This window comes from Pholcus phalangioides, unplaced genomic scaffold (genome assembly GCF_987345545.1).
Source record: "Pholcus phalangioides strain wild (caught in Gottingen) unplaced genomic scaffold, Ppha-v1.0 ptg000004l_1, whole genome shotgun sequence".
In the NCBI taxonomy this organism is placed as follows: Eukaryota; Metazoa; Arthropoda; class Arachnida; order Araneae; family Pholcidae; genus Pholcus; species Pholcus phalangioides.
The window spans coordinates 44,765,087-44,909,265 of record NW_028301597.1 but is presented as its reverse complement, the minus strand read 5'-3'; the positions used below and the strand labels follow the sequence as shown (position 1 = coordinate 44,909,265).

The 144,179-nt window shown below is 37.6% G+C and overlaps 10 protein-coding genes, 1 long non-coding RNA gene and 2 other non-coding genes across 14 annotated transcripts in view; 8 read left to right on the top strand and 5 right to left on the bottom strand.

Annotated features, from left to right (window-relative positions):
* Positions 1-15,697, bottom strand: part of LOC149087676 (uncharacterized) — a 19,008-nt gene extending 3,311 nt beyond the window's left edge. The window contains exon 1 of the long non-coding RNA XR_016192534.1: positions 15,522-15,697. This is a non-coding gene — a long non-coding RNA (uncharacterized LOC149087676). The remainder of the gene's footprint in view (positions 1-15,521) is intronic.
* Positions 2,234-6,297, bottom strand: LOC149087677 (TD and POZ domain-containing protein 3-like). Its single transcript, XM_089231578.1, has one exon. It carries the CDS (start codon positions 4,086-4,088, stop codon positions 3,120-3,122), a length of 969 nt encoding a protein of 322 aa, XP_089087704.1. The 5' UTR covers positions 4,089-6,297; the 3' UTR covers positions 2,234-3,119.
* Positions 15,698-22,452: 6,755 nt separating the features above from the next.
* Positions 22,453-23,502, top strand: LOC149087675 (speckle-type POZ protein-like). Its single transcript, XM_089231946.1, has one exon. The coding sequence runs from the start codon at positions 22,453-22,455 to the stop codon at positions 23,500-23,502; it is 1,050 nt and encodes a 349-aa protein (XP_089088072.1).
* An 8,278-nt stretch (positions 23,503-31,780) lies between these two features.
* Positions 31,781-37,076, top strand: LOC149087674 (TD and POZ domain-containing protein 2-like). Its single transcript, XM_089231576.1, has one exon. It carries the CDS (start codon positions 31,980-31,982, stop codon positions 32,997-32,999), a length of 1,020 nt encoding a protein of 339 aa, XP_089087702.1. The 5' UTR covers positions 31,781-31,979; the 3' UTR covers positions 33,000-37,076.
* An 8,610-nt stretch (positions 37,077-45,686) lies between these two features.
* LOC149087673 (speckle-type POZ protein-like) lies at positions 45,687-47,658 on the top strand. Its single transcript, XM_089231855.1, has one exon. The coding sequence runs from the start codon at positions 46,054-46,056 to the stop codon at positions 47,065-47,067; it is 1,014 nt and encodes a 337-aa protein (XP_089087981.1). The 5' UTR covers positions 45,687-46,053; the 3' UTR covers positions 47,068-47,658.
* A 9,712-nt stretch (positions 47,659-57,370) lies between these two features.
* On the top strand, positions 57,371-58,372 carry LOC149087672 (protein roadkill-like). Its single transcript, XM_089231945.1, has one exon. The coding sequence runs from the start codon at positions 57,371-57,373 to the stop codon at positions 58,370-58,372; it is 1,002 nt and encodes a 333-aa protein (XP_089088071.1).
* A 6,641-nt stretch (positions 58,373-65,013) lies between these two features.
* LOC149087671 (F-box/LRR-repeat protein 6-like) lies at positions 65,014-65,997 on the bottom strand. The gene has a single exon (XM_089231944.1). It carries the CDS (start codon positions 65,995-65,997, stop codon positions 65,014-65,016), a length of 984 nt encoding a protein of 327 aa, XP_089088070.1.
* A 462-nt stretch (positions 65,998-66,459) lies between these two features.
* Positions 66,460-66,533, bottom strand: TRNAP-GGG (transfer RNA proline (anticodon GGG)). The gene has a single exon. It is a non-coding gene; the product is annotated as a tRNA-Pro (tRNA).
* Positions 66,534-77,293: 10,760 nt separating this feature from the next.
* Positions 77,294-102,455, top strand: LOC149087668 (speckle-type POZ protein-like). Of its 2 annotated transcripts, none has more exons than XM_089231575.1 (2): positions 77,294-77,511; positions 100,411-102,455. In XM_089231575.1, exon 2 carries the CDS (start codon positions 100,526-100,528, stop codon positions 101,543-101,545), a length of 1,020 nt encoding a protein of 339 aa, XP_089087701.1. In that variant the 5' UTR covers positions 77,294-77,511; positions 100,411-100,525; the 3' UTR covers positions 101,546-102,455. The 2 variants fall into 2 exon arrangements, with proteins under 2 accessions (XP_089087701.1, XP_089087700.1); XM_089231574.1 differs by lacking the exon at positions 100,411-102,455 and adding an exon at positions 85,417-87,132.
* Positions 84,662-84,735, bottom strand: TRNAS-GGA (transfer RNA serine (anticodon GGA)). The gene has a single exon. It is a non-coding gene; the product is annotated as a tRNA-Ser (tRNA).
* Positions 102,456-110,679: 8,224 nt separating the features above from the next.
* Positions 110,680-114,977, top strand: LOC149087667 (protein maternal effect lethal 26-like). Its single transcript, XM_089231573.1, has one exon. The coding sequence runs from the start codon at positions 110,685-110,687 to the stop codon at positions 111,702-111,704; it is 1,020 nt and encodes a 339-aa protein (XP_089087699.1). The 5' UTR covers positions 110,680-110,684; the 3' UTR covers positions 111,705-114,977.
* Positions 114,978-120,176: 5,199 nt separating this feature from the next.
* LOC149087666 (uncharacterized) lies at positions 120,177-121,205 on the top strand. Its single transcript, XM_089231943.1, has one exon. It carries the CDS (start codon positions 120,177-120,179, stop codon positions 121,203-121,205), a length of 1,029 nt encoding a protein of 342 aa, XP_089088069.1.
* Positions 121,206-134,435: 13,230 nt separating this feature from the next.
* On the top strand, positions 134,436-136,645 carry LOC149087665 (speckle-type POZ protein-like B). Its single transcript, XM_089231854.1, has one exon. The coding sequence runs from the start codon at positions 134,869-134,871 to the stop codon at positions 135,859-135,861; it is 993 nt and encodes a 330-aa protein (XP_089087980.1). The 5' UTR covers positions 134,436-134,868; the 3' UTR covers positions 135,862-136,645.
* Positions 136,646-144,179: the final 7,534 nt, after the last annotated feature.

Genomic DNA, 144,179 nt, shown 5'->3' with positions numbered 1-144,179 from the left:
CTAATGCATATACACCCCTCTCCTCTTTAGTCTTGTATATACGGGTGACTGGTTACTTCCAACCTTTCGGCGCTTCTGATTGATAGGGGCTCTAGCCCAAAAGCAGGGGGTCGATATCTCTGTTTTTTTTACACTATGAATATAGTGCGAAATCTATCCAGAGGCCCGTAAAACGCCCGGTCTTTATGGGCCAGTGAAGAATCATTTCCCTCAGAAGGCCCCGAAAAATTCCCAGCTTTTATGGGCCAGTGAGAAATTCTTTCTTAAGAAGGGCCCGTAACATTCTCGGCCTTTATGCACCCGTGAGAAATCCTTTCCTGAAGGAACCGGACCAACTTCAGAATGTGGAGATTGGAGCATGGTATCGAACCATAACCCGCTTCAAATAATTAGTCTCTTCAATCACCACGTGACGATTTCAAGTTGACCCGATAATTTACCTATGGATTATTTTTGATGAAAATAATAATTGTTCGATTATTTTATATATTAAGATTCCACGCTAATAATTTTTTGGTGTTTTAACTCTTAATGCTATTCAGTGGACTATTCATACTGAAATCATAGGATTATGATTACGATCAAATAATTTATGTAATATAAGAGACCTGTTATTAATTTATAATACGGTAAAACCTGTCAGTACACCAGCGGGACAAAAAATTCGCCCGCAAAAGAGGGGTGACGCTTAATCAGGGGTTTGAAATCCATTCTTTAGTTATACAAGGGGAAATTATTATTTGGCCGTAAAAGAGGGGAGACCGCATCTGAGGGTTGTGCGTTAATAGGGGGAATTTTACTGTGATTTATAATCTAACAATGAGGGTCAGAATTATATTTTAACCGAATAAAGCAAACAAGATGGTGATTTAGGTTGGAATTTATTTAAATGTTACTTAAAATATATAGTAATGCAATTGTAAATTGAAATGAAAAACAGACCTTATCTCCGGAGATGGACCGTCCTCGTTCGTCGATCGACGTCCGGTAGGCACGGATCCTTGTTGGGAGAATGAAGAAAGAAATTGTCGAATTCCATGTTGTAAGGCGATTTCAACAATGATTTCGAATTATGGGTGTTGCAACAATGAGTACATATCTTGACCATTTTTTTAACCACTCAACGATCAAGGACGGAATAATGCGCCGAAACGCCGGTGGAATAAATTCAAATAAGTTCTCTCTGTTTTCTTTTCTCTCTCCTCATAATCGCGAAGCTTTATTGTAATTCTATAATTGTTTATCCTCTTCGTTACTTCTACACCCTGATAGTGATTTTTTTTCCATACATGTGTGATGTACATCTTTCTACTATATACATATAAGAGTAAAAACGGTAGGTAGGGTGAGGGTGAGAAGGGGAATCTACTTTATATACTTACTCTCTTACCTTACTGTTTTACTCTTTCTTGGTTTTTTTCCCTTCTAATTTCGTTTTCCTTCTCCTTTTACTTTTTCTAACGTGCGGTTAAGTTACGACAAGGTTACCATATTTATTGGCGGTTCGTCAAATAGAGATCATCCGAATTTCTTGCCAGTAGCTTAGAAGCGAAGGGGTTAATGAAATAAAACACTGTGTAACAAAAAAAAAATTCTCCGTTCTTGTGAACAAGTTATTATTTCTGTGTTTACTCAGCCTGAATATATTTAAGAAAATGATGATTATGACGCTTTTCGCACAGACATCATAATCACCATCAGCATCACTCTGAGAGACAGGTGCAGGACGTTCCCTCATAGAAATCAAGGTTATAAGTGCCGATTTCACTGTGTAAATGCGAAGAAATTCTATGGGATTTTTTTCGTCACGTGTGTGAATAATTTTAAAAATAGAATTTCTAATTTTTTAAATCTTTGGTTTGCTTGAAGACTTGTAACCAAGAGATAAGTAAATACAAAATTCTTGTGAGCAATCCCAGATCAAGAACGTGATAATAGTACGAAAACTAAGTCCGCGCAACATAATGTGAAATATGAAAATAATGGTTTTTGTATTAAATTTATGATATAAAGTCCTCAGAACATTGAATAAAATAAAACTCGAAAATAGGTTAAAGGGGAAAAAAAACTTAAATAAATATCCAACTAAATAACACGAATATGTGAAATTTATTAACTGGTGAGGCTATGAAAGCTATTGAAATTTATAAGAATTTTTCAAATGATCATGAAAATAAAAATAATCAGAGGAAATTTGTAATAAAAAAATGAATAATTGAAACAATATGGACATTATGAAAACAAAAATTCAAGTAAATAATTTTTTATATCTTCTTTTCTTTTTAATATATTAAATTTATTGAATGATAAAATAACTAAAATTATTAAAATTATATGAATTTTTCAAAATCAAAAGATCTAAATTATAATAAGAACCAAATACATGGAGGAGAATTCAGAGATGAATCACAGTCACGATATTCGTTTAAGGAGTTTTCAGTCAAACGATGCAAATTATTATCCAAAGAAGAACAAATATTAATAATTATACATAGAACAATTATAATTTAATATAATAATAATAATTTGTAAGTGAAGAATTCAGAGATAATAAATTACAGTGATGATATTGGAAAGAAAAAAAATATGTGGTTCGATTTTGATAGAAAAAGTACTATTAAATGAATTTCAAAGAAAATAATTTATAATGAATCGGATGAGGAAATACTAATTTTAAAAAAAATCAGAAAAATAAGAAGAGTAAACTATAAAATATGATTTATATAATCATGATGATGAGATGATGTAAAATTTATTCAAATTTTTAAACGATGCAGAAAAGATGCAAATTATAACTAAAAAAAACAATACAGGGATAAACAAACTCGGAGATAAAGAAATCACAGTTGTAATAATCGGGGGAAAAAACACTTGAATGAATTTTATAAGAAAAAAATTTAGTTATATGAATACGAAAATTTAATAATGCATGTCAATACTTATCGGAATAGTGAAAAAAAAATAAAACAATTATAAAGATATATATAGATACTGTACCTACATACAAAATGGTCTAGAAACGCATTATTATGATCGCTTATTTGCACATTGATGAACACTGACACATATATATGCACACGAAAGTCAATATCACTTAAAAAAATTTCAGACTAAATTTCTTAAGATCCTTCGTACTTCGCTTTAGCCAACATTAATTCACGGAAAAGTTCCGGCCTCGTCATCAGAGGCTCGTATTGCTCGGCTTCCTTGAAAGCCGGAAAATTCTTACAGACGAAATCCATGGCTTTCTTTTTGATTTTAGTCGCAGAGTGAATGTCCGCGTACAGCAAAACGTCTAGCGCATTCGATACGTTGATGCCAGAAATCAGATTTTCCTCGCAGGCATCTTTCAACTCTAGAATTTGGTATTTTTGAGCAGCTTTCAATAGACCCATGCCAGACGCTTCAGGCAATTTCGGGCATACCGACGTGTACAGGAATTTTATCATGGCTCTCATGATTTCATAACTGAAATCTGTTATTTCTATCGAGTTCTGTCGCTTGTTGCCGCTGCACTCGCTGTTAGCAGATCTGATCATCTCATAAAGGTATGGTGACCTCCAGGACAAGATGCATCGGTGACACTTGATTTCCTCACCGTTGACTCTAATGACCAAGTCGTGTAAATCACCATTCTGCAAGAAAAAAAGAAAATCCCGCATGTTGTTCGATTTTTCCCGTCTAGGCGTTTCGCGCACGGTCACATCAGGCGGGAAGGGTATATAATGATTCTCTTGAAATTTTACACAAACCGCAGTATTGATGGCGATTTTGTTTAAACTCATTGGAAACTCATACGATTCAGATACAAGTCTGGAGCTTGAAAATACGGACGACTCAGATGCTGTCGATACCTGAAGGTGCGATCTTATTAAAACAAAACTAAACATCACAAAGTATTGCATGTCCGGACATTCGAATGTTTCCAAACCGAGTCGTATAACCACGCTCTCTCCTTGTTTTTCCAACTCCAGGTACCAAGAATGTCCCGTTCTAAGCTCATGGAAGTATTCAGACTTGAATTTCAGAACACCGCCGATTCTACATTTCGGTATTCGCGTCCATATTATGTCATATTTGTGCGCCATTAATCGCTGTTAAAGCTGTTAGTTCGGCCGATGGAATCAAACTAAATCAATTAAGTAGGCCTACTAACTTATGAAGGCGTTCTGTGTTTTGATGCTATTATCTTCAGAGTTAAAAACACAGGTGGTGAGGGTTTGCCATCGACGCTGTTGCGCCAACATTATCAAAATATCCTTGGAAGTGTGCGTGTGTGTGGCTATTTTCTTCTCTCTTTTATAATGTATGAATACAGCAGAGAAAAATTTTTCTTGCCTTTAAATTTCACACAAAATTATTGGTTTATAAGTACAGTAGGCGCCACTTATTAGAATCACGAATGATGTTATCATTCGGGTATTGTTATCATCAAGACCCGGATGATTTTGTCCTAAAAAACTCTTGAAAAATGACTAAAAAATTTCATAAAAACTTGAAAAAAAACGCTCTAAAAATTTGAAAAAAAATGTCTATAAAAATATTTATTTATTTTTCATTTATTTCAGTTTAAGATATGTCATAAGATTACGATATATAACATATTATTAGTCGACAAGAAGGTAATTTTAAAAATAGTAAAGAAAATTCTTTTGAAAAACCGGCGAAAAACCACATGCAAATTTTTCTCTCAAGGTTTTTCCCCGCTCTCATTTAGATTTCAACAAAAGTAACAATTTTTATAATAAATGGGTTTTGAATTCATGAATCGGTTAGGGACGCAGGTGTTATGGTCCCCACAAGGAGGGGGGGGGGGAATGGTGATAGGGCTACAGCTTGGAAGGGGGGTCTGAGACGATTCTTATCATTTTTTATTTTTTCACAGGAAATTCACTATTAAGAATCTGGCCGGACGGCCCTACTACTATATGTGGGGGGGACCATGACTGGCGTACTGGGTGAAGAGGAATAGAGGTTTTTTTGCAGTAAAAACTGAAAAATGAACTTCCCCCCCCCCCAAATCAGAGAAAATACTGTGTATGACCATGGTTAGGATACCAAAAAAAAAACCCATCTTTTATTTTATTTTCCAAGAAATTCAAACATATTTTTTCATAAGCGGTAGGCCCACTCATTTAGTTTTTTCAATCTATTGTCAAAAAAATGTTAAAAAATAACGTGAAAATGCCGAAAAATGCCCTAACAGTGAAAAACAAAGCAGAAAAAATGCAAATGCCATCAACATCTGGGCCGTGGTTATTATATTTTTGTAAAGTGCGTAACCGACAAATATCATAAATGAGGAAAAAATTCTTAGATATTTATGTATTTTACAGGCTTATGTTATCAATTTCTTTTCGTTTTTTAAAACAAGAAGGAGCGCTGTAAAAATGGACAGGAACTGACTGGATGCTGGAATGAACAGCTTCGAAATTGGATAAATTAGAATTGACCGGAAGATGAGAAACCGAAGATCTTTTTATCTTACACTATTTGCATAACTAACACCACCTCTAGTCTACTAAGAGCTGTTGTTGACACAACCCTGTCGAGTTCGGAGTTATTTGAGATTTCGTCAGCTCATTTCTGTGTCTGTTACATGAAAACGGAAAAAGACCAACTTCTCGAATTTCCACACTGTTCAGTTTGAGGCTATTGATGAGTCTTGCACTGAAAGAATGCATTGACTCCTTTTTGCGCTCAATGCATTTTCTATTACAGTAGTGGATTCTTTCATTCTACATGGAAATGATTCAAAAACTTCCAAAGAGAAGTGGAGGTGCATCTAGAGAAAAAGATTCTGAGGTGGATAGGAGTTAATTGAAATCGAGTGACAGCAATTGTGATGATGATGATTGGCGCGAAATTCAGTTCGTCACGATGCGGTTGTTTTACGTTAGAGCGTGCATCTGTATCTACGGAAATGTTCGTTAGTCGAGGCAGAAAAGTCACGAAAAAGGTCCTCGTTAGCCGAAAAATTCGTAAACCGAGGTAAATATCACTGCATTAATACGCTGTAAAAAAAAGGGGGCCTACAAAGCATCGCTCGTAGGCCACATTTGGCCCTCGGTGCTCTTTTGTCGTGGCCCCGCTGATCATTTTCGGAAAATGGTGGAAAATATTGAAAAACGATTAATTGTAGAACAGATGGAAGAAATAATTTCGGAATCGAAGGAAAAATAATTCTAGAATAAGTGGAAGAAATAATTCTCGAAAATAAACGAAAAATAAATAATTCCAGAACTGATGAAAATTCAGAATTACCGAAAGAAATCCTTTTTGACTTTTGAAACAAATAATTTCACAACTACTGAAAAAAAACAACAACTTATAAATCAAGAAGAAAAATAGTTTCGTAGTTTGTGATGGAAATTATTTCACAATCAATAAAAGAATAATTGCCAAATTATTGAAAGACATGACTTCAAGTAATGTTGAGAATGAAAACAATATCAGAATTATACTGAAATAAATAATTAAAAAATCAAAGTAATTTCACATTAAAATTAACCAGAGAATCGAATAATTTAATCCGAAAGATTATAAAATAATTAATATTAATATAAAATTAACTAGAAAATAAATCAATCTTTTTCAGAATTAGTGAAAAATATTATTTGAGAACCAATCGAAAAATTGATAAATGATAAAAGAAATAATTTCAGAATAAATGGAAATCTGTTTTCAACTCGGAGCCCCCATTGTCCCCACGTTTTATCAAGATGTCTATAAATCACATGGGTTGGTAGCCGTCGCGGGGCAGTTTCAGTTTGACCCGCTGTGTCTGAAAAGTTGTAGACCTCTGCTGTAAAAGTTGTTGTTGTTGGCGATGTTATAATGGCGAGTAATTGCCAAATCAGCAAGTATTAGATAGTACAATGATGTTTTCTTTGTTTTTTTTTTTTTAGTTTTAGTTTCAGTTACTGCTGATGTCACGTGAAGGTCTGCGCACACGGAGCGATTCCTCCGCGAACAAGCTACGACTCCCTCTTTCCCATCTCTCCCTCACTTATCAAGTAAATGAGTTGGAGGCCGCCTGATATAACGTGGAGGTCTCTTCGGTCTTCATCCTTTTTCTAGTCGCGAGCACCGAGCACTGCCTTTTGCCCATCACCAAAAGAAGATTACCCTTACGGCAAGGTTTGGCATACGAATGCATGGAATCAGGATGATTTCAGTCCGTGAATGCAATATGTACAAGGCATCCAATTGAAACGTTGATCAAGTGATCGCAAGCACCGATTCGGACAAGAGCATTGAGCACTCTGAGTGCTTCGGGGAGCACTATGGTGCTTGCGAGCAACAGGTTGAAGACAATGCCGTCTTAACGCATGGGCCCAATTGGGCACGGCCCGGGGGTCTCAAAGGAAGAGGGGGGGGCCTCACAAAAATGAGAGCCGGTTGAAATTTTCTAGAGTTTACCAGGTAAGGCTTCAGAAAAACCACTTGGCTCGGGAGCCCACGATGCTCTTGAGACGGCCCTGGTTGAAGATGCCTGCCCTAGCGCAATATTTCCAAACCTTTCTGAAAACAAGGACTAGTAAAAATGTCTGAAACAATTTGACGGACGGCTTAATCCCTATCATATCTTTCGTGGGGTGGGGCATACATATAAAAATTAAAAAGGACCGCAAAACTGTTCTTGCACCGGCCCGCTGAATGACTTGGTCCGGCCCTGATTATCTTTAATATTGGTTCACACAAAGAAATCGTTTATAAATAAATTCTTACCGCTGTATGCCTCTAGGGGTGGGACAGCAATATATATGATTGATAAATAAATTCTTACATTACGTAATACCTCATACGTAATGCGTTACGAGAAAGCAGCGGCTCCGCACATGCGCTTTAGTGTTTATTTTCCGTGTCCCGCGCGGGCGTCATATAGAAATCGTTCTTGACAATTGCAAATAACCGAGGACGCTTTTTTTCTTGCAGTAAACATAAACATTATTTTACTACACACAAGCATTAACTGTTAAAGTTTTGTAAAATCCTAAATATGTCATAGTGGCCTGTGGGTTCCGACTGAAATTGGCAAACAGTGCATACCCCTGAATCATTTCTTAGCCATCCTGGACTAGTAGTGCAATTTTCGCTATGGTTGTATATTTTATTATTTTTTTAAACTACTTAGAGTTTAATATTACCCATATTGGGTTATTAATCTAGGGGGGAAAAGAAAGTTTAAGCAGGCAGGAAGTTAATTTAAAATATATATATATATATATATATATATACAGAAAGTGTCACTTAACAGGGCTGTGACAGAACGTCACTTCATCAGCCTGTTAAGTCGTCATTCAGTTGCAATTAATGGGTTTCTTTTAACATTAATTATTCATCATATTGCATATATGATTACCCATCCTCATTTTTAAATCTAGCGTCAACTGTATTAGTAAATGCGATTATATCTTATTAATAGAGGTTAGTTATGATTATTTGATTAAATATATATTATCTACAAAAATTTGATATTTTGTAGTTGATCTAATTAAAGTTTTGTAACAAACTTGAAAATTCAATTTATATTATTGCTAAAAAATATGTTCTAATATCATACTATATATTTTTACTTTATTTGGCACATCAATCAAAAACCGGCCACCAATCCCAATCATAACAGTTGTGTTTTTATCTGATAGGTGGCAGAAGGGGTTCTAGTTTGATGATGTTTCTCAATATAATACATCCTGTACTATTTAGGAATTCTGATTGACGAGCGGCTTAGGTTTTCTGAATATTGTTCAGCACACATCCATGTCACAGATGTATCCTGTCCTGCAACTCGTCCTATTTCTGTGCATTGTTCAAATCAAGCCTCAGTGAAAGCGTGAATAGCCAGATCGAAATAAACTGATTTTGATTATGAAACCATCAAAGCCATGATTAATTTTTTTAATGTCCAAAATTACAGCGTCTTCCATGAGATAGGCTCGCATTCGCACCTTGAAGTTGAGAACCACAGAAAACCAAGTTCAGCCGACTACCACTGTGGCGCCCTCGCTCAATGTAACCTCAATTTTGTGTCTTTTTGCCCGCGTCGGTGCTTAGTGCTCCGGGCGTCGCATCGCTCTTCCACCATGGCCCACCCTCTCCACGCTCTTCCACCCTCTGGGTGACCAGCTTATATCCCCTATGGGGGACATAATGCGTGTCTAGCGGCGTGGTTCATGGCTCGGTGTTGGGTCCACTACTGTTTGTACTATTCACGCATGATATTACTTTTTACACTCACCCAATTCCACTAGTACGATTTGCTGATGATGTTAAACTGTTCTTTTCCGTCTGAACACACACAGCTTCATTTCGCCAACGTCTACATAACTGGACTGTACTGTAGTGAATCGCCTTCCAATATCCGTTTACAAAAGTGGTATCATGCACATAGGGGGAGGGGGGAGACACAGAATGAATTCAAGCTACTCGATGGGTGGCGAAGAGCTCCAGAAAACCACTTCCTACACCGATTTGGGAATCATTTGCAATTCCGGAAATTTCGATCTACATTATTCGAATATAGTGTGTAAAGTGAGACGCACTTCTTATGTCCTACGAAAGGACTATAAAAAAATGTGATCCTGCTACACTCATGCACACATTTGCCGTTTTTATACGTCCAATCCTGGAATATTGATTATTATTTGTATATATTTATTTATTTGTATATATATTTATTTGTATATTTACAATATACATTGTATGTAGTGTTCGTGTTTTTTTATACCTATTAATAGGTGTAATCTTTTCATGTATTTTTCCCCCTTGTTTGCGTTTCTTGTGTGTGGTCCTTTTATTGCTTTTACTGATATTACTGCTTTTTCTCATCAGTTCTATTCATTATTTTAATTTGGAATGACATGCGACGATTTTTTAATAATTTCATGTGTATACATGTTTATTGTATTGTTTGTTTCGCGTTCGGGGATTTTTATTTTTTAGTGCGTGCTTTTATGCATTCTTCCTTTTTGCATATGTTCGTGTGTGTGAATATGTTATTGCTTTTACTGATATTCCCTGCCGTTTCTTTCCAATTTTATTCATTGTTTGAATTGTGCACCCGTGGAGTTGGCGCCTACTGGCCTTGCTCAGGTTTTGTATATTAAATAAATAAAGTAATCCATTTGATTTGATTAAAGACAAGGTTGAAGAACTCAGAAAATGGCGTTAGTCATCAAGAAACTGCAACTGCTGAATTACAAACTAAAACTACAATCACTATTGTTTCAGACATCACGGTGTGATTTTATAAATAAGAATACGTTATATCGATTGCAAAAATAAAGTTTCAGTTGATATTTTCCATGCGTATATATGGAATAGTTCCTGGGAAAAAAAAAAGTTTTGTTCTTTTAGCTGGCTCTAGGATTCCATTGACATTGTGAATGTTGATGATGCCGTATACCTCGGGTTCTAGTCTAGCGTAGACGAATTCTTCATTTCATCCAAAAACTTTTCTACAGCCTCACGATTATGAAGAAAAACACATTCAGGGCAAAATGCGTGGACGTATTTGAGTTTTTTGGTCTTGTTCCTTGATTGGGGCTTTACTTGAAAACCAGAATCCTAATAAAACGAGGGAAAAAAATACACTCGTGTGCAAAATTAAGGGAAATAGCACATTATGTCGAATTTCTGAAAAACTAGGGGACAGATTTTAATGAAATTAGGTATGAATACACAGTTATGACAGATGTACCATATAAAAGTCATAGTACGAACGCATGATTGGCAGTAAAGCTCATCATTGCAGGAATGACCAAAATCCACGTTGCGAGATCGAACCGTAAATGAGTCTAATATGGGGTATGGTCTCCCTCTCACAGTCAGGCAGGTCACACAGCGCGAAGGCATACTGGACAAGAGGCAGTTGAGGAGTCCCTGTGGCAATCGGTCCCACTCCTGCAGCAACGCAGTTTTCAGTTTCGGGATGGTTCTCGGAGGGGGGGGGGGGTGGCGAGATGCAATTGCCCTCTCAAGGGCGTCCCAGACATGTTCTATAGGGTTTAGGTCAGGAGATCTAGCTGGCCAATCCATACGCCGAATATCATCACTTTCCAGGTAATCGTTGGGCAGGTGAGCCTGCTCAAAAAGCCTTCGGGCAACAGTAAACCGTGAAACTCGAATTCCAGTGGCAGCATGCGGCTCACGTGAGAGCTGTGATACTATAGCAGTCCTGTGACGCAGCGCTGAAAGTGCCAAATAACGATCCTCATTGGTCGTCTTGGCTGTCCGACGACTTGCCCAGGTCTTCTCCTCGATATGGACCCAGTGTCATGAAACTGTTTAATCAAATTGCAGACGACACTGGGCGTAACATCAAGCCCTGTAGCCACCTGCACTTGTGAATGCCCTGCCTCCAATCTACCGATGATTTTCCATCTCATTCCGGCATCAATACGTTTGTGGCAACTCATTTTACCTTAAATAAAATTTACCAAACTTGCGAAAAACACAGCGAATGTCACCGAGGAGTACGAGCACACGAATTGTGGAAAACCCCTCGTGCCCTCATCATCCCCTCCGTAGTCACAGCTCCGCCCACAAGCACGTGTACGCTTACGTATTCGACACTGCATATTTGCATACTTCTTCGGGGTAGTATTATTAGTACCTTTGGTTCAGTACTTTTGTGAAAATAGACACAAAATGCGCAAATTCTCTTAATTTTGCACACGAGTGAAGGAAATTAATTTACATGGTGAAACCAACTGACTGAATTTTATTCACCAACTGGTTGATTTGATTTTTTTTTTGTTGCGAATAAATACTAAAAAAAGAATTTTACGTGTTATTAACAACGCCAACTCAGAAGAGATGCCAACAATAGCTTAAAATTTGGAGGCGCCTGATGATCATGCTATCTCTCGATATAACGATAACCTCCCAACAACGGCATTTCCTCATGGTCCGTAGAGTATCGCTGTATTGAGGTTTCGCTGTAGTTGAAAATCAAATACAAATTATCTATGTTATCTTTGTTTATTAATATTATTAAGTAATCTTTACGATTGTACAGAGGTTTTGTTTGGTGTTTGTCAGGTTTTTTAATATCCATATCGATGAAATGGAGAAAAATTGATATAATTATCCACATACTTGGAAAATACAGAATCATTAATATCAGACTCTTCATGCCCCGCCCCCATATGAATTTGTAGTGAGAAAAACAAAAAAGTTGTCATCAGATGTGATTCTATATCTACGGCCCCAGGCAGGAGCCTTGCCAGATCCACTCCCTTTGTGGGGGTCATGCAGGAACCTCAGTTGAATAGAAGCTTCCACGATAAGATCCGGTACAATGACAATGAATATGCAAATCAAAAGTTATATCGTTATATCGAGGTTTCACTGCACTTTTTTTGAAATTATGGTGTTATTTTGTAGGGCTTTATTTCAGATATTAAGAAATTCTTGATAAATTTCTTTCGGTTGTATTCACATATCCTCAAAAAATCATTTCAATTTAATGTTGACGAGCATAAGCAGTTCATAACAATACAAAAAATAACAAATAAATTGAAGCATAATTTTTTTTTCAAATTTTTAACATTTCTATAACGTATTCTTATCCGTGTAAAACATTCCGTTGTGTGTTATGCTATGACAGAAATAAAATTAAAATTGCGAATAGCAATAAGTTTTTAGTTGGTTATCATTCATGATATTGGATGGTTTTTGGTTTTAAATGAAATCGACGATAATCTTATAACACGAAACATCCCTTTGACTTGGTATTTTGAACAGCCCTTGACCTTGGACATCTTTTGTGATATTATCATGGAAAAGTACAGCACATTGCCCACTGAACACCTGCTATGAATGCAGAGTTAGCTGGATGTAATGACATGGGTGCTTCTTTTCAAACAGCACCATTGTTAACTTTCAGACATTCAGATAATGGAAGTTTTTTCCACAACCCTAAATCCCTTTTAATTTTTTTTTCCTAGTGTGTTGAAGTCAAATTTATACTATCAAATTTAAATTAGATGTTCTTAACCTTTTCAGCAACGACTTAAAAACATCAACTATGTGTTCCCCAGATCTATTTCCAATTTTAAAAATATGCGTATTGAATAAATTTCTAATTAATAAAATTGTTTTTTTTTTTTAAATAGAAATTTCTGTAGCCAGTGGTAGGCGTCTTAAGGTGGTGAGTGAACAGGAATGGAACCAGTGCCAAATCAAAAAAGAGGCTCCAAGTTATTGAAAGGCTTTCATCTATTCTGAAATTATCTTCTTTTTTTTTTAATTCTGGATTTTTATTAATTTTGGAATAATTTCTTTCATCGATTCTCGCATTATTTTGCATTAATTATGCGTACGTACTTCTATCATTAATTTCAAATTTTGGAAACTGATCTTTCTTAAAATACTTTTTTCTATTAAAAAAACAATTATTTTCTTTAAAAACAAAAAAAAGAACTTATAGGTTAAGAGCCCCTAGTTAAACTATTTTAAATTTTTCCCTAGAAATTGAAAATGCTTAAATAAAAAAATATTTAGAAGTTATTTGCATATGCAGTATATGCATATGTGAGGAGGTAAATGATTATGCACTAACAAATAGAAAATATGCATATATGTTTTTTTTTTGCCGCATATTTTCTCATTTCTGGTACATACTTTCGAATTTTTAACTTTTTTCAGGACGAGGTGGCAGAAAAGATACCCATAAATGATATGAATGTGTGTAAAGATAGTATTTTGAATTTTTAAATGCATATTTTGGTATTTTTAAGTGCATATTTGCATATTTTTAGAGCATATTTTGCCACTTTTTAAGTGCATATAATCCGGGCTGTAGTGATCAGAGTCCACCACATGCACGGAAAGCGGTAAAAACTTTTTTTTCTGTCTCCTGGCGAAATTTTGTTCTATGGACAGAAACCATCCCCCCCCCCTACCGGCCCTTCATTTCATTCAGGTCACCTGTGCGCAAAGCCCGACTTAGGCAGATGCGAAAAGTGCATCTGTACCGGGTCGCTAAATTTTAGGGGCCGCAAAACCGAATAAAATATCTTTTATTGAGAAAGATTCCGAGTTCTTGATAAAGCAATAGCTCAAGATTCTTTCCAAGATAAGGAAAAATAACAGGCTTGGGTTTTTTTCTTTTTACCTCAAGCCAAGTGTTCACGCAGGTTCGGGGCAACGGGCGCTGGAACGGAAGGAGCGCTAAATTCTCTCTCTAACGACGGATTTGGAACTACACGGAGGGGGGGGGGGGAGGAAGCGCGTTTGGCCTGCCGAAAAAGTGTTTAGTTGTGTTCCTGGGTAGCGGTGCTCCAGCCCTTACGGCCTTCCCATTGTGGTAACTCTACTCTTTCGCGGCTTTCTCTATTAGTGAGTTTATAGCAAGCGTGCCCAACCTTTTGGAGAGGCCACTTCATTAGTTTGAAAATGTGTCGCGGGCCGCATAAGTGCACTGGAACTGTGCCGCGAGTCACTCGAATGAATTGTGAATATATGCCCCCGGTCACTAGAGTGATTTGTCAATGTGCTGTGGGCCACTTGAGTAATCAAGAAATACAGGGGCGCAACTAGAGGAGAGCAGGCGCATCTGTTGTCCTGGATCGGAGGGGTGCAAATTTCACCCTTTAACCTCTTCAACATCACAAGAGGGCGCCAAACTGCGTTCTTGCCCCGACTGACAAAGTATCTAGTTGTGGTTCTATGGAAATGTGTCGTGGGTCACTCAGGTCACCTGAAAGTGTGCCGCGGTCCACTTGAGTGATGAGGCATGGGCCATTTGAAGTACTCTGCAAAGGTGCCGTGGGTCACTTAAGTCGCCACTGATTTCTTTTTTTTTTAAATTAGGTTTCAGGTAGCGGGCCACATCATAGGATTCCGAGGACCCCCAATTGGCTCGGGGGTTATGGGTGGAGCATATATGGTTTAAATGGTAAAGAAACAAAAAAAAACAAGAATCGTTCTGGGCTATAGCTCTGTCCGCCCCTCTTCCCCCTCGCGGGACCACGATTGCAGATCAGTGGTAAACCTTCAAGTACTCGGGGCCACGCTCACAAGTTTTCTCGCTGGGCGGTTGGTGCCCTATTGCCAGTATTTATTATCATTCGTCTTTTTTCTATTATCACAACATAGTAGTACAGGAGTTCTCCAACTGTGCGCCGCGGTGCCCCTGACAAAGGTTTTTGGAAAATATGCTTTGCTAAACAGCTATGGGGAGCCGACGAAGCTCGCGGATAAGAATTGAATAGGGGGGGGGGGGGAAGCGCCGCGAGTGGAAAAAGTTTGAGAACCCCCCGTAGTAGTACATAGTTTGACAGTCGTTTGCGGGTGCTTGTATGAATCTGGCGAGCTCGAGGATACCGGGGGATCGGGAAAATGTATTTTAGAGGGCCACAAAGCTGTTCGTCTACCGAGCGGCAAAACATTTAAGCCCGGCCCTGCCTGTGCACGTCAACTGATGGCCTCTACACACGCTCATTAACCAACGGTTACGACTGCCGTTCTCAAATGGGACAAAAACAACCAAAGAATAGTAAAAACGAACTCACCAAGAGAAATATCAAAGTTGATTCGATTTTTCTTTGACAAACTTTCCACTATAAGCAACAATTTGGTTCCTGTGGCTGCTTTTCAACCGTCTTTGAAGGGAGGGATGAACCGAGGTTTCTAAAATGAACGACTGAACGACAACCTCACGCATGTAATCTTGGCCACCTCGCGCATGTATTGGCGGATTCTGCTAAAGCCGCGTGTACATTGGCGCGCTGAACTTGCAACGCACGACCCCCTGCAGTGGTTCTAACCGTTCGTTTACTCTTTCCTTTATGTTCGTTGAAAAAACCGATTCCAGTTGGGTCCTGTTCAAACAGCTCAAAAATTCTTCTTCTTCACAATACCGTACAAACAGGACCGTCTTAAAGAGCATCATGAAGCCAAATGATATAGCTATAGTGATAAATGGCCAAGTGATTTTTCTGAGGCTTCAAACTGGAAAATTCTGAAAAAATTCAACTACTCGTTTTTCTAAGGCCTCCTATTGTCTTGAGGCCCATGCGGTTAGACGGCACTGCATACAAATTACTGAACAACCAATTGCGAACGCTTTCAAGCATTCATTTCATGATCCGCTACAAGATTCATCGAAAAACTGGTTATTTGTGGAGATGATTATTACAAGGAAGAAAACCCATCTCAGCCTCCCCCCCCCCACGGGGACACGAACCCCGGTCCCTAGTTTGCCGGACGAGTGTTCTTCTAAGCTATGGAAACAGATGGAATATTGCAGGAGCGTATATACAGTATATGTTGAATGGCTCCGTGCATAGACGGCGGCAACAATCAACTAATAGCTCGTGAAGGACATAGGCCACCAGATGGCCACATGCTTATAGAAATGTCTTCTCCACTTGTTAATACAGTTTGAGATGAGTCAGAGATGAGTTTTTTTCCTTGAATTAATGATCTCCACAAATGACCAGTCTTTTGATGAAGCTTGTATCAACAAGTGTCGAGAGGACATATCTATATACTAGCCTTAAGGCTCTGTTCTTTTTTTCGCCAAACATTTCCACTAATATAGAAATTAAAGATGGCCACCAGAAAGAAAAAAAAAATGCATGATTGAAATACCCGCAAAATACAAATGAGGTAACGTGCCAACGAAATACTTTGTGTCGACTGCTTCTTTGTCAGATATGTGTGGAACTCTAAATCAAATCCAACTACCACCCCATCAACGCCACAGAGGTAGGCTAAAGTTGGTTTCCCGTGGTTCCCACTTTCGAGGCGTGAATGCGAGTCGACCTCACCGTTAACGAAGACTCGCCACAGAGAGCAGCATGTAGCATCTCGGCTTTCAACCCGATTAGCGAAAAAAAGAGATAAAAATATGAAAATTCTGGAAAAAACAACGAGGCAAAGGTTGTAACACAAAGCTCTGATCATTGATAACAAGTGATACTGAGGGTAAACAAAAAACATTTAGAAACAGCCAATGCACTAATTTGTGTAGTACCGTGTTTCCCCGAAAATAAGACCTGGTCTTATATCAATTTTTGCTTCAAGAAATGCATTAGGGCTTATTTTCAGGGTAGGGCTTATATTAGGAGCATCGTGAAGGCTTTTTTTGGTAGAATAACTCTTATCTTTCTGAAGACATTTCTGTATGATGGTTACACAAAAAATCGACAAAAACTTGCAAACGCTGAATTTCATAAAACATTTCTTTTGGGTGTTGAATCTCGAACCATCCTTTGTCTCTTGAGGTACTACAATGCTGTTTTCACATCACATACCCTTCTTATCTAGCTTTCACCATTAACAGGCGCAAATGTGCTATTTATGCCATAACTTTTGTGTACATTTATTACAAATTTTGCTTCCATTGTCAAAGCTCACGCCCTAAGGGGCTTAAAGAATAAAATGCACTACGATAACCATGACGTTGCAGGATCGTGCTTTCCCCCGAACCAAATTATTCACATAAATTATGTTTTTCATCACGCATTTATTCATTTTTTTCTGCATTTTCGGTCCACCACAATTTTTTTCCATCCCAATTTCTTTCCTCCATGTATCTTTCGCGTGAGAAATCATGAAGAAACCAGGACCATTCCCACTTGTCTTATTTGCTCCCAAGAAAATCGAAAAGAAAGCTCATCGTTGATGTCTTATTTAAAAAAAAAAGGAATCTTATCAGTAGAGCCCAGAAATTAAGCACTAAAAATGCCTAAAATAGGCACTAAAAATTGTCATTTAAAAATCATTTTCTCATTGTCATTTAAAAATCATTTTCTCATTGTCATTTAAAAATCATTTTCTCATTGTCATTTAAAAATCATTTTCTCATTGTCATTTAAAAATCAAAAATAAAGCATACACACAAATACAAATTAAAATATCATACATCAGCATGTTGTTTAGCAGTACGCACGTATTTGTCTCACTTCTAATTAGTTATAATTAGCAAGAGAGAGAGAGAGAGACTTATTTTTTTAAATCAAAAAGTCATTTTTTGGATATGTTCTGACCAAACACCACAGAATTACCAGGCGCAGAGCCTGTAGAGGCGACATGTGGGGACTCCTTCAAATTCTGAATAATTCTCGTTTATTTGGAATGATCATTATCATTTCTACAGTTGAAAAATAGCTATCTTTGTTCTAATGTAGTAAAAAAATTAGTTTTTTTTTTAAATATTACCACGTATGCGGGACTCCTTCAAGCGCGGGGCCCTGTGTGGCCTCATCTGTCGCACACCCTTGAGGGCGAATATGCATACAAAATAAATAGCCTCGGTTGTTTTCAGTGCATTAATGGTAATATCAGCAGAACAACATGGGACCCAGAGCCCTGTCTGCTTCTACCCCGCCTTGTGTGAGCCATGACGTCAATTGATGACCTCTTGGAACAGTAATCGGTCAGCTATACATATACAATGCAGTCCAATGCCTGAGCGAGACATGTTCATGTAAAGCATGTGGAGAAATAAAAATTTCTAATTTCCCTCTCTACCTGTCTAACATGGGCTGCGTTTATCTGAAACAAAATCATCCACGTCTAACGCCATCCAGTCAAAGCAAAGTTTATGCACGCGGCAACACCAACTTCTCTATCTCTCAGACCACTTATTCGCGTTGAAATGGGCTGGAAGGGGTGGGACTTTATCATGATAATTGGTACCGAGAGAGTTGGAAAATTTTAAAAACAGCAATTCTTTTGTTCTCAATGCTCAAACTAGTCAAGTTGTATAGATTATGGCCACTGAAATTCTCTAATAAACTTAAAAATATGTTAAAATAGGCGTTTATATGGCAGGAAAAATTCAAAAAAGTCATTTTTACCAAAAAAAGTTTGAAAACAGGCAAAAAAAAAGGCATTTATGGCATTTTGCCTGAACTACCGGGCTCTAGTTATCAGGGTCATTCGCTTGTGACGATTGCACATTTATTCATTTTTCAAAGAGTAATATAGGTTACATATTTTTAATTTGCATTATCATAAATTATTTACATTTATTTACATCTTTGGAGTTTGGGATTCCACTCAAATCAAAGTTTTAAATATTACTTTCCCAAAAAAAAAAGTAAAATTGAGGAAAATATTTCTATATACAGCAAAATCTCGAGTTTTTTTCCACTACTTATATGGATACCTTTACAACTTGTGGACGAGTATTTCCTCGCCCAGCGGAAATATTCGTCGCTTCACTCAGTCCCCAGTGTCGAATCGTACCGGTTGTTTACTAATGGCCGGGATTACACAATGAATGTTTAATAAAAGATCTTTTACAAAACTTGAAAGAAAACAACTAAAAAAATCTAGTGTTTATATTCGCTCAAACGTAACCGATACGCTTATTGGTTGTATTTTTAAAATTTTATAAAAAAAACTTTTTTGAAACTTTTATAGTGTAATACCAGCCATATGTTACTATTTTATTTATCATCAGAAACTCTGTAAGTAGTTTCTTCGTTTCCTTTGATAAAAGTAAAAACAATTTACGTGGATGTTCACCTCTCGTCCAAGGAGGCCTACTTGGTGTTAACGAAAATTTAATTTTTTTTTAAATACTATAATTTGTTTGAAGTATAAATTTCAATGATACCATTTATTTATTTATATTTTAATTTGCTAATATATAATAAAAAAATCATTATCGTTTTATATAGTTCAATATATCCGCAATGTGTTGCAACGACATACTAAATGCGTCAGATTGGCGATTTTAGCTTGGGCTTATTTTCGGGAAAACATGGTAGATAATATATAAATAAATATCTATATACGCATACCAGATCACTAAGGAAACCCTAAATGGTCTAACCAAAGTAGACTCTTTTTAATTTTTCATTAACACCAAATACTTGCAAATCACCAATAATTTCCTGATAAACACGTGAGATAAATGGGAAGGTTATTCTTACCCAATATTCAGGGCCGTCTCAAGAGCATCATGGGCCCCCGGGCCAATTGGTTTTCCTGAGGCCCTACCTCGTAAATTCTAGAAAATTTCAACCGAATCTCATTTTTGTGAGGCCCCTCTTCTCCTGAGGCCCCGGGTGGACCCATGCGTTAAGACGGCACTGCCAATACTACTTCCACATATATACGTGTACCTTCCTACCTTCTTCTTTCTACTTTCTACTTTCGTAACTTCTACTTTCGCAACCATTCACCGCTAGAACGCGTTGACGTTTGGAAATCGTGCGTGGCACAAAGTTGTTCGGCACGTACACATTCTACGGCACGTGGTAAAAAAAAAACACTCATTATACAAATTTATTTTCTCTTTTTTTTATTTTAGAAAGTGTAGGGATGTCCAATTCATTCGCAAATACAGTAGAACCTCGTTTATCCGAACATCAATTTTTCGAACAACTCGGTCAACCGAACACCTTTTCAACCTAACTCGTTTTCAGTATAGTCAATGATGCTCAACAGCTGGTATTTTCTTGGAACTTGAATCCCTTTATCTCCCAACTCCATAGCTCCGTTCTGTTGTACAATAACCCACTTCCAAACAATTGTACATACCGTTCCTGCGAGCTATAGATGTAAAGTAGGGGAGAATCCGGGTACACTTTAGTTTTAAACTATTGACAAGCAAACAAACGTGTGAATAGGACCCAGAGTTGGCTGCCATCTTTTTTTTCCCCTGACGAATCCTATGGGTGTGCCTTAATGAAAGAGAGGAGTACCAACACCCACTAGAAAACATCATTGAAAATTCTCTAGTAGGTGTTGGGAGTACGTCCCCTTGACACAACAAAACACACGGTTTTGACGAGGAGGGTGTATCATTTGTTGCTAAATTTCAATTTATTCCTTTGCGTTATCGAATTTGAATCGAAATCGATTTTTCAAACTTTTCACTTTTCCGAACACCCTTCGGTCCCGATGTGTTCGGATAATCGAGGTTCTATTGTAGCTTAAAAATTAATAAAAATTGCGAAGGAATATAGGTATATTTAAATATGCTGCTTGTAAAAAAGTTGTTCTCGTGAAAAGAAATGTTTTTTTTTCCGGTGCAGAAAAAAAGTTCGTTCAAATTTTCGTCGATGGATGGCGCTGCACGAAAGAAAATAATGAATGAATCGCTGATGACGTGAAGCTAATGGGGTAGAACCCCTTTAAACCCATGATGAAGGCGTCTTAAATGAAGGTAGTCGGGAAATCAAAGCGATAGGGAGTTGCTCCAGATCAACGTGATGTAGGCTACTCTAAAATAGTGTCTTTTAATTATGGACGCCCTGGATATTGTTTCTAGTTTTTGTAATTGCTTTTTAATTGGGTTGCTGATATTTTGAAATATATGACATCCATATTTGTTATGGGCAACTTTTCTCAGCCACCTCGTTGGGCATTTTGCCTGTTGTGGCGTTGTATTTGAATGATTTGGACTTTAACCTTTCTCCAATCTCTTCTATGACCGAAACGTTCATAAAGCTTCAGCCGATGATTCGTGGCTGACGTAAAACAATTTCACCAACGGTGCTTCAGCACAGCATTACATAATAAGGAATGTTTCATGAAGCGCACGGAGTCGGTACCAGCTGAGGTCACGCGTCTCGTCGCAGCTCAAACAGAAACTTATTTGGAGAATGTATAAATAATAATATTTTATATAATATTATATTATTTATAAGAAAGAAAAAGAAAAATATAAAAATATTTTTCCTTCTCCAACTAATATTTTTGAAATAAAGAAAATTATTAACAAACTAAAAAACTCAGTATCTTCCATCGATGCAATGAACTCAAAAGTTTGGAAGCGTTTTCCTGACAGCGTCATTCAGATGTTCTCTGATCTAGTTGACAATTATCACAAAAATTAGAAACTTTGACTGGTTTTAGTTTATACAAAAATTACCACGTTTTCAAGACAAATAAAATTCAATTGGTCGAATGGTCGACGCGTTTCGGCTCTTCAATGGAGAGTCGTCATCGGGACCTCGTGGTCAGAATTTACACGAATGAGTCGTGGAAGGGTGATGTTTACGCGTCTGGTCGTCCGAAGACGCGACTTCTCTTTCTAGAGCATTTTAGACGCCCGGACACAGGTCACTTGAAGGATCCGCGGAATATTTAGAGACGCATTTTTAGCCTGTATTTTGTTTATGCTTTTTAATACTTTGAAATAAGAGAACGTTAAGACACTATTTGATATATAAATCTAGATAACATCTTTTATCTTTTGAAGTGTTTTACATGAACGTGTGGAGAAAATTATACATTTTAAGAGTTTTTTTGCGAAAATTTAAGAAAAACGTTTTTCTACTACCCTCCAGCATTCTCCGGTGTTTTTAATTTGGCATTTGATAAACTTGAAGGACATCTTTGGAGATAAAACTCGCTAATGGCAACCCTATCTTATCGCTCCTTTTCTATCAGTAAACTTTCTTTTTTTTTCACAAACAGAACAATCTGGTGCGTGAGAAACGTTTCAATGCTTTAAACTGGCGTGAAAAAAATTCCAATATGTCTTCGAATTTACAAGCGACCGCCGATGATGAAAATTCTAACGCGTTCGTGTTGAAGGAATTGAAATTCGAGTGCAAATTGCGAAAAAATGAGCTCAAGGATTGGGTGACGAGCAAGACATTCATTGGCGACTCTTCGGAACATTCTTGGTACCTTCGATTCAAACCACTCGATATGTACGGCCAGTTAATCAAATGCGTGAGATTCGGCTCCGATGCGAATAGACCTCCTACGACTACGCAGGCTGCTCATTTACAAGTTCAACTTTGTTTGAAAGAACGTCCAATTAACGAAGTCCATGTTAAGTTCAGTTTCACTCTCGAGAACATTTCCCGAGAAATCAAAAAGAAGTCTGGTTGTTTCCTATTCACGGAAACGGAATGTCAATCTCCGCCGTATAGTTTGCCGTTGCGTGATATACAACGAAACGAAGAGTTTAAAATTTGCGTAACAGTACACACCGAGGTTCATTCGACGTTAGCTCCAATGAGAGAAGCTTCGCAATTCAAAAACATGCGGCATCTACTTTCATCATTGCAAAGTGGTTACTGCAGTGATGTGGCTATAAATGTTGAAGGTAAGGAAATTAAGTGTCACGAATCCATCTTATCCTTCAGCTCGCCTTATTTCTCTACTATGTTTGAATCTGAACTCTTTGGAAGCAAAGAGAAACAAATCGAAATGAATGATTTCGATTATGAAACTATAAAAACTGTGATAAACTTCCTGTATGTTTTCGAATGCCCAAAATTGTCAGCTGATCGTGCTATGAGTGTCCTTGAAGCCGCCCACAAATACCAAATATCTGAATTGAAGGATATATGCGAGGAGCAACTGATCTCAAACATAGATGCATCGAATGTATTGGATGTTTTGTTACATGCCGACACGTACTCCGCAAACAAAGTCAAGACAGAAGCTATAGATTTCATGTGGAAAAATCCGACGGTTTTCAAGGAAGCAGAGACATGTGAACCCTTGATGAGCAGACCCCACCTCCTTCGAGAGTTGCTTTTGGGAAAAGTTAACGGAGCTAATGCAACCTAAAAAAGGGATTAACGTCAAGCACAATTAGATAATGTTTACATAAGTAATGTTCTGATTGCAGTTTACAAATCGAATCCAATTATAAGCTGTGTCTTATTATAATCTGGTTTTGTGCTCTCACTTTTTTCAACCGCTTCAAGTTTTAATCAGCGTTTTACGAAACATTTATTATGGCAGGACTGGATTAATCCCAAGAGCCAGGTCGTAAAAGACGACTAAAAAATTGGTACTGGAGCCTAAAATTTTCTTTTCCCAGTTTCTAAATTGCAGGCTGAGAGCAGCACAAAATGTTTGTAATTTATAGCAGCATATCTGCCGAAAAACCAGCCACATCTCCACATTAATGTTCTCAAGGAACCTCTATAATGTATAGGGGATGTGCTGGACAGAGCAGCATATCTCTGTCAACACGAAAGAGGGTCACTATGTCCGGAAAAAGTCAAAAGAATGTTTTTGGACATTTTTTTCTTCGGGTAAAAAAAATTTTTTTTGGTGCTTGAAAAATTTTTCTGGTGCCTAGATTTTTTTGCGATTTGTCCGGCCCTGCGTTATGTGGTTCCATTTTCTTTATTTTTCTTTCTTTTTTTTTATAATTTCCTCAAACTTCAATCCAATTTTAAACAGTAAACGTTATCATTTTATTCATACATTGAACATCGGGAAACTCTCTAAAACTCAATGCATTATTTAAAAAAAATGTTTACCTCAGTAATATCTGATCAAATTTGAAATTGACGCAGTAATGAAAAATTATGGAATTTTCTGGAATATATTTCAGCAATAATAGAAGCACATTATTATTCTCACATGTAGAATAAATGACAAATTAGGAAAAACCAGATGCACCAAAGTTTTCACATCAATTATTAATAAATTGGAACTGTGACAAGTGGCAATAATTTGATATTAAATAAATGCATATACGATTAGAGGAAAGTAAACAGAGCTAATGCAACATAAAAAATTGATTGATGTCAAAGCACAATTGGATCATGTTTACGTAAGTAATATTCTGATCGCAGTTTCCAAATCGAATCTAGTTATAAGCTGCGTGCTATATAATCTGGTTTCTTGAATTGACTTTCTTCGATGGGTACAACGTACAAGATCCAGTTAGCGTTATGTAACATATTCAGTGTTATAGTGTTCCATTTTTTAAAAAATATTTTTCCCTCAAATTTCAATCTAAGTTTAAGAACTGTACGTTATTATTTTATTCATACATTGAGCGTACGAAAACTTTCTGCCGTTCAATGCATTATCAAAAAAAGTTTATCTCATTCAGCATTAGAATTGAAAAATAAAAGTCACTTGTCCCACGAACCAGTAAATACAAGAACCCGCTGGTCCACAGACATCATGAGTGGTCCGCTGAGAGAAAAATCTCTCCTGAATAATAATAATTCATCTTTCTAAATATATTGTTATTTAGAAGAGTAATATGTGTCACCAAGCGGTGAACAGCAATTAGAACTGTAGTCGAACCTTATGAAGCCACCACTGTTGATTCATAGGCGGTGACAGACTTGGAAGTCTGGTGGGGGGCACGGTCATTATTTCTGGGGGGGGGGGCACGACGATGATGATGTCAATTCATATATGCATATATACGTTATATCAGTCAACTTCACCTTTGATGCTGGGGGGGGGGGGGGCAACGCCCCCTACCCGTATCACCTCCCATGTTTGATTCTGTGGGTTTATCAATAAACAAGAGTGGTTGAAGAGAGGCATTCCTTTTTAAATTACATTTTCAGAAAAAATTTGCAAGAGATATTTGCCACTAAAGAAAGTACAATGTACTGAATAGCTTTTTTACTAAGATTCAAACTACAACATTGATTACGAAATAATTAAAACAAAATATCTAACACATACATGCAAGTGTTTTTTTAGTATTTTCACCAAATATAAGACATTTTCATGTGTCAAACTGATTTCTCACTACTGGTCCCGCGGACAGTTTTTTCCCACAATTTTTTTCTCAGTGGTCAGAATATATTTGGGGCATTAGTTGTTTTTTTTTTTTAAATCTTATGGATGAGCTCAAAAACTACAATCTGAGGAAATCACTTTTAAATTGTTCTTTGTTGTATACCTTTTTTTACACTATGATTCATTATGTCATTCTTATATCAGGAAAGAACAAATTAACCGATTGACACGAAATTTTTAGTATTTTATTTGTTATCGAATGAAATATTTTTTGAAGCCATTTATGAAAATTCGGCTTTAAGGGTGGTGGGACCCTTCGACTAAATGCAAACCCGGAATACGATTAGAGGGAAGTAAACGGAGCTAATGCAACATAAAAAATGGATTAATGTCAAGTACAATTCGATCATGTTTGCATAAGAAGTATTGATAATAACGTCTTCCTTACGTATTCCCAAGGGATCAGCATGATTTGTCCGGGAATTGGTTAGTGGACATCCATGCCCGAACCGAGATTCGGACCCAGACTTGCACAGTCAGAGGTTAGCTCCCGTTACTATAATCTAACCACTTGACTGCCAGTCGGAAAACTCTGACTGCAATTTTTAAATCGAATTCAATAATAATCTGCGCGTTACTATATAATCTGGGTTTCTACTTTGGTTTTCGTCAAACGCTTCATGTTTCAATGAATATTTTGAAACGCGATTACAGCACGCGATGCATCACAATCACAAATGAACCACTATTTACAGTGCACCACAGTAAGCACTGCACGGCACAATAATACATAATGCACCACAATACTCAATACAGCACAGTAATGGGGGTGGGGGGACGGTCGTTCTCATCACACTCTTCTGGTTCCGTGCCTGTCCAGCGCCATCTTTAGCTAGAAGACGATGGCTTTGGAAGGTGATGGCCTGTCCCGCCCTTTTCTCCAAGTTGACTTTAAAGAGACGAAAAAGTTAGTTTCTTGGAATGAAGAAGAGGGATTTCCCTCATGCGCCTCCTTTAGTGACCGCCATCGCCAACCATATCCTCTTAGCTAGAGACTATGAGGCTCCTAGGTAGTATCTAGGGGGTTGTGACCTTACTCTGCTTCATTCTGGTCCTGGGCCTGGGTATATAAAACATAGTAAGCAGGTTTCGACAGCTGGCTGATGCGAAGATGAATCTTGGAAAGAAAATTCAACGGGATTCACGGGGAATCGAACCTACGTGCTCTCACTTGCCGGGTGAAAGCACTAGACTGATAGTCCGCTTTTCAGATCTGGTATTTTGTGAAGGTATGTATCTTCTGTATGAAAACTTCTCCAATCCCCCCCCCCTCCCCCACCGGATCAGTTTACATAGGAACAATGTAAAAAGCTGGAATTTCTTTGTAACGAAATTTCGCTATAACGAAATGATTTCTCCGGTCTCTTGGAATTCGTTATAACGGGATTTGACTGTACCGCTACTGGGTTCTTTTTCTTTAGCTGATAACTTTTTTTAGAGCAGCGATGTGCTAACACAGCGTTTTTATGCGCCATACTAAAGTTGTTGCAGAAAGGAAATCGACTGTGCTGAAGCACACCAATACCGAAACAAATGAAGGAGGTCCTCAATGAATAGAGTACGAGGGGGAAAAAAAATATTTTTTTTTTCCTTTTCATTTTGTACATAAAAACACGTCTGTGTGTGTTTGGTACATCTGAGATAAGAATGAAAAAAAATAAATTAGGACATATTTTTCGTTTTAAGGGGGCATATTTACAGTTTTTAAGGCCATAAATGCATTTTTTATACAGCATTTTGTAGAAGTTTTGAGGGCATAAAAATTCTAGCTTTACTGACGGCCGTATTTCATTGAGAAAATCACAGTAAACTGGGATCTTAGGCCTTAGATCCTTTACAAAACTTTGAAAACGTAACCAATAAGTGCATCGGTTACATTCGAACGAATGTAACAAAAAATTCAGAATGTTTGAAAAAAATAATTTCAGAACTAACGAGCAAATTTCAGACTCCAAAAAATACTTAATTAAAAAGAGTTAATTAATGAAAGGAAGTTATTTGAAAATAAATGAAAATTTAAATTCAATGAAAGAAATTCAGATTAACTAGGAGTGTCCAATATTTTCGGCTAACCGTGTTTAATAACCGAGAATACCGTGGTATGATTTGGTGATCCGCAGAAAGTTAAATTTTGCCCGCAATTCCTCAAAGGTTAGATTTTCCGTTGTCCTGGGGGGGGGGGCGACACACACTTTGGAAATATCCGACGTGTTCTAAAGCCACGCCAGCCTCTCGCTAGGGTCGTAAAAGGGGGCGGCACATGAGGAATTTTTAAAAAATTTTTGGAGAAAAGTATCGAGATACGTAGTCGTTTTTCAGAAATACTGCTAATTATGAATAGTAGGTGTCAGCAGTGCCATCTTAAGGCATGGGGCCCACCCGGGCACTGCCGGGGGGGGGGGGGCCTCAAGCGAAGAAGGGCCTCACAAAAATGAGATCTGGTTGAAGTTTTCAAGAATTTGCCTCGTAGAGCCTCAGAAAAATCACTTGGCCCGGGGACCCATGATGCTCTTAAGATGGCCCTGGGTGTCAGCACGAGTAAAACATTTCAGGCTGCTTCGTTGCCACTGAAAATATAAGGACCTTCGCGTACGCCCCCTCGCCCCACCATCATTATCTCATTTATCGTTGTTGTGAGATATGACGATGGTGGTGGTAATGCGCAACTGCGGTTATCACGATCGGGAATCATAACTAAAACTGATAGGCAAAAAAAAAAAATAAAAGAAGAAAAGAGTAGAATCGTCCATTCACCAGATTTTGGCAACTTGTCTCAAGTGACTCCGATTTTGGCGTGTGTTATAAATGTGTAGAATTCACAAAGGAAGAAACAAGTTTCGGATGACATCCAGTAAAACTTCCTACTCTGCTACAGCTGATGTTGCCCAAGTCCGGTTTCACAAACATTTATTTAGCAATTTTCTTCATAAAAAAAAAATGACTAAACGCATGGGCGGAAAAAACGGTGGAGGGGGTCCATAAGGGAGCAATGCCACTACCCTGACATCAAAGACATATGTGAGGATAAACTACCAATTTATACAGGGTAGCAGGGCCGAACTTGGGTATGAATCAATGCCCCTTCCCCCATCATCTTTCAATGAGGCCTTGCTAATGAAGATACTTGATTTTTACCCGGACTCAAAAGAGGTGAAAATTTTTAACTGACTCCTTTTTTAGGTCCCTTTCACACGAGCGCTAAAGATGCGGGCGAAACACCTGCATCTTTACAAGATTCATCGAAAGACTGGTTATTTGTGGAGATGAAGATTACAAGGAAGAAAATCCATCACTGAATCTTGTATTGACAAGTGGAGAGGACGTTTCTATATGCATATGGCCATCTGGTTGGCCTTTGTCATTCACGAGCTATTAGTTGATTGTTGACGCCATCCATGTACGGTGCCTTTCAACATATATATACGCTCCAAGGTTGAAATATTCTATCTGCTTCCATAGCTTAGATGGTAGAGCACTCTTCCGGCAAGCGAGAGACCGGGGTTCGAGTCCCCGTGGAGGCAGTGATGAATTTTCTTCCTTGTAATCTTCATCTCCAAAAATAACCAGTATTTCGATGAATCTTGTATTGACAAGTGGAGCTTGTCTGCCTGCATCTTTAGTTTGAAATTAGAGCATAAAAACTCTTTTTTGTAATTATTTTTCTCCTTCATCTCTGATTCAGTGACCATAGGCAGCCTAGAGAAATTGTTTGGTGGTTTAATCTAGAGCCCCATGGAATTATGGGTATAAAGATGCCTTCAGTTTCACAAGCAGTCGATGGGAGAAAATACCTTAAAATATTTTCAAAAGATTTTGAGAAAAATAAAATTTAAGATTTTTCTTTTTGGAAAATATGAAAGAAAAATTCCAAAAACACCCAATGATATCCCCCACCCCCCAAAAAAAAAAAAAAAAAAAAAAATTCAGGAGATATCAAAGACTTCGCAATTCCGTGCAAAATAAGCTTTAAAAAGTAGCCAAAGATGCGGACGAATTCGCTCCGCATCCGCATCGTGTGAATATCCCCGAATAACCCAATTGTCAAAACTTCTATGTGCGGATGCGGAGCCCGCACTTAGGTTTTGACACATGCGGACGACGCGTCGTACCCGCATGAATATTTCGTAGATGCGAGCGCATTTCGGTTCGTCTGAAAGGCTCAGTGTATATTCCAATTGTTAAAACTTCTTCCGGACCAGCGTCCGCATCCGCTCCGTGTGAAAGGGGCCTTAGGTTTTGACACATCCGGACCCACGTGAACACTTGGAAGTTGCGGACAAATTTCGCCTCGTCTGAAATTCTTTCACCAATTGTTTTACCAATACTTTTTGTCTGAAAGAAAAGTTTTACCAATTGTTAAAACTTCTTCCGGACCCGCATCCGCTCCGCGTGAAAGAAGCCTAAATAATTGATTTTCAAGACGATTTAGAGGTTTAGACATTGAACAAATTTAAGACCAGTACCTAATTCCATAGAGAAGTGTCATCGTAACGCTTAGGTCCACCCGGGCACGTCCGGGGCTTAAGAGCAGAGAGACCTCGAGAAAAATTCTGTCTGGTAAAAATTTTCGAGATTAAGAAAATGCAAATTGGTAGGAAGACATTATCGGTTAAATGAGGGTAAAAAAGCGCTAACCCCCTTAAAAAGTCATACATTTTTTAATGAAGTAGGCTTTCTTCCGATTTTCAGCAAGTGCAAACTAATGCGTTTTCCATTGAGAAATCCTTTTTTATCAATTATCTGAATGCTAAAATAAAAGGCTTTTATGGGGCGAGATATCTCGTAATTTCCGCTCAAAAGGTTAAGCCCCCCCCCCCCAAATTTTCTCCATTTTTCGAATTTAAATATCTCGGCGAATGAATATTTTGTTGGCCTCAGGAGAGACAGTGCAAAAACTTTGTAATTGGGTTTTTGAGGACAAGGTGTTCGTCTAAAGGGTCACAATTTTGATTTTGATAACTATACAACACCTTGCACTATGAATATAACGTATCTTTATTATAATTTTTCTTATTGGAAGTATACCTATGGGATCAACAGTTCACCAGTAAATTGCGGCACCAGCTGCTACCCATGCACCCTATGTTTATATATGAACGCAATTAATTATGATAGAGTTTTAATACATAATGTAATTTATAAGTCATAAAAATAATCAAAATTCTTGATTTCGAAAATGCAATAAAGCCTTGTTTAAAATAAGGTTAAAAAAATGATTACGGGAATATCCCGTAAAATGCGGGTCATGTGCTCACCATTTGGTCTGCTCGCTATTTGGATACTTTTGGATACTTACCGACTTTCCTTATTACTTACATATTTCTGCAGATTGATAACAATAACTTACGGGAGGGAAATGAGTCTGTTTCAACCTTAGCTTCACAACATGCGAAAGTAGAAAAGAATTCGAAGAAAAAATAATAACGTAAACCGAAGTCCTGATAACTATAAACGAATTTTTCCTACGTTATAATATTGGTAGCATGAATCAGAACCCTTCAACATTTCTGACACGGCAAGCCACGAAGCCCACGGGCAAAAAACTCGTGTAATTTGATGCAATCTTATGAGAAGGGGGTCAATAGGGCCAACAAGAGCAAAAATAATTGAAATCTATTCTGAAACGATTTCTCATTAATTATCAATTTTGATTAATTCTGAAATAATTTTTTTCACAAATTCTGAAAAGTTTTTGATTAGTTACTTATTAAATTAATTAATTTTAGAATTAATTTTAATCTGAAATCACTTTAAATGATTCTGTAATTATTTATTTCATTAATTTGGGAAATATTTTCTTTCCTACAATATACGTATCATTAAATCATTTATTTCAATAATTATCAAATTATTCTTTTAATGATTGTGTGAAATAATTTCGATCCAAAATTCCGAAATTATTTCTTTCATTGATTTATTCTTTCTTTTTTTTTTCACTCTAATTCTGATATTATTTGTTTCAAAAATTATTTTTTTCATTATAGAATTAGTCGTTTGTCAATGTTTTCAACCATTTTTTGAAAATGATAGGCGTTCCGTGACAAGCTCTGAGGGCCAAATGTGGCCAGCGGGTCATGCGTCGAACACCCGTGGCATGAATAGTTAATTAAATTTGTAGACATTTGGCGATAAAATAAACATTTGGCGATAAAATAAACATTTGGCGATAAAATAAACATTTGGCGATAAAATAAACATTTGGCGATAAAATAAACATTTGGCGATAAAAATAAAAATATATTTGGCAGACCTATTTTTTATCTCTCTTTCCCTCTGCCTCAAAGCTGCATTTAATAGAGTCAACTTTCAAGCGGCTTTGCTCTGCCTGTTCTCTTAAACAAAAGAAGCATTCAGTATAGGAAGTAGTTCTCATCGATCTTTCAGTGGTGTAAAAAGGAAGGATCTGGTGTGAATTAAGTTAAAGGAGTGTATACAGTATTTCAAGTTTGAGAAGTGGTTGTGGTAGCCTTGAACGGAACGTCATGTATTTTCCTTCGAAACAGGCTGGTGATGATGGACATCACGTGGTGAAAGAATTTGTTCTGATGTGCCAATTAACACAAAGACAAATCACAGATTCTGCGAGGTCGGGAGTAGCGTATAGACACTCTTCCGAACGTTGGAATCTGCAGATTAGTCCGGTTAACGTGTTTACGCCCCGCTACGACCACTATACCGGGAGAAATAAATATGCGTTGAACGCCGAGTTAAAGGTGCGACTTTGCTTGAATGAACGCCCCATCGATGGGATCCTTGTGGTTTTCAGTTTTTCTCTTAAGCAAAGTGGTTCTGAAGTACATGGAAAAAGTGGCCATTCCATATTTTCGAAAACAAAACTTCAATCCGACGATTACGTTATCTCGTTGCGTGATGTATACGAAAGCGGAGAAATTCAACTTTGCGTGACAGTGCACGCTGAGGTTAATTATAAACCAATACCCGCAAAGGAAATTTTGCCATTCAAAAACATGCTAGGTTTACTTTCCACATTGCGAAATGGTGAGTGCAGCGACGTGGTGATAAAAGTCGATGGCAATGAAATCCAATGTCACAGATGTATTTTGTCCTGCAGGTCGTCTTATTTCTCTGCAATGTTCAAATCTGGCCTCAGTGAAAGCGCGAACAACCAGATTGAAATAACTGATTTTGATTATGAAACCATCAGAGCCATGATTAACTTTTTGTACGTTTTCGAATGTCCAAAATTACCAGCAGCGTCTGCTATGAGCCTTCTGGAAGCCGCCCACAAATATCAAATAACTGACTTGAAAGGTATCTGCGAGGATCACGTGATCTCGAACATAAATGCATCGAATGTATTGGATGTTCTGTTGCACTCCGACACGTATTCTGCCGATAAGGTCAAGAAGCGAGCTATTGATTTCATATGGAAGAATTCCGCTTCTTTCAAAAAGGCCGAGAAATACAAACCTCTGATGAGTAGGCCCAATCTCCTTCTAGACTTACTTTTGGCTAAAGTCAACGAGGGAGATGCGAGATAAGTTGAATTTTTCTTTTCACTTTTAAGGTATTCAAGAAATGTAAAACAATGTTTGTTTAAACTATCAATTTATTTACACTATTCTTTTATTACATATTTTATATTTTTTTGCAACGCATCTCACCCTACTCTTAACATTCCAATTTCACGATGTATGAAAAAAGATTCGCACAAGGAAAAAAAGTGGCACTTTTTTTAATGCACATGGTCTTGTGTTTTCTTAATAGTCTGGTCTCACAAAGAAAAGGTCCCAAGGTGACGTCTTCAAAAATTTCTTAATAAATTGAAACTGGTTCTGGTCATTTAAAATATTCACAAAAATGTATAAATATCACTCAAAAAAAAAAAAATTATTAATATTTTGAACGCCAATAGGAAACCAAAAATCCGTGGTGTTTGGTCAGAACATGATATCTCCAAAAATTGGCTTTTTGATTTAAGAGTAAGTCTTGCTAATTATAACTAATTAGAAATGAGAAAATTCACAAATACGTGCGTACAGATAAACAACATGCTGATGTATGATATTTGTATTTGTGTGTTTGTTTGATTTTTGATTTTTAAATGACAATGAAAATACTTATATCTCAAAAATGTGATTTTGGAGTTATCATGTTCTGACGAAACTCCACAGAAATGATTTTAAAAAGCGTGCAACGACGCGAGTCTTAAGGCAAAAACACACTACACTGACGTGACGAGATTATCATGTCTCGTCAGAGACGTTGGGAATTCTGATTTGTTGAAATTCCGTGACGTTGAAATTATATGACGTGAAATTCCCACGTCACAGAATTTCCACGAATCAGAATTTACAACGTCTCTGACACGACGTGAAAACACATCGCATCAGTGTAGTGTGTTTCAGCCTTTAGAGCGACGTCATTCAAACAACATATGATCATTGATCACGTACAACACTGGCAAAGAAAGGGGGAGAGAAAAAAAGAATTAGAGTGAGAGAGAGAGAAGTTATAGAGAAAACAAAAAGGAGCTGGGAGAGTGCAAAAAAGAACTTTTTTTACAAATCTCGCCAAGAAACACAAGAGGCGAAGAACGAGGAACTTCTGTTATTTTTTATGTAATTTTTTGCGGTTTTATTAATTGCACTCCGCCGCTAATTTTTTGGTTTTTATGTGTTTCTGGGTGAGATGAATACACATGACTTTTGTCATAATTTTTTTGAGAACACCTTAGGACCATGGCCCCCACATCCTGGAGCGGGGCCCCCTATTAGGCTGGGATCTTTTGCGGGCCCCCTGGTCAGACTTCACACGGGCACCTTCTGTTGTTAATTCATAGCGTGAAAAAGCAAAAAATGATGAGAACTGTCCCGTTGCCCCAAGCCTACAGCCCTGTCAGCCCCCCCCCCTTGTGGGGGCCATGCGTAGGACCCTTTCCTTGTCAGTAAAATCGTAGAAAATTGGATCGATATAACTGCTTGCAATTGCAAAACAATTAGTCGAGGATGTACAGTGAGTGCCACAATTGATTGACGGTTTTCAAAATAGGATAGCAAGAAAAGGGTGATAGATATTGAAGCCATTCTTGCGGGATATGAGAGTGCGAAGTCAGGAATTTCAGATACGTAAGTTATTCATGTTGCAAGGGTTTGTATATTTGTTTAAAAAACAAAAAAAAAAATTTCATTCGGACAATCTGTGCTCCAAAACCCACTTTGAAATGTCTTGCTCTGTCTCTCCTGATGCCAACAAAAACAAAGTTTCACGGTTCTTAGTGCAATGTTTGCAGAGATATTTGAATTCAAAATAGGAAGAATTCTGGGAAAGAAGCGTTGTCCGGTAGTTTTTGCTCAGTTCTTTCCCAACTTTCCTCCGTTTTTGAATTCGAATATCGCAGCGAATATTGCACTTAAAAACGTGATTTTTTTTTCACCAGGGGGGAAAGAGAGAGAGGGCAACAACTTGTAACACGAATGACGTATGTGTCGGAAATTCCTGACATCGCACATTTATATTACGCAAGAATGACTTTTAATAGCTGTCAACATTTTTTCGCTCTATCTCATTTTAAAAACCGTCATCGATTGTGGCAATCACTGTACTTGGAATTTGTATAAAAATGTGTATGATGTGGAAACAAAATTAGATAGGCTGTGTCAAAGGGGAGTTTTGGGGTTCTAACCCCCCCCCCCCAAGCCGAGATGATTATAGTGTTATTTTACAGGAAAAAAACGTAAACCACCCCCCTTGAGAAGGAAAAGAAATTGGAACCTCCCCCCCCCCCCGAGAAAATTCTGCTTACGCCTATGGGCTGTATCGAGATACGACCACAAGTTTATAGCGGAAAGCGTTAATTAATAAAGCTCTTTTATGACCTTTGATTGCTCAGAATCCGCTTTATCTTCTAAAAAAAAATAGTCTCTCTTCTACCTTTAAAAAAAAATTATCAGTCCTGTCTCTCGTTACTTTGAAAAAAAGTGAAAACTTCGCAATTTTTGGGCCTTTATTCATAATAACCGTCAGACAAGTGTTTATTATGTGAATGAAGGTTATAATTATGCTTTTTAATGGTTATTATTATGGCAATAGTGTCAATTATTGGCGTTTATTTCACTGTGATCCTTTAAAACTTCCTAAGACGAATCCTTCGACATCACAACGACCCCGGAACATTCCCATATTACTTAAGTGATACATGGCATAATTGCGGATCACTTGAGCGATGCGTTGCACAGTTCCAGAGCCCTTACGCGGACCCGAAAGATTGCCATAGCACTTAAGCAGCCCGGGCGCATTTCCTGAGTACTTGAAGGATCCGTCAAACATTTAGAGATCGCTGATTGGCTCTTTAAGGGATTTATAATTAAGGAGAATGTTAGTTCAGGTGCCCACAAACTAGCGAAAGATTTTTCTCGTTTTTGGTGCACCGAGTAAGATGCCATTAAGAATATTTCATATTCTCATAAAGGGTGGTTGATGGCGTAAGCATCATCCAAACCCCCCATCGATGCTGACGTAATACTTTAATGACCCCTTATCCACTGACGTCATACTGAGTTAAAACTCTTATTACCAAAAAATTTGAATCTTTCCAACGAGGTGTTGAAAATTGTCTTCGCATTTGCTGTACAAAATTGATGTGAATTTAAAGTCTACGTATTTTAAAAAGAATCTTGTCGATTTAATCAGAAGGTATTCACGTCAGAAAGACTATTATGTGCTGATTTTAGTTTTTGTGAGTAACTAATCAGTAACTTTTTGGTATGAAGAAATGTTTGTCAAAATTTTATTCTGCAACATGAATGTCATTCTGATCTTTGATTCATATTGTGCTGCTCTTGAATATTTGAGTTTAGCTTTTTCTGACTTCCAGGGCTTGACAAATGCAATTTAGGCTCCAGCCAGATACTCCAGTCGCCGAATTGCGTGGTGGTAAGATGCTCGTCTACAACCGGGAATGTTGCTGTCACTGACCTGCGCTCGAACCCGAAGGAGGATATAGATAAGGTATTATCCCCCGAACTTGCGGCGACTACCTGTAGACGCAAATAGCGCCTTTATTTCCAACCTATCTCATTGATGGCAGTAAGTTGCGATATGGCCAGAGTTGGTGAAGTAGCCAGGTTTCTTAGGTCTCCCATCCGCGAGAAAAACTTCCAAGATCTTTCCCCCGCGCGACTTCTGATATGTTGGTAACCCTGTTCGTGGATACGCTGGCACCAATTCCGGAAATTTTATGCTCCGCTCAAATTCCAATTTAACACACAGATAGAAATTTTACGCGCCGATTTCATTTATTTAATCGCAAGGTGTTATCTGTGGCGAATGGGATTTGTCAAGCCCTGGTGACATGTATACGACATATTGTCTTGAACCCTCGTAAGTTGAAAATTTCTGTTTACTGTATATCTATTTTTTCATGTTTTTTTAAGTATAAATTCACGCTTTAATTTTCAAATTTCGAAAGAAATAAAAGTTATTTCAACAAATTGCCCTAAGCTATCATCATCTGTGTTTCTTATTAATCTGTACCAAGGTTAGAACCTACCGGAAAGGAAAAATATATTTTTCATTTTTCTATTACTAGTATGGTAATTTTGTAATAAATCTCAGTTCTGTTGAATATAAAGTTTTATTTTCATTTTTACTGCTTTATTTCCGTTGAATATATATATTTGTTTATTTTCTTATTATACAAACACATCAAGCGTCAACAGGCAAAATTTATTGTTCATCATTCTAACGTCACTGAAGTCGTCCATTTCACCTGTAGCCATCGGATATAGCAGTCCGCGCGCGCGATGTATGGGAAACCTTAACTTTTTTTTTGCAGTATATCCAGTGAGCGGAGATAGACTTGGAAGTCTGGGGGAGGCACGTTCATTATTGCTGGGAGGGGGGCGCGATGATGATGATGATGATGTCAATTCATATATACATATATGCATTAGATCAGTCGACTCCACCTTTGATGCTGGGGAAAGCAATGCCTGCCCCCCATGGCCCCCACATCCTGGAGCAGGGCCCCTAGGATGGGACTTTTGGCGGGCCCCCAGACCAGACTTTTCATGGGCTCCTTTATAATGAATTTATGGCGTGAAAAAACAAAAAAATGATGAAAATCGTCCCGGGCCCCAGGACTGGAGCCCTGTCAGCCTCCCCCTTGTGGGGGCCATGCCTGCCCCCCCCCCCCGTATCTTCGCCCATGACTATAGGTGAAAAAATGTGGGTGACTTCAGTGGCGTCACGAGCTTCACGCGGAGGCTTTCTGCTTTAGAAGGTGTTGGCCAGATATAGCAAAAATGTTGACGACACGGATAATATATCTCTAATGCAATCACGTGGGATCGGAGGAACGGACAGAACTGCCTCCATTATTGTTACGTTTTTTTTGTATACAGAGTGCATAGCAAACGGGTTGATATGACATTTTAATGGCGAACCGTTGAAGAAAAGTTGGGAAAAAACAATATTAAATGCGGGAAAACCGTTTAACCCGCATTTAACGCTGCTTTTTTTTCCGAATTTCCTCCGTTTTTCCATTATCAATATCTCAATGAATATTGCACTTCAAAGCATGGGAATTTTTTTTTGTTGGCATCAGGCAAGACAGAGGAACAACTTTCTAACTGGTTTTGGGGCACATGGGGGACTGTATAAAAAGTTCCTTTTTAATTTCACAAACTATACAACCCCCATGAAACATGAATGACATATATGAGTTCTTCAAGTTATTTGAAGACTGCATAGCAAACAGGGACTATGGCATTTTACTGGTGAATCGTTGATCCTAGAGGTATACTTCCAACCACAATGTCAACTCAATTCACAGGTTACCGTGAATTTAGTCACGATAATTAGTCATTTAGTAGACTATGACATTTGGTTGCTACAAATGCTGCATCAACAGAAAATATTTTGATTTCATTTCAACAGACCGAAGTTTCCGGCACAATTTGTAACTTATTTGTAAATTTGGGTATGGCTCAAAATCTAACGGTTCCTCAATCAAAAATGCAGCAAACAATGCATTTCTAACAATTCTCGTTTTGTAGTTATTCATCATCAATGTTGTGTTTATTCATTTTCTGGACACCTTTTAGATGGGTGATAGTATGATTAACAATGCTTAATACAATCAAATATTACTATCACGGATTCCGTGAAGAAAGTTTAGTTTTTCAAAATGAACATTCATAAATGACTCTGTGATGACCGGGGCCAATTTGACAGCTGGTTGAACAACTCTCAAATTTCTCATTTACAGTGAAACTTCGATGTAACGATATTCTGAGGACCAAGAAAAAAAATATCGTTGTAGCAGAAACATCGTTACATCGAGAGGCAACATTACCGTCACGTGCGATCAAATTTGAGCTCATGTCGGCATCTTTTTTAAATCGGTGTTGTTGTTGATACCACCAAAAAATGCACTTTTGAGTATTTCATTCACAGCAAAATAAATTTGATTGATAAAATTTAATTGATAAAGTTGGTATCGCTCCCTGTAAATGCATTTAACGCTATACACTTTTGTTTTGTTTCACACAAAAAAAGTAGTAGTACCATAAACTTCATCAACACTTTCGGTAAACAGGTGGTACCAAATATTGATATTATCGGAAGAACTAAAATATGTGGTGAGTTTAAAAATATATTGAAGAATATTTCGTGCGAAACATAAAAAAATATCGTTATATTGAAAAGCTCCACAAAAGACATCGTTATAGAAGGGTTTATCATAGTAAAGGATATCGTTATAGCGAGAGGAGTTTGACATTTTACTATAGGCGATTATAAACAAGATTTGAAAAATATCGTTGTTGAGGGATTTATCATTTTATCAAGTATCGTTATAAAGAGGTTCACTGTATTTGAGATTTTATTTAAGTAACTGATCGATTTTCGTTTAATTATTGGAGAAATTTATTTTCCATTTGCTTTTTTCGTAACTTTGGGGAAAGAGATATTCGGCAATTTATGAATTTGGTTTGGAACTATTCACGTCAAATTTAAAAATAGAGAGATTATCCACCACAAAATATTGTCGAACTGTAACATTACATCTGCAACGTATGTGTGGCCATTGTGGTCAACTCATTGTGAATATATATGCGTGAATTTCGTTACACAGCTATGCCATTTGGTTGCTGCAAATGATGTAGATATTGCAAATAATTTGATTTAATTCCGGCAGACTGCAGCTTTATCTATAGGTAAAAATTGTAACTTATTTGTAAATTAAGGTACGGCCCAAACTTCAACGGCTCCTCAACCGAAAATGCAGCAAACTATACATTTCTAACGCTTCCCGTTTCGTAGTTATTCACCATCAATGTTGTGTATTCATTTTCTGGACACCCTATTGATGAGTGGTATTTATAATTAATAATGTTCGATACAATAAAATACTACTATCACCCATTTCAATAAAAATGTGTTCTGCTTTTTTTTTCAAAAGAAACATTCTCAAGTGGCTTTGTGATGACTAGGTTCAGTTTGGCAGCTGGTGGAATAACTCTCGTAATTTTCATATATTTAAGATTGTATTTAATTAATGAATCGATGTTTTCTTAGCTATTGATCAAGTTTTAGAAATTTACTTTCCATTTTCTTTCCTCGTGACTTCAAGAAGACAGATATTCAGCAATTTATAAATTAGCTAAACTCTGGTTTGAAATTATTTTCGTCAAATCTAAAAAAAAAAAAAATAGAGATTATCCAGAGGCACCGACAATGAGAAAAAACTGGAAGGCCTGAGGAAACACACAGGCCAAACAAAGATAACAACATTTTACGTTATGCTGAGTAACCATACTAGACAGACATCACAACGTGACTTTTTTTTATTTATAGCCTAAGATGTAACACACAACGGTGTGCAGAAACAAATTTTGAATTTTTGACCTGTTTATTCCTACAAATGTGGCTTTCGAAGATATAAAAAAAATTCGGATGATTTTAAAATGAAAAGAGTAAATAGAATCATTCAATATTGATATGTTTTTAATCGAATAAAACAGTAAAACAGTCAAATAACAGAAGGAAAAAAATATGGCTTGGTCAACGAAGTTAACCAATTTGATTGATAGACCACAAGATCAAGAAAGACCTCCTTGGGAACCATGAAGTAACTGTGACTGAGATGCAATCAATTCTCAATAATTCCAACATTTTCTTTGAAAATGCATGTAACATGGATAAAATTCTTCAATCTCCATCAGCCTCTTAAACTGAACAGTTTTATAAATTTATTCTATGTGAAATATATTCAATTTTAAATTTATTTTACTTTTTTTTAATATTTTATCATCAACTTTATTCGTCGTTTAAAACTCTTTTAAACTTTTTAGTCCACTGTGGGGCGTTGGCTACTGTATAATTTTATTCGTTTACTTTATGAGTTTTTTAAGCTTTATTTTGTTATTATTTGTTTTGTGCCTTGTTTTTTCTTACTCTCTCCAAATGTAGTCGGATTTTTTATTTTGTTGGAATGACGAATCAATAAATAAACACGTGACACGGATAAAATTACGGTGTGACACGGTAACCACATACTAAACTGACATCACACACGTCTTTGTATTTATTTATAGCCTAAGATATATCACACAACGGTATACTGAAGCAAATTTCGAATTTTTTACCAATTCTTCTCTTCCAATGTCATTTTTAATCATGAAAAAATTCAGATGGTTCCAAAGTGAAAAGAATAAATGGAATCATCTAATAATTATGTGTGTTTAATCTAATAACATCGAATAATTTCACGAAGGAAAGAAAACTGTCTTTGGCAACGAAGTTCACGAATTTCATTTAGAGACCAAGATCACGAAACTCCACCTTGGGAACCATGAAATAACCGTCACAGAGATGTAATCAATTCTCAACTATTCCAACATTTTTTTCGAAAATACAACTGACACGGATATAATTACAATTCAATTTCCACCAGCTTCCGAAATTGAACAATTTTTTAAATTTCTTCTAGTGAAATGCTGCAGATAATGTCTCTTACATGCTCACATCTGAGTTCAGATCTCTCAATACACTTTGAGATTCCTACGCAGTCCAGTCAATTTTTCTAACACTTGTGTGCTCAGATTCAAACTCCTCGAAACACAGTATTTGGGTCTGGATTTTCATGCAGATAAGCTTTAAAAACCCCTGTCGGGTCACGTTGGGTTTCTCTGATGCAAAGCCCTTTAAGCGTATGTTCCCACCTGACAACGACCTCTTTCAGAAAGGATATCTGTCCAGGTTTTTGTCGTCAATCATAAACCATGCCAAATTTTCGGATGGAATCCTCGATATCCCCCAGCATGCGATATTTCGCGGCAACCCTCCATCTTTATAGATTCCAGATTCTTCGCGTTCTTAAGTATTGAATATAGGTCTACTCCGCCGAAATCGATTCTGGTTGCTTTGAACTGTACTATGTCAGAAAATTCATTGTGATCCGTCACTTCCGATGCAACTTTGTAGCCCCTTATTTCAAATTCTCATAGTTTTAGGCACCCTGTTATGAGCTGGAAGATCGGAAACTGAGTAAGAGAAGATATATTGGATTCATGATGTACAGGAAATGTCGCGACTTCTAATGGATTCTTCTGGAATATATTTCAGCAATAATAGAAGCACATTATTATTCTCACGTGTAGAATAAATTGTAAATTAGGAAAAACAGGTGCACAAAAGCGCATCAGTTATTAATAAACTGAACCGGAAAAAGTGTCAATAATTTGATATCAACTGAATGTATATACGATTAGAGGAAAGTAAACGGAACATTTTTTTACACTTTCCTCAAATTTTTTGAGGTTTCAAATTTTCCTAAAGTTGCTGCAGAAAGGAAATCCACTGTGTTGCTGCACATCAACACCGAAACAAATGAACGAGGTCCTCAATGACTAGAGGAGACGAGAGAAAAAATCTTTTTTTTTTCCTTTTCATTCATTACATAAAAAAAACTTCTGTGTGTGTGTTTGGTACATCTAAGACAGGAATGAAAAAAAAAATTAGGACATATTTTTCGTTTTAAGGGGCATATTTAGTTTTTTAAGGCCATAAATGGATTTTTTATACAGCATTTTGTAGAAGTTTTGAGGGCATAAAAATTCTAGCTCTACTCACGGCCATATTTCATTGAGAAAACCCCAATAAACTGGGATCTTAGGCCGGGATTACCCTATAAAAGTTTGATAAAAGATCTTTTACAAAACTTGAGAAATGTAACCAATAAGCGCATCGGTTACATTCGAACGAATGTAACAATAAAATTCAGAATGTTTGAAAAAAATAATTCCATAATTAATGAAAAAATAATTTCAGAATTAACGAGCAAATTTCAGACTCCAAAAAATACTTAATTAAAAAGAGTTAATTAATGAAAGGAAGTTATTTGGAAATAAATGAAAATTTAAATTCAATGAAAGAAATTCAGATTAACTAGGATTGTCCAATATTTTCGGCTGACCGTGTTTAATAACCGAGAATACCGTGGTATGATTTTGTGACCCGCAGAAAGTTAAATTTTGCCTGCAATTCCTCAAAGGTTAGATTTTCCGGTGTCCTGGGGGGGGGGGGGGGAGAGGTGACACACACTTTGGAAACCTCCGACGTGTTCTAAAGCCACACCAGCCTCTCGCTAGGGTCGTAAAAGGGGGCGGCACATGAGGCTTTGCATCCGGGTGTCAGGTAAGCTTCAGGAGCCCCTGTATTTTATGTCTCAAAGATTTTTTTAAAAATTTTTGGATAAAAAAAAGTCTAGATACGCAGTCGATTTTCGGAAATACTGCTAATTATGATTATGACACCTACTAATCATAATTAGTAGGTGTCAGCACGAGTAGAATATTTCAAGCTGCTTCGTTGCCACTGAAGATATAGGGACCTTCGTACGCCCCTACTATCATTATCTCAGTCATAATCGTTGTTATTGTGAGACATGACGACGGTGGTGGTAATGCGTAATTGTGGTTATCACGATCGGGAACCATAACTAAAACTGATAGGCGAAAAAAAAGAAAAAAGTAGAATCGACAAAGTCCGTTCACTAGATTTTGGCAACTTTTGTCTCAAGTTGCTCTGATTTTGACGAGTGTTATAAATGTGTAGAATTCAGAAAGGAAGAAAGTTTCGGATGAAAAAAAAAAATTCTGTGTAAAAAGTCCTGCTCTGCTACAGCTGATGTTGCCCAAGCCAGTTTGACAAACGTTTATTTAGCCATTTTCTTCATAGAAAAATAATATTGTGTTTTCAGCAATTACACAGAAGAAAATACAGAAAACAATTATTAAAAAAAATACAATTGAATGGATATTTTCGTAATCTGCACTAAACACATGGGCAAAGAAAACGGTGAGGGAAGGGGGATCCATGAGGGAGCAATGCCACCACCCTGACATCAAAGACATATGTGAGGATAAACTACCATATATACAGGGTAGCAAGGCCATGGCCCCCACAAGAGGTGGGCTGGCAAGGCTCCAGCCCTGGGGCCCGGGATGATTTTCATTATATTTTTGTTTTTTCACGCTATGAATCCACCATAAAGAGGCCCGTGAAAGTCTGGTTGGGGGGGGCCCGCAAAAGATCTCAGCCTAGGGCACTACTCCAGGATGTGGGGGCCATGAGCAGGGCCGAACTTTGTTGCGAATCCGTGCCTCCTCCCCATCATCCTTCAATGGGGCCTTGCTAATAAAGATACTTGATATTTACCAGGACTCCGCAGAGCTGAAAATTTTTAGCTGACTCCTTATATAATTGATTTTCAAGACAGTTTAGAGGTTAAAACATTGGAAAAATTTTAAGAACAGTACCTAATTCCATAGAGCAGTGTCATCTTAACGCTTAGATCCAACCGGGCACATCCGGGACGTAAAAAGAGGCGGCACCGGGTCCAACCGGGGGCTTTAAAAGCAGAGAGGCCTCGAGAAAAATTCAGCCTGGTAAAAACTTTCGAGGTTAAGAATTCAAATTGGTAGGAAGACATTTTTCACCAAGTAAAGACCTCAGAAAAAAAAAAAAAATCACTTTGATTTTGTGGCTATAATGCTCTTGAGACGGCCCCAGAAACTGCCCACCATCCGTCTCCCCACAATCTCGTTAACACGAGGCTCTCTATCAACCTGAACCTTCCAGCCTATGCCAAGGGTGTACCCAGGATCTGAACTTGAGGGGGGGGGGGCAACTCACGATACTAAATTGATAGATCTGTGCTGTGTGCCAATTATTACCACTTTAATTTTCCTTCTAGGGGGAAGAGGCAGCTGCCCCCCCCCTCTCTGCCTTTTGCTGGGTACGCCCATGGCCTATGCCAGGCGAGATATCTCGTCATTTCCGCTTAAAGGGTTAAGCTCCTCCAACTTTTCTCCGTTTTTCGAATTTAAATATCTCGGCGAATGAATATTTTGTTGACCTCAGGAGAGACAATGCAAAAACTTTGTAATTGGGTTTTTGAGGACAAGGTGTTCGTCTAAAAAGTCAAAATTTTGATTTTGATAACTGTACAGCCCCTTGCACTATGAATGACGTACCTGAGGTCTGCTCGATATTTTGATACTTTTGGATACTTACCGACTTTATTTACTACCTACATATTCTTGCAGATCGATAACGATAACCTACAGGGTGGAGAATGAGTCTGTTTCAACCTTAGCTTCGAAACATGCGAAAGTCGAAAAAAATTCGAAGGAAAAAAAAAAACCATAAACCGAAGTCCTATAACGAATTTTTCTTACGTTATGATATTGGTGGCATGAATCTGGGATCTTCAACATTTCTGACATGGCAGGTCGCGATGCCCGCGGGAAACAAACTCATGTAATTTGATGCAAAGTTATGATAAGGGGTCAATAGGTCTTGAAATTAAACTTGAAGACTATTCCGAAACTATTTATTTTATTTATTTTCGATTAATTCTGAAACAATTTTTTTTACAAATCAGTAACTAATCGAAACGTTTTCGATTAGCTACTGATTAAATTGATTAATTCTGAGATTAACTTTAATCTGAAACCACTTTATTTTATTTCATTAATTCGGGAGATATTTTCTTTCTTACAATCATTTCTTTCAATAATTATGCAATTATTCTTTTATTGATTGCGAAATAATTTCTATCAAAAATTACGAAATTATTTCTCTCACTGATTTATTCGTTATTTTTTTCACCAATTCTGAAATTATTTCTTTCATTTATTCTGAATTTTTATCGATTCGTCCCGAAATTACTTCTTTCATTATAAAATTAGTCGTTTTTTAATGTTTTCAACCATTTTCTAAAAATGAACACCGTCCGCGGCAAAAAGCTCCGAGGGCCAAATGTGGCCTTCGAATCATGCGTCGAACACCCAATGGAATGAATAGTTAATTAAATTTGTAGAAATTTGGCGATAAAATAAATATTTGGCAGACCTATATTTTATCTCTTTTCGTCTGCCTGCCCTCTTATACAAAAGAAGCATTTGGTGTAGGAAGTAGACCTTACTAATGTTTGATGGTTTAAAAGAAGGATCTGGTGAATTAAATAAAAAGGATTATCCCGTGTTTCAAGTTTGAGCAGTTGTTGGTAGCCTTGAACGGAACGTCATGTCTTCTCCTTCGAAACAGGTTGGCGATGCTGGAAATCACGTGTTAAAAGAATTTGCTCTTACGTGCCTTTTACCACTAAGACTCCTCAGAGATTTTGCGAGGCAGGAAACAACAGTACACGGGCAAACCTCCGGACGCTGGCATCTGCAGATTAGTGCAGTCAACGTGTTTCTGTCCCTCTCTAAAAGGAGATATAGATATGCGTCGACCGCCGAGTTAAAGGTGCGACTTTGCTTGAATGAACACCCCATCGATGACATCCTTGCGGTTTTCAGTTTTTCTCTCAAGCAGAGTGGTTCTGAAGTACATGGAAAAAGTGGCCGTTCCATATTTTCGAAAACAAAACTTCAATCCGACGATTACGTTATCTCGTTGCGTGATTTATACGAAAGCAAAGAAATTCAACTTTGCGTGACAGTGCACGCTGAGGTTAATTATAAACCAATACCCGCAAAGGAAATTTCGCTATTCCAAAACATGCGGGATTTACTTTCCTCATTGCGAATTGGTGTGTGCAGTGATGTAGTGATAAGAGTCGATGGTAAACAAATCCAATGCCACAAATGCATATTGTGCTACGGATCGTCTTATTTCTCCGCAATGTTTAAATCTGGCCTCAGTGAAAGCGTGAACAACCAGATTGAAATAACTGATTTCGATTATGAAACCATCAGAGCCATGATCAACTTTTTGTACGTTTTCGAATGTCCAAAATTAACAGCAGCGTCTGCTATGAGCCTTCTGGAAGCCGCCCACAAATATCAAATAACTGACTTGAAAGGTATCTGCGAGGATCACGTGATCTCGAACATAAATGCATCGAACGTATTGGATGTTTTGTTGCACTCGGACACGTATTCTGCAGACAAGATCAAGAAACAAGCCATTGATTTCATAAGGAACAATTCCGCTTCTTTCAAAAAAGCCGAGAAATACAAACCTCTGATGAGTAGGCCCAATCTCCTTCTAGACTTACTTTTGGCTAAAGTCAACGAGGGAGATGCGAGATAAGTTGGATTGCTCTTGTCACTTTTAAGATATTCAAGAAATGTAAAACATTGTTTGTTTAAACTATCAATTTATTGACACTGTTCTTATATATATATATATTCACGATTTTTGAAAAAAGATTCCCACAGGGAAAAAAAGTGGCACTTTTTTTAATGCACATGGTCTTGTGTTTTCTTAATGGTCTGGTCTCAGAAGGAAAAGGTCCCAAGGTGACGTCTTCAAAAATTTCTTAATAAATTGCCACTGGTTCTGGTCATTTAAAACATTCACAAAAATGTATAAATATCCGACTGAATTATTATGGGTCATTCAAAAAAAAAATTAATATTTTGAACAACAATAGCGCCGGAAAATGAATTTAAAAGGCCTGCAACGCGACGCGAGTCTTTTAGAGTGACGTCATTCAAACAACATATGATCATTGATCACGTACAGCACTAACAAAGAAAGAGGGAGAGAAAAAAGAATTAGAGTGAGGGAGAAACCAGAGAAAAGAAAAAGGGAAGCTAGTAGTAGAAAGAATTTTGTTTTACAAATCTCGCCAAGAGACGACAAGAGGCGAAGAACGGGCAACTGCTGTAATTTTTTGCGGCTTTAATTAATTGCTGCACTCCGCCGCTAATTTTTTGGTTTTTATGTGTTTCTGTGTGAGATGAAATATACATGAATTTTGTCATAATTTTTTGAGAACGACACCTTAGGACCCTTTCCTTGTCAGTAAAATCGTAGAGAATCGGATCGATATAACTGCTTTCAATTGCAAAATAATCAGTCGAGGATGTACAGTGAGTGCCACAATTGATTGACGGTTTTCAAAATAGGGATAGCAAGAAAAGGGTGATAGATATTGAAGTCATTCTTGCGAGGTATGAATGTACGAAGTCAGGAATTTCAGATATGTCGTTCATGTTGCAACAAGGGGTTGTATATTTGTTTAAAAAACAAAAGAAAACTTTTCATACGGGCAATCTGTGCTCTACAACCCACTTTGAAAGTTCTTGCTCTGTCTCTCCTGATGCCAACCAAAAAAACTGGAGTACGCAAGGGAGGGGGGTTCTCACCCCCCCCCCCAAGCGTGTATAGTGTGATTATAGTGTTATTTTACAGGAAAAAAACGTAAACCCACGCTTGGGGGGAAAAAATTGGAACCACCCCCCCTGTGAAAATCCTGCGTACGCCTATGGGCTATGTCGAGATACGACCACAAGTTTATAACGGAAAGCGTTAATTAGTAAAGCTTTTGTGTGACTTTTGATTGCTTGGAATCCGTTTTATATTTTCAAAAATAGTCTCCTCTACGTTTAAAAAAATCATCAGTCCTGTCTCTCTCGTTACTTTGAAAAAAATTGAAAACTTCGCAATGTTTGGGCCTTTATTCATAATAACCATAGTTTATTATGAATGATGGTTCTAATTAGTTTTTTAATGGTTATTATTATGGCAATAGTGTCAATTATTGGCGTTTATTTCACTGTGATCTTGTAAAACTTCCTAAGACGAATCCAACGACATCTCACACAAAGTGATAGCAGGTCGGGGTACCAAGCTGTACCAAGTTTCAATGTGTGAAACGACAGTTATATTGTACCTTAGGTTTGTGACACAAGTGTATTACGGGCCGTTCAAGTATTACGTCAGCAAATTTTTTGCCATTTTTTACCCCTTCCCCCCTTTGTCAGCAAAATTTCGTCAGCACTGCCCCACCTCCTAACGCATATTGGTGGTATCAGAAACATATGCGGGAGGGGAGCAGAGCGAAACCGTTCACCTTCCCCCCCCCCCCAAACGAGAGAAAACATTTTAATGCAAAAAAAATATTAATTATAAATTAGATAATTAAAAATGTTATTATATAAATTAGTTAAAAATTGAAATTTTGAAAGAAAATACGTTTATGTTATTATAATAGATTTCTGTTAATTTCAATGCTATTTGAAATGTAAGAACTCAAAATTTCTCCTTAAGAAATTCATTGCGGCCCACCCTTTGGACCATATATGGTAAACCCTTGACCCGCGGCCCAAATTTGTCCCTGAAGTTTATCTGATGTGGTTTGCCCCCCTCAAACGTAATTTTGTAAAAATTAACTAACCGGCACATTTACAGATCGCTTAAATGACCCGTGGCACAATTCCAGAGCACTCAAGTAACCCACGACATAGTTCCAAAACACTTAAACGATCCGTGGCACATTCAAAGATCACTCAAGTAACCCACGACATAGTTCCAGAACACTTAAACGATCCGTGGCACATTTAGAGATCCCTTGAGCGACATGTGGCACAATTTTAGAGCATTTAAGCGGCCCCCCAGTGCGATTCTACATCACTCAAGTTACCCGCGGAACATTCCCATATTACTTGAGTGGTCCGTGGCATAATTGCGGATCACTAGAGTGATGCGTTGCACAGTTCCAGAGCACTTAAGCGGCCCGGACACATTTCCGTAGCACTTAAGCAGCCCGGACACATTTCCTGAGCATTTGAAGGATCCGTGAAACATTTAGAGATCGCTGAAGTGGCTCTGTAAGGGATTTATAATTAGGGAGAATGTTAGTTCAGGTGCCCAGAAACTAGCGAAAGATTTTTCTGGTTTTTGGGCACCGAGTAAGATGCCATTAAGGATATTTCATATTCCCATAAAGGGTGGTTGATGACGTAAGCATCATCCAACCCCCCCCCCCCTCCATCGATGCTGACGTAATACTTGAATGACCCCTCATCCACTGACGTCACATACTGAGTTAAAACTCTTATTACCAGAAAATTTGAATATTTATCTTTCCAACGAGGTGTTGAAAATTGTCTTCGCATTTGCTGTACAAAATTGATGTGAATTTAAAGTCTACGTATTTTAAAAAGAATCTTGTCGATTTAATCAGAAGGTATTCACGTCAGAAAGACTATTATGTGCTGATTTTAGTTTTTGTGAGTAACTAATCAGTAACTTTTTTGGTATGAAGAAATGTTTGTCAAAATTTTATTCTACAACATGAATGTCATTCTGATCTTTGATTCATATTTTGCTGCTCTTGAATATTTGAGTTTAGCTTTTTCTGATTTCCAGGGCTTGACAAATGCAATTTAGGCTCTAGCCAGATACTTCAGTGCATGAGTTCCGTGGTGGTAAGACACTTGTCTACCACCGTGAAGGTTGCTGTCACGGTACTGCGTTCGAACCCGAGGGAGGAAATAGATAAGGTATTTTCCCCTAACGAACTTAAGGCTCCCACCTATAGACGCATATTGGGCCTTCATTTCCATCTCACTGATGGCACTAAGTTCCAATACAGAGATATGGTCAGACAGGCCTGTCATTTAGGGAGGGAGGGAGGCTTTTGAAAATACACTAAAAATGGTGTGTGTGTGTGTATATATACAAATATATATATATATACTGAGTACATGTGTTTTGCCCCCCCCCCCCGGAAAAAGTTGAAATGACGGCACTGTCGCCAGAGTTGGTGTGAAATAGCCAGGTTCTGAACTAATTGAACCATTCTGAAACTAATTTTTATCGTTTGTTCTGAATTTTCATCAATTCTGAAATTATTTTTTCATGTCATTCTGAATTATCTTTCTTATCTCAAATTTTCTCAATATTTTCAATTTCCTTCACTTACAGAAGAAAACGAAAATCGAAGGAAAAAAGCCTTTCTAACGTTTTCTCACCGGCCACACGTCTGGTAAAAGCGGCACTGGTATGAACAGCGGAGAGTGACATCCCTTCACTCTATGTGCCTGTATAGCCAAATATATTTTTTTACAGTGTGATACCGACGATCTGCGTCTCAACCACCGGGCCCAGACATCAGTCAAACCGGGCCGTGAGTGGTTCCTGTTTCATTTTCACCCATTCATTCCACATTAATTTTGTGTATGACCGGGCCTTCCACTCACAAAAACGAAATCAACCGGCCATTGATTGTTGAAATCAACCGTGGGCTTCTGAAAGTTGAAAACCATTGTTCTAGATAATAGCATAAAGGAGACTTTGGTAATACACTACAGTATATACAGAAGCGAATTTCGAAAATTGCCTTTGATTATTTTGAAATGGATTTTTCTTTGAAACTTATTCTCTTCAAATGCCGTTTTTGTGAAATGAAAAAATTCATATGATTTTTAACATGAAAAGAATGAATAGAATAATCTAATATTGATGTGGGTTTCCATAAATATCACGAAAAACACTGGCAATGAAGTTAACCAACTTGATGTAAAGACAAATATCAACAAATACCTTGGGTTAGCACGGAATAACCGTCGCAGTCAATTCCCAATAGTTGCAGTAAAACATACTTAAGTTTCTTTGAAAACACGTGACACAATTCAAATTACAAAACGCAATCTTCAATAAATTTAAACTCAATATTAGTTTCCTAAACTGAAGCATGTAATAAATTTATTCATGTGAAATGCAATACAAATCCTTCCTTACATCCTCACAAAGGTGTTCGGGATTCATAGAACACCATGAGATCTCTACACGCTCCCGTCAATCTTTCCAACAGCTCCGAGCTCAGATTCGACCTCCTTGAAACCCACAGACTTAGCAGTTTTGGATCCGAATTTTCGTGCAAATAAGCTTCCAAAACTTCGGTCAGGTCACGCAGCGTTCCTGTGATGCGAAGGTATTCAAGCGTATGTTCCCACCTGGCAACGACCTGTTTCAGAGACTCCAAAGGATATCTGTCCAGGTTTTGGTACTCGATGTCAAACGATTCCAATTTATCGGTCGGAATCTTTGGTATCGTACTCCATATTACGTTTCGGCATTCGGAAATGTGCAAAGATTCCAGATTCTTCGCGTTCTTAAATATTATATACAAGTCTACTCCATCGAAATCGGTAAGGTCGGCTGTAAACCTCACAATATCTGCAAATCCTTCATGATCCCCCACTTCCAATACTACTTTGTAGCCCGTTATATCAAATTCCCGTATTTTTGGACATCCTGCGATCAACTCCAAGATCGGAAACTCAATCAGAGAAAATATATCAGATTCATTCATTGGATACGCGAGAAATGCCACAATTTCTAATGAGCAGCAACTTTCAGCGATTGTCGAAACCCAGTCCTTATCTTTGAGGGAAGAAACAAGAGTGAGGTTCAAGTCTTTCAAATTCTGCCCTCGAACCCTGAGATACGGGCTAAAAACATCCTCTATCTGCTGATCAGAAGGCTTTAAAAATAAATGGTCGATGTTCTGACACTGTTCTGTTAAAACCTCCATCGCAGCATTGGGCATCGAGGTATCTATCACATTCAGTTCTCTTAGATTATGGAAGTAACTAATGAACTCGGTCATTCCATTTTCGGTGAAGGAACATTCATCCAGACTGAGAAATCGAGCAGATGAGAGCAAATCCTTTTCGCCTAATTTGTTCATTTCCTTCCAACACCATTCTTTTACGGCTGGATCATATTCCGCATCATAAGAATCGCCATCTTCCTCATCGCTGGAATCCATGTATCTCCAAGCGGGAGTAGAAGCTTCTTCCCACAGCGAAGGAATCAAATAAATCGAGTTCCATCTTTTGCAGACCAGCGGAATGTTCTTCAAGAATCTTCTATATCCCTGTGATTTGATGTAGAAGGAGAAGATATGCACTATAATCTCCGGCGGCAAATCGTTGATCGATATCATAGTGCTTGCCTTGGATCACGCGTAATTGAAATACTAGAAGGCCTACAAATATATAAAACAAAAAAAACCCCACGAAGTATTTGCGTCAATCAACGTAATTGAAACATTACAATCTTAAATACTAGTCACTCATTGTGGTCTATTTACGTATCACAATTCACTCGTAACAGTGAACAATAAAATTTCATATTTCTTCTTGCTTTATGTGCAGTGGAAAAACACTTCTTTATATTATTCAACAAAGTAACGACTGAATCTATAAAAAAAAAAAAAAAAGACTTCATGTTCGAAAATATTATAAAATAATATTTTACCTGAACAAAAAGAATTTCTTTACTGCAAATTCTCTGGTTTCATGAAATTTTGATTTCTCACGAAGTACTGAGTCATTAGTGCTGAACTAAAATCTCTAGTCGGACCTCGATATATAATTTTACACGGCAAGAACGCATTGAAAAAATTAGATGAAAAATATACCCGTTCAAATTAAATTTAAAATTATACTAAGTTATATGCTGAATAGAGATGTTCTTGAAGAAAACTAACAGTTCGAGTCAAGAAGACCAAGGAGGAACGATTAACAGATGGATAAAACTAAATACAAAAACCGTTACCGAAATCAAAATGGATCTTTGGTTTTATACGTAGGTACATCCTTTTTATTTAGTAGGATCATATATTCAGTCGATGAAAAGCACATTTCACATCTTAAAAATTGATGAAAATTCAACAAATTGACAAAAAAGTGCGGAATGCATTTAAATAGTACTTATCATCGCACAGAGTTTTTTAAATTAAATTAAACTACAGTTTAAAACTTCCCTCACACAGATGTCACAAAAAATAAAATTTTGTACAGTCTACGCCGCTTAATGTGATCGCATCCAGAATCGAGGTTTCTGATAACAATAAACAAATGATAACTATATTTGAAAAGTCCCGTTCTTGTAAAAGTACGGTGAAAATACATCCCGCTTCTTTTTACACGATGGCAAAATGGGACAACAACTGTTTTTCTTTCCCCATGTAATTCATTCATTCATTTTTTTTATGGTATTCTAAAACGGGGGCCTCTCTTTTTTTCCTTTAAGCTAAAATTTTACAATTTCGGTTATTTAGCCAGGGTCAGGCGTTAGAATGAAACTGTCTAATTGTATTTCACAAATTATGATATTTTCTTTAATGTGCACAATACGTTCCATACATCCCTTGAGACAGTCTCTCGGGAAAAGAAATTTGAATCTGGTCAACTGAAAGAAACTGATCAGGAACTGAAGGAAAGCGGTTTTTTTTTCGTCATATTTTCACTATATATACATACATCATGTGCGAAAATGTCTGTCAACCAGGGTGGGGAGAACACTTTCTAGCTTCTGTACAATCTCGCGGCCTGGTAACGATAACTTACGGGGAAAAAAATTAGTTTGGTTAAGGCTTAGCTGCAGAACGCGAACGACAGCTAAAATCATGTAAACGGCAGAGCCTGGTCGTGCTCGGACTGTTCTGCAGAACGCGCAAAAAAAAACATTCGACGGGAAAAAAATTGATAACATTATCCGAAGCCCCGATAGCTATGAACGAATTTTTTTTCCAACGTTATGATATTGGTCCGATTCGTTCCTTGCAAAAGTGATAACAATACCCAAATTAGAACCCATTATCAGTGGTTCTAATAAGCAGCGTCGACTGAATAACGTCAGGCACGATAAACACTTTGTGTAATTGGAATTCAACAACCCATCGATTTTTATCATATATAGAAAACGTAAAGAATATATTTGATCTGGACAAAAATAATCTCTTCACTGAAAATTCTCTGGGCTCACGAAACTTCGATTACTCATCTGTGGATCAAAAAACTGGACTTCACTAAATGCAAACACCAAACATGGCTCCCGCTCTGTCCCTTGTGGGATATAAGCAGGCTACCTTGCGGCTGGGCCATGCTGGAAAAAAGAAAAAGCCCCGCTAGCCAACAAGACCGCGGGCCGACCCCCGACCCACGCAAAGGACTACAAACACTAACACCAAACCACCGGCAGGCATCCCCGGCCCGTAAGCCACAGGACCCAACCCCGCTAAATGGTTGGTGAACTGAAAACTGCCTTTTTTTCCCAACAGACGGGAGTCAAAATTTTAGACAGTCCCAGCCAGCCCTCGGTGTCTGACTGACGGCGTGGAGGCTAGCCTGGAAGGTCTGTGAAGAGATAAAAGTGAAGAGTGTTATAGTGATTATGAGGATAATGAATGTACTTTTATGTGTCACCAGGAGTTTTTTCAAAAAATGATAGGCAATATCGATTTTCGGATGTACAATTCTAATTATGATTAGCAGATGTCAACACGAGTTAGAACATTTCAAGCTGCTTCCTTGTTACCAACGTTGTTGTGACCTTCGTATTAAATAACTGTTGTCACCACCATCAGGAACCAAAACTAAAACTAAAAGGCGAAAAAAAATAAGATAAGAAAGTTCGTCCACCAGACATTGGCAACTTTTAGCCTCGAGTGACTGTGAATTTGGCGACATGGATGTATAAAATTCAAAAACGAAGAATTTTCATATTCTGCAATATCTATATAGGCTTATATAAAATTGATTTTTTCTGTATGTGTGTGTGTGTTCTCTGTACCAGTGTTTCTCAACCGCCGGGCCCTGATTTCATTCATACCGGGCCGCGAGTGATTAGTTTTTCCCTCATTCATTTTCCGTTGGTTGTGTGTTTTGACCGGGTCTTCGACTCACAAAAATTAATGAAACCGGGCCGCGGGCTTGAAAAGGCTGAGAACCACTGCTCTCCACACCAATCGGCAATTTTACACAGATAGTCGGAAAATTCTGCAAAATTAGATTTTCTCTTCCGCTTTCTAATAAAGCTACTGTTCATTCCATGCTCATTTGGCACAATCTCAGTTTGATTTACCATTGTATTATATTAAAAACTTTCAATCTTGTTTCAAAAACAGAAATTCTTTCTTTTCGCTTAATTTTTATTAAATTTTAACACATTCGCGAAAATTCTTGTCTTGCGACACGTGCGCGCTTTTCTGATAAACTCTTGGACAACGGGTTTATATGAGGTCCATTTATCGACTATGGTTGTGAACCCCTCATATATTTACAGTGATATGTACATTCTTACCTTTGTTAATGCAGATATTGACATTACATACGAGTGGAAATTTCACAATATTAATTATAAAAATAATTGTCGAAGTTTTAATACACACATAATATGCCGAAATACCTTTATTTCACTAAAATATCCCGATTTATATGAAAGTTTTAGGGAAAATAACACAGTCCGATGTGAGTGTGTTGAGACATTGCATGAAACCATGGCGTTTGTGCGCAGATGTTTTAAATTTTTTTTCTTCTATTTGGAACGTTAGCGTCCTCTATAGGCTAATTAAAGAACAAAGGTAATTTAAAACAATTAAATGCGCTGGAGATAAATTTGACATTACAGGACACCAATTCTGGATTTTTCCATAAATTTTAACTGTTCGCATATGTATTTAATTTCTGAATGCTTCATCATTCAATAGAAATATTATGTACATAGTGGTTGATACTCGTATGTATTTACAGTTGTCATGTGAATTCCAATATTCGATTAAGCGGGGAAAAATTATAGAAATTAACTGTTAGTTAACTGGTGGTCGGCTGAAGTTGGTTTTCTGTGGTTCCTAACTTCAAGGCGCAAATGCGAGCCGATCTCCCCGTTAAAAAGTCTCGCCACAGAGAGCAACAGTCCTACAACAATAAATCATTCAATCATAACACTTCACTCATAGTTAGAAAAACTGGTGGCAGATGGCAGCACTACACATAGCAAGCATTACAGAGAAACAAAAAAAACTTCACGTCAGGTTTCACTACACGTACACGCACATTCCCGCATGTACCGATTCGTTGGGGGGTTCCGCGGGGGGGGGAGGGGTTGTGTGGGCGGGGTGCATGTGTGGTGTAGCAGTAGTAGGTAGGGCCTCCAAAAAATGGCTCGGGGATTCATGATGTTCTTAAGTCAGCCACCTCGTTGGGCAATTTGCCTGTTGTGGCGTTGTATTTGTATTTTTATGTATTGTATTACATATTAAGCAGAGAACTTTAACATTGTCTCTGTAGGATAATTTTTTTTTCTAGAGGATTTTATCAATATAAACGGGGGCTAACTGTATAGTATGGACATCATCATCATTATCCAGCTCCCCTCCGTCAAGTCTGTATCCTCAAATGACTAAAACACAATTGAAAAATGTAATTTTGAAAAAATTTGCTTTGAATGTTTTTGTTTAAAATTTTTTTATCCACTTTAAACCTTTAAAAATCTCACATTTAAGAATGATATAAAAATTGCACGATTATAGTTATTGTTCGATTATATTAGTTAAAGGCAAATTGGTTTATTCGTTCAAGAAAACGATATTTTTTTCAGAGAAAATATTTTTCATATTTTAGGTTTCTTTCTCAAATTAAAAATATTATATTCATGCCATAATAGAGTTTGTGAAATTTATGGACGATTGGCGATACAATTAATTTATGGCAAACCAATCCTTTTTTCTCTCCCTCTTTTCCTGTCTGTAAGAACTGAAAAACCCTAAAAGAGCATCGTGTGTAGAAAGTGAAAGAGCCTTGAACGAAACGTAATGGCTTCTCCTTCGAAACAGGCTGCGGATGATGGAAATCTCGAGCCGAAAGGATATGTTTTCGCGCACAAATTTACACCAAGTGCGCTCAGAGACTTGGTGACGAAGAAAACACTCAGAGTAACTTCCGGACGTTGGGAACTCCGGATTAATCCAGTTAACGTGAATGCGCTCGGGTGTGATCAAAGAGCAATATGGTCGAGAAATAAATATGCGTTGGATGCCGAGTTGAAAGTGCAACTTGGCGTGATTAAACGCTCCGTCAATGACATCGTTGCTTCATTCAGTTTTTCTCTTAAGCAAAGTGATATTGAAATACTCAAAAAAACTGGTTGTTTTCTATTCTCGGGAACAAAAATTCAAACTGAGGAATACGTTATTCCTTTACGTGATGTATATGAAGGCGAAGAATTTCAACTTTGTGTGGCGGTGCGCGCTGAAACAACAGAAATTTCGCCATTAAGAAATATGCGGGGTTTACTTTCCTCGTTGCAAAATGGTGAGTGCAGTGATGTAGTGATAAGAGTCGATGGTAAAGAAATCCAATGCCACAAATGCATATTGTCCTGCAGATCGTCTTATTTCTCTGCAATGTTCAAATCTGGCCTCAGTGAAAGCGTGACCAACCAGATTGAAATAACTGATTTTGATTATGAAACCATCAGAGCCATGATTAACTTTTTGTACGTTTTCGAATGTCCAAAATTACCAGCAGCGTCTGCCATGAGCCTTCTCGAAGCTGCTCAGAAATATCAAATAACTGACTTGAAAGATATCTGCGAGGATCACGTGATCTTCAATACAAATGCATCGAATGCATTGGATATCTTATTGCACGCCGACACGTATTCTGCCGACAAGGTCAAAAAGCGAGCTATTGATTTCATATGGAAGAATTCCGCTTCTTTCAAAAAGGCCGAGCAATACGAACCTTTGATGAGTAGACCCAATCTCCTTCGAGACTTACTTTTGGCTAAAGTCAACGAGAGCGATGCGAGATAAGTTGGATTTTTCTCTTTCCACTTTTAAGGCAATCAGGAAGTGTAAAATAATTAATGTGTGTGTGTGCCCTTCTCTTCTAACGAGTGAAACATTTAGATGAGTTTTTTTATTCATTTATATATCTTTTTAACTTTTTTTTCTCGGCGAAGACCTGTTATGGTCATGCTGCGTTTTATTTACGAGATACTGCGGTTTATTTTATTTTATACGATAAAAGCTTTTCCTTTTGCTATCTGTACCATTATCCTCGAGAAAAAATCTCTCCCCGTACGGTACCTATATTTAGCGCCACCTAAGTACGTTTTTATTTTTTATTCAATGAAGCTTTTTTCGCCCTTTTAACTCGGATTTGCGCCCCGTCCGGATTGCGGCCCAAGAGTCGCCCATCCAAATGCACTACCGAACTCAGCGTGTTAATTCCCTACTCCTAATACACTAAAACCTCGTTAAGTCGTCACTCCGGTTAAGTCGTCATTTTTCTTCAGACCCTTCCAGCTCTCATAGACCACAATGTTATTAAACCCTCGTTTACTCGTCGCTAATTTCGATTAAGTCGTCACTATGAAAAAGTTTGAGAAAGAGGAACAGACTATTTTTATGGCTCCCATTAAAACAAGGAGCTTCTTAACAGCATTGCCATATGCTTAAAAGTCACCATAAAATCCTATATACCCAAACGGAACAGTTTAAGTAACGAAAGTTACGCTGGGGAAGTTCATTTGCCGAATAAGGTTTTTGGAACGTTGGGGACTGTTCAGGCTAGATCTCATTCCTGCCTGGGCTCCATTGGAGAAACTGGACAAACCGCGAGACACCCAAGCTCTGTCGCAAGAAGCAACGTAAGCACTCGCCTCCTCCCAGGGGGGGGGGGGGAGGGGGCAGGGGGATCTCCGACAAAACTTAAATTTATTGATGTGTCAAAGATTACATATAGTGCAAGGAAAGCAAAAATTATGTAAATCGAAGAATCAAATTAATCAAGTTAAAGTCAAAGTGGCACGGATAATAAGTAATCATAGAAACCGATGCATAGCATGGACTCTACTAATTTAGGGCTTGAAATTTAAACAAAATATCTTTGTTGAAAAAAATTAGACATTTTTTCCCAAGTCGAGGTTTTCTGTTTACTTTTTCCAGCCCAGGGCCCCTCCACAAAGTCAAAAGTGTTCGAGATTACTTTGTAGTTGCATCATGAACTACTGATGAAGAATTCAAACACTAAAATTAAATGTGATGTATATGTAAAATTAAGGTGCAATAGAGAGTTCTGTTATGAAGAAAAGCTACCTATTCTAACAGTTGCTCTGTTAGTCTATAAATTAAAAATTACTAGTATAAATCAGTGTATAGTACATTTCACCACAATAATTTAAGTAATAAGAGATAAAAAATTGCTATTATTTTTTCTTTCGCAATCTATAAATTTTATTAATATTGTTATTTTGATTCATACTTTAATAAATGTCATATTACTTTAAATTTATACGATTTTCATAAAATTGCACATTAAATCTGACGGAACTCCGCCTAAGTCGTCACTCCGCTTAGCCGTCATAATTTTTCAATAACTTGAGGTGACGACTTATCGAGGTTTTACTGTAGTCCAGCGCTAATTGTTTCGGTAAATTTTACTTTGTTAAATTAACCAATAGCAAACGTGTTTATTCATTGATCACATTACATTTGAAGGGCAAAATCGAGTTTCGTTAATACAGTGGAGCCTCTTGATAACGGACATTCCTCGAATCGACAATTTTGTCCGTCAAGGGGGGGGGGGGGGCTCCGTTAATAGATACATTGAACACCATGTACGTTTTTCAAAAAAAGTGGCTGGTTACAGGCGTTTTCAAACTTTCAGACACGGTGGTCAAATTGTAGCTTCCGACGAAGTCCACGGGCCTCATGTAATTCAGTGATCTCAATAACAGTGGCCGATTGTGCCCCGAGTTAAACAGGGACAAAAATATTTATCACGAAATTATTTTATTAACTATCAATTTTGATTGGTTCTGAAATAATTTCTTTCATTAATGCTGAAAATGTTTTTGATTAAATTAATTATGAGATTAATTTTCATCTGAAATCACTTTAAATGATTCTTTGTGACTTATTGATTTATTATAAGATATTGATTGGGAGATGATTTCTATCAGAAATTACGAAACTGTTTCTCTCATTGATTATTAATTATTTTTTTTACTAATTCCGAAATTATTTGTTTCAGGATTATTATTCAAGAAATTTATTGAGTTTCCATCAATTTGTTCCGGAATTATTCCCTTCATTTATTCTAGAGTAATTTTTTACTCATTCTAAAATTATTTTTCCGTTTTTTCTAGAATTATTTTTCCGTTTTTTCTAGAATTATTTTTTCATTTATTCCTGAATTCTTCCATTAATTCTAGAATTATTTCTTTCATTTATTCTAGAATTATTTTTCATTCATTCTCCAAATTTTTTCTTTATTATCATTATAATTATTTATTTCATTTACTCCAGAGTTTCTATTCTAGAATTCTTTCATTTATTCCAGAATTTTTTCATTTATTACAGAATTCTTTCATTTATTCCAGAATTCTTCCATTTATTCTAAAATTCTTCCATTTATTCTAGAATTCTTTCTTCCATTCATTTGGAATAATTTCTTCCAAAATTCTTCCATTTATTCTAGAATTCTTTCTTTCATTCATTTAGAAAAATGTCTTTCATTTATTCCAGAATTTTTTCATTTATTACAGAATTCTTTCATTTATTCCAGAATTCTTCCATTTATTCTAAAATTCTTCCATTTATTCTAGAATTCTTTCTTCCATTCATTTGGAATAATTTCTTCCATTTTTTTCCAAAATTCTTCCATTTATTCTAGAATTCTTTCTTTCATTCATTTAGAAAAATGTCTTTCATTTATTCTAGAATTTTTTTTGAGATAGTAAAGGCTTTTATTTGAATGTATTAAATACATACAATGACATAACAGAAACAACACAACACATAAACTTAATTCCAGGGTATGATCTCCCAAGGGGCCTATGTCCGTTCAGGGCAGATAAATGAAAATAACACCAAAAGTTTTTCTCGTGACAACACATTGTTTTATATATACACGCATGTGTGTACATGTGCACACACACACACACATATTGGTTTGCCCCCCCCCCCCATGGTTTTTAAGTATGTGTGTGTGTGCTTATTGGTTTCTCTTAAAACTTTATATACTATTTATGATATATTCGAATTTTCCACATATGTTTTAATCAGAGTTTTATATTTTTTTAGGCATTTTTCATGTGTGGATCCAAGGTATTGTAAAGTTTTGGCCCTAAGTAGATAAATTGTTTTTTATTATAGTTTTACGAGGAAGAATAATTTGAAATTGGGTTCCGTTATTTCTGATATTTCTTTGAATTATTTCTTTCATTTATTTTAAAATTTATTCTTTGATTTATTTTAAAATTTATTCTTTCATTCATTTTAAAATTTATTCTTTCATTTGTTCTAGAATTCTTTCTTTCATCATGTTATTCACGAATCCAGAAATTCTTCCTTTCATCAATTTCTAAATTATTTCTCTCTTTCCTTAGTTCTAGAATTAATCATTTTCAATTTTTCGAACCATTTTCTGAAAATGATCGGCGGGCCATGACAAAAATTTACCCCGTTGCCGAGATCTCTTCCAGCCCAACTTCGTCGCAGAGTCCGGAACGCTTTATTTTGTAAGATCACTTTTTACTTTGCACTGTTTGCATACAATATTTTTTCTCACTGTATTTCATTTTCCGCTTGACATTCCGATTTCATGACTTTGAACTAAGATTAACACAACAACAAAAAAAATGGAACTTTTAAATGCACACAAATGTTTAGATCTCGTCTCAATCAAATCGTACGAAATTGAATCGATATAACCGATTTCAATTACAAAAAAATCGAGGATATACTTGCAACGCGTGCAAAAATATCTATTGTGGGACAAATTAGTGAATGATTATAAATTAAATAGGGCAAGCGCTGTGTCGAGAGACGGCCGCAAGTTTTTAACTTGAAACGTAAAGCACTTGTGACTTTGGCTTTCTTGGAAACCCTACAAATCGCCCTATCTTCTTATATTATTTTCCATGTTTCAAAAACAATTTATTAGTCCTTCCTTACGTTATATTGAGAAAAATCGAAAATTTCAAAATTTTTGGACCATATATATATATATTTTCAAATGCTTCTTATTTACTTTTATTTCACTATATTCTTGTAGAACTTGCTCGGACGAATCTATCAAAAGTTAGTATGAGGTGATAGCAGGCTGGGGTTCCAAGCTATGCCAATTTCCAATGTGTGAAACAGCAAAAATGTGACAATTAACAATTATGTTTGCGACACTATTCTGTTATACGATGATACGTCATTTACTGAGTTGAAACTCTTTTTATACTAAAAAAATTTAATTTTTTTTTATCTTTCCAACCAGATACTGAACATTGTGTGTCTTCGCATTTGCTGTACAAAATTTATTTTAATTTAAATAAGTCTGAAGTATTTTAAAAAATCTTGTCGATTTGTCAGACCGTATTTCACGTGAGAAAGACTACTGTGTTGATTTCAAATTTTGAGTAATTAACTTGTAATAGATAGTTGTGTTATACTATCTCTCACTAGATTTTTCTTTGTCATCATCTGTATTCCAGGCAAGAGCTTCGGCGTGAAAAAATATCTGTCAAAATTGTATTCTACGACATGAATGTTATTCTAATCTTTGATTTCATATTTTGCTGCTCTTGAATATGTGAGAAGTTTAGCTTTTTGTGACTTGCAGGGCTTGACAAATCGTGAAAAAATTTAAGCTCCACCCAGATTTCTTAGGAGCCAAGCATTCTCTCCCACTTGCAAGAGATCATTTTTGCCCCCGACTTCTGATGTGTTGGCGACCCTTTTCTCTGTTAGTAGTTAGTGACATAATTTTTATGTTGCCCTCAGATTCCAATTCAATTCTCACATTTAATTTTAGACACCAGTTATCATTTATTTAGTTGCAATGGTTACCTGGCGCCTGCGATTTGTCAAGCCCGGTGGCATGTGCATGACATATTTTCTTGAATCCTCAGAGAAATTAAAAAATTCCACTTACTCTATTCATTTTTTTTCAAATGTAAATTGACATTTTAATTTCAAATTTCGAAATAAATAAAACTTTTTATTTAAAAGAATTTGTCATCATAAACTATCATCATCTGTGTTTCTTATTAATCTATTATCAGCATTTACCTATCTAGAAAAAAAAAATTATGTTTTTATTTTTCTATTGCCAGTACGTTAGTGTAATAAATCTCAGTTCCATGTAAAATAAATTTCAGTTTCATGTAAAATAAATTTTGTTCCATTTTTATTATTGCCGTTGGATGTACTTATTTGTTTTCTCATTCTTTTCATATACAAGGTCACAACACGCAAAATGCCCAACGAGGTGGCTGAGAAAAAAAATGCCATAACAAATATGAATGTCATATATTACTAAAATACAGCAACCCAATTAGAAATGCAATTGAAATTATAAAATATTATACGATGCTCATAAAATGTATTTATGGTCGTCTGATTCTAAGTATGGATAGCTTCTCGATTTACCCCAACATGTTTATCGTATTTCTTTTTAAACGTGTCAATTGTGTAACAATTTACTACCCCCGGGGGTAAGCTATTCCATTTATTAAAAACCCTATCAGAGAAAAATTCCGTGTGACACCATAACCTAGATTGTCCCTTCCAATTTATAAATCAGCTAAAATCTGGTTTGGAAGTATTTACATCAAATCTAAAAAATAGAGAGAGATTGTCCAGAGGCACCGACAGTAAGAAAATATTGGGAAGCCTTGAGAAACACACAGACCAAATACAACATTTTACGTATAGGTGGAGTAACCATACTAGATTGACATCACAACTCGTTTCTATTTATTTATAGCCTAAGCTAGGGGTTCTCAAACTTTTTCCGCCCGAGGCACCCCTTTCCCCTCTTCGATGCTCATAGGCGAGCTCCGCCGGCTCCCTAGAGCTCAGCGGAGAGCGCGCTCTCCGTTCTTTGTTAAACCAAAGAATATTTTCGAAAAACCTTTGTCAGGGTCACTGCTCCCCGGCGCCTCTGACAAAGGTTGGAGGCACTCCCACGCACCTCGGAGCACAGTTTGAGAGCCCGTGGCCTATAACACATTACTGTATACAAAGAGAGAAACAAATTTCGAATTTTTTATCAATTATTTTCTTCAAGAAAATAATTGATAAAAAATTCGAAATTTGTTTCTATCTTGATGAAAAAACTCGGATGATTTTACAGTGAAAAGGTTAAATAGAATCATCTAATAGTGATGTGTTTTTAATGTAATAACATCGAATAATGTCGCGAAGAAAAAAAAATTATAGCAATGAAGTTAAACAAATTGGTTTGGGGACCAAGATCAAGAAAGGCCGCCTTAGGAACCATGAAGTAACCGTCACTTTCATGATAACTATCGATGTATTCAATTCTCAACAATTCCAACATTTCTGTGAAAATACATGTAGCATGGATAAAATTCATCAATCTTCAACAGTCTCCTAAACTGAAAAGTTTTATAAATTTATACTATGTGAAATGCTGGCTGTATAGATATTATCTATACAGCCAGCGTTTCTTCTATGCAAAGCCCTTCAAGCGTATGTTTCCACTTGACAACGACCTGTCTCAGAAACTCCAAAGGATGTCGGTCCAGGTTCCGGTCCTCGATCATAAACCCCGCCAATTTTTCGGACGGAATCTTTGATGTCCTACTATATATCACGTTTGGACAATGGGTAATTACTATAGATTCCAGATTCTTCGCGTTCTTAAATATTGAATACAAGTCCGTTCCACCGAAATCGGTTTCGCAAGCTTCAAAGTCTTCCATACCAGAAAATCCGTTATGATTCCTCATTTCCGATGCAAATTTGAAGCCCGCTATTTCAAAGGCCCGTAGTTTTGGGCATCCCGTGATGAGATCGAAGATCGGAAGCTGAATAGAAGAAGAAATATTGGATTCATGTTCTTCAGAAAATGCCACCACTTCTAATGACGAGCAATTTTCAGCGATTGTCTGAAACCAGTCCTTATCTCTGAGGGAAGAACCAAGCATCAAGTCCAAGGATTTTAAATTCTTTCCTCGTACGCTGAGAAACGAGATAAAAATATCTTCTATCTGCTGATCAGAAGGGCTCAATGTCAAGCATTTGATATCAGGACACTGTTCTGTGAGAGCCTCCATCGCCGCTCTGGGCATAAAGGGGTTCAGCACGCTCAGACTTCGAAGATTATAGAAGTAACGCATGAACTTGGTCATTTCATTTTCACTGTAGGGGCATTTATACAGACTGAGAAATCGAACAGATGAGAGCAAACGTTTTTCACCTAACTTGTTCTGGTCTTCCCAAGACCATTTATCACCGGGTCCAGCGTAAGAAGAAAGAACGCGTTGCCACAGCAAAGGAATCGAATGAATCTGGTTCCATCTTTTGCAGACTAGTAGAATGTTCTTCAGGAATCTTCGATATCCCTGCGATTTGATGTACAAGGAGAAGATATGCACGAAGAGCTCCGTTGGGAAATCGTTGATGGTGACCATGGTGCCTGTCTCAGATCATGAGTACTGGAAAAACCTAGAAATTGGACGAGAAAACACTCAGCATTTGCGTCAATCAACGAAATTTAAATATTACGATCTCAAATACTGAGCCTTCGTGGTAATCTCTTTACATGCCGTTAAATAATTGTAACTGTAGGATTGCTAAAGCACCGTATCTGTGATTGATTCAAAAATGTTTGTATGGCATTGAAAATTAAACAAGAGACTTTTATTTTCAATTTTCGGAACAAACTTAACCAGGACAATTTGGATTTCATTTCTTCAATAGAAGATATTTTCCTACAATGTCCGCACAACGTCTGATGCTCCAAACTAAGTTTTTCAATCGAGGTAAAGTACACTGGGGTAAATGGAACCCTACGTGATTTGTAAAATACAGTTACGAAGGTTTTAACAACTGGATATTGCGAAGATATATTTTGGAAAGAGAGAAAATTCAACTGCCCCTGCTGGGAATCGAACCCACGTCCTTGCACTTCCCGGGTGAACGCCCTAGACCACTAGACTACAGAGGCACCGAATCTCTCAATCTTTCCTTGGAACTTGTGTACGCAGGGGCCCCGCAGGGGCAGTTGAATTTTCTTTCTTTCCAAAATATATCTTCGCAACATCCAGTTGTTAAAAACCTTCGTATGATAGCGGAGAGTGACGTCATCCTTGTCAAAATACAGTTAGCTTCTGGGAAGGGTTTCCTTTTTGTACTTGCTCCATTTTTCAGTAAAAATGTGTGATAGCTGCTTCTGCAACGTTATTATAAGCAGACTCGATATGGAGGTTCGTAATCATGTTGCCACCTGTTGTGCCTTTTGCATTTCAACTATTTCTGAAAGCTCGAATTGATTTGATATCGATATTTCGGTGTCAGGTTCTTCCTTTCTTATTATTTAATCTGTCATTTCAATATAATTGTGATATTTTTCGAGGGAAAGTAGGAATTAAGAGGGTTACATTTCCCCCCTCGTTTTTCCTGTATTGGGGCAAGTGGAACCGAAGGAATACAGTAAAACCACTCTTGTGTGGACACCGGTGGACAACCAAATTCGTTCGTAAAACGGAGAGTGTTATTCTAGGGTTGGAAAGCATAGTTTTATTACACAAAAGGAAATTTATATTTCGCCGTAAAAGAGAGGTGACCGAATCTGAAGGGTGTCCTTTAAGAGGGGTTTTACTGTATATGCCAACCTCGCACTTACTTGAAGGCGGCTTTTTACAAACACTTCCACCATTCGCTACCTTACTTTTTGCTGATGAAACAAAAACCCATCAATAGCCTGAATGTAAGTGATGATATGCGAGTAACCACCTTTCATAGGAAAGAGACTAAATTTGAACACTTACGAAAAGAAAATAACAAATTTCCATAGTCACTAACAGTCGACACGTAGAGTAATTTTAATTCTGTTGCGATTGAAACCTGTGTGTATTTTATCTTCACTAAACTTTGTTCTTATCTTTCAAGTTTAGAATTTTTAAACTATTAATTAGTGGGTAGTTAATATGTAATTAATTGCAAAAAAATACATTTTTATAATGATAGTTATTCTATTAATACTATTATTATATTAATACAATAGCCAACATATTATTCCAGCACAGTGGGTGCGGAAAGGTAAATTGAGTTGCATTGTGGGTGCGGGATGAGAAAAAGGTTAAGAGCCTCTGCTATAGACCGTGAAGATTATTGTCGAGGAATAGAGGAAGAACGAAACTTCATAAACGTAGTGTCAAAAACCCCATTTCAAAAACAAAGGTGGGTGACTAGGTTCTTATCAAACTCGCAATTAAAAAGTCAGTGAACGTTTTCGTTACTCAGTTTACCGCTCGAATTGATCTGATATCGATATTTTGGTGTGAGTTCTTCATCTCTTATCATTTATCATGATTGTGATATTTCTTTCGAGAAAGTAGGAATCAAGAGGGTTACATTTACCCCCTCGTTTCTCCTGTAGTGGAACCCAATGAATATGTTACTAATATACAAGATTCATCGAAAGACTGGTTATTTGTGGAGATGAAGATTACAAGGAAGAAAATTCATCACTGAATCTTGTATTGACAAGTGGAGAGGACGTTTCTATATGCATATGGCCATCTGGTTGGCCTTTGTCATTCACGAGCTATTAGTTGATTGTTGACGCCGTCCATGTACGGTGCCTTTCAACATATACATACGCTCCAAGGTTGAAATATTCTATCTGCTTCCGTAGCTTAGATGGTAGAGCACGCGTCCGGCAAGCGAAAGACCGGGGTTCGAGTCCCCGTTGAGGCAGTGATGAATTTTCTTCCTCGTAATCTTCATGTATTGACAAGTGGAGAGGACGCTTTCTATATGTTATTAACATATATAAACCACACATGCACCAAACCTCGTTCACATTCCTCTGCGGAACGTCTAATGAATTGGTACATGTTGGAATGTACGTGTTGTAAACCTAACGTGAAGTTTGTTTGTGTGTAATGCTTGTTAGTGCTGCCATCTGCCATAAGTTTCGTAACTATGAGTGATGGGAAATGATTGAATGACTGTGTCGTTGTCCGCCAAAGTCCGATTTGCAGATATGATTCGGACTTTGGCCGGCCAATTCGTGTGGTTGCCGGAGATTCCTGGCGAAAGTTCGCTGCGCTGATGTAGGATTGTTCACTTTGAGAACTGGCTGGCCAGAGCCCGGAATTCAAACATTCGCTGGGTCAATTCTCAAAGGAGTTGGCAGTAATAAATATGGTGGTTCCCAACTTCGAGGCGCAAATGCGAGCCGATCTCCCCATTAAAAAGTCTCGCCACAGAGAGCAACAGGCCTACCACGATAAATTATTCAATCATTACATTTCACTCATAGTTAGAAAAACTGGTGGCAGATGGCAGCACTACACATCACAAGCATTACACAGAAACAAACTTAACGCCAGGTTTCACAACACGTACACGCACATTCCAACATGTACCAATTCGTAAGAGGTTCCGCAGAGGAATATGGACGAGGTGCATGTCTGGTCTCGTCATATCTTATTCATAAACGAGTCACATGTAAAATTTTCACCCATTTTTGACCCCCCTCCCCCCCTGTCAGCAAAAGTCAGCAAAACACTGACCCCCCTTCCCCCGTCAGCACAATTTCGTCAGCAGCTTAGAATATTTCATATCTTCAGGAAGGGGTGGTTGATGACCTAAGCAACCTTCATACCCCCTCCCCCACCTTGTCATCAAAAGTCAGCAAATCCGAACCCCTTCCCCCCCTCAATGCTGACGTAATACTTGAATGACACATAAGAAAAATTCAAAAGCATTGTGTTACAGCAAGGGTGCTCAACCTTTTGAAGAATGCGTGCCACTTCATTGGTTTGAAAAAGTGCCGCGGGCCACTTATGTGATCTGGAAATGTGCCTCGGGTGACCTCAGTGAACTGGAAGTATGTCACGGGTTGCTCAAATAATCTGAAAATGTAAAGCGTGTCACTTAAGTGATACTTAAATGTGCCGCAGGCCATCCAAGTGATGTGGAATGTGTCACGGGTCACTCGAGTTATCTGGAAATTCGCCATGGGTAACCAGTTTGAGTTAAGAATGTGCGTGGGGTCATTTAAGCGAGGTAAGAATGTGCCGCGGATCACTTGTGTTATCTGGAAATGTGTCGCTGGTCACTAAAGTGAGATACGAATGTGTCGCGAGCCCCTTGAGTGATCTTTTAATATGCCCCGGGTCACTTAAGTGATCTGGTTATGAGCTTTTTAGTTAATTTTTACAAAATTGAGTTTGAAGTCACGGGCCACGTCATATGACTCCGCCAGGGCCACACTTGGCGCTCTGGCCATGGGTTGAGCTTGTATGCGTTACAGAATGAGAAAAATATATATTTTACCTGAAAAAAAAAATCTCTTCACTAAGAATCCTCTGGGTTCACGAATCTTAGATTACTCATCTGTAGATCAATATAAGTCGCATAACTGACGCTCTTTTGAAAAACCCTCCCCTCCTCCCCCCAACAGACAAAAACATTCGAATGAATTCAATGTGCTTCATTGCATCTTGCGTTTTCAATGTTGCGTACAGCGTATATGCTCACACCCGTGGCGTGGCGTTCGGAGTCATCTAATGTGGCCCGCGATCTTAAACCGAATACTGTATTGTAAAAATAAACTAAGCGACACATTTCCAGCTAGCGTAAGTGACCCGCAGCGCAGTTTTCGATCGCGTTAATGACCCGTAGCGGAGTTTAAGATTGCAGTGTCTCGCAGCACATTTTCAGATCAGTTAGGTGAATCGCGGCATATTTACAGATCACTTAAGTGACCGGCGATAGTTCCAGTGCACTCAAGTAATCTACGTCATAGTTGCAGAGCACTTAGGTGATCCGCGTTACGGTTACAGACCACTTGTGTGACCAGTTGCCTATATGCAGATCACCGCGGCACAGTTCCCGACCACTAAAGCGAGTCGTGGAACTAAAGATTACTTAAGTGACCCGCGCCACAGTTCCAGATCACTCAATTGATCCGCGGCCTAATTACAGATCACCGCGACAACGTTTTAGAGCGCTTTAGTGACCCGTGGCACATTCGAAACGAGCGGGGCCCAGTTCCAAAGCACTTAGCTTCACGTTAGTTTCACAACACAGACACGCACATTCCAACATGTACCAATTCGTCAGAAGTTCCGCAGAGGAATGTGGACGAGGCACATGTGTGGTTTAGTAGTGGTAGTGCCAGAGCACTCGAGTGATTCGCGGCACATGCCCAGGTCACTCAAGCGGCCCACGGAACATTTACGAATCGCTTATGATACACGGCGCTTTTCCTAACCACTTAATTTAGTGGCCCGCGACACATTTCAAGTCAACGAAGTGGCCCGCACTCTCCTAAAGGTTGAACGCACTTCGGCTATAGAAATTGCACGTATTTGATGGATATGAATAAGGTTTTTCTAAAAAAAAAAGATTTGGAGTTCGAGAGTCGAATAATTGAGGTTTTGCGTCGAATAAATGAATTATACTTTAACATGTGACATGAATGTCGCTCTTCACTTGTTAATACAAGATATACAGAAGACTGGATGTTGTGAAGATATTTATTATTTGAGATGTTAATTTTTTTTAAGGAAGGAAAAAACTCTCTGCCTCTACCGGGAGTCGAACCCGGGTTCCCCGATTGCCGGACGAGTGCTCTGACCACTAAGCTACAGAGTAGATAGAGACTTTCCTTCGCTAGAGCGTATATGTGCCGAACGGAACCGTGCAATGGACGGTGAACCGATCAGCTAATAGCTCATGGACGACGAGCCACGATTTCACCACGGTTCACCGTCCATTGCACGGTTCCGTTCGGCACATATACGCTCTAGCGAAGGAAAATCTCTATCTCCTCTGTAGCTTAGTGGTCAGAGCACTCGTCCGGCAATCGAGGAACCCGGGTTCGACTCCCGGTAGAGGCAGAGAGTTTTTTCCTTCCTTAAAAAAAATTAACATCTCAAATAATAAATATCTTCACAACATCCAGTCTTCTGTATATCTTGTATACTTTAACACTAAAATGTAAAAGAAATCAATTGTTACCAAAGCTAAACGTTGTATAAATGTGAAAGTCGTATAACTGAGCGACGTATAAACGAAGTTTACTGTACATAACAAAAAAGTTACGAAAACGAAAAACGAATCTTAGGTTTCCCACGTAGAGTCGCTAGGCCTTTTTGGTACTTGCGTATTATTCAGAACAACCCAGTTCAAATGTCGCTTTTGACTTATAGTCGTATGCATCTTATATTTTAACAATAAAATCAATGGAAAATTACAGATTATAACGATATCTAGGAAGGAGAATTTAATTCGGGGTATTGTGGCGTCAAAATTTTTTTATGAAATTTGCAAAATCATGATTCCGAATGAATCGGTAGGGTTGCCATATTGACAGCCCTGGCGAAAACTGTGAGATGTCCAAGGGTTACCAAAATCCCAATATATAATTATCGTAGCATAATTTATGAGTTGAGAAGATGATTTTAATCCTTGATTTCAATAGAGAATGAAAATTAAAGTCGGCTTCGTTGAAGATGCATGAAAAAACGGGACATTTTTACTGAAATAGTTTCGGAACTGCAAAATGCGGGACGTGTGGTCACCGTTCTCAATGTATTCTAGATGAAATATGGTCAGCCTCTAAAAAGCAATGCGCTCGGTATAATGGTGGCTAGTGCTGCCATCTATAATTCAGAAATAAAGTGAGTTAAGTGTAATGTTTTAGTTCAAATTGTAGGTGTGTTGCTGCCTGTGGCGAGACTTTTTAAAGGGGAGATCAGCTCGCATTCGAGCCTTGCAGTTGGGAACCACAGTTAAACCACCTTCAGCCGACTGTAGCGAAGGGGGGGTTCGAACCCGGGACCTCGCACTGCGAGTCCATCACTATAACCACTCGACCACCACAGCAGCAAATATGCATACTGCTCATAAAAAGCATGGATTGGCTAAGTATGGATAACTCGATGGATTCCAATATGTGTTAACCGTATTTTTTTTTAACGTGTCAGGTTGGAATTCACGACCACCAGAAGTAAGCTATTCCTTACTCGGCTATTTCCCGCCTACTCACAACCCTATTAGAGAAAAACACCCTGCCACACCACAGCCTAGAATTGTTCCTTACTGAACGATACTGGTGTCCCCTTATCGAAGCAGTTGATAATAACTCATGGCCCATTTTATCCTTCCCGTTGAAAAATTTAAACACTTCGATTATATTCTTTCCCCCCCCCCCCGCGCTACAACTACGCTCACGCTCCCCCAATTTAAACATTTTCAAAAAAATCAACTCTCCCTTCAGAGAGTTTTTAAAACACGTGGCTCTTCTCTGCACCCTTTTCACCAAGTCAATGTCACTCTGTGAGTGTGGTCCCCAAAACCTAACGGCATACTCCAATCCAGGTCAAACTAAGCACCGGAAAATGGAAAGATTTTAGGAGAACTATGAAAGAAATAATTCCAGAGTGAATGAAAACTCAAAACTTATGAGAAATATTTTTCATGCAAATATATAAATTAATGCAATTTATTTGAAAATTTATATTGGGGATACCGAGGACAGATGATTGGTGTTATTTTCTACTTGGTATCCAGTCTTTTGTACTTTATATGAACCAGAACCACCTTTATAGCAACAACATTTATAGCAGAAGGCCTCCACGCGAAGCTCCACTTGTATATGAGGAAATACAAATACAAGGCCACAAGAGGCAAAACGCCCAACGAGGTGGCTGAGAAAAAGATGCCTATAACAAATATGGACGATATAGTATTGTTAGTTCCGGTTGAAAGGGGAAAACCCCATCATTTCTTATGCATCCAGTCAATTCCCGATAGCTCGAATATCTGTTTAAGTTATTTTTGTTCCTTCAAGTCGAACTTTTCCGGAATTGGAGAAATTTAAAAAACAGCTGTTCATACTATTTAATCTCAGTTTAAAATAGCAATGGAATTCAGAATTTAGCAATAGAATTCAGCGTTTAGCAACAGAATATTTAGCAGGTTCATTTAGTGGATTCACTTGTCTGTTTGCAAAAAGTGAATGACTTTCTCACGAAAGAAGGACCAAAAATAGAGAAAGTCCAAAATCGCAGCATTTTTCCAAGAGGAAAATAATCCTGTTTACACTTATGATTCCATAATATAGAGTGTGCACGTCTTGTTTATTTCAAATACTCCCTTCAATAGTTAAATATTTTTAAATTAGCATAACTTATCTTTTAGAATTTCTTCATCTCCAGTGGTTCGGCATGTTTTACAAATACAATATTCTTCAATAGCGTGCTGTCATTTTAATGCATCTTTCTTCTTTTTCCAAAGTCTAAATATATAAATATATTTATACTTTGGATTGGTATAAGCTATAGCATCTTCTTCTAGAGCAGCGGTTCTCAACTGGTGCTCCGTGTGCACTTCCCAGGGGCTCCGCGGCCACTCGAGAATAATAAAATAAATCAATAAATTTTATAAACAAACAAAAAAAGAGGCCTAAAGGGTACCGCCATATAAATAATATACTAAAAAGGGCTCCGCCATATAAATTATACACTGGAAAGGGCTCCGCGAGTCGGAAAAGGTTGAGAACCGCTGTTCAAGAGGTTCTTGAAGTAAATTCGAGAAACAAAAAGAAACGATCAGCACATGAGTTTCATGATTTGGAGCCAAACAATCCAAAACCCTTTGAAATTTCGCAGTTGATAAGGGAAAAAATATAACAGGAAAATCACAAAAAAAAAAAAAAAAATAGGATGACCAAAGACAGAAATTTCAAACGGACAAGTCTCACTATAAATAGTTGGTAAGGTTTTCGCGGCCATCATTTGATAAAAAATTGTTTTTTCGGGTTCGAAGACCGTCGTCCGTTTGAGTTAGTTCTCAACGTTTCCCCAACACTAGTGGTTGTATTTACGTACATAAGGGGCTTGACCTGCACTATTGTTTTGCGATTGGTCAGTTGATTCTATGGTTGGCGGCGTATTGAAAACAGTTGTTATGCTGGTAGTCTTCCTATCTTTTACAGCAAGTGAACATCCTAATGATAGATCAGGAACATCAATAGTGGGTAATTCGGAAACGGCTCTCCCCCTTAGGGGTCCGTTCAAGTATTATATCAGCAGATTTTTAGCCATTGTTAACTAATTTTTTAGTTGGTTGCTGTAATAATTTTTTAAGATGGTATGAGCATGAGAGAGACGAGAAGAGTAACCTAGAAGTTGTGGACGTATGGGAATGACCTAGCGAACGAATAAAGAAGTCAGAGAAAGACCAAAGAGTGATAAAAAAATGACGCAACGAAAGTGTTAAAGCATCGGTGTGACCAAACGAGTGACTTGGATACAGAGGCGTATTTACGGGCGGGGGTGTGGGACCAAACAAGAAAAAATTGAAAATATGCAGAATGAGTGGTCAAAAAAAAATAGAATAGAATATGAGAAAGGCGGTAAAACCATAAATATGCTTCTGACTGAGAGAAAAATTGTACATTAATGTAAGAAATACAATTTGATAACTTTTGTGGTGTCACTTTTCTCTTGATGCCCTAAGCACCTACTTATTTTGCTTAATGCTTAATCTGGCCCTGCCTGGGGGCTTCATAGAATGAGATCTGGTTAAAATTTTCGAGACAGGGCACATTCAAATTTGCGGACGAGCATTTCTTGGCGGAAGGAGGGTGCTCACAAAGATCAGTTTACAAGGAGGGGCCCATGATTCTCTTGAAGATGGCCCTTGCGACAGCAATGCCGTGTACCGGACTGCAAAAGAACTAAAACAATATGGCATTCTCCCATCAAGAAATATCACAAGTACAATTTTTGGTTTCTTTCTAGTACTTTTTTTCAATTTAACATAATGTTGTTGTTTTTTTTCATAATTCTCCAATTGGGGCGTGGGCAATTATTGCTTAAATCAGCGGTTCCCAATTGGGGGTGCCACGAAAACCAGGTGTCCACGCCCCAATTGCAGAATTATGAAAAAAAAAAAAACTTTAAGCTTTTCTAGCTAAATATTAACATTATGCTAAAAATTATGCTAAAAAGAAAACAAAGTTGCTAATTACAACGTTGCCAATTTTCCTTTTGGCTTCATTTTTGGCAATAACTGGCAATTTTGTTTGCTTTCGGCTTCATTTTTGGCAATAATTGGTATTTAGAATTCCAATTACCCAATATTTTTGTCGAGGAAATATGGTCAGACCAATCTCTGCTTGACTTTTTTTTTTCATAATTTACATTTCAAACCACTGCGATCTGCGCAGTAGCGCTTCATTTCTCGCCATTTGGCGAATTTTGAGTGATTTCATTCTTATCTTCACGTTTGCCTTATTATTACTAACTAGCTATAATACCCGGCGCTGCCCGGGTTTTCTTCAATGAGGCTTTTTTGGATCACGTGATATCTCCCTCTCTTTTTCTTGAGGGACATACAAACCGTGTCCAAGTTAACCAATATGGCGACCTGCGCGATTCATGAACTAAACGAATATAGATTTACACAGAAACGTAGAAATGAATATATATTTTTCTTTTTTTGAGGGGCGCTAGGTATTTCGATCCCCCCCCCCCGAACTTCAAGTTATCCATCTGTCTGTTCCAGCTTCCAAAAATCCTTAGTTAAAGCTGTGGAATTTTTTCGATGCACTTTTCACGGGCTCATAACTAATTTTAAAATATCCTAACCCACATGAATTTATGCAAATGAATATCAAAAGAGACAATATGGAGACATTAATTTTCATACTTGAGAAGATATAAATGAAATCAATGATATTGCTCGAATATCCAACTCAAAAGTATAGGTCCGGCTAATTACTTCATATTTAATCTCCTGGGCTTCGTATATCTCTAAGCGAACTGAATATTTCAAAAATCGGGAATTCGATACAATTTTTAAAATTATTGATGGGGCGGAAAATCCCACTAATTTCCGCATTTCTACAGTAAAATCGACAATTTTAGCACTGATTTCTATGAGGATCACCGTTTTCCTGACTCTCAAAGCGATGATGGTGATGATTATGACGTCTATTCAAAAAGCCTCATTACTGAGAGTATATTGAAAATGTGGCAAACCATTATAAAGGCATAAACTATTATACATATACTAACAGGATTAAAGAAGTGACAAACCGTTGTAAAGGCATATACACGTCTGAAACGCATTGCTAGGGAACCACGGTAACCAAAGTAAACCTTCGGAAAGTGATTGTTGAGGCCCAAAAACCATTGTTGCCGGACAGTTTTTTGCCCATTTGGGGCATTTGCCCTGGTCTGACGAAATTTTAAAGTAGCCTATCGTTCAAGTCGGGTCACATTTGGCATATATGCAAAATTTGGCGACGATCGATCTAAAATTGTAGATTTATATAGAGAACATACACACACAGACACACACACAGAAAATCAATTTTATATATATAGATTAATTAATTAATTAACTCACTAATTAACTTAAATATTACTAATTATCACGTTTGACGATAGACCTGAGTTGTGGTCAATTTGGAACAAAGAGAAAGCGCTTCATTTCTTACAATTTGGCGAATTTTCGATTTAGCATACCTTTTGTCATCATTTTTGGCAATTTTCCCTTGCTTAGCATCTCGAAATACCTTTTTTTTCCCTGAGAAATATAGTCATCATATTTATGACCTGTTCCTCAGTCACATAATCTGACTAACTATCATGGCTAACTAATACTTTTTTTATGATGGTGATGGCAACGTGTGTCGTTTCTGGTGGTTAAGGCCGTCGCTCATATTTTGTATTGTTTTTGTCCAGGGTAGCCTACTTGTTTGAGTTTTTGACTCTTCTTCGTTCAAATTCTGACTCTGTCACATATAACTTTCTATGAATCATCTTCTATGTATTTGGTATAATTTTTTCTCAAACAGGGGATGGCCCTCAGGCATATAGCCCTGTATAATTGAAGAAGGGTAGCCTACTTGTGTATTTACAAATATGTTTCTCCTTTTCTAACGAAAACAAGTTGTGAGTATAATATTTTATTTGTATAGGGCTATTATGTTGAATCACGTAGCATTTTATCAGTAAACGAAGGAGTATTATAATGTGTAAGTCTCATTGGCCGGTTTATGGTTTTATCACACTCTCAATCCATCCACTGTCCAGGCTCCATCCACAATTTTAGCCATTGTCCTGGTAAAGGGCGGGGGTGGTATCGGAGTGCTTCGTTGCCCATGTATACTACATTAGACATTCTATATATTACATTAGACTGTGATTCCACTATAAAAGTTTGATAAAAGATCTTTTACAAAACTTGAAAGAAACAACCAGTGAGCTTATTGGTTGCATTTTTGAAGTTTTATAATAAAAAAAAGCATTTGTAGTGCAATCCCGGCGTAAAACACTGAAAAGCAGAGAATAGGTATATGGAGCCAGATGTTTATTTAAGCGCCTGAGCCCATTGCTTTTTTTTCTCATGGCGATGGCACAGTGGTAAGATGCTTGTCTTCTACTGTGAAGGTTACCATCAAGGTCCATGGGTTCAAATCAGGACATAGAACGTCAGAAGCAAGTTCTTTACCTACTGAACTTGGAGCAACCACCTATGGATGGAGCCTTCATTTCCCACCCAACTCTACCGGTTGGAAATTGCCATATGGTGATATGTGGTCAGAGTTGGTATGCGGTAAAGTAGATGTTTATCTAGTGTTCGGCAGAAAACTTGCAGTGACCTAAAGCTCCTTGCCGTATCTTTTACAGACACTTTGACACCGGGCATTTATTCAATGTGATAGGGGCTCTAATTCGATGTATGGCATATTTGATTAAGGCGGGGATTACACTATAAAAGTTTGTTTACAAAACTTGAAAAATTCAACCAATAAGTGTATCTGTTACATTCGAGCGAATGTAACTAACACGCTAATTGGTTGACTTTTAAACTTTGCAAAAGACCTTTCATGAAACTTTTATAGTGTAATCCTGACCTAAGTTGCATCACCAGCTTGTAGTATCTTTTGAAAATAAAACAAAATTATAACATTAATGTAATAATTAGCGGGATGGGATTTAGTTTTAATTTTGTCAGGATGGCTCGCTAATCTGCCACCTTGCGTAGCCAGCGCATATCATGACCCTTCACCCCAGAATGTAAGTAATTAAAAATGAATTAATTGTTGTGAAGGCACGGGCCGCAAGGCCACCCTCAGTGGATGCCTTGATGCTTAATATTGGCATAAATATACAGTCGAATCCTGTTTTAATGAATACTTTTATAGCAAAAATGTCGTTTTAACGAACACTTTTCTTATCTGTTCTGTCAAAAAATCTCATAAAAATGACCTGAATATAATTTTTTTTTTAATATATTAAGTATCTTGGTTACTTAAAGTTATAAGTAGAAGCCAAAATTTCTCATTATTGCCAGATTTTTTAACTATTGGCTACATTCTGATGCTTTATCTTTAGAAAATTCATGAATAAGGATTTGCATTACACATCTGATGAGTATTATCTCACAGGGTTGTTTTTTCCTTCACAATGAAGCAGCAACGGTAGTGACACCAGATGCCCCTAGTGCCATTGTACTAGTAGCTAGTGCCATTGTACTAGTAGCTAAGACATTTTCATTTTCTGTCCCATAAGAATTAGCACATCTCATATCTGTATATCACCTAGAGATGAAAATTTCTCGAGAATAATCTTTCGGAGAATATTCCCATCGAGGAGAATATTCTCTGGTAGGACTACTGTTATAAATAACTTGAGAATATTCAAATTCAAATTTCCTTTATGTAAGATTTTTACACACAGTTACAAAACATTTAGGGGCTAAGCAAGCTTGTGAGCCCACAAAACAATATCCGATACATATGTGTCGGCATAAATAATAACGAGAGAAAAAAAGAAAGAAAAACACACACACATATATATATAACACCAAGAAATAAGTGGCAACAGGAATGGAATTGATAAACAAAAAAATTTGGCATTTAGCAGCGTATGCAAGATAAAAGAAGATTACATTACAATATCAAACAGATAATTTAAATCTTCTTGAGTTAACAACCAAGATTTTAAATTGACAAAAAAAGATGTACATGAAGATTGTTCTTTTATTAACTGAGGAAGTAAATTAAATATTTTGGGAGATAAATAAAGGAAAAATGTTTGGAAACGAGTTTTATTTGGCCTATATTCTCCTGTTATTTATAATATAGTTACATATAATATCCTTGAGAATATTCTCTAGAAGGACTACTTTCATAAATTACTGGGGAATATTCTTATAGAAAATAATAAGAATTATTCTGAAGTTATTAATAATAGTCCTTCCGGAGAATATTCTTCAGTTACCGAAATCTTTCCAGAGAGTATTATCAAGAATATATGTAATAACATGTATTATATAATAATCTGGATAAATAACTTGAGAATAATTATTATTTTCGATAAGAATATTCTCTAGTAATTTATAATAGTAGTCCTTAGAGGGAATATTCTCAACAATATTCTGAATTTCTCACTTGAAAGAATATTCTCAAGAATATTCTGTGTCTCCCATCTCTCTTCCCGTCAAGAAGACAGGGAATATTGAAGTTTGTAGCCCACAATATTAAAGTTCAAAAGCAAGAAAATGAAACCAACATGGCTGAATTGCATTACTTGCAAAGAAATGTGTGTGATACAAAATTTAAGTGTATGTGCATTGAAGAAAACAACAGTTCTGTATCTTCTTAGAATGAAGGTGATTGTATAAGAATAGCTTCCTTTATCAATTAACTTTGATTTAATTTCTTTTGTTGTGAACTTATTTTTCTGAAAATTTATCTTATTTTAAAATAATTTTTTAAGGTTTTAATCTCAAGGTTTCTAAAATCTCCATAACCGAACTTTTAAAACCTCTCATCATGACCTGGAGAATATTCTGAGAATATAACTAAAAGTTCTCATTGGTGATTATACCAAATATTGTTTTGTTGTAAATGTTTCAGGTAATGAAAACTGATTTATATTTTACCATATAAACAAAATTAGTAAAAAAAATTAAATTATTGAAAAGAAAAATTAATATTCTGGATTATTCTCAAATTTTTACATCCAGGATAATATTCTCGTTCTCCGAGAATATCACTCTAATCTTAATATTCAATAGTGGTTTTTTTTACTTTCACCATTAAGTCCAGTTAATCAAGGTTCTGCTGAATAGTAGTAACAGCTTTATGAAAAATGATCAGCTATGTGCAGAGGCAGGGAGATTGTAATTAAAGTTTTGATTCCAAAACTATACAATAAGAGCTACTCGTCAGAATGACTTGAAAATTTGCATGGGTACTCCTGAAGCAATCGAAATTTCTTTGGCGAAGCGAAGAAAGCAAGCCTATCATTTATTGGGTTGGAAACAAAGCGAAGAGAAAAAGTGCAAGCAGTGCAAAATGTGCAAGTATATGATGATGCTGTAGTTGGCCAGCAGTATAATCTATTTTGTGCAACCACATCATTTCGGCAGCTCAACAGCATCAATGTGTACATAGCACAACTTTTATCAAGATACACATCACAATATCAGCAAAGCAGTTGCTGAAGAACCATTTTGACAATAACAGGATAGCACGATACCTGATCGGCCATCAGTTGACCCGACGTTAACCCTTGCAACTTCTGGCTGTGGAGGGGGGGGGGGGGAGAGAGTACATCAAAATGTTACGAACAGAGGTCGGATTGCAAACCTGCTGAATTACAAGCATATCCACATCATGACCATGACATAGTCTGATCTGTTGTTGAACAAGCATTTTTTTGTTTTCACCTCATTGTCACTTTACGGTGGACAATATATTTAACATTTCTTGAGTAAGTTGTAGTTATTTGTTTAATTACTTCATTTTTGTGATGTTTCCATGAATTCTAAAATCGTGCAATCAATGCTAATTAAGTTATCATTTTGCCCTGAATGTCCATCTCTCCCATTCTGCAAGCAAATTTGAGTTGGATGAGTACAGTGCTGTTAATTTTCCAATTTTAAATATTTTTTTCCTCTTTGACATATAAAATTCCATTGCTTCAGGAATATTCATGTAAATTTTCAAGTCATTATGACAATGGCTCTTCTTCTGCAGTGTTTTAAATCAGAAATTTAGTTATACTCACCCTGTATATCGTAAATCATCGCTAGTTAATCGGCATTATTTATTTATGCTTCATTAAATACATTATATTCACCTTATTTTTATCACAGTTTTTGTAAAATAGCTTCCTAATTAAGTATACAGAAAGTAACTGGAGAAAACACTTTAAAATTATGTGGTTAATAATGACATTAAGAATTTTCAAACACAAAGTAATTCATTATGCAAAAAAATAATTAAATTGCAAAAGTTAGGCTAGTTTTTGTTGAAATGTAAGAAATATTTGTATATTAATTAATATGAGAATAGTGTTAATTATATTAATAAACATTTTATTTTAATTAGTAATTAGAAGTTTGAATGATTTTTCCAAAATGTTACTGTTTTTAATATTAATGCTATTTAAACTAAAAAAACCAGTTTGAACCAAAAAAATAGGTTTTTTGTATTTTTATCAGAAAAAAAACCGATTTTTTTTACCAACCCTGGGAAAAATGTTAGAGTAGTCACTGGGATTCAAACTATAAACCTTCGCATTACCAGATCTACTCTCTCACAACTTGGGATAACAGTTGATGCTAACTGGAGTCTTAATTTAATTTATCGATTCGTGAACATCTACTTGTCACTAATGCACTCTCAGAATAGACACAGAAGTTACGCCACTTGCTCCGCCTTACACTGAACAAACTTCTTTCTCTGGATATATATCCACGACACTTCACACGCAGCATAAGATAAAAAACAACTTAAAAATGAAAGTATAAGAAATTAAAAACATAAAACATGCAAAGCATATTTTCTTTCTTGGCTGCCACACTGAAGTTGGTCATTTGTGACCTGACCTTGAGTTTTTGGCCATCTCACAAGAAGCAGCTCTGATTGGAACGGTATATTGGGCGCTGCCTCATGACATATGGAAGATTTGCATTTCTTTTTTTAATTGCAGTATTTTACTGACATCTATGAATGCAAATGTTTTTAACAGCTGGCTGATGCGAAGATATATTTTTGGAAAGAGAAGAAAATTCAACTGCCCCCAGGGTTGTTTGGTTTAAACCATTTGGTTTTTTCCAAAAAAATCGAATAAAAGTGGCCTAAATATCATTTTTTCCTTGACAAAGATCATATTGGTTCATTATTAGCCAAAATTTTTCATTTTTACCGCATTTTATATTCTTCGGGTACATTCTGATGGTATATCTTTAAATGGCATAAGATGGTATAAGTGGTTTTTTTAAAAAGTTTCATAAAAGTGGCCTGAATCTATATATTTTTTCTTTATAAAGCATCTTAGTTATTTAAAGGGATATACAGAAGCCAAAATTTCTCATTCTTACCACATTTTCTAACTTTTGGCTACATTCTGATACTCTTATCTTTAGCAAATTCATGAATAATACATCACACATCTAAATGTAGTGGTGTATTATCTCACAGGGTTTCTTTTTCCCTTCATAAAGAAGCAGCAACAGTAGTGACACCATTATGCTAGGGGCTAATGCTAAGTGGTCCTATAATCCAATAAAGGCACCAGCTGTCCGTAAAGGACAAAGACTAGTGTACTAGTAGTTACATTTCCTCACAGAAATAGGAAGTAGCACATCTCCTATTGTATATGTCCCAGTCTTAACATTTAATAGTTATTTTTTCTATACTTTCACTGTTAACCCCAGTTAATCAATGTTCTACTGTATATTAGTAACAGATTTTTATGAAAAAAAAAATATATATATAATCAGCTATATACAGGGAAATTATAATTTAAGTTTTGATTCCAAAACTATACAATAAGTACTGGTCAGAATGACTTGAAAATTTGCAGGGTGTGAAATTTGCAGCAATGGAAGTTTCTTTCGCAAAAGAAAAAAGTGCAAGTAGTGCAAAATGTGCAAGTAGATGATGCTGTACTTGTCCACCAGTATAATCTATTTTGTGCAATCAAATCATTTTGGCATTTCCACGGCATCAGTGTGTAGATAGAACAACTTCTAGTAAAGCAGCTGTTGAAGACCCATTTTGACGAGAGCAGGATGTAATTTAACCCTTGGAACTTCTGGCTGTGGGGGACCTCAAAATTTTATGAACAGTGGTCAGATTGCAAACTTTGGTGAATTGCAATCTCCAGCACATCCCATATATGTTCCTCAGGAATATTAACGTGGGGGCGCGTTTGGTTTAATAAAGGTTAATTGCAAGCTCATCCACATGACTATACATACTCTGATCTGTTGTTGAACAAGAATTTTTGTGCTTTCACCTCATAGTCAGAACACAGTGGACAACATATTTAACATTTCTTGAGTAAGTTGTAGTTATTTGTTCAATTACTTCGTTTTTTGTGATGTTTCCATGAATTATGAAATCGTACAATGCTATAATTAAGTTATCATTTTGCCATGACTGGCTATCGTTTCCATTCTGCGAGCAAATTTCCCACGTGTTGGATGATGATGTCATTAATTTTACATTTTTAAGTATTTTTTTCCTCTTTGCCATATAAAATTCCATTGCTTCAGGAATATTCATCTAAATTTTCAAGTCATTCTGACAATCGTTCTTTTTTACAGGATTTTAAAATCAGAACATTAGTTATAATCACCCCGTATATCGTAAATCATCGCTAATTAATCTGCATTATTTTTACTTCATTAAATACATTATATTCACCTAATTTTTATTATAGTTTTTGCAAAATAGCTTCCTAATTAAGAATACTGAAAATAACGAGAAAACATCTTTATATTATATGATTAATAATAACAGTGAAAGAATTTTTTCAAACACGAAGTAATCCATTGAGTTAAGCAAAAAATAATTTAATTGCAAAAGTTGGTTTTTGTTAAAATGTAAGAAATATTTATTGATTAATTAATATGAAAATAGTGTTAATTTCATTAATAAAAGTTTTATTTTAATTAATTATTAGAAGTTTGAATGATTTTTCAGAAATTTTATTGTTTTTAATCTTTTTCTATTTAAAACAAAAAAAACCGGTTTTTTGGTTGTTTTTTTTTAAAAACGGTTTCTTTTCGAACCTTGACTGCCCCTGCTGGGAATCGAACCCACATCCTTTCTCTTTCCGGGTGAACGCCCTAGACCACTAGGCGACAGAGGCAATGAACATCTCAATCTTTCCTTGGAGCTCGTGTGCACTGAACGGGACTGTACATAAATGGTCGGACACAAATCTATGAATGGTTTTCAGCGGAAATGAAAAAAAATTGGAATAGATACCTTGAACATAAAGTTGCCATTTAGTAATGGAAAAAAATATTTAAAGTAGATGTTGCCAATTGGCAAAAGTATTCACTGTAGGGTTTACCCCCCCCCCCCAAAATCTTGAATCCCCCCAAAAACATGAATCTATTTGAAGTAAATTTGTTACAGAATGTACTTTTAAATAATTCTTGTCATTTTTTATCTTGTCCTGGCCATTTGGCATTTCTATGTGAAAATGCCAACAGATGAATTTTTTCATGATAAATAACCGGAAAAAAATATTTTTTGAAAATTCCTAAAATATGACTGTTTGCTCAAAAATGCTTAAAATATGATGTCACAAAAATCTGAGCCCTGGTTATAAAAAATATCAGAAATTTTATAAATGTTTTTTTTAATGTCAGCCTGCGACTTCGTTTTATCTGGACTTGATTATATCTTTGATTTGAGGCTTTTTCTCTAATGGAAAGTATTATATGTCGTATATTCATGGCATGATAAAATTTATAAATGGCATTCACTTATGCAAACTTATCTTTTTCTTTCCCCTTATCCTTTCCTCCATTCTGATATATAGAAAAGAATCTGCTGTCAGAAAAAACTCAAAATCGTGGATCTCTCAAATTGGATGTAGTTTTTAGGCTGAACATCATGTCCTTGGACATCATCCCCTTGCCCACGCTTTCTGAAAATATCTGTAAGCTGAAAAGAATTCGTTTTACATGCAAATTGCGAAAAAATCAGCTAAAAAGATCGATGTCTATCGGAAAATTTACTGGAGTCGTCCCGACACATTCTTGGACAGTTCGGATTTTGACAAATAATATAAGTAATCAAGAGCGCAACCATGAGTCAAGCGCTGGGTTGAAGGTGAAACTGTATATGAATTGGTGTCCCATCGATGGCATGCTCACCACTTTCAATTTTCTTTTGAAGCAAGGTGGTCTTGAAATACACAAAGAACCTGGCCATTTCCTATTTTCAAAAACACAGCGTTCATCTCCGTCATACAATATCCCATTGCGGGGTATAAAAGAAAATGAAGAGTTTCACATTTGTGTTAGAGGGTATGCGGTGGTTAGTCATACTTTACCAGGGTCCCCTACTCTTACTGCGTCCGGCAGACTAAAGTTCTGTTCCACGAATGCACAGAATTTACTCTCATTATTTAAAAGTGGTGACTTCAGTGATTTGGTGTTGGTAGTCGATGGTAAGGAAATTAAGTCTCACAAATGTATCTTGTCCTGCAGATCACCCTATTTCTCTGCGATGCTCAAATCTGGCCTCAGGGAAAGCATAAATAATCGAATTGAAATCACTGATTTTGACTATGAAACCATCAGGACTATGGTTAACTTTTTGTACTGTTTCGATTGTTCTAAATCCAAATTTTTTTGCAATTCACCAAAAGCGTTTGGCATGAGTCTTCTGAAAGCCGCTGATAAATACCAAATAAGTGATTTGAAAAATATGTGCGAGGATTATGTGATGTTGACGATTGAACCATCGAATGCATTAGATGTTTTGTTAGATGCCGACACCTGTTCTGCACACAGACTAAAAGGAAAAGCAATGGACTTCATATGCGAGAATTCTGATTATTTCAGAAAGGCAGAGCAATACGAACCTTTGTTAAGTAGGCCATACCTTTTACGAGACTTGCTTTTGGCTAAATTTAACAAGGACAATGTAGGATAGGTTGTGGATTGTTTTTGTTTTTTTTTTCAGTTAGATGATATAAAATAATGTGAGTACTCTAAGGAGTAAAACATTTTAGGCTAGACAAATGTTATTTACTTGTCATTAGTTATGTTTTTTTTCATACCTATCATTTATTGGGTTCGAAACACAGTACCGATTCCAACCTGTGCTCTTTCATACTCTTACATATATTGAAAAATTGCGTATGAAGTAAGACTTTTAAAAATTGAATGAAAATTTAGATGAATTGTAGTTGCTTTTGAATTCATGTGGAATTTTTAAATTTTTGTACGATTTTTTTACAACCGAAAATTTTCAAAATTTTTATTTTATCTGCAAATTATAACTTATGTTTGTTTGAGCATGTGATGAAAACACCAAAATTTTATTCAGAATATTCAACATGAATTGCTATTTCAGTAAATTAATCTTTGTTTTCTATGTTAAATTTGGTTATATATACAGAAGGGAAAATTGTTGTACGTTGAGCATGGTAAGCCGAAATGGGCTTAACAGTATCGCATTCTAGCTGATGTTTTTGGAGTGCAAGAGATTACAAATACATAACCTGACAACCATGGGCGGAGATACGGGGGGGGGGGGCGTGGGAGGGCATTCCCCCCCCCCCCAGCGTCAAAGGTAGAGTCGACTGATCTAATGTATATATGAATTGACATCATCATCATGCCCTCCAGCAATAATGACCATGCCCCCCCCCCCAAACTTCCAAGTCTATCTCCGACTATGCTGACAACTGAATGCTGAATTGTTTCAGCTATTTGTCTGCGACCTTGACAGAGATCTTGCAAATAGGCCCATTTTTAGTAACAGATGGACCATTTTTAAACAATTGGTCTTGTTTTTGTTGTTTTCTCTTCTCAGCATTGCAAGTTCATTAAAATATATCCAGTAATTATAATCTATGCTATTGCCTTATAAATCATGCCGAATGCCCGATTTTACCTAGCACATTGCGAATAAAATTATTGTTTTTCACAAATTGTGGAATACCGTGTACCTTGAAACAAAAAGGATTGTAGCCCTTGGAACAATATAAAAATTTTAACTTTCACTAATTTTAGGGCTCCAGTTCGTCTTACTTTTCCTACTTTTGATAAAACTTCTGTTTTACTCTCACAGTTTTGCCCTACTTTTCGTTTTTTTTTTTACCAAATCCTATCAACAAAATTTGTTTAATTGATTTTAATTGAGCATGGAAACATCGATATAATATAAAAAAGCCAAATATTACAAATGTAGATTGTAATTAATGATTATGCCAAAGCGGAAATTGTATCGTTTTTGAGGTTATTTGGGGAGGGGGGGGGAAGGAAAAAATTTGATTCATTAATTTTTCATTTACTTAGTTTGAGTTTTCAACAAGTAGAGTAGTCATTAATAATTTCAGTTTGGATGTTAAATATAATTTTGTATATAGGCCTACTACTTCATGGTCTTGGGCAGTAACTATCATTCAAAATTGTAGTCCACATTTTGTGTATAGGTGAAACAACAGTTTGCATTAGAAAGCAGTAGGATATATAGGCCTATTCTAGGTTTGGTGATTTCTGATGCTATCCAATAGCATTCAGTTGTCTTCTGTATATTTAAGACATGAGGAGGCGTAAACAATATTCACAATGCTCAGCAAAGCGCTAGAAATGAAAGTGCTTCATTTGTCAAAAATGATTACACTATTATTGTGTGTGTGAACATAAATGTAAAAAAATCCCGTTAAAAAAAAGGATTGACAATACGGTAAAACCATCCGGTTCACCTTGACTCATTTACATCGGATCTTGTAATTTCCACGTTTTGCACTGTGCTTTAGGAAGTGGTCTCGAAAGAGCATCATTCTTAAAAATTTGTTGAAAATGTCTTCATAATTTGCTATGTGCATTGTCAAAGAGAGTTGACAGACTGGATTGTGGAAGACTCCAAAAAAGAATGTAATTTATATTGTTAGGAGTGATGGGAAAAGATTTAAATGTGGTTGCTAGTACACTGTTTAGTAGGGTGGGTCAAAAAAAAAATAAATTCACATTTTTTAAGGGGCACAGCGATAAAAAGGTGCTAAATGGCCTCAAAATAACACTTGTGATTTTTTTTTTTTTTACATTCTGATTAGTGTAACTGCTTCCGGATTGATTTCGATATTTTTTTTTCAAGGTAGGTTTCTGTTAGAGTTTCGACCAATTACGTTACTTTCTACAAACATAGACAATTCGTCATGTTGTAGTTGTGAGGGGAGAGTCTAGGAAGACCATGCGCATGCGACGCCCATGTTTCTCAGTATAACTCCGGCCGAAATAAGGCGAGGTTGTGTTGCACTCGTTTGTGTAATTTTCATCGTGGATCGTACTCATTCAAAGTGGAAATGTCCGTTATTTCGGGATTCAAGTGACGTTAAATGCAATATATTACCAGCCTACGAAGATGTTACAAAGTTCTGTGAGTAGAACCGTTGCCGCTGTGGTGGTCGAGTGGTTATAGTGACGGACTCGCAATGCGAGGATCCGGGTTCGAACCCCACAGTGGTGATCGGCTGAAGTTGGTTTTCTGTGGTTCCCTACTTCAAGGCGCAAATGCGAGCCGATCTCCCCGTTAAAAAGTCTCGCCACAGAGAGCAACAGTCCTACAACGAAAAATCATTCAATCATAACACTTCACTCATAGTTTGAAAAACTGGTGGCAGATGGCAGCACTACACATAATAAGCATTACAGAGAAACAAAAAAAACTTCACGTCAGGTTTCACTACACGTACACGCACATTCCCGCATGTACCGATTCGTTGGGGGTTCCGCGGGGGGTTGTGGGCGGGGTGCATGTGTGGTGTAGCAGTAGTAGGTAGGGTAAAAAAGGGTTCGGGGATCCATGATGTTCTTAAGTCAGCCACCTCGTTGGGCAATTTGCCTGTTGTGGCGTTGCATTTGTATTTGTATAATGAAACTAATAAAGAGCCCACGTATAAAGAACTAATTGAGGACATTGTCAGGGCAAAAAATAAAAGAAATATGGTCAAGAGCTTCCATTCCTTCTGTCCAACATAAGCGAGTGAAAGCGATGTTAAAAGTGTGTCATGTATAAAATACAAAAATCATTAAAATCACACCCTAAAATACCGAAGAAACAATTAGAAGAGTTTCGCCGTAAATTATTGTTTGACATTTATTTCATCTTGCAAGTGTAAGAACATCGAAGAGTGCATTTGCCCCAAATACAAAATATACCTGTCAGAGAGGAAAGCTTTCTAATCGACAAACGAGTGACCAAAGTCCTACAAATACCTGCTTTATACTTCAACGGACGGAAGGATAAAACTTCAATTATATCAGAAAAGGACGGAAAAATGTATAGACAGCAGTCTTGAAGAGCATGTTCCATTGATAATGGGACCAGCATTGAAGCACTAGCTTCTGGCACATCTGAATGCATAGAACAAGCAATCTTCGATTTCTTGGAATCAGAAATATCTATGGAGTCTTTAGTGGTGTGACGTGGAACTAATGTGTGAACGCTGGTAAATATGGAGGTGTCATACTTCTTGAAAAAAGGTTCGATAAGCCCTTGCGGTGGATTATCTGTTTACTGCATATGAACGAATTACCATTCCGAAACACCCAAAACATTTTCAGGGGGAATTGGCAAAGATATATAAATATGTGAAAAATAACCCGGTGTTTCGTTTTAAGTTATTTCAACAGAGTTAATCAAGTTTTCTATTCACTGTATTAGTACAGACCAAACATATTTGTACAGAATAGTCTCAGCAGTTGCAAAAGTCCTGAGGATTTAGCAAACAAATCGCCAGAGTGTGCAGTAGCCCGTGTCGATGAGATATTCGTCTAAAAAACCAAAGAATGTTTAGAGGTATCGCGAGTTTGATACCCGGTTCGTCCTTGTCGGAAAACTTTCCTGACACGGGGTATGCTTTTATTTTGTTTAATGGTGCAGTTGATTACAATAATTTGATTACAGACATGCGCAAATATGTGATAATGACGGACACACGGTTACAGAGACACTATCGTAACAGCAACGCGGTGCGAACTGACTAAACGTTCAATAGCCGTAATACGATACAATAATATGGTCGCGCCATCTGTCCAACACTCACTTTTCTTTTTGTTCACCTTCAAACCATATTGTTTCAGGCGCTCGATCTTTCAAAGTGTTCATCATCAGAGGCTACCGTAACTTTGATATCGTCCGAATACACATGAACGCCAGGGATTCCAGCCAGAACTGTTCGATGTTCCTCTGCCAAATAGCAGGTGCTGACGCTATCCTCTTGTATCGGAATGACCCTCTGTGTGTATCGATAGTCAGTAGGTGTCTATCTCTTGGTTGCACTCCCATCTGTAGGTAAGGTTCGGCGAGATCAATCTTCGAAAATGCTTTTTCTCCCGCAAGCTCCGCAAAGATGTCATCGATTTTCGGCAACGGATGTTGGTCAACTTTTAGGACCGGATTCAGGGTAGCTTTGTAATCGCCACATATGCGAATGTTTCCATCACGTTTCACCACTGGAACGATGGGAGTCGCCCTCACTATGTCTCACAGGTTCAAGTACGTCTTCAAAGACTAATCTGTTCAGCTCTTTCTCCACAAGTTCTTTCAGCGAGAAAGGGATTGGTCTTGCTTTCATGAATTTCGGCTTGGTTCCTGCCTTCAATTCGATATGACACTGTAATTTCTCCAACCGACCAAGACCCGGGGTGAAAACGGACTACTAACGATCAAAGTTCACTAACTTTGATCGTTATGGATGCACTAACGATCAAAGTTCTTTAGAACCAGGCTCGTTTTCAGAATTTTTACACTTGGATATATTTTCTTGAATTCCTGTACATTCATGCATGATACTGCGGCACCGGTGTCCAACTCCATGGAAAGTTTCTTTCCCTCAAGGTATACATCAAGCATCAACTTCTTGTTTGTATTAGCCTGTAGATTATTATTGACAGGAAACACGTCAGGTTCCGGGTTCAGCTGATTCACATTAGTTTTCGATCTACACACTTTCTGTAGGTGTCTTTTCTTTTTACAAAATTGACATATGCTGTCCTTGAATTTACACTGATGAGCCATGTGAAAAGTGCAACGATTGAAAAGAACAACGATAACAAGCACGATTTTGTCCCGCTGGTTTCACTTTGTTTCGATTCCAAGTTCGCGTTGCTCTGTATCGTTTTCCCATAGGTGCCATTCGAGACACACCGCTGATTTTCTTCACGCTGAGCTGCGACTGTTGATTATGCATTTCTTGGACATCCTTCGATGCAGTTTCTAAACCAAGAGCTGTATATTTCACAGTATCCTAAGTCCGATTCTCGACAGTCGGTAATTTCTTTTGGATATTTTCGGAACTCAAACCCATAACGAACCTATCGCGCAACATCACAGATAGATTCGGTCCAAAGTTACAATTCCGCTAAAGTTTCTGTAATTCGACCGTGTAATCCGCTAGTGACTCACCTTGGCAACAGGGTGACGATCTCGTGGTAGGGCTTCGTAGACGGGAGATCCGGAGTGGTCAAGTTACTTAGGATCCTGTAGGTGCGTGGCCCGATGACGCTTAGCGAAGCCGATGCTTTCTTCCCTTCGGGCACATCGTGAACGGCGAAATATGATTCCAATCGCTCCTCGTAGCTATTCCAATCTTCATCGGATTCATCGAACTATTCAAAATGAAACGTGCTGTGCCCACTGGTTGTGTGTGTGAGTTCGCGTAGTCATCTAAACAGATTCCGGTTCTTGATTACAGACTTGCGCAAATATGTGATAATGATGGACACACGATTACGGAGACACTATCGTAACAGCAACGCGGTGCGAACTGACAATGATATGGTAGCGCCATCTGTCCAACAATAAAATAACCACATACATAACAGGGTACAACAAAAACGGCAACATGACCGCAGAAAAAGATTGCTACCGTAGGGAGTCCTCCATCGAGGGGTTAGCGCACCAACCTCTCTGAGTATAAAAAGCAAGCCTTCCGTTTGGAATCGGCAATAAATTGTAGGTCAGGATCTAGCCCTCGTCTGTAGAAAAATGACCATGGTGCGACAAAAATTATCAAAATGATCAACAAATCGCCGGGCAAAATGTATCATACCGAATGGCTAATCGAATTCCATGTCATCAAGTTTTACGCTCCAATTTGGCGTATAAAACTCACCCTTTCTGTAAAGATGGAACACTACACCTGTTCAAGCTCATCGCTGCAACTAGGTATTTGCCCTGAAAGGCAAAATATATCCCGTAATTCTCAAAGAAACACTTCGCACACCCTGAAAATTCATTGACCCCAATGCTGGCCGATTCTGAACCGCACATCCGTGAACTAGCATCCCGCCGCATTCAGAAAAATAGACTCCGACTGTTTCAACTTCCTATTGTAAAATTTGATGTATCATCTCAGATCTTACATTGATCTTATTGACTGGCAGAAATAGAATATATCTGATCCACTGTCATACTCTGTTATACCCCGACGGTGACCTATCGGTTAGAAATTCTTCGGAATATGGACTAAGTCGCTGTTTCGGTAAGTAAATCTCGAAACGCTGTGCCAAAATTCAATCGTAAGAATTTTTGCGTTATTTGAAATATGATAATATAAATGCTACTTTTGTAAACTTTTTCTTGTAATAAATAAATGTTACTCAATGTGATTTGTATTTGTTTCATAGACACACATTACATTTTTTTTTTTAAACCTTACTGTGACAAATCATGAAAAAAAGTTAATTTTTTTTCAAAATATGTATTCTTTGAAGTCATCCGGAGGCAGAAGATGATAAGCCATTCTTAAAAAAATCTATATGTGAGCTAAAGACATCATTTAGCACCCTTTTCGTGCTGTGCCGGATAGAAATTTTTAAAAAAATTACATAGAACGGTGACCCCCTCCCCACAACCCCTACTGTGTAGGCCAAAAAATAGTTTTGCAAACGAGTCATTTCCGTCATTTTGCTTTGGCTTGAGTCAGTCTTATAGGATACTGAAATAGTACTATGAATAATACTACTATGTATTTAATACCACTTCGTTTTTTAAAATAGAAAAAAAAAAACATTTTTAGGTTTGTTTTTTGTACCCCTCCCTCATCCTGCTTTTTTCTAATTTTGAGTGGGAGCCCTGTAATTTCTAATTTGTTCTTTTGATTTTTTCCCCCGTTAATTTATTTTATATATTAAATTTTAGTTCTATTTTCCTTTCTTTTGAGTTCTCCCATTTTTTCCTATATTAACCATATTTGGTTATCTTGTGGTCAAATTTATTTAAAATTATATATTTCACAACATGGGCTATGTCCAACAAAACGTTTGCTGTACAAATTTGAAATTAATTTCTTAAGGAGCAGCAGTGCGAAAATATTTTATTACTCATTAGCACCAGATACAGCAAATGCTGGCTGGCATCACGGATGTTGCATCTCTAATTCAATCGTCCAGCATCAAAGGAACTGACCGAACTCAAGATTTAAGAACATTTCACTTTTTTAAGTTCCGAGTATAATATAAAATAGCTATAATACCCGGCGCTGCTTGGGTTTCTTCAATTACTGGGAAGATTGAAAAAAAAAGGCAAATCATTATAACGGAATAAACTAATATACATAATACTGAAGCATTAAAGAAGTGACAAACCATTGTAAAGGCATATGTATGGCTGAAAAACATTGCTAGGGAGCCATGGTAACCAAAGTAAACATTCCGAAAGTGATAGTTGAGACCCAGAAACCATTGTTGCCTGACAGTTTTTTTTCCCCCCATTTCAGGCATTTTTCCAGCTCCGACGAACTTATAAAGTAGCCTATCGTTCAAGTTGGGCCCTATTTGGTATATATATGCTAAATTTGACGAAGATCTGTCCAAAATTGAAGATTTGTATAGAGAACAGACACAAAATTAATTTTATATATATAGATTATGCATTTCATCTTCATAAATTTGTTCCCGCCTTCATTATTGTTTCATTTAAATGTATGCAAATGTGTATATAATACACACTATTGATCTCAAAGGACATGAATGCCCTTCCAGCAGGTCTCAAATGATTTCTATTACTCTGGAAAATTATTATGGCGGTTTGTATAGGGTAATTGTTTCTTATAAAGTATGTATATATCTTTTTAATTTTTGTATTGGCTACTACTGAAGCAAAAAAATTTCATACAGATGAGCTGTTGTATTATATTATTGTTGTCATGTAGATTCTAGACTGGTGTTTATAGATAAATATTATATTGTATTATTGTTGTCATATAGATTCTAGCCTGGTGTTTATAGATATTGCTATTGTATTATATTATTGTTGTCATGTAGATTCTAGACTGGTGTTTATAGATAGATATTGTTATTGGATGTTATTATCTGTGAAATTGATTGCATGATATAGATTCATTATATTTGGAGTAATATATCTATAACTCTTTAGCAAAAACATTTTATTTATTTTTGGCACTTCATATAAATTATTTCATCTAGATGAACCTCTGTTTTGTTTCTTTTCTAACCATTTATTGTTTAAATGTGAATATTTTATTAGCCTATAAATGTAGCTTTGTCTATAGTTAGCTTATGACATTCTAATGTCTGCTTTGATGTTGTTTATTGTGGTGTTATTTGGGACGTTATTTCGTTATATATATAATATCCAGTTTTTGGATATTTGTTTGATATACACTTCCCCAAGCAGTGATTTCATGTCACTATTTAGTACATCCAAGAATAAAATAAATCTTTCAGAAAGTTATTGTCTATTGTGTCTCAGTATAAAATTACTGCATATATTCTTTATTTTTTACTATTTTTTCATACTGTGAGTTCCATTTTAAACCATCTTGTACGTATTATTGAACTCTCAAGTAATATTGGTTCCCCTTTCCTTTGTAATTTCACCGTTTCAAAGAACAATATTACACGTTTCAAGACTCATGTTGGACCTCAAAACATTTTTGTTCTCTTAAAAATCCATATCTCATTGTTATGGTATTAGAGAAAAATTTATATTTAGAGAGATTCTCTATACATTATATATGTATAATGTTCCATAGAGTATACTAAAAATGAATTTAGTTAATTTTTCCTGCCATAAATGCCGATTTTAAATGTTTTTAATTTTATTTGTAAATTTTTGAAAGGCCACATTATATAGAATTTGGATATTGTGAGCATTGAGAACTTCAAACGAATTGCTGTTTGTGAAATCTCAGTATTAGTTATTATCAGAAACCCCCCACTCCAGGACCGTCTCAAGAGTATCATGGGCCCCCGGGCAAGTTGTTTTTCGGAAGCCCTACCTGGTAAACCTTAGAAAATTTCAACCGGATCTCATTTTTGTGAGGGCCCTCTTCTCTTGAGGTCCCCGCTCCGTGCCCGGGTGGGCCCATGCGTTAAGACGGCACTGCCCCACGCTAATCATATATTAATACTCCAGGGCCCCCCCCCCCACTCCATTCAAACGCAAATAGGTGTGAGGGATGGAAAATTGGACTGCATTGTGTAAGGTAGCTGACCGATGACTGTCCGTGACAAGAGATTGTCATGGTTCATACAGGGTAGAGTAGGTGCTGACAGGTCTCTGGGGTCCTGTTCCCATTTTGTTTGATCTTTTTCACCGCAAAAACCGCAGCTATTAATTTTAAAGGAAGTGTTGTTTTAAAGAGGAGATATGAGCTACAATTCATTGAAGAAGATATATATCTCAAAAAGACACAAGGCTGAAAAAGGTTTGAAATTTTTTCCGTTTTTCTTCAAATATTGCAGTATATGAGGGCAAACTACAACGATAATTATCGTTGATTATAATTGTTTTATTATAATTAAAATTATCGCACACAGATGAGTAGAGCACAAAATTCCAGAGAGAATAACGCCAAAAAAACGCCGAGCCGAACTAGAACCTCCTGGAGATAAAAGGCCACCGCACGAGTTGCCAAGTTCATCTGACCAGAACTTAAGGTTACCGCAGGTTTCTTGCCCCTTCGGGGCAAACCGCCAGCTTAAGGGCTGTCTTTGTGGGCCAATGAAGGGTGGTAAAAGACGAGGTTGTGTGTGTCAGTAGAAAAAAGGAAAAACTGTCAACTCGGTAGAAATGTCTGGACGTGTATTCGAGGCCGCAGCACATTTCAATTTCAGGATAGTTCTCTTCTCTTATCTCTCTCAGTAAGTGTGCATCAAGAAAAATAATTATCATGCCATTTAAAGGGAGGAAAAAGCACGACGATCTTAACGTCATTAAGACTACTTATCAAGTTCACCACATTTTGAACCACAGCATCCTATTTCGTTTCTTATTTTGGTGTTGAATCTTCCTGGTTGGCTCACCAATACCGCATGGTGATTGGATGTAAGGCATAGAAATCGCAAATTCTGAGCCCGATCATTTCTTTCCCGCACAACGATGATACTGGCACGAGCAGGGAATTTTTTCCCTTAATATTCTAAGGCAGCGGTTCTCAACCGGTGTACCGTGGGCTCCGCGGCCCCCGAGGATAATAAAATAAATCAATAAATTTGATAAACAAACAAAAAAAAAGAGGCCTAAAGGGTACCTCCATATAAATAACATACTAAAAAGGGCTCCGCCATAGAAATTATACACTGAAAAGGGCTCCGCCATAGAAATTATACACTGAAAAGGGCTCCGCGAGTCAAAAAAGGTTGAGAACCGCTGTTCTGAGGGAAAATAGATTACTTGTTGACGTCACGAGCAGCGTGCGGAAGCCTATCTCTGGGGGTGCTAGTCTAACCCAAAACCAACTGGTCGCGAATGTAGAGGGTGATGTACTAATGCCTCGAGTCCCTTGGCCGTAGATCATTGGTCAACAGCCATTTTGTATCTGAATGTGATACATTTATCCTTTTTAATTTTTGAGAGTAGAATTAGGAGGTGCTGGTAGAATCCGAATCTGTCCTTAAAAATGAGCTAACACAAAGGTTTTTATGTTAGGGGCCATTCAATTATTATGTCGGTTCCGATGGGGGAGGGTTTCCGATTTGTTGACTTTTGATGACAAGGGAGGGGGGGGAAGGGATTTTGATAATTTAAAGGAATCTCACTCGCTGCGCCAAAAACGAGAAAAACCTTTCGATAGTCTGTGGGCACTTGAAGTAACATTCCCCCTCCCCCCTATTGATAAGTGCCCTATAGAGCCACTTTAGTCATCTCCAAATGTTTCGCGGTTCCAAATAATCTAGAAATGTGTCCGGGCCGCCTAAGTACTGTGGAAGTACGCAACGCATCACTCAAGTAATCCGTAATTATACCACGGATCACTTAAGTAATCAGGGAATGTTCCGCGGGTAGTTTGAGTGATGTAGAACCGCACTGGGGGCCCGCTTAAGTGCTCCAAAACTGCGGCACACGTCACTCAAGAGATCTCTAAATGTGCCACGGATTGTTTAAATCTTCTGGAACTGTGTGGCGGGTTACTTAAGTGATCCTTTGAATGTGAAAGTGATCTCTGAGGCCTACTTCAGTGATCTGAAAATGTGCCGCTTAGTTCATTTTTGCAAAATTGGGTTTGAGGGGGCAAGTCACATCAGATAACCTTCAGGGCCACATTTGGTCCGCGGGTCAAGGGTTTACCAGAAATGGCTTAAAGGATGGGTCGCAATGAATTTTTGTAAGAGAAATTTTGAGTTCTTACCCTTCAAATAGCATTGAAATTAACTGAAATTGATTATAATAATAACCCGTAAAGGTATTTTCTTTATTTTTGTACATTAAAAACTTTTTTTTTTCTCGTCTGTGAGGAGGCACACGAGCCCTTCATGCCTCCGGGTACGTTTCTGGTCCTACCAGTATGCGTTAAGAGGAAGGGGACGGTGCTGACGAAATTTTGTTGACAAGGTGGCCTCAAAAATGTCTAAAAATTTGCTGACATAACACTTGAACGGCCCCTTTACCGTATTATATATATATAGAGAGAGAGCTACCAGCGCGCACAGCATTTTACTGGTGAACCGAACCATTGATCTTTGAAGCTTCCAGTTAGAAAAAAAGTATCAAAATAAAGTATGAACGTTATTCGTGTTGCTAGAGGTTGTGTAGTTATTAAAATAAAAACTGACTTTATATGCAGTTCCCACGTGCCCAAAAACTCAGAAAGTTGTTGTCCTGTTTCTCCTGATGTCAAAAAAAAAATTCCACGTTCCTAAGCGCAATATTCACTGAGATGATCGAATTCGTAAAACGGAGGAAAGTTGGGGGGGGGGGGAACAGCATTAAACGTGGGAAAGCAATTTTACCCGCATTTATGATGCCGTTTTTGTTGAGGAGCCTTAGGAGAAACAAGGCAATAAAAGGTTTTTGAGCACAGGGTGTCCGTGTATAAAAAGTTAACACTTTATTTTAATAACTACACAACCCCTTGCAACGTAAATGACGTGTCTGGGTTTCGCACGTTATTTGGATAATTTCTCTAATTCGAGTTCAGGGCCGTAACTAGGAATTTTGCTGCCCGGGCCGAACATTATTGTGCTGCCGCCACAACTTTAAGATGCGATAATTTTATAACGGTGTTCTTTGTTGCCACCTAAAATTGCCGCCCGGGTTGGTTGCCTCCCGCCGCTGCGGTCATAGTGACGGACTCGCGTCGCGAGGATCAGGGTTCAAACCCCACCATCGGCGTCGCCGCAGTGATGGTCGGCTGAAGTTGGTTTTCTGCGGTTCCCAACTTCGAGACGCGAATGCGAGCCGATCTCCAGTTAAAAAGTCTTGCCGCAGACAGCAGCAGCCCTATAATCGTACATTCATTCATTACACTTCACTCACTATGAGTTGAGAAAAAACTCATAGTTTAAAAAAATCCATTTGCAGATGGCAGCACTACACAAACAAACTTCACGGAAGATTCACTATACGTACACACACATTCCAACATGTACCAATTCGTTAGAAGTTCCGCAGAGGAATATGGACGAGGTGCATGTCTGGTTTAGTAGCGGTGGTTACCCCACCCCTGTAGTTACGGCCCTGTTCGAGGTTTACCTCTAGGATCAACGGTTCGCCATAAATACGGTGCCACAACAGGGAAAATGCCCAACGAGGTGGCTGAGAAAAAGATGCCCATAAAAATATGGATGCTGTCGGATCTTGTGCTCATTTGTTTAATACAGTCGAATCCCGTTATAGCGAAAATCTCGTTAAAACGAACACTTTTCTAATCCTCCAGATAATTTTACATAGGAACAGTGCTGAAACTCGGAATTCCTTTATAACGAAGTGATTTCTCCGGTCTCTTGGAGTTCGTTAAAACGGGATTCGACTGTAGTAATGGAAGGATTAATTAAAGATAGTAAGTAAAAGTAATATAATAATACTAGCTATGCAAAGGAAGAATGAAGGATGCGGTATATCACGGAAGATAAATCTACTGCACTCATCTTTCCCCCCCCCCCCCACACCATCTATTTCTAGTATGGAAACAATGGAACAAGTTTTGAGATTTATCGCCGATATTTTAGATACAGATCGTCAAAATTCGTTGGCAAACGTCTGTACGTTAAGCGGAGCGCTCGAGTGGCATGGTGGTAAGGTACTCGTCTACCACCGTGAAGGTTGTCATCAGGTCGCAGGTTTGAACCGAGAGAAGAGAATATAGATACAAAGAAATATTTTCGTGTTAACGAGATGGCGGCGGCCATCGATAGATGAGGACTTCATTTCCAACCCAACTCGTTAATAGCAGTAAATTGCAGTACAGCGATATGACCGGAGTTGGTGTTTGGTGAAAAGTATTATTTTTTTCTGTATATTAATGGCATGAATATTTCACGAAATTTATGAACATTTGGTGACAACATTAATTTATGACAAACCTATTTCGTATCTCTCTTTTCCACAGAAAGAAGAAGATAAGCGAGAATGAGGGAAATTCCCGCTTATCTTCTCATGCAACAGGAGTGCAGGAGATGTAAAATAATATCTCAAGGCAAAAAAGAAGTGGCTTCGAACACATCATGTCTTCTCCCTCGACGCAGGCTGTCGATGATAGAAATCATGTGTTGAAGAAATATGTTTTCTTGTGCGAATTGGGACAAATTCAACTCGAAGATTCGGCGAAGAGTGGAACGTTTATTACACACACTTCCGCACATTGGCAGCTTCAGATTAGTCCAGTTAACGTTTCCACGTCCCTATTTGCTCACTATAGCAGAAGAACCAAATATGCGTCGAACGCTCAGTTGAAGTTGCAACTTCATTTGAACGAGCACCCCATCAATGACATCCTTGCGTTTTTCAGTTTCTCTATTAAGCAAAGTGATCGTGAAGTTGACGGAAGAAGTGGTCATTCTACATTTTCGAAAACAAAACTTGAATCTGAGGAATACGTTATCCCGTTATGTGATATATCTAAAAGCGAAGATTTTGAACTTTGCGCGACACTTTATGCTGAGGTCGATCATAAACCAATGTTCACTAAGGAAGTTTCGCCATTCCGAAACATGAAGGATTTACTTTCCGCATTGCAAAGAGGTGAGTGCAGTGATGTGGTGATAAAGGTCGATGGTAAAGAAATCCGATGTCACAAATGTATCTTGTCCTGCAGGTCGTCATACTTCTCTGCAATGTTTAAATCTGGCCTCAGTGAAAGCGTTAATAACCACATCGAAATAACTGATTTTGATTATGAAACCATCGAGAATATGGTGAACTTTCTGTATAGTTTCGAATGCCCTAAATTACCAACATCGTCTTCCATGAGCCTTCTCGAGGTCGCCCACAAATATCAAATGACTGACTTGAAGGATATCTGCGAGGATCACGTGATGTCGAACATGAATGCATCGAATGTACTGGATGTTCTGTTGCACGCCGACACGTATTCTGCCGACAAGGTAAAAAAAAGAGCAATTGATTTCATATGGAAGAATGCAGCTTGTTTCAAGGAAGCCGAGCAATACGAACCTTTGATGAGTAGACCCAATCTTCTTCGAGACTTACTTGTAACTAAAGCAAACGAGGGCGGTGCAAGATAAGTGGGGGTTTATTCTTTTTTAACTCTCAAAATAATCAAGAACGTAAAATAATGTGGGTGCCTTCCAGTTCTATTCATTTTAGATGAGAAAAGCTTTGTATTTTTACCATAAGAAACTAGTCTTTTTATACCATATTCATTTGGCTCAAAATACAGTGCATACTAAGCACAATGTTTGCTTTTTCTATTCTGGGGGGGAAAGTAAATTTATGTGAAATATGACTTTTAAAGACTTAAGAATATCATCTTCAAACTTTAATTAAACTTTGGATAAACTCTTTCTGTTTCTGAACGTATTGATAACGTATGATAATTTTATGTACGATTGTTATAACTTGAATTCGTAATTGGAAATTTTCGAAACTTGTTCCTTCAAATATGAGTTCAAATTTAAAATTTCATTCGAAAGTTAAATCAAATCGTTATTTCAATAAATCTATATTAAGCAAGAAAAGTAAAAGGTTTTGTTTATTGATCATATGTATATTCTGAAGGGAAAAAATTATTTTTTGTTTTCTTTTGCTGATAATTATTTATTATTTCATTGTGATCGAATATAATTTGTTTCTTGAATTTGAACTACTACTTGTTGTTTGTAATATATTTTTTTTCGACTGCATATAAAATTTCTACGATGAGTTTCCAACTTCAGTTTGGTTTTCTTATTTGAATTGAAAAATAAGTCAATACCGATTTCACCAATTGTATTAGGGGCCATTCAAGTATTACGTAAGCAGACTTTCAGCCATTTTTGACCCCCCCCCCCCTTTTGTCAGAAAAATTTCGTCAGCAGCTTAGAAAATATTTCATATCTTCAAAAAAGGGTGGTTGATGACGTAAGCAACCTTCAACTCCCCCCCCCCGTCATCAAAAGTCAGCAAATCCGAACCCCCCCCGATGCTGACGTAATACTTGAATGACCCCTTATCTATGGAAAAAGATTATCCCAATAAAAAAATTTATAATTTGAGAGTGATATTTTTATTCAATTATGCAATTTGGAACAGAGTCCAACGGGGTAAGAACAATGGATTTCATATGCAAGAATTACGCTTTCAAGAAATCCTAGCAATATTCGATAACAAGATTCTGATAAGAGAAGCCCCACATTTATTTTGTACTTACTTCTACACTAAATAGATGAGGCCGATGTGCAAGATACGTTCAGACCCTCGGCAAACATTCTGGGACCCCCCCCCCTATACGTAGCGTCCTTTGAGGGAGAGTGTAGGGTGGGACGTAGGGTTCCGCACCAGCCTAAGACGATCAAAAATTAAAATTATTTTTAAATATGTTTGTGAAAAAATTTAACGAGAAAAAAAAAAGCAACGACTTTTTTTGCTATTTAAGTAATTATCTGTAAATTTAAATGATTTTTGAATGTTGGTAACTCAAATTCTCTGGAAGAGATCCCTTGTGCTCCCCCCGCCCTTTTCCAAAATTCAATCCTGCATACGATCCTGGTCGATCTATGCTTTGAGGCATAGTAAGAGTGTTATTATGTTACATAATAATACAGTAGATAATTTGTACATAATAATTATAGTAAATACGAAGACAGCAAATTTCGGGGACCCTGTGCACGTGCCCCGTTTGCCCGTGTGAGAAGCAGACACTGGGTAAATTGGGTTTTTTTCCTACCCTCTTATAAGAGATATAACCAATAATAGTAAAACAATTTGAGTGTCTTTTAGTTCTAAAGAGAAAGTTTCAGTGGTGGTCGAGGGGTCATAGTGACGGACTCGCATCGCAAGGACCCGAAACCGACCATGATCCCCGCTCTGTCCCCATAAAGGATATAAGCTGGTCATCCATAGGGTTTGGGCCATGGTGGAAGAGCGATGCGACGCCCGGAGCACTAAGCACCGAAAGACCACCAGCGGCCAAGAAGGCACAAAATTTAGGTTACATTGAGCGAGGAACCATGTTCGAACCCCACCGTCGCCACAGTGATGGTCGGCTGAAGTTGATTTTCTGCGGTTCCGAACTTCGAGGCGCAAATGTGAGCCGATCTCTCGAAAAGTCTCGCAACAGGCCTACAACGGTACAATTACTCCATCATTACATTTCACGCATGGTAAGAAAAACTGATGACAGATGGCGGCACTACACACAATAAGTATTACACAGAAACAAACCTCACATCAGGTTCACAACACGCACATTCCAACATGTACCGATTTGTTATTCGTTCCACAGAGGAATATGGACGAGGTGCAATGTGTGTGGGTTCAATAGCAGTAGTTCCATTCTTCGGGATGGAAACTACTTTCTGATAAGTACTTGGACAAAAAAACTAATTAAAACAAAAACCTAATTAAAACTAAAAAAATTAAAAAAAAACTTCCTCAGTAATAGTTTACGGCTCGAAAACCTAAACGACGAGGAACGATTTTGTCGTTCGTAGTTCGAAGAACGATAAGAACTAGTCTGAATCGGACGTTTAGTTTGGAGTGGCGCTGCGTGGACTGAGGGAAGGATCGTGCATGCGCATTCCTATAGGTAGTGGAGGGGGGTAAAGAACTAAACGATAGTTCACTAAAACGAAGACCTCTACATACAAAGTTCTTTTTCCCGACGCGAACTAGGCATCCGTAACGTTGTCAGTCATGTCTCAAATACGTAAGCGTGGTAGGTTTGGAGATAATGTCATGCAGACGCCCTCAAATGCGATTACCGATGATGAATGTCTAAAAGGGTACTCGAAAGAACTTGAATTTGAATATAAAGTTCCACAAAATGCTGTCTGGGTTTGTAACTCATCGAACACTACATTTACTGTAGTCAAAGAGGAACATTCTTAGGATCTTAACTTTAGCTTTCGATATGAACTTAGTACTTTCTCCAATAGTGTAACAGTAGTGGCACAATTTCGTCTGAGGAGTAGCTCGATCCTGGCCCAGTTCATCCTTATTCTAAAGAAAGGTGATCGTGAAATATCCAGAAAACGCAATACTTTTCGATATCTATCGGAGCACTATCAATCAACATCCAGTTTGCCGATAGATGCCAACGCAGGTGGAGGAGACCTAAAAATTTTTGTTATAGTGCACACTAATGACTTTTCCAGACTAGACCTCATGAAAAATAGCTCTCAGCACAAGAATATGCGGGATTTCCTTCTCTCATTGCAAGGTGATAGTGATCACCCTGCATTACATGTGAGAAAAACATGAATAAACTATAACCCTTTCTGCCACCTATCAAATAAACAATTCTTCGATTGAAATTAGCAACCAGATTTTGATTAATGTGCCATATGAAAAAAGCACTATATGATATTAGTTAATATTTTAGAAGCATGTGTCATCAACCACTTGAGGGTGCATGTACTATTTAAAATATGCACCTCCCGTTCTTTTTCTTTCTCTCTATATATAAAAAAAATTCCAGCTGAACCATTCCCAAACAATAAATAGCTCAATGTTGAAAGAATCTGCCAACAAACCTGCAGTGAAAGGTGGGGGGAGGAAAATGGAGGCTTCTGCTGCTGGAATGCTAGGTAGATGATCTTTGACGTGGTAAAAGTGAACGGTGAACATATTGTGTATATTGTACGAAGCATTTCAGATTTGAATGGTAATTTTCGAGACAGAGCATTCACAAAAGGGACTCCTTAAGCAAGGTTGTGCGACGATTTATCAGGAGTTTAATAACATTAGAACCCCATAGAGGACAATTGGGATTTACAAAATGTTACCCGGGTGACGCACTAACGAGGTTTGACTGTATATGAAATATCGTTGTTTGCTATTTTGTCGCATAAATTAAAAATTTCCGGATACATCCATCATCCGAGAACGCTTCGATATCTCTCTGAGATGGGAAGTGGGGATGTACTTCTATATAGTGGAGGAAAATATATGATGAATAAAAGAAGAGCTTTCCTCTTTCTCAAGAGACTTTCTCAAGGTAATCCATGAAAAAACGCATTGTGTGCATTAAAGAAACTATCGCGATTCGTGATAACATTAGACAAATCCATTCTAACGCCTCACAATGGCTGAACAATAAAAACGCAGAATTTTAGCTTAAAGGAAAATTATGGTCTCGTTTTAGAATAGAATTATGTAGGAAAGAAAAAAACAGTTGTCTAGTTTCCATCAATACCAGTTTGCCATACAACCCGTTATTGTACTTTTCTGATATAATTATCATTCGGTTATTGTTATCAGAAACTCCGACTTAATGCCGCTGGGGTGGTCGAGAGACGGACTCAAATCGCGAGGACCCGGGTTCGAACCCCACCGTCGTCACAGTGATGGTCTCGCCACGGAGAGCAACAGGTCTGCAACGATGCAATTATTCAATCATTACCCTTTACTCATAGTTAGAAAAATTGATGGCAGCCGGCACCACCACCACACATAACAAGCATTACACAGATACAAGCTTCACGTTAAGTTCGCAACACATACACGCACATTTCCCAGCACAGGTCTTCGACAACCTGCTAAAACATCTTCATCGAAACAGAGAGACTATGATCTGGTGAGGAGGAGTCCCGACGCGATCACGTTAAGCGGCGTGGACTGTACTAATAGCAGAAAACTAAAATTTCTGACAAATATACAGTCGAATCCCGTTATTTCAAACTCCAAGAGACCGGAGGAATCACTTCGTTAAAACGAAATTTCGTTGTAAAGGAATTCCAGGTTTCCTAGCATTGTTCCTATGTAAACTTATTTGGAGGGATTAGAAAAGTGTTCGTTAAATCAAGATTTTCGCTATAACGGTATTCGTTAAAACGGGATTCGACTGTACAACACATTATTCAAGATGGGAGCGGGAAGGTTAATTTTTTTTTAATTGCACTGCGGGGGGGGGTGGGGTGTGGTATGGGGGAAAAAAGGTTAAGAACCACTGTCCGACAACAGAATGTTATTTGCGGGTTATTTTTAGTTGTAAACAACAACTCATCGGATCTGATGCAATCGTTCCTCCTTTCACTGTTCAAAGCGAAATCTCGTATGTCGTCATCACCGCAATTACACAAAACTAAATATACGTAGAGAGAAGAAAAAGATTATCAGAATGGCAGCTGCTACATTTTGGCTACTTTCAGCTCAAGGAAGTTCGAATTTTGGCTACTTTCTGTGGCTGGTGTTCTACTTCATCATAAATTTCGCTCCAAATTCGCGAAAACTCCACGGAATTTCAATCACAGTCGTGGCTCGTTTTCGTTAACCTAACCTACGTCCGGAAAATTCACCGAATGGAAAATTCATCGCTGCGAAAATTCACCGACAACGGTCGCTCCCTCGACATGGGTGAATGAGCGAGTGAACAAGTGAACGTATGAGTGAGTAATTCAGTTAAAAAATGAGTCAGTGAGTGTCACCAGGTCACTCGGTCGCTCATTACCTCACTCACTTACTTCATAGGATACTAACTTACTTCATAGGACACTAATTTACTTCATAGGACACTAATTTACATCATAGGACGCTCGCTTATGTCATAGGACGCTCGCTTATGTCATAGGACACTCGCTTACTCACCAGATCGCTCACTCACTATGCCACTCAATCACTCTCTTAGTATGTCGGTCACTTACTTCCTAGATCACTCACTACGTCGCTCACTTTGTTATTCATTAGCTAGGTCACTCGTTCTTATCATCAACTAACTCTAGGTTGCTCACTGCTACACCAAATACCAACTCTGGCTATGTCTCACTTTACTGAAATTAGGGGCCGTTCAAGTATTACGTAAGTACATTTTTAGCCATTTTTGACTCTTCCCCCCCCCCCTCCTTGTCAGCAAAATTTTGTCATCACTGCCCCTTACCTCCTAACGCATATTGGTGGGATCAGAAACTTGCGCGGGAGGGGAGGGCATAGGGAGCTCGTGCGCCTCCCTCCTCCTCAGATGAAAAAAAAAAATTCAATGCAAAAATATTTTTTTAAAATTAAAATTTCGAAAGGAAATACCTTTATATATATATATTGTAATAGATTTCTGTTAATTTTTCAATGCTATTTGAAGGGTAAGAACTCAAAAATTTTCTTTAAAAAAATTCATTGCGACCCACCCTTTCAGCCATACATGGTTAAACCCTTGACCCGCAGACCAAATGGGGCCCTGAAGGTTAACTGATGTGGTTAGCCCCCCCCCCCCAACCAAATTTTGTAAATATGAACTAGGCGGTACATTTACAAATCGCTTAAATGACCCGCGGCGCAAGTCCAGAGTATTTAAGTGGCCCGTGGCACATTTTCAGATCACCGAAGTAGGCCTCAAAGATCACTATCACATTCAAAGATCACCTAAGTAACCCGTGACACAGTTACAGAACACTTAAACGATCCGTGGAACATTTAGAGATCATTAAAGTGGCTCTGTAGGGAACTTATCAATAGGGGTATAATGTTAGTTCAGGTACTCAATAACTATCGAAAGGTTTTTTCCGTTTTTGACTCACCGAGTAAGATGCCATTAAGATTATTTCATATCTTCATAAAGGGGGTTAATGACGTAAGCATCATCAAACCCCCCCCCCCTCCCCCATCAAAAGTTAGCAAATCGGAAACCCCCTCCCCCCATCGATGCTGACGTAATACTTAATGACCCTTTAATGAGATGGGTTGGAAATGAAGGCACTAACGATTGAATATTTGTACCGTTTGCAAGCCTGTTGCTCTTTGTGTCGAGAATTTTAAACGGAGAGATATTGGCTCGCATTCGCGCCTCGAAGTTGGAAACCACGGAAAACCAACTTCGCCCGACCACCACCGGGGGCAATGGTGAGGTTCGAACCCGTTACCTCGCGATGCGAGTCACTTTGACCACTCGACCACTACAGCAACTAGGGTCCCTACTGTAGGATGTAGAGGCCATGGGTACCCGTGCTGTGCCCAGATGGGACTCGTGTGTTTAGATGCCCCAGGGTACCCGTAAATTCTGCGGTCCAAGAACCCTCACTTCTAGTGGATAAAAAATTTCCAAAAGACGAATCATATCACTGACATATTCCTTAACAGAAATAATCATGATGCATTGTGAATCATCGGCTGTTCATCCGAGCTGTCGGTGAATAACTTCTGAGTGCGAAATCAAGCATCAGTGTGGGGTTTATGTGAGCACCATGGAACCCCCCCCCCCCCATACATTATAGATAGCGCTATAAATTCATAGTAGACGAGGCCCATCAAATATCTTAGTCCAGGGAGCCCTAGTCTAGGTTGTGAGGGGGGTGAGAACCGAGAGATTCTCGCAGTGATAAGAAAAACCTCATTACTGAGAATTTGAATTTTCTGGATGTTATTAAATGTATTGGTTTTGGCATAAATATCCAGAAAAAATACAATTTCTCAGTACATTTCGGGCCGAAAAACTACCATCTCTCAATACAAAAACGCCAACTGGGGCGAAAATTGCTGTGGTTAAGGGAGGCTGCTGTCTCCACCCAGCGCTCCACGCTACTAATGCGTGTTATAAGGAATTGAAAAGTGTGTCTCTGGTGTATTGGTTAGCGCACTCTTGCCCGGTATGCAAGGGAACCGGGCTTCGATTCTCGGAGGAGACAAATCACTTTTCTTTCCAAATATTATTTTCGGCATAACATCCAGAAAATGCAATTTCTCAGTATGTTTAGGGGAATAAAATAATGTAGATGTTTGACAAAATTTCCAGACACACTCATCCTTTGGGAACGCTTCGATATCTCATCGAGTTGGGAAGCGGGGGTGTGTGTTTGATAGTTCGTGAGAGTTCCAAGGACATCAAACGCCCGTTTAGACTGTAAATGATGCGACTGCAAGAGAATCAGAAGTTTTTTTTTATATCTCATTTCAGCTAGCACAAAAAAACTAGTTTAGAAGATAGTTGTTGGATTTAACATTCGATAACCTCAGAAGTTTTACTTCTATCGCGTGAGATTCGCACGCAGTTTTTTTTTTTTCAGTCTACCACTGGGTCACTCACTACATATGACATGACACTCGCTTACTAAGGACCGTATTCACCGATATGGTTTAAACTAGTCCCAATTTTTTGGTGAAAGATCGACACGGATTGGTTAAATTCAGGTTTTTAACCTATCTATATTGATCTCTTATCCAAAAATCGTGACTACAGTTTAATCCATGTCGGTGAATACAGCCCCATGTCATCCAATCTAACTCTAGGTCGCTCACTCTGTCATTCACCCACTCACCAGTTTGCTCAATCACTAACACTGACCATTCTGTCACTCACTCACTATCTAGTGTATCATTTACTGACTCACTCGGTCATTCCTCGTTCACTTGCTGGCCCACAGACTCGTGTCGAACTGCTATCGGTGAATTGTTATAGTCTGGCATTGTTCTACAAAAGTTTTGTAAAAAAAAAGCTTTTATATAACATGAAAAATAAAACCATTAAGCTGATCGGTTACATCCGAGCAAATGAAACCTATCACTTTTTTGGTTGTATTTTTTAAGTTTTATAAAAGCACTTTTCACAGAACATTTATAGTGTAATCCCGAGCCTAGTCGGTGAATTTTCCTAGCGGTTTCCCGCATGCGAGTGAATTCTCGCGGTGAATTTTCTGTTTAACCTGTCTGTAGCAGCACCGACTCGCAGAATCTGAAACAAACGTGCACCATGTTCGTTCGCCAAGTTCCTAAACTGCATCTCAGTACGTCAACTTAATGGTTTTTTTTAATCCATACAAATTTAAGGGACAGCCTTTATTTCCCTTCTCGTCGTTATTCACTCAACAGGGGGAAAAGAACCACGCATACAAAAAAAAAATTCCATAACTTTTTTCAAACTCATCTATTGACATTTATGCAGTGATTTAAAAATAAATGGCCATTTTGTTTGGCTATTTATAAACTTTGAATTTCTTCATACAAACTCTTCAGAAAATTTACACGTCTTACAAATTTGATTCCTTCTCCCCCGCCATGTTTGCTTTCAGAGAGGAAGAGAAACATATCCCTGACATAAATTCTTTTTATACATCTTGGCGATAGAAGCTATTCGTTACAACCCTATATATTGCCACTCAGTCGGGCGCCAGGCGTTTTACACGTACACTAGGGATTCCAGAACCCACTACGCATGCGAGTGCGTTGGAAAAAGGTTACCATTAGCCATTGCGATGTCTGGCGTGCTTCCTCTGTCTGGAGCTCATTTCTAGGTTGTCAGCCATGTCTGAAACACGTAAACGTGCTAGGTTTGAAGAAAATATCATGTCGACGTCCTTACTAGACAACGATGATGACTATCTGGGAATGTTCTCGAAAGAATTTGAATTCGAACTCAACGTGGGAATACCTGAACTTTCAGGTTGGACACCGTACAGAACATTCACCTTATCCACAAACGGTGAACGTTTTTGGCACATTTGCTTTCAATACGAAAGTTCTTGCTCCTGCCGTTACAATAGTGCATCGTTAAAAGTGATGATGAAACTTGATCTGCAAGAAGGCTCCATCCCTGCTGAGTTTATTTTCATTCTAAAGAAAAGTGGCCACGAATTTATCAGAAGACGTGATTGTTTCGAATTTTCCGAAGAAGCGCACGAGTCTTCGGCATGTTGTTTGCCGTTAGATTTCATAGACGAAGGAGACGAGGTGCAAATTCGTGCGATAGTGTACACTAAGGATATTTTCAGACCAACGATGGACCAAAAGATGTGGGATTCACTTTCCTCACTGCAAAATGGTGTGTGCAGTGATGTGGTGATAAAAGTCGGTGGCAAGGAAATCAAGTGCCACGAGAACATCTTGTCTCAAAGGTCATCCTATTTCTCTGCAATGTTCAAATCTGGCCTCAGTGAAAGCGCAAAAAAAGAAATTGAAGTAACGGATTTTGATTACAAAACCATCAAAGCCATGATTGACTTTATGTATGTTTTCGAATTCCCGAAATTACCAGCAGCGTCGGCCATGAGTCTTCTGGAAGCAGCTCAGAAGTACCTAATGGATGATTTGAAAGATGTCTGCGGGGAAAATGTGATGTCGATGATAGACACATCGAATGTATTGGATGTACTGTTGCTGGCCGACACGTATTCTATTGACAAGGTCAAGAAACGAGCGATGGATTTCATATGGGCTAATCCTGCGGCTTTCACGCAAGCCGAAAATTATGAACCTTTTATGGCGAGGCCCCACATCCTCCGTGACCTGATTTTGTCCAAAATGAACAGGGCTAATGCACCATAGTACAGATTTGGATCGGACCGTTGTGTGTGTGTTTATTCCTTTTTCTATAAACTATCCAAGAACCATGAAATAATGTAAGTGCATTTGTGCTTTATTGACGCTCAAAATTTAGTAAGTAATCAACTGCGCTGTTAATTTTTCCTTTCAGTTACGATTAGTCATTTTTTTGGAATGGGATTCATTCTCGAATAAAAGCAAAACTGCCGTTAATCTCAGTGGCAAAAATGCAGGGCCGCTCTTGCCAGATGCGGGGCCCAGTGCGAAAATAATAGCGTGGCCAGAGGCGTTTTAATAATTTCTTGGCCCTCTTAGCCCCGATTTTATATATTTTGTGTGGAAAACCGGCACATTATAACAAAATAAGTATACAGGAATGCTGAAAAATTCACCTACAAAAAAATATAGACGCAATTAAATTTGAATTAACAAAAAAAAAAATTCATGAAAATTTCTTACAGAACAAAATTTTAAATTGATGGAAAAAAAAATTCAAAATCGATTAAAATTGGAACATAATAAAAGAAATTTTATGAGAACTACCGTGAATTCAGATTCGATTAATCGAAAATAAGAGAAATAATTGATGGAGATAATTCCAAACAGCACCAACGAAAATTCAGAACAAATGAAAGGAATAATTCCAAAATTGATGCAGAATCAGAATAAACAGAATAAGTGAAAAAGGAATACTTTCTGAAATTGATGAAATTTTTTGAATAAATGAAAGAAATACTTTCACACAATTAATGAAAATTTATAATTCACAAAAATTCAGAATTTACAAAAGAAATTATCATTACCATAAATGCTGGGCCCCAAAAACCCCGGGCCCAGAGCGACCACACCTGTCGCGCACCCCTAAGGGTGGCTCTGCAAAAATGAACCAACCTCTCGAATTGAACGAAAAATCTTCACTTACGTGGTGTGAAATCAAATTTAAGCTATTGCTGCGGTTGTAACTAATGCTCTTGCAAATGAATTTTCTATTGTGTGACAAATCAGTAAATGGTGATAAAAAAAATAATTGTAAATTTTTTTCTAATTTCTGAGCGTAATTTGTCTGTAGTTGTGTGTTTATACCAGGGGTGCATAACCTTTTTCAGTCCGCGGGCCCCCAGATATGTGGTGTTTCTGCAGTTTAAGGGGCAGATACCTGGAACCACAGAATGACCGTATGACCTGCATTTTACGGGACATTTCCGTAGTTTGGCCATCGCAACTTTTTTCAAATAAAATGTCCCGTTTTTCCCGTTATTTTCACAACGCGAGGCTTATTTTCAATTTTTAAAATAAAGAATTGAGATTATTTTCATGATTTTAGAGCCATAATTATCATAATATAATTTTTTATTATTGTTTTTGTCGTATAAAAATATTTATCTCACACATTTGTGAAACATCTACTTTTTTTGGTGAAATACATTTTACCTATTGCATCTTACTTTGTTTCATTGGCGATTTTTCAGCAATATTAGCGCTAGTTGGCAACTTTATTTACTTTTACGATTTTTTTGGCTGCAATTGGCAACTTTACTGGCTTTTGGAATTTTTTTTTTTGGCTGCGATTGGCAACTTTACCGGCTTTTGGCTTTTTTTTTGCTGTCATTGGCAACTTGCCTTTGTCAACTTTTTCCAAAGTAGTTTGCAACTTTACTTGCCTTTGGCAATATTTTGGTTGTATTTGACAAATTTTACTTGCATTTCACAACTTGATTTGTTTTTGACAGTTTTTCAGGCTGTAATTGAAACTAGTTCTTGATAACTTTTTTTCGGCTGTAATTGGCAACTTTACTTGCATTTGACACATATGACAATTTTCTTGGCAATAATTGGCAATGATCCCATTTTCATGTATTCTTATGAAGTAAACGCTATTGCTAAGTAATATTATAGTGCTGTGTGTCTATTAATACTTTAATTCCGGAAGATCTGTCGTGGACCAGAGATTGTGCACCCCCCTGGTTTCTACCATAAATAAGTTGCTACTTTGCCATCATTAAAGTTCCAGGCGAGAGCATAGTATGAAGAAATATTTGTTACACTGTTATGCTATTCCACGTAAGGGCTTAACAAATTCCCAGGCGCCATGTTGACATGGATACTGAAAAATCGGCAGTGGCAGCTGAAATTCTCCATGTGTGATGGCTAAATAAGAGAGTTTGATCACTACTCAAAGTTTTCTAAATTTGTGTTACTTTTTTCCACTAACATGGGAAATGATCACTGGAAAAGCAACAAATTTATTTTGGGGCCGGATTCTTCCCGTTTTTTTTTGTTTTTTTTTTGCCTTTTAGAATAATTTGGCTGGCGCCTAATTCCCTTTTTTGACTTGTCAATCCCTGCTCTACATTTCTTTTGAGTGTTAATAGAGAGTAATACCTAGGCTGACCATATTTACTCTGGAAAAAATACGGGAAATGGAGCTTTGAAATACGGGATGATGCCAATTATCGCCAGAAACGCTAAAAATAAGCAAAATTGCCAATTCGTGCTGAAATCACATCAAAGTCACCAATTAAAACATGACAAATATGTGAGATGAATATTCCCATTTGTAGTCGTAATTATCGTGATGTAATTTGTGAGTTGGAAAGATAATTTTAATCGTTGATTTGAAGAATGAAATGAAGAATAAATTGTCAAGTTGTCTTCGTAGAAAATACGTGAAAAACTGGGACAGCCAGGAAAAACCACTAGAAAAAACCGGGACTGTCCCGTAAAATACGGAACGTATGGTTACCCTCGTAATACCGTTATTATATATTCTAAAATGTAATTATTATAATTTTTTTCCCTGTTTTTTTTAATTTTCTGAAGTCCAGTTTTTTTGGGAATTATCATCGTGTTGTTATTTTCTCCTCACAAAAATTGTTTTTTGAGTTGATTCAAAATTCAATTTGTGTGTAATTAGTAGTGAAATGTGCATTTCTCTGGGCCGTAGAAGCGTCTATAGTAAATAATTTTTTGTGTGAAAAGTAGTTTTTCTAGGCCACGTGAAAAAGCCGTCCTTTTAAAAATTAGCTGCGCTTTCTATTTCTTTAATCGAAATTATCATACAGTATTTCTGTTGATTTTTATTTTACTCTGCTATATGTGGCTAGTGCGTATTTTTGTATCTTATCGGCAGTTTGTCAGTGATATTTCAGTTCGAATTTCTATGTTTTGGAATAAGTTTCAAAATGTGTAGTGATTCATTGATGTATCGCACTTGGATATTGCATTCATTAGCATTGTATTCGATTTGCTTTGTATTTTTTTCCCTTAATTACTTCATTCCAGTAAAATGTATTGCATTTTAATTTCAAGTTTGGTGTATTAAAATAAATGCATTTCAATTGATTTGTTTCTGGGATATATTGAGTCACTTTTCATTTCCTTTTTTTTTTCGATTTTAAAAATTCAACAGCATAAAAATTTAGCGGTGCCTGATGATCATGCTACCTCTCGATACAACGATAATCCCTCTCCTCTACACAGTGATATTTTTTTGATCAGCAGAGAGTATCGCTCTATCGAGGTTTCACGGTATCTGGTGCAGAAGAGAACCGTTCTTCCGAAGCAACAGGCCTAAACAGCTAAAATGATTTATTTATTGAAATTGTTAATTATTTTTGTGGTGGCTACATTGGAAGGGGTGTTAACTAATAACTCAATGTAGATTCTAAAAATATTCTTTAACTGTTTCCGGGGTTTTCAAAATTTCACTGATCTGCAATGCCATTGTCGGAATCTAAACCCTCAGTAAAATGCCACATCTCTTTTTGTAACACGAATGTCTTCAGATTTTGTAGAGCAAGTGACGGTGCTTCCCCCGCCCCACACACAACTCCGAGAACAATAAACCGAGGAAGAGAAATACTCTAGCGTCTTCTACAGGGTGGGCAGAAATTCCGTAAAAACTTAATAAAAACTGTAAAAATGACAGAAATAAAAACGGTTTGCAGGGTTAGCATCGCTAGGTAACGGTAATTTTTTTATGAAAAAAAATAACTAAAAAACAGCCAATAGGTTGCGCCGACGTACACAAGTCAAATAAAAGATTGCCAGAAACTAATAAAAAAAGTTTTCCCTGTTCCTGTAAATCTCTCATCAACAAAAAACGTAACCAAAAAAAAAAAAAATTAACATGATATGATACGTTATATCTTCTTTTTTTCGGTGACTAGTCATTTGCGTCGCCAAAAAGAAAAAAAAACACCCACACATTTTTCCCCGCTCCTATATAAATAAACCTCTCGTCAACAAGAACCGCAACTAAAAAGAACAAAATTTATGTATGTTTTTATGCATTATTTTTTGGCGACATTTAGCTTAAATGATCAGACTTTCGTCGAGTATTTCTCGGCAATTGAAGCGAATTAATAATTAAAGTAGTATCTGAGAACTATCTGGCCTGATGTGGGGAAAGCGGGCTCGATAACAGAGAAGTCGGATAGGAAGGAGTTCAATAAAAATTTTAATTCCTCCACATACCATAAAAAAAAAAAAAAAACATTTTAATACCAAACACCGCTACAATTCATATTTTGTGACGTCTTGGTAGAGGTCAGTATTTTATACATAAATGTAATGTCTTTATACATATGTTTCTGCCAAAGCCGAAGTTGGTCACTTCGCGAACTGGACGGCCCAGTTGACCCAGCCAATTTTTTTCTAGAGCAAATATGGTCAGCCTATCTTGGAGGCAACTTGGGCTCTTTTATTAAAGGAATTTCAACGCCGTTTCGTTAAAGCTTGTAAGAATGTGTGAGAAAAAACGAAAGATGCAAGTATCACAGGGGAAAAAATTTCCCTAGGAAAAAAATAATAATTTCGGTAACTTGGAAAAGAGGACAAAAGAGCAAAACAAAACTCTAAAATGTATAGGAGGAAGCTTGAAATGACATCAAAGAAGAAGGACGTCTGGCAAATCTAGTATACGTGTTGCGAACCTCACGTGAAGTTTTTTTTTTTGTATAATTCTTGTCATAACGTTGCCATCTGCCATCTATTTTTCGAACTATAAGTGAAGTTTAATGATTGAACATTTGTACCGTTGTATACAGGCTGTCTTCACAAGCATGAAAAAAAGAATAATTTTTCTTTCATTTTATTGTCTTCAAGATTTTCAGTTTTAAGGGTGTGGGTTCCTTTTCCAGACACCCTGTAGTTTCTAATTTATTTAGTGAGTGAGTACGGGAATGATAAGCAGCACAGCTAAAAGTTGAATGTGTTTTTGGTTTGACATTTTCTTTTTCATTTACGTCGCGAAAGAATAAAATTTATTTTCAAGCGACAAATTTCGGGAAATCCATCGCGATCCTTCCCCCCCCCCCCGCCCCAGCTCATTTATTTGGCCCCGCGACCAACAGTTTGGGACACGCTGATGTAATTTATATATCACAAATTATGATATTTTTGTCAAAGGACAATACGTTTCATAGATCATATGAGAAAATCCCTCGGTGGAAAAGAAATTTAAATCTGATCAATTGAGAGAACCTGACCTGATCAAGAACAGAAGGAGAACGCTTTTTTTCGTCATGCATTCGCCTTCACTATAGGAATGCCATTCCAAAAACAGCTCCACAGTGCGTTAAGACGGCACTGCTTATATGGATCACAGCGAATAATATGGACTGATTACGGCATTAAGAACGAAATGTTTTTCAACAAGGGGGGGGGGGAGGAGAGAGGAAAAACCCCCTAGTCTCCTACACAGTCTCATAGCCTATTTATTAATGAATAGTCCCAGGGTCGTAGCCAGAAATTTCGTTCGGGGGGGGGGGACCAAAGTGACAGAACAATGGCTTTGACCATCTTTTTCCCTTTTTTCGGTCATTTTCTCACATTTCGGGGGATGACCAGACCCCCAAGTCCCCCCCCCCTCGCTACGCCCTTGAGTAATCCCAATTCACTAATTATGCTGGCAGGCAGGGCCGTAACTAGGATTCTTGTCTCCCGGGGCAAACATAATTTTGCCGCCCCCACAACTTTAAAATTCTATAATTTTTTAACGGTGTTCTTCGTTCCCACCTAAAACTGCCGCCCCCTAAATTTGTCCGCCTGGGGCAGTTGCCCCCTTCCCCCGTAGTTCCAGCCATTCTGGCAGGAGCAAATAAAAAAAAGCCGATGTAGGCCAGACAACGTTCAAAAAAAGTGGTTAAAGTCTTACTCTAATTTCCTACCCAAATCCATTACTTCATGCACTGTAGAATAATGTATTTTAACACATGGTAGTTCTTGCACTTGCTTTGGTTGAAGGACAACAATATTAAATACTGCCTTGATCAAAAAAGCAAAAGATATAGAAATATATTGGTATGCATCGATCTGGAGCGGCTCGAGAAAGAATATCTAACCGAACAGGACCTATTTTTGCACCCCCGCCCCTTTCTAGAACGGCGCGTGGATGGATCGCGTGGCCCACATTCAATAACGCTACTTGATCTGACGATAGTAAGTTATTTTCGAATTTGTCGATGGATTTCGGATTCCAAATTTCATCCTATTTGAAGATACGAATTTTGAATCGTTTTATCATAAATTTAAACAAGGAGTGGGTCTCTTGAAAGGGGTTCGTACCCCCACCTGCGCAACAGTGATGGTCGGCTGAAGTTGGTTTTCTGTGGTTCCCAACTTCAGGGCGGGAACGTGGGCCGATCTCCCTGTTAAGAAGTTCTCGCCACAGAGAGCAACAGGCCTACAACAATACAAATATTCAGTCATTACTTTTCACTCATAGTTCGAAATACAGGGTGGCAGATGGCAGCACTATAACAAGCATCGCAGATCAAGAAACTTCACGTTAGATTGGCAAAACATACACGCAGAACTTCTATTATGGCTAGGATGACCATACGTCCCGTATTTCCCGGGACAGTCCCGGTACTTTCTATTTTTTTGGCCGTCCCGACTTTTTAGCAAAAGTGTCCCGGTTTTTCCCGTATTTTACACGAAGCCTACTTGAATCTTTATTCTTTATTGAAGTCAAAGATTGAAATTATTTTTCAACTCATAAATTATGTTATGATAATTACAATTATATATGAGAATATTAATCTCCCACATTTGCCTTGGTGATCGTTTTTATTGTGGAATTCATTTTAATCCACTACAATTTGCAGTAATGCTTCATTTCCCGCCTTCGTGATTTTTCGTAACTTCGGAAATATTTGGCATCTTTGTTCGGTTTTGGCGTCATTTTTGGCGATAATTGGCGATGTCCCGTATTTCGAATCGCGATTTCCCGTATTTCGCTCGAGGAAATATGGAGCCTAATTATGGCCCAGGTCCTCTTCGATCACCTTGGGCACGACTTTCACTTGATGAGACCCTGGGCAAAACAGCACACCTCACCCCCCCCCCCCTCCCGCCCCGACGGTGGTCGAAGAGGATTGGTACGTCAGCAAATACAGTTCAAGTTTTGTTTGTGTAAACACATAAAAAAAAGACATGGTACCATTTTTTAAATGAGAAATCAAATGTAAAATTCTCCATGAAATAAATATCTTATTAGGGGTCATTAAAGTATTACATCAGTATGGAGGGGGAGAAAGGGTTTCGGATGTGCTGACTTTTGATGACAAGGCGAAAAGGGGGGTTTGAAGATTGCTTATGTCATCAACCACCCCTTTTTGAAGATATGAAATATTCTAAGCTGCTGACGAAATTTTGCTGGCGAGGGGAGGGGGGTCGGTGTTTTGCTTACTTTTGCTGACAAGGAGGGGGGAGGGGATCAAAAATGGCTGAAATTCTGCTTACGTAATACTTGAATGGCCCCTTAAATGCTTTTTTGCACTTCTTTCCTCATACGCACAAAACAATTGATAATGTCATAAAAATCTAATTTTTGAGTCATCTGAAAAGTTCTTGCAATTGGTAACTTTTTTATGATTTTAGCACGTTGTGTTGTGAGCTTTTCTTTCTTTATGGTCATTCAAGTATTACGTCAGCATCGCGGGGGGGGAGGGGGTTTCGGATTTGCTTACTTTTGATGACAAGGGGGGGGGGGAGGGGGTTTCGGATTTGCTTACTTTAGATGACAAGGAGGGGAAGGGGGTTTGAAGATTGCTTACATCATCATATAATATTCTAAGCTGCTGACAAAATTTTGCTGACAGGGGGGGGAGGGGGGTCAAAAATGGCTGAAAATCTGCTTACGTAATACTTGAATAGTCCCTTTTCATCATTTTTGGCGATAATTGGCGATGTCCCGTATTTTTCTCCGGTGAATATGGTCAGATCAACTTCATAGATGGCAGAACGATACTTCCTCGCACATGACCCTGAGTGTGTATGTGGGATAAATTTGATTCACTGTTGCTGGCATCACTGCTCGCACGTGAAGAATGTAAACAAATGTGGGGGAGGGAAAAGTGTAAGTTTCCGATTTAGCTAAAACGCCGAAGCGAAGCTGTATTTAATGCTGATAATCTTCACTACGGCTTTGTTCTGGAAGCGACAGACGGACGTTGAATCAAGCGGAAAATCATGTGCTCGTTGTTACAACCGATAACAGATGGCGAATGTTGTAGTTTGCTGGAGTTGAAGAAATTCGAATTCGAGTGGACCTTGCGAAAGGCCGAGATCAGACAAGGAATGAAGAGCGATTCAAACAACGCCGGACCAGCGAAGCATCCTTATTACCTCCTAATTAGACGGGCCGATCCTATTGTCAACACGGGCGGGTTCGGTTTATCCATGTTAAACCAGATAGGCGACATACACGTGCAGCTTTGTTCCGAAGAATGTCCTATCGGTGAAACCCTCACGAAGTTCAGCTTCGTTTTGAAGAAATCGGATCGCGAAATATTCAAAACGAACGGAAGCTTCCTGTTTTCGCAGACCGAAAGCGTATCTCCCGCGTACAGTCTGCCCTTAGGCTCCATGCTGCTCAACGACGAGTTCAAAATCTGTGTGATAGTGCACGCTGAGGATAATGCCAGGCCAACGATCGTGAAGTACAACTCGCGGTTAAAGAGCATGCGCGATTTCCTTGTTTCGTTGCAAAGCGACGACTGCAGTGACGTGGTGATAAAAGTCGGTGGTAGAGAAATCAAGTGTCACAAATGTATCTTATCCGGAAGGTCCTCTTACTTCTCGGCCATGTTCAAATCAGGCCTCAGTGAAAGCACAAACCACCAGATCGAAATAACTGATTTCGATTATGAAACTATCAAGGCTATGATAAACTTTCTGTACGCTTTCGAATGCCTCGAGGAATTATCGGTACAGCATGCAATGAGTCTTCTAGAAGCCGCCCACAAGTATCAAATTACTGACTTGGAAAATGTGTGCGAGGAATATTTGGTCTCGAAGATAGACGCAGCAAATGCGTTGGATGTTTTGTTACATGCGGACACGTATTCTGCGCAAAAAGTCAAAAAGCAAGCCATTGATTTTATATTGAAGAATCCTGTTGCTTTCCAAAAACCCGAGCAATATGAACCTTTGATAAGTAGGCCCTACCTCTTTCGAGACCTGTTTTTGGCCAAATTGAATTACGGTATAATAAGTTAAGTTCGGATTCTTTTTTTTCTTCTAATGCGACTGCAGTAAAATGTGAATGTGATGAAAATTTAGGTGAGCAGTAGATATCATTTTCATATGATCGACTTTTTATTTTATCTCAACTATTGATCTTCAAAAATTTTTGAAGTTCAATGTGACTTATCGTAAAGTTGAGAAAATTTTCTTTCGTCAAAATTTAGGTAGAATTAATTGTGCTGCAGTTGAACAAATGAAAATTTAGACATTTGTAAGGTTCTTATGTCTTGAATTCGAAATTAGAAATCGTTTAATTTGTACTTTGTAAACTGAGAATTGCAATTTTACCAATTCAAGAATGTTAAATGCTTGTTTAAAAAATTTATTTTTGTATGTGTAAATATATGGCTGTCAGGATGTTTTAACCACTTTACGATCAAGGACGTTAATATTGCATCCAAATGCCAGTGGAATAAATTCAATCTAGCTGACCTTTTTTCCTTATCACAAAGTTTTTATTGCCACTGTATGAAGCAAAATTGTGGGTGTGGTTCCCCCTATCTGTTCTCCATGGCATACCCTTCCCCACACACACACACACACATATATATATAGAGTGTGTGTGCATCTTTCTCAGAACTAATCCTATTATTATAAACTGTACATAGAAGTGAGAAGGGGAACATCTGAATGACAGTGAAAAAGCAAGGCACTTGCTGTACATATACTGTCTGCAGGGCCGTAGCTAGCCATTATTATGCCCTACCATTTTGACCCCAGCAAGTATTAATGCATTTTAAAAATCAACAAAAAATGAGTCTTCACATGAAAGCAATGGGTTTTTACATACCTTTTTTGGCGTCTGCTTTATGCGTGTGCCATCTGTGAGACACAATACAAATCAAATCTCATCACACCTTTATTCATCCGTCAATTAGTTCACTAAATAATTTTTCAAATTTCTTTTATAATTTTCACGAAAATTTTATTTTATTAAGACACACATTCGAAAAAAATGGGCTGCATGACTTTTTAAATTGTTTTAAAAATTATATTGATTAAATTTTTGAACGCAATTTTAATGATTTAAAACTAAACACAGATATGATTAAAATATACTCAGAAAATAAAATTTACCATATTATCACAATCACCGAAATTGGTTGTATTCCACGGCAGAAACACAATGCTTGCAAACATCACCATGAAATAATGATCACATAGAACTTACGTACAGTTTACTCGTGCTCACCTCGAATATCCGATATTTCACCATTAATTTGAATCCATTATTGAGAAAACTGACTCTTCCAAAACACGATTTCTATCACAACATTGCAGTCATCAGACAAAAAAACTTCATACGCGAATAGTGTGGTGGGGTCATAATGACTGCACGGAAACTTTGACGAATGGAATAACGGAAAGAAAGAACAACCTCGTAAATTTTTCAAACACGTGTAAACAACTAGTTTGAAAGGTACTGATGACAGGATGCACCTGATGTATTTCTTTCTCAAAGGAGTGTGTTGAGCAATGCATGGCTCCACTATGCCAGTTGAGGTTTAACAAAGAATCTCTTTGAAAAATATTTGTCGGGCTGCCACTCGAAGGTGCCTCTGACAAAGTTTGATGGTGCACAGATTGAAAACCCCTGCTCTATAGGTGATATTGTCTATAATCTATGTATCAAAGATTTGAGAAGTAACTTAATTTGATAGTTTCTGAACAGATATCCAATTGAAAACTGTGTTCTATCAAAGTTTCTGCTGCATAGTGTTTTGCAAATGTTGTAGGCTTCAGGTGCTATTAATAAAAATGGTCGACAAATTAAAACTTTTTTCTATATCTGTTTAACAATTGGGTGGCTTCAACTAATTTTGGGAGCTGAGTTCAGTATAAAAATCATTTATTCTCTATATCTATTTATTCTCTATCACATAATTTTGAGATGCACACAGGGCTGCAACTAGATAATTTGTCACCCAGGGCAAGCCAGAATTTTGGCGCCCCTTGCATGTAAAGGAAGCAATTAAAGAGTGAATTTGCCGCCTCTTCTGGTTCAGCACCCGGGGCACCAGACGCCATCTAGTTACAACCCTGAATGCACAACTATTGCAACAATAAAAAAAATACAAATAAAACCAGTTTTGATTGGTTTAAAAAAAAAATGACACTCAACACTTAGTTTACAGATATTTTCCTACTCATGTACGTATATATGAGAGAAGCACTAAGATTAACAATATTGTAAAAAGTTTAATGCACTTTTGATTTCACATGATAGGATAACACAACTTTTTTTTAGTAGCATGCACAGTTCATAAAAGCACCCAAGGCTGCAGATGCACTGAAACAACCAAAGACTAAATAGCTTGACAATTTTTCTATTTTCTGGTTATATTACAATACTTATAATATAACCTATTCTGATTCCTATTCTGATTTTAGTGCGATTGAAACATATCAGTAATGAATGAACTATAAAAGTAATTGAAACAACTACTCACAGTCCATGTGCTCTTTACAAAGGATATCAATATCGAGTTCACAGGCGTAATAGAAATGGTACAATCTCATGGTTATGCAGAAAAGGAAAAAGCAAAAATTGCAAAGGAGGAATTGTTACAGAAAATCAGTCTGTGATCAGTGAACCTTTAGAACGTGCCTGTTAACCACATCTGGCTGAGACAGAATTTTATAGCTAAAAAAAAGAGCTAAGGAAGAAGAAACACTTGTGTCACAGATATATTGAGAAGAATTCTGCAGTATTTCTAACGGTGGCTACCAGTTTGTTACTGAAGTTCCTCTGTACTCTTCTGTGAAGCATTCATTGAACAGTATCAGAAGAAAAGAACAAGGTATTCAAAAAGATCTTAAGATTGCAAATGAATTTTCATTTCATGATAGTCAGCATGGAAATTTTCTACTAGCAAATGATGGAAAAGATGAAAGAATTCTTATATTCGCTAGTGAAAAAATTAAAAAAGCCTTAATAGAATTATACATGCTTTGTTGATGGAACTTTCAAAAGCTGTGCAAAACAGTTCAAACAATTATATAGCATTCATGATGTTGACATTGGCAGCACAAATAAAGAAACGAACATGGTACCTGTTGTGTATGGAGAAAATTGCAGATTGGTGTCCCAAAGAAATCACCACAGATTTTGAAGGAGCAGCAATTATGGGTATTCAAAAGATATTTCCGAAAATTATCATTAATGGCTGCAACTACCATTTCAACCAGTGTATATGGAGAAAAGTGCAATAACTTGGGCTTCTCAGTACACCACAGAGTTTAAGCTGTGGTCACATTTTTCGCAAAATGCGAAAGAAAATCTTTGAATGTGAAAGAAGTGGTAGCCACTTTTGCAAAAATGTGTACAGAAGGTACGAAATGAGAAGACATCCAACCATAAATCATTAGCATTGCAGCATTTTGCTAAAGCTCTGCCCCCCCCCCCATTTTCGCTTTTTTGCTAAAGGGATTTCTTTTATCTAGCTTAAACCCTGGTACACCAAGTGTGAAGGTAAGGTCTGCGATTGCACTTTCGAATGTGCGCTGCCCTCCTTTATTTGCCTGAAGAAGAAATTGTTGAAGGATGGTTATGTCTCCAAGAAACTTCTCCAGCTGATGAAAAAAACGTGAACAGTTCTATGATTATGTTGTAGCTCAATAGTTAGAAAATCCTACCTTGCCTATACATATATGGAACTGCATGATTTACACCATCGTACTAAAAATGCAGTTGAAGCATGGCATTTTCGACTGTATTCAATTTTGAACTGCCCTCATCTGAACATTCACATGTTGATAAGGGCTCTAAAGAAAGAAGCATAGCACCAGGATTTCTTGATCGATAGATCATGTCTCCACTTTGAAGGGAAACTAAGAAAAACAAAATATGTGAAAGTGGATGAACAAATTAAGAGTAGAAGCATACAAAATAACTCAACATTTGAGCATGTTTGAAAGTACTTTCCTATGTACAAAAATCAAAGTGATGGAGTATCACACATAGGAGCATACAAACTATTGAAAAAAGAGCACCTTTCTCTTGCTCATTTTCAAACTATTGACAAAAGAGCATCTTGCTCTACTAATTTTCAGACTATTAACCAAAGAGCACCTTTTTCTCTATAATTTTCAAACTATTGACAAAAAAGCACTTTTCGCTTGCTAATTTTCAAAATTTTCTTATTGACAAAAGAGCCTATTGCTCTTGCAAATTTTTAAACACGCCAACATTTAAGATGTTGCCAGTCCTAAGCCTGGGAAAAGTGTGAAGGAAAATTTGCCAAAAATAGAGAGAGAAGAAAAATGATAAAATAACATGTTTTTTTTTTTTTCAACACACGCACAGTTAGAAGTATGCACCTGTATAGAGATTCTGGATAAATGCAGAATATTGAATACAAATACGCACAAGTATGAGGATTATTGAGCAATTCTTGCAATTGAATATTCGTTTATTATTAAAATGTTTGTTGTCACCCTTAAATTTTCAGTAGGAATTATCAAGCAAAAGGGGGAAGCCACAGTAGGTTATTAAGAAAGACACAGGGAGAGAGAAAGAGGAGAGAGTCGAGTGAAGAAAAAAACCAAACGTGAAACATCAAAGTGAAGTACGGTGGGGAAAAATATGACTGTTTTTAAAATCCAAATTGAAATATCCTTAAAAAAGTCCTAAATAAGAGGGTGACAGGTATCTAACCCGGAGTGCGGAAATCCACCTAATTTATAAGAAAATTTGTACGCCATAAATTCACTCAGAAATAAATTTAATAACCAGAAAGGGTCTCACTCCAGAATATTTGGGGGGTGGGACTGGTTAAACCAGATCACACGAAGAAATGTAGTCTAAAATATGTCATGGGCGAAAAAAGTTAAAACTCAGGGTTACACACACACACAGTTTCCACCATTTTTTTTTATATGAATATAATATATTACTATGTATAAAAGTAGCACTCAAAACGCTTTTGACAACCATAAATGTGTCTGCAAAATATGGATTTTTCAAATGAAATCTGTCCTATGAAACCTAAACGCTAAGTCTCATTACACACTATTATGATCAAAAAATTTCGTATCTAAACTTTTCAAATTCAGAAAAAAATGGATTTACTTTTATGTTGGCTCAAAAATCTTTGTACACAAGCAAACAAGAAAGCACATATACCTACCAAATACTCAAATGAGTTAGGCATTATGAACCATAACAAAGTAGAATAAGTCAATAATTTGTTGGAAGCGGTTCAGATTGTAAAAGTGCTATGTTTTGGTATGGACTCAGTGAGTTTGTCCCATGGTCAGGGGGTATATTTTCTACTTTTTTCTCATAATTGAAGAAACCATAGAATTTATATAATTTCTGGCTCCGACTATATAGTCTATCGAACTTAATCCTTAAATGCTTGATGGTATTCAAGTTATGGCTCTGACTTCACCCCTAAAACTGCCATTTTGTTGCCTTCCAAGTAATTTCTAACAACTTTTGAGCTGTATTTACGATCAGTGTCGCGTGGGAATATCGGTAAGAGCGGCATGTTTCACGTCGTTAAGAACATGTGGTTATGGAATACATTTTCATAATGAAACCTGTCCTTTGTGTTTTTTTTTTTTTTTTCAGAAGGTAAAGTGTACCAGTACCGATAGCAGAAAAGCATCCCGACTTTCGCCTTCGCGTTTAATAATAACTTATACCTTGAATAATTACCTTATAACTAGAGATGGGACGAATATTCGGCTGCTATTTGGCCTATTCGGCTGTTTTGCCGAATATTCGGTTCGGCTGAATATCTGTAAATCTGAGCACAACAAACTAATTTAAAAATATATATATTAATAGGAATTTTTCGGATATATAAATTAACAATTTACTGATTATATTTTATTGTGAGGTGCATACCTATCCCTTTCTGTGCAAGAGGTTATGTCAGGGTGAATTTCTAGAAGTAAAACACACACACGAAGCTGAAAACAGAAGCCTTCCGTAATAATGTGGAAGTGAGCATGAAATTACGCAAGTTCACTAACTGAAAAATGTACCTAAACAAGAAACATATTGAGCTTTAGAGAGGGAAAATAAGTCGTAAATTTTATGATGCATTAATAAGTCGCAAATGTCCCGGTCGCAAATAATACGGCTTCGCCTGACCGGACAAAAACCATTTTCGTTAATTTTTTCATGGTTCTTTACTTTTTTTTATCACTCTTCCACCTCGGATTTAGGCCCCCCCCCCCCCCTAGAGCTGACAGAAACAATTTTTCCGAATTTTTTTGCCCTTTCATCTCGGATTTCACGTCCTCTTAGAGCGCCCCATGTGACCGTATGGATCGCACGGCCCAACAGCTGCCCCTGCATTCATAATTTTCAACTGAAATTTATTTTTTCAGTTGTGATTTTTTAAATTAAAATTTCATATGTAAATTGAGAATCGTGATTCACATATATTTTTTTTAAGTCAATAACGCATATAATTTTTATTGAAATTTCTGTCATAATGTTAAAATTTCAATTACACGTGTAATTTCCTTTAAATTTCATTCGTAATTTTTTACACATAATTTGTAACTGATTGGTGTGCAGGGCCGTAACTAGGCTGGAGCAACCGGGGCACTGCCATAGGGCTACGAGCCGAATAGGGGCCCCAAAAAAATTACACTTATTTTTCATAATAACCCATTCAAGAAGGGCGCCAAGGAAAAGTTTGCCCCGGGGCCACGAAAAGGCACACTACGGCTCTTGGTGTGGATGCACCGAACTGTTAAGTTACCTGCGCAGGGAGCTTATACAGAGACAATATAGACATACGCTCTGCCTCTCAGTTGTGTCAACACCAGCTGAATTAGCTGGTGGTTGGTTTTGTCGATATAACCTTTAACCTCTTTTGTGTCTAGGTTTGCTGTCTACAGGACCGCTCCCCAGATCCGGAGACATCTGATGTCTGGATGGGCCTACCAAAAGAAATTATACTTAACAAAATCCTTCCCACAGTCAACACTTATATTCTTTGAAAATGCAGTGAAACCTCGTTAATGAGTCACTCTTGGGAGAGCAAAAATATGACTTAGTAAGCGGAGTGACTCGTTAAACGGAGTAAGCCATAGCCGTGCCAATTCGTACCCAAGGACAATTGTTACTTCCAAAAAAGTGACCCGGTAAGCGGAGTGACTTGTTAACCGGGTGACGCACTAACGAGGTTTGACTGTATCTTCATATAATCTGGAATGTGCGTAGGGCCCGCGATGGGCATCCCGCAGCTGCTGCCCAGTTTTGTATGTACCGATTTTGAATTCACTAAACAGTCCTGGGAGACCGTGGCGCGGCCGAGATGTGAGCAGAGGGATGCCCACTGGGTTACCCTGATGGAATGGTCTGGGGAATCATATGCCTGAATGGGCGTTGCCCATGCAGGTGTCCGTGACTCCGGAGTGTAATGGAAGCCTTCCTCCGCTTCAACCCACCCCCTCAGGATAGCAGGCAGTAAGTCATCCTTTGACAAGTCTGGTTTGAAGTCGGATGCACCATGTTACTTTGTAATGGTTGTTATGTGTAATGCTGCCATCAATTTTTCTAACTATGAGTGAAGTGCAATGATTCGATAATGGTACCGTTGTAGGCCCGTTGATCTCTGTGGCGAGACTTTTCAAAGGGGAGATCGGCTCGCATTCGCTCCTCGAAGTAGGGAACCATTGAACCATCTTCATTCAGCTGACCATCACTGTGGCAACGGCAGGCCTCACGATGCGAGTTCGTTACTATGACAACTCGACCACCACAGCGCTGCCGGGATTACACTGTGAAAGTTCGAATGTAACCATTTGGCTTATGGTTGAGCTTCGTAAGAGATCTTTTATCAAACTTTTATAGTGTGGCCTCCGTTCCAAATCAGCCATGTTTTCTCGACCCAATAATCAATTTTAGAAAATGCTACCATATTCCTTCATAGCGTTAAACTTCAGTCCCACGAGAATGGGCTAGAGGACCCTTGGTAAGATAATTAAAGTCTTTGTCGGGATTCGCGGTCGTCTCCTCCCCTCTGGGAAGCAATAATTTTTATGGCTTTCAATACAAAGGAAGCGGAACGAGCGTCTTCCTTTGAAAATGACCGGACAAGTACGGCAACTTCACGCCGGCTGTGGTTTTTGCGGTTTATGTCCAACAAAGACTTTTATTATCTCTTTAGGCTTTTATTAACTTTAATTATCTTACCAAGAGTACCCCAGCCCACTCTCGTGGGACTGATGCTTTAACCTGTTTTTTGATCAGTGTTTATCGGTGAAGAAACTGATTTGATGCCAAATAATCATGCGATTGCTATTCCATGAATGTCCGTTATCAACCACCACCAAAATTAAAAGCTGATAATAAAAAAACACGGTATGCGCTCAACATTTCGGCTGTTTCTCGCTCGATTAAGGCAGCCCAGCTGTTGGATAAATGGCTTTGGTTTGTGGAATTTCAATAGTTTCATAATTTTCTGTATTTGAAAAAAAAAAAACCATAATTTTCGTATAAAAGCAGACAATTTATTGATAAATATTCCAAGAGGAAAAACAATTTAATAAGGAAAGTTGAATTTCGGAAAATTTCGTAATTTTTCAGTGTAAATTAATCACAGACACGTAATTATTGTTCCAAAATTTTTTCCTTTAAAAACTGGTTAGGGCGGGCTTTTTGTCGTTGTTACGGCCGTGAGTCCAAACTTCGAAACTACTTTTACACACCTCGTTACAGTTATGTGGCGAGCCGGTCTAGTTATTAAATCCAGGGACGTAGTCACGCCAGTGAGATATCGTGATATTGGTAAAAAAAACTTCAATTAGAGGGTCCGCGATCTCGTATCCGGATAATTCCGCGCAAGGGAAATTCATCGACAAGACATTCGCCGATAACAGTTCAACACGAGTGAACAAATGATTGAATGACTGAGCAATTAAGTGAGTAGGTGAGTGAATGAGCAATCAAGTAAATGAGTGAGTGAATGAGCAATCAAGTAAATGAGTGAGTGAATGAGCAATCAAGTAAATGAGTGAGTGAATGAGCAATCAAGTAAATTAGTGAGTGAACGAGCAAATTAAATGAGTAGGTGATTCAACGTGTTAATGAGCAATTAGGTGAGTGAATGATCAATGAGTGAGTGCGTGAGTGAATGAGCAATTAAGTGAGTTTATGAATAAGCGAGTGAATGGGCAATTAAGTGAGTGGGTGAGTGAATGAGTAATGAATTGAGTGGGTGAGGGAATGAGTAATGAATTGAGTGGGTGGGTGAATGAGTAATGAATTGAGTGGGTGAGTGAATGAGCAATTTAATTGAATGAGCGAGTAATCAAATGGGCAAGTCAGTGAGCAAGTGGGAAAAGGAGCGAGTGAATAAATGAATAATCGGGTGAGCAAGGGAATGATTGAGTGAGATAATAGAGTGAGTAAGTGGTAATCCCAGTCTTAGGCCGAAATTACACTATATTATCCTGCCAATAAAGCTGATAGGTTACATTCCAGCAAATGCAACCCATAATCTTACTGGTTGAATTTTTCAAATTTTATGAAAGAACTTTCAGAAAACTTTTATAGTGTAATCCCGGCCTTAGGCCTTGATTACACTGTAAAACGTTCATAAAAGTTCTTTTACAGAACTTGATAAATAAACAACCAGTAAGCCCATTGGTTACATTTGCTCGAATGTAACCGATATGCTTATTGGTTGCATCTTTCAAGTTTTATAAGAGAACTTTTCTGAAACATTTATAGCGTAATCCTGGCCGTAGCAAAGCTGGATAGTTGTTTCCTTCAACTTCATTTACAATCTGCTGAATTTTGGGTGGTTTCATAAATTTCGGAATCCGTAAAATTTCAGCAGCTCTTAAAAAATTACATCGATAAGGAATCAACTATTTTTAGATGAAAGGTATTGTTTGTATACAGGGTGGGCAAAAAGTCCGTAGAAATTTTAAAAATGAATAAAAACCAGAAAAATAACCGAAAGAAATTGAATTGTTATGGTGAATTAATGTATTTGTCATGTTTATTCAAATATACACTGGAAGAGAAACTACATTGCAACTGCGAGGGAAAGTAGTTACATTTGCCGATGATGCTGCATTGAGCATATCAGCTTCAAACGATCAAGTATTACAGCAATATACAGAAGAAGACTTGAACCGAATTCAATACTGGCTCTATAAAAATAAACTCCAGTTAAACGTCACACAAAAACAAAATACATAAAATTCCAGCGAAGAAATGACGCATTTCAGATAAGATATCACTCTCTAAATTGTATAGATGAGCTCTGCGATTGCCCTCAAATAGAAAAGCCTGAAATCTTCAAAGTATTTAGGAATTACATTCAGTAGAGATTTGAAATGGAAAAATCATACACACACACAGAAATTATCAACAGTAGAATAAAATAGTATAATATAAGAATGTATAATCTCCGAAATATATTGTGTCAGAAAATTTTTTAATAACTACAGTCGAATCCTGTTATAAGGAACTCCAAAAGACCGAAGAAATCACTTCGTTGTAACGAAATTTCGTTATAAAGGAATTCCAAGTTTTTACATTGTTCTATATAATTTTCAATGGGATGGATAGGATGGACCATGAACTTTTAGTACACCGCCAATCGACTGCTTTTACAAGGGGACACCAGTATCGATTGGTGAGGGACAATGCAAGGTTATGGTGTCGCAGGGAATTTTTCTCTAATAGGGTTGTTAATAAATGGAATAGCTTACCCCCGGAAGTAGTAAATTGTAACACAATTGATACGTTCAAAAAGAAATACGATAAACATGTTGGGGTAAATCGAGAAGCTATCCATTCTTAGAATAAGACAACCATAAGTATTCTTTATGGGCATTGTATAATATTTTATCATGTGTATATATTGTTTATAATTTGTGTTAATTGCATTATTAATTGGGTTGCTGTATTTTTGAAATATATGACATCCATATTTTTATGGGCATCTTTTTCTCAGCCACCTCGTTGGGCATTTTGCCTGTTGTGGCGTTGTATTTGGTATTTGTAAACTTATCTGGGGGGATTAGAAGAGTTTTCGTTAAAACGAGATTTTCGCTATAACGGTATTCGTTAAAACGGGAATCGACAGTATTTACAATGCAATGTCTACTATTCATTATGGAATTTGTATATGGGGGAGAAGATTATGACTGTAATATCCAATTACTAAATAAAATAATAAAAAAAGTTTAAATACAATCAGGCCTCATACTCATCTATCAAATAAATGACTACAGATCAAATGCCCGTAAAACTTATGTTTATGGACTATTACTCTTTCTACTCAGGAATACAGATTGGTTTAAAATAAGACAAATTCAAAGAAATATCAGGAATAACTGAACTCAATTTCAAATCATTCTTCCTTGTAAAAAAACTATAATAAAAAAAACAATTTATCTATTTAGGACCAAATATTTACAATACTTTGGATTCACATAAAAAATGAAGTGAGAATTCTTAAAAAAATGTAAAACTTTGATTAAAACATATGTGGAAAATACGAATATATCATAAATGGTATATAAAGTTTTAAGAGAAATGTGTGTTTGTGTGCACATATTCGTGTACATATAAAACGATGTGTTGCCACGAGGAAACATTTTGGTGTTATCTTCATGGATCTGCCCTGGACGGACATAGGTCCCTTGGAAGATCATACCCTTATTATTCAGTTTGTGTGTAGTTTATGTGTTGATTCTGTTATGTCAGCGGTTCTCCACCGGTGCTCCGCGGAGCCCTTGGGGCTCCTTGTGCACTCTCCAGGGGCTCCGCGGCCGCTCGAAGAAAATTAAAAAAAAAACTAAAATTTAAAAAAAATAATTTTAAATATTTTTAAATAGTAAAAATAAATCAGTAACTTTGATAAATAATTAAAAAATTGGCCTACGGGGCTCCGCCATAGAATTTTTTTACTTGAAAGGGCTCCGCGCGAGTCAAAAAAGGTTGAGAAACGCTGTGTTATGTCATTGTTATGTAAACTGAAGAGCCAAAAAAAAACTAGTGAGGCATGCGTACGCAAATAAAGAGATATGGAACCAATCAGAGTACGGCGCTGCGGTCGGCAACGCCTATATAACACAACAAGTGTCTGACATGGCAGGTTACCGAGATTTAAGTGAGTTTGAACGTGGTGTTACAGTCGGCGCACGAGAGATGGGACATAGCATCTCCGAGGTAGCGATGAAATTTGAATTTTTACGTACGACCATTTCACGAGTGTACCGTGAATATCGGGAATCTGGTAAAAAATTAAATCTACGACATCGCTGCGGCCGGAAAAAGATCATGCAAGAACGGGACAGACGTGCAACCCTTCCGCAAATTGCTGCAGATTTCAATGCTGGGCCATCAACAAGTGTCAGCGTGCGAACCATTCAACGAAACATCATCGATATGGGCTTTCGGAGTCGAAGGCCCACTCGTGTAACCTTGATGACTGCACGACACAAAGCTTTACGCCTCGCCTGGACCCGACAACACCGACATTGGACTGTTGAGGACTGGAAACATGTTGCGTTGCCTGGTCTGACGAGTCTCGGTTCCAATTGCTTCGAGCTGATGGACGTGTACGGGTATGGAGACAACCTCATGAATCCATGGACCCTACTTGTCAACAGGGGACTGTTCAAGCTGGTGGAGTCTCTGTGATGGTATGGGGCGTGTGAAGTTGGCGTGATATGGGACCCCTGATACGTCTAGATACGACTCTGACAGGTGACAGGTACGTAAGCATCCTGTCTGATCACCTGCACCCATTCATGTCCATTGTGCATTCCGACGGACTTGGACAATTTCAGCAGGACAATGCGACACCCCACACGTCCAGAATTGCTACAAAGTGGCTCCAGGAACACTCTTCTGACTTTAGACACTTCCGCTGGCCACCTAAATCCCCAGATATGAACATTATTGAACATATATGAACATTATCTGGGATGCCTTGCAACGTGCTGTTCAGAAGAGATCTCCACCCCCCCCCCCTCTTACTCCTACGGATTTATGGACAGCCCTGCAGGATTCATGGTGTCAATTACCTCCAGAACTACTTCAGACATTAGTTGAGTCCATGCCACGTCGTGTTGTGGCACTTCTGCGGGCTCGCGGGGGCCCTACACGATATTAGGCAGGTGAACCAGTTGTTTTTGGCTCTTCAGTGTATTTTAGTCATACAAATAAAAGCCTTTACCTCTTTCAAAGTTACCAAAAAGAAAAGAGGGGTTGATTTCATTATTGATGAATGAAATTTTCATCTGTGAATTAGGCCGGGATTGCACTATAAAAGTTTGATGAAAGATCTTTTACCAAACTCGAAAAAACAACCAACGAATGTAGCCAATAGACTTATTCGTTTTTTTAAATTTTTTAAAAGATCTTTTACAAACTTTTATAGTATAATCCCGGCCTTAAACATAGAAAATTGCGGAATTTTGTGTAATTTCAATTTTTTTACCTTCATAAAACATTCATATAGAACTAGAAATCAATAATCAACATGGCGATGGAATCAATGAAATTCTTGTAATCTTGGCGCACAACTTACAACTTTTAACCCTAACCCTATTTTATCGCTTTTATTCTAACCCTATTTTATCGCTTTAATTGTTTTTCACTATTTTTTTTACACACAATTGTTCTCGTATCGGGTAAAGCATCATGTCGTCGTCTCTAACTCCGATTGCCGATCGTGAAAACTATATTGTGTTGAAAAAGTTTGGATTTGAATGGAACTTGCGAATGAAAGATCTCAAACCAGGACTACTGAAAAGCGAAAACTTTCCAGGTACGTCGGCGGAACGGAAATGGTACGTTGAGTTAGAAATTTTCCCGATACGAAACCAGACACTTAACACTATTATACAGCTTTGTTTGACGGAATGTCCGAGCAGCGAAATAGTCGCTAAATTTAGTTTTTCCATGAAAGAAGGTGGTCGCGAAATTCAAAGAATAAGCGGTTGTTTTCTGTTTTCTAAAGATGAAGATAGGTCAGATAATTACGCTTTCCCGCCGCTATGCCCTGTTGGTAAATTGGATAAGTTGAAAATTTGCGTTACGGTTCACGCCGAGATTCAATCGACATTAACGTTCATGAGAGAAATCCCTCAGCCCAAGAAACCATGGGATTTACTTTCGTTATTGCGAAGCGGTGACTGCAGTGATGTGGAGGTGAAAGTCGGAGGCAGGGTAATCAATTGCCACAAATGTATCTTGTCGTGCAGGTCGGCGTATTTCTCTGCTATGTTCAATTCTGGCTTCACCGAGAGTAGAGAAAATGTTGTCAAAATCACAGACTTTGGTTACGACACCATTATGGCGATGTTGTACTTTGTGTACTCGTGCGAATATCCAGAATTCAAATCGCGTTCCGCCAGTTTCACAAAACGTCTCCTCGAAGCCGCGGACAAATACCGAATTCCTGACCTGAAAGATGCCTGTGAGACTCACTTGATATCGCTGATTGATTCAGGAACCGTAATGGATATTTTATTACATGCCGACACATACTCGGCACACAAAGTCAAGAAACAAGCCATGAATTACGTATGGAAGAATCCCAAGGCTTTCAAGGAAGCCGAGCAATACGAACCTTTGATGAGGAGACCAGAGCTGTTTCGAGACTTGGTGTTTGCTAAAATGAACGTCAATTAAATCTGAATTGAATTGATTTCTTTGTTGTACGAGGACTTCTGGATTTTCATATTGTGGTGTGAACTGTTCGAAACTATGGTGAGCGAAATATTATATTTGAATAAATAAGTCAATTTTCTTTCTTGATACACGTTTTCAAGTCATAATAGTAACAATGAAGTTGGTAGGCTATGAATGTTTAAGAAATGTTTCCTTTTAAGTTATAATGTTTGATGTTCCTTTATCATGAACTTTGTTTTAAAACATTCGTAAAAGCATTATTTATTTTCTCAGTTATCATTTGATTGTCAATGAATGACATTACGCTGGTACCGTATAGCTAATCCTCTTCATTAATAATAATAATAAACTAAAATACGTACTAAGCTCTCTTCTGCTAGGCTCGTTTCTTTCTTTTGTGTTACTGTAGTTAATCTATAGCAATTGCAGTATAAAATTTTGTAAAAGTTCTTTTATAAAACTTGAAAAACAACCAATAAGCGTATTTATTATATTTGCTCGATACATGTAATACCGGCCCATTGCTGAAATCGTCAACTGCTCAGTTAGAATTTTAATTTACTGGATTGCCAGTGGCCGAAAATTTTCCTAACGCTATGAAGATTTGTTTAGTATTAGAACAACAATATCGATTTGTTTTTTCCATTATATTGCAATATTTGTGTATATAATTTTATCGAAATCGTTACACTGAAATGTCATGTATGTAATTGCCGTCAGCATCCACTTGTGCTGTTGTCTGTTCACTCATATACATAAGTACTGTGTATGAATATATTAAATCACTGTTTTATTGTCGGCATGTTTTTCTCTTACATTCAACGTCATCTCTTCGTTTCGATGTACGTATCTCAAACTGGAATTAGCTGATAAGCAACACGAGGAAAAGAAAACGTTATATGTATAATGTGACCACAGAAAGATGGCCTCTGACCTAGGTGATGGCCTTCATCACCGAAAGAGAAGTATGTGGAGAAATGATGAGGGGGAGGGAAGAAGCACCACAACCCTTGAAGATGTTTATTATTTTTTTTTCCCCCATGTCTTACTACCGAAGAATGTACCCTCTCTAATTGTCATGAAGGTCATACAAAGGGGTCAGAAGCCATGTTTCTGTGGTCATAGATGGTGAGAAGTTTTTTCTTGAAACTCATAAGCCCCGTTTACATGTGTAATAAAATATCACCCAACACACCACAATATCACATAACTTTCACCCAACTTTCAAAATACCTATCTTTTGCGGACACCGGTGGGACCAAAAAAAAAAAGTCATCCATAAAAGAGGGGTGACTGGTAATCAGGGGTTTGAAATGAATACTTTTATTATACAAGGGGAAATTATTATTCGGCTAAAAGAGGAACAACTGCATCTGAGGGGTGTCCGCTAAGAGGATTTTTACTGTATATTCCCTAAATTTTCAGAATCATGGCTTAACCCTTTGCGGTCCTATGTAGAGGTGGAATCGACATCAGAAAAAAACGGTAATTCATTGTCATAACAATTAGAATTACAGGAAGGTCCCATACACAAAAGATAACATGTAGGGGCCTCTCTGCAATCGTAACTACGGGGGAAGGGGTGGCTGGAAAGAACGAACTGTAAAGTACTAATGAAGTACCGAAAAAACCTCAGCACCGCAAATGGTTAAGAGGGACGACCTCCCCATGTCATTACGGCACGAAAATATTCACACAAACAGAAATCCAAGATGTGACGCTATTGTTAATTCAAATATAATGTTTGGATTATTATAGGTTTCTAAGAGCTGCATAGTGTGTGTGTGTGTGTGTGTAATTAAGAATGTATGTAATTTCACGCATGTGTGCGGAAACACTTGCATCGTTGCTGATGAAAAGAAAAAGATGAAAAAAATGAAATTGTTTAATTTTTTTTTTTTTTTTTTTTTTGCTTTTTCATACCCCACATCATGTAGTCGGAAAAAAAATACATGCCTGGCTAAACTTTTTACATGCCTCTGGTATGCTGGGCAATAGATTTGTCAAGTTCTGATTTCAGGGGTAAGCGAGTTGCGCTGGAAGTGTGTTTGCCTGCACCTAACAGTCTGCATGCGTGTCTGTGAATTTAGTGCTGCCATCTATATTCCAAATTGTGGGTGTTGCTTGAATATTTGCACTGTTATGGGGGACTTTTTAGCGTTGAGATCCGTTCTCCTCGAAAAGAAAAACCAAATTTAGCCGACCACCACCCGCACAACCGGTGGGATTCAAACCGGAACACCTCTTGATATGAGTCCGACACGATGTCCCCTACACGACCGCACAGCAGCCAAATAAAATTACTGTATGTATAAGAAAAACCGGAGAGGGAGAAGTACCCAGGCCCTTTTTTTAAGGTTCTGACAGGAGGAGGAATTTAAAAATATTCCAAAAATTCTGCTTACGTAATATTCGAATAGCTCCTTATTCTTAAGCAATGATACGGAGTTAAACACTAATTTTTCACGATTGAAAAAAATTTGACTGAAAATTTCACTAGTGCATCACCACTTAACTTAAACTGGGGATAAAGAATAAGAACAGAAAATAAAGAACATACAGTATAGAACCCTGTTTATACATCCCTCATTTATACGACGTTTTGACCCGGCCTCTTGAACGTCGTATAAACGAGGTTCCACTGTAATTGCGTTTTGAAACTTCTCTTTGTTATCAACGAAAACAAAAACTAAAATCTGATAATTTAAAAAAAAATTACCACATGTTCAACGTTTTGGCTGTTTCTCGGCCAACTAAGGTAGCCAAATGCTTTATTTTTCAGATTTTTCATATGATTTCATGACTATCAGTTTTTTATATCGTACCGAACGACGAAACAATGGGTTTATCTCTGAATTTCGAACGTGAAAATAGGAAACGAGAATTTCTAAGGGAAAGAACACATACAATACAAAGACTTTGGCGACAGAGGAGTTATTTTTGATGTTCACTATATATTCTGAAAAACTTGATAAACAGGAAGGAGCTAACGGGAAAATACCGATATCGATATACTGTACTTGTTGGAACGCTTTGAGAGAATTCGTAACAAAAAACAAAAGAAATAACAACCTATTAGTATGTCTTCTTTACAAGAGATTCCAGAAACGCACGTTGGAAAATGCGCCGCAATGAGAATGGAAAAATTTGAATTTGAATGGACGAATTTGCGAAAATATAATTTATCTGCTTCCCCCTCATTTCCTGCAATTTTAAGAAGCAGGACTTTTCATTGCTTTTCGGAATATCCTTGGAAATGCTTTTTGAAACTTTCTTTTGTGCTTCATGCGAAATTAACACTTCATTTAGTTGAGTGCCCGAAAGGTGAAATTTCTGCTAATTTGAGATTTGTGGTGAAAAAAAAAGACCGTGTAATAACAGAAGTGAGTGGTGGTTCCATTTTTAGTAAATTGGAAAACAGTTCTAGATGTTACGACTTGCCTATTTGTTTGGAAGATATTGACGACGGTGTTAAAATTTGTGTTACGATGTATACTCAGATTCACTCGGATGAAAAATCGGTGAGAGAGTTTTCTCAAAACGTGCCTGGTCTTCCAGAAAACGGGAACACTCGGGATTTACTTTCTTTTTTGCTCAACGATAATTGCCATGACGTACTCATTAAAGTGGACACAAAAGAAATCAAGTGCCATAAATGCGTCTTGTGCTTTCATTCTCCATATTTGGCCGAGATGCCTAGATCTAGTCTCGAATGTATCGAAATAACTGACTTCAGCTATGAAACCGTCAAGGTAATGATAAACTTTATGTATACGTTGCAATGTCCTAAATTGGATTTGGAGTCTGCGACGGACCTCTTGAGAGCTGCCGAAAAATTCCAAATACCCAACCTGAGAGATGCCTGTGAGCAAAACGTGATCGCGGACATAAACGCATCGAATGTGCTGAAAACATTGCTGCTCGCGGACATTCATTCCGCAGGTAACATCAAGAAACACGCCGTGGATTACATTTGCGCGAATATGGCAGTTTTTGAGGAAGCTGAGCAATATGAACCTTTGTTAGCGAGGCCCGAACTTCTACGAGACTTGCTTTTGGCTAAAACGAAACATTTCGATCGCAGGCGAAACATCTCATTTTTTGAACTATTAGTAATATTAATAATTGCAGTAGTTATAATAAAAATAATTTCAGTCGGTCAGTATGGATTTACACCCAGCAACTTGTAAAGCTTCGTAATGAATATAGAGCCTCCGAATGAACATTTTCCTTCGATTTTTTAAAATATAATCCATAGAAATGTAGATTCATTCAATTCAAAATATTATATCCGAATTATTATTCACTAGTTTTTTTTAAGAATAATCTTATCTATAAATCTTTCTCCCAATCATATAAATCGTTAAAAGCTATCTCACGTATAAGTTTTTAATATGTCGTATTACCGACATGAAACATTGAAATTCTTCTGGAATCAGCAACGTAATTTTGAGAAAAAAAATACTGCTTGCATTGTTTTAACAAGCTATAATTTGAAAAAAATTATTTTGTATTATTAATGATTGTTCTTGACAAGCTATAATTCCATAAACATCCCTCCCTAAAATTATTAATTGTTTTTAATAATGAAATATACATTTCGTTTGCTAAGTTTATTTAATACAGTCGGCCCCCCGTATTCGCGGGGGGTTACGTTCCGGGGGTGACCGCGAATAACCGAAACCATAGTTTTCTTCTTGTATACCTCGTTTATTGAACATTATGGGAAAGAGCAGGGTGACGCAGAGGATAGTACGATATGTAAAAGAGGGTGCAGCGATTGTTGGCGATGTTTTCTGAAAGAACATTGTGATTCCTGTTTGTCGTGTCTTCTTCATATCATCAAGTGCAGTCGCCCCCCCCCCCTCCCCCGTATTCGCGGAGGTTACGTTCCAGTGGTTACCACGAATACGGAAATCCGCGAATAACCGAAACTATAGGTTTTTTTGTATATCTCGTTTATTGAACAGCGTGAGTAACGCAGAGTATAAGGTATAAGGGAATTTAAAAGAGGGTGCAGTGATTTTTTCTGAAAGAACATTGTGTGATTTCTGTTTGCCGTTTCTTCTTCTTTATATCATCATGTATGTTGGAATATTATGGCAAGGCTTCCTCTACCAATTTTTCTACATGTGAAGAGCGTACCATAGAGGGATCTATGTCATGGAAACAATCTATTGCCGATTTGAACGTGCGAAGCCCTTCCGCTGTTACTCATGGTCAACTTGTCTTTTACTTCTTTATCTTGATCTTCTTCATCTGATACCGCTTCAGTTTCAGGATCAGTCAACTGCATTAATTCCTCCTCAGCCAATACCCTTTGAACAGCTATTAATTAGTTGTTCGACTTCTATATATCCATATTATTGAACCCGTTTCGCTAACGTGGCAATGTCCTTTATAGTCTCTTTATAGGCGCTGTAGAAATGGTTAAGCCCTTTATCGCACATTGTGGCCAAAGGTTAATCCATCCCGAGGTGACTGTTTCTGTCTTGGGAGCTGCCATGGCTCCAGTGATGACAGTAATGTCATTAGCGAGCCATCCAAACATGAGCCATCCTAAACATGCACAACTCAAATTTTGCTAAAAAAACGCATGAATGACGATTTTTAAGTGTTGCAAAAAATGGAAAAAAAATTCCAATAAATGAAAAACAAACCGCAAATATGGAAACCGCGAATACGGGGGGGCCGACTGTACAGTGTATTTTGTGCACCTGTTATTTTATATACAAACTGAACACAATCTTGTTTTTTCGATTTCATAATTGAATTTTGAACTTGTTTAACAAATTTAAAAATAAATTAGGTGATTAAAGAGCCATTTATGAAATATTCTGGCCTATTCTCGTACTTTTTTTTTTCCATTATACTGTATCTCACTTCCATTCTTCAATCATAAATTCTCTATATAACTAAAATCAAAAAATTCATATCCAATCTTAGAAGAAAACTCTTAAATTTAAAATAAATTATCGTACACAAAATTTCCATAAAATTTATAAATGTAGGACATAAATGACAAGACAAATAAATCATGATAAAAAGTTCACAATTATAGTTTTTTGTAAGATGAAACATTAGAAATTAATTTTAAAACACCTAAACTTAAGTCAAAAACATTTTTCAGCTGAAAGTTATTATGTGCACAGTGAAACCTCCCATAACTGACATTCTCCGTTAGCGGACACCTTCCGTTAACGGACACTTTTCTGATTCCCGGTCCCGTGGAATAGGGCTTTAATGTATTTCACTCCCCGTTAGCGGACAGTAAAATTAGGCAAACTCTAATTTTGTTCATAAATCTAGAATTTATCATATTCAACGGTGATTATGTATAATCCCGAGCTCGTATTGGTAAATATGATAATCCGTCAGTTAATTACTTGATTTATTGAACATAAATATGGTGCAGGATGCTGATTCCGAATGGTAATGTTGGTTTTATTTGCACATGTAGATACGTATGAAGAAAGCCAACTTTACAAGACTGATAATGTTGTCACGAATGTTTCTATCCTCTTCGTACTTATTTTAATTTAATTTAATTTTTATTGCAAAATATGTGTATTGCACGTATCATGTACGGGTGAAAATAATTAATTAGTTTAAAAACTCTTTACCTACCAGAGGGGTGAAAATCTGCAGACCCTAGGATTTCGGAGAGCTTCTTCGAGACAAATTTCTTACCCCCCGTATTTATTTCTCCTTTTCTTCTAATACAAATACAACGCCACAACAGGCAAATTGCCCACCGAGGTGGCTGACTTAAGAACATCATGGATCCCCGAGCCCTACCTACTACTGCTACACCACACATACACCCCGCCCACACACCCCCACCCCGCGGAACCCCCAACGAATCGGTACATGCGGGAATGTGCGTGTACGTGCAGTGAAACCTGACGTGAAGATTTGTTTCTCTGTAATGCTTGTTATGTGTGGTGCTGCCATCTGCCACCAGTTTTTCTAACTATGAGTGAAGTGTTATGATTGAATGATTTATCGTTGTAGGACTGTTGCTCTCTGTGGCGAGACTTTTTAACGGGGAGATCGGCTCGCATTTGCGCCTTGAAGTTGGGAACCACAGAAAACCAACTTCAGCCGACCACCACTGTGGGGTTCGAACCCGGATCCTCGCATCGCGAGTCCGTCACTATAACCACTCGACCACCACAGCGGCCTACTGCACATTGTAGAACCTTTCTCGACAATGACCGGATAACTGGTAGAAAGCAAAGTATTTCAACGCCCTCTTCTCCGACCAAACAAAGCAACCGGGTATGGAAAGAAGATTCGTCTGTCTTCACACAGTAAATTTCCTGTGATGCAAAGTTTTGGCTACTTATGCTATTTGCCATCACCAACTTCGCCAAATGTCCTCACCAACGGGGCATTTTGTGACAGCAAAAATCGGATTAAACTTATTAATCGATAAAATTTTATGAATCTGAGTGACAAAATATTCTACGACCTACTCCTGTTTTAAACAGAATATGTATCAAGAGAAGATGACGAAAACCAGAAGAATGTAAAGCTGAAAAAATAATCCCTAAACTAATCACATTATACAATTGTGTGGACATTATCTATTCAAGAAGATTGCAGATAACTAGTGACATGTCTGTTAGTAGAAGACAGAGTTTAGACTATAAAAAACATCCCACAAATATTTTATCCTTATTTATCACACAATGGAACTCAGGACCTCCCAAAATCTAATCGCAGTAGGAAATCATTCAAATCACGTTGAAGCCGAATCTTTTCACCATAAGTCTTTCTATTTCCAAGAAGTCTTTCTTTTTCAGAGTCCTGCCCAGGGGCGAATATTTTCCTTAATCCAGCCTTTCTTGTTTTGATACAAACAGAATGAGAGCTCAAAATGGAAAGAGATGCCCAAACACGCGAAAAAGCAACAGGATAGCAAACAGCCAATGGCGTCGGAGCTGGGGGTGCTGTGGGTGCTCGAGCATCCACGGAAGTTTGTAAAACAGGTCCTAGCACCCACAGAATTGATTCAGAAATCGAAATTTCCTGCATGGAACTCAAGACGAGCACCCACAGGTTCGAAACACTTCCGACGCCTCTGCAAACAGCACAACAAATCTATGTGAGAGCCACAACCCAAATTCTGCTATTGTTATAAGCATATATGTATTGAGATAGTATAGGCCAGGCTAAGACGCCTTCATATGTATTAAGGAGTTCTAGGCCAGGCCAATTTTTCTTGGAACTCGCCTGTATAAAAGCTCTTACTTATCTTCTCATACATCTATCGTCCACTTTGTGATAGTGAATTGAATTCTTCAAGCATCTCA

What these genes read in the sequence shown, in the direction of transcription:
- LOC149087677 (XM_089231578.1), bottom strand. Translation starts at nt 4,088, where the DNA reads ATGGCGCACAAATATGACATAATATGGACGCGAATACCGAAATGTAGA.
- LOC149087672 (XM_089231945.1), top strand. Translation starts at nt 57,371, where the DNA reads ATGGCTTCTCCTTCGAAACAGGCTGCGGATGATGGAAATCTCGAGCCG.
- LOC149087671 (XM_089231944.1), bottom strand. Translation starts at nt 65,997, where the DNA reads ATGGTCACCATCAACGATTTCCCAACGGAGCTCTTCGTGCATATCTTC.
- LOC149087673 (XM_089231855.1), top strand. Translation starts at nt 46,054, where the DNA reads ATGTCTTCTCCTTCGAAACAGGTTGGCGATGCTGGAAATCACGTGTTA.
- LOC149087668 (XM_089231574.1), top strand. Translation starts at nt 85,491, where the DNA reads ATGTCCTTGGACATCATCCCCTTGCCCACGCTTTCTGAAAATATCTGT.
- LOC149087675 (XM_089231946.1), top strand. Translation starts at nt 22,453, where the DNA reads ATGTCTTCGAATTTACAAGCGACCGCCGATGATGAAAATTCTAACGCG.
- LOC149087666 (XM_089231943.1), top strand. Translation starts at nt 120,177, where the DNA reads ATGTGCTCGTTGTTACAACCGATAACAGATGGCGAATGTTGTAGTTTG.
- LOC149087665 (XM_089231854.1), top strand. Translation starts at nt 134,869, where the DNA reads ATGTCGTCGTCTCTAACTCCGATTGCCGATCGTGAAAACTATATTGTG.
- LOC149087667 (XM_089231573.1), top strand. Translation starts at nt 110,685, where the DNA reads ATGTCTGAAACACGTAAACGTGCTAGGTTTGAAGAAAATATCATGTCG.
- LOC149087674 (XM_089231576.1), top strand. Translation starts at nt 31,980, where the DNA reads ATGTATTTTCCTTCGAAACAGGCTGGTGATGATGGACATCACGTGGTG.